Source organism: Polyodon spathula, chromosome 2 (assembly GCF_017654505.1).
Source record: "Polyodon spathula isolate WHYD16114869_AA chromosome 2, ASM1765450v1, whole genome shotgun sequence".
NCBI classification, from domain to species: Eukaryota; Metazoa; Chordata; class Actinopteri; order Acipenseriformes; family Polyodontidae; genus Polyodon; species Polyodon spathula.
This window is the reverse complement of record NC_054535.1, coordinates 69,310,218-69,447,541: the sequence shown is the minus strand read 5'-3', so window position 1 is coordinate 69,447,541 and position 137,324 is coordinate 69,310,218. Positions and strand designations below refer to the sequence as shown.

Genomic DNA, 137,324 nt, shown 5'->3' with positions numbered 1-137,324 from the left:
GTACACCAGAGAGTAACCATTAACCTGCCTATTGCATGTAAGAACATCAGTAAGAAATACCACGTAGAGCAAATGGGTATTTCATACGTCCACTAGGGGGTGGTGGTTGAACAGTTACGAAAAAAATGACTGTTAAGGTTTAACAAGAGCAATGCTTCCAATTCATGAAAACAGGATGCAAGTTAAAACACATCATTTTTTGTTGCATTTTGATTGCACACGCTTTTTATTTAACCCATTACAAACCTTCATTGGGATACTTTGTGTCTAAAACAGAGAGCTATATTGTGCGGCTTAAGGGTTGATTGGATGAACCTGTTTTCCTCTGAGAATCCACAGAGGGATTTTATTTAGAGCATTTTACAGCACTGGGTCATCTCCTTGGACAGCATCAAGCACATCCGTGGGTATTCAAGTGTTAACCCTAAAAATATGTCGGTGGTGCAATCTGGGTGGATTCTGTAATGCTGTAAAATGCTCTAAAAACCCAGGCTCTGACAGTCTTGTCATACCCAGGTGCCTCAGCTGCTGTTACAACAGGAGGACAAAGCAGGTTTGGCTGGTTTTGAAACAATCTTAAAAAGCAATCCGGTGAGCACTGTTATCCGAGCGGAGCATGAGGTTCAGAGATGTGTGTGTTCAGTAGAGTGTGGTTTGCTGTGCTTTGTAAAGCCTGGCATTGACTTTTTGTGCAGGCTGCTTGCAGAATTCAAAAAGGAAGCCAACAGAAGGAGACTCTAAAGTAGTGTCACTCTGAACTGAGGAAGCTCCTTCAGAAGATACAAGGTATACATTGCTATTATCTTACAGTCTACTTCGAATTGCATCTTACTGGTGTTTAATATTTGCGTCTCAATGAGTGGGTCTCGAGGGAGTTCTGGAAACACACTTTACATCTGAAGCTGTTGGATTTTATTAACGTGATAATTAGCTCTTCTCTGTAATAATGATTCCATTTCTTTGTGTAGGTTTTATGTTCAAATTGATATGTAACACTTCTACAGCTAATAATATGGTACAGTCATTTAACATTCATCAAGTTGTATTCTACCACCATTCTAACATTATTATGAGATTGTTAAGATTAGATCATAACAGATCTCAAGCAAGGAAATAGACGTTACTCTGTGTTCACGGCGCATGCTGCTTTATTTCAACAATTCATATTAATCATGTTATATTGTAGACCCATATATAAAATTGCAAAGACTTCTAAACATTAATGTACAGTTTATACCCCTTGACCTGAAAGGGTACTAGATAAAGGGAGCAGAGTACCCTGGACTAAAAGACATGACACTTTATTCTCGTGGCTAGGTCGAAGTCGGCCCGCTAGAAAAGGCACTGAGCTACGGTACCTGAACTCAATGACCTGAATGGAAGATGGCGTGGCATCCATGGATAATACAGAACGAAAGTAATATTTGCCACATCTGGATGAATTGGTGTTTGTAGGCAGTGAACTAATCTTCACTTTTGACTTATATTGGCTTTGCCTCAGCTTGCTGTGATGCTGCTGGGTGTAGATGCTGTGTGGGTGCTGTGATGCTGCTGGGTGTGGATGCTTGGGGTGGATGCTGTGATGCTTATGAGTGTGGTTGCCCTGTGGATGCTGTGAGGATGCTTTGTGGATGCTGTGATCCCGCTGAGTGTGGATACTCCGGATACTGTGATGCCACTGGGTGTGGATGCTGTGATGCTGTGATCCTGCTGGGTGTGGATGCTGTGATGCTGCTGGGTGAGGATGCTGTGATGCTGCTGGGTGTGGATGCTGTGATGCTGCTGGGTGAGGATGCTGTGATGCTGGATGGTGTGTGGATGTTGTGATGCTGCTGGGTGTGGATGCTGTGAGGATGCTGTGATGCTGCTGGGTGTGGATGCTGTGATGCTGCTGGGTGAGGATGCTGTGATGCTGCTGGTGTGTGGATGCTGTGATGCTGCTGGGTGTGGATGCTGTGTGAGGATGCTGTGATGCTGCTGGGTGTGGATGCTGTGATGCTGCTGGGCTGTGGATGCTGTGATGATGCTGCTGTGGATGCTGCTGGGTGTGGATGCTGTGTGGATGTTGTGATGCTGCTGGGTGTGGATGCTGTGTGGATGCTGTGATGCTGCTGGGTGTGGATGCTGTGATGCTGCTGGGATGCTGCTGGGTGTGGATGCTGTGTGGATGCTGTGATGCTGCTGGGTGTGGATGCTGTGTGGATGCTGTGATGCTGCTGGGTGTGGATGCTGTGTGGATGCTGTGATGCTGCTGGGTGTGGATGCTGTGATGCTGCTGGGATGTGGATGCTGTGTGGATGCTGTGATGCTGCTGAGTGTGGATGCTGGGGGTGGATGCTGTGATGCTTATGGGTGTGGATGCTGTGTGGATGCTGTGATCATGCTGGGTGTGGATGCTGTGATGCTGAGTGTGGATGCTGGATGCTGTGATGCCACTGGGTGTGGATGCTGTGATGCTGTGATGGGTGTGGATGGATGCTGGATGCTGTGATGCTGCTGGGTGTGGATGCTGTGATGCTGCTGGGTGTGGATGCTGTGATGCTGCTGGGTGTGGATGCTGTGATGCTGCTGGGTGGATGTGGTGTGTGGATGTTGTGATGCTGCTGGGTGTGGATGCTGTGAGGATGCTGTGATGCTGCTGGGTGTGGATGCTGTGATGCTGCTGGGTGTGGATGCTGTGAGGATGCTGTGATGCTGCTGGGTGAGGATGCTGTGATGCTGCTGGGTGTGGATGCTGTGATGCTGCTGGGTGTGGATGCTGTGATGATGCTGGGATGCTGCTGGGTGTGGATGCTGTGAGGATGCTGTGATGCTGCTGGGTGTGGATGCTGTGTGGATGCTGTGATGCTGCTGGGTGTGGATGCTGTGAGGATGCTGTGATGCTGCTGGGTGTGGATGCTGTGTGGTTGCTGGGATGCTGCTGGGTGTGGATGCTGTGTGGATGCTGTGATGCTGCTGGGTGTGGATGCTGTGTGGATGCTGGGATGCTGCTGGGTGTGGATGCTGTGATGCTGCTGGGTGTAGATGCTGTGTGGATGCTGGGATGCTGCTGGGTGTTGACGCTGTGAGGATGCTTTGAAGATGCAACCACCTGTAAATACAGTGGCGTGTATCACTTATAACTGTAATTCCAGGTTTGACCCGTAACCAAAAGTCCAGAGTTTATACACACCGACACTAAACAAGAAACACAAACACAAGACAGCGAGTGAAATTAAGTGCTACTGGTGATTACAGTACTCTGTGAAATGCTGGGGTGAAAAGTGATGTCTGGGTTAATGCTGGCTTGTACTCCAGCTCTAAAAAGACAAACAGTTACAGCTGACACTTTACAAATGCAAAACAAACAATCACGGTTTTCAGCAATACCTTTACTCCTTTTAGGTTAACTCCAACCATTTACAAAGGAGCAGATTACTTTTATACGCCCCTATTTTATACCCTTGCTCATGACCCCTTGGTTAACGAGCGCATCCACTCATCAAATCCACGGATGCCACGCCATCTCCCGTTCAGGTCATTGAGTTCAGGTACCGTAGCACAGTGCCTTTTCTAGCGGGCCGACTTCCACCTACCCATGAGAATAAAGTGTCTTGTCTTTTAGTCCAGGGTCCTCTGCTCCCTTTATCTAGTACCCTTTCAGGTCAAGGGGGAGATCTAACACCAAGTGTCATTAGATCTCTGTTACAATACCCCATGAATACACTGGCCCCCTTCCCTTCCCCCTCCTCTACCTCCTTAGATTGTGTTTATAAAAATCAATACAGCCTGGAAGCTGGCAGAGACCCAGTCTCAGTGGAGCTGGAGTTGCCTTTGTTAGCCTCAGTCAGTGCTGCTGAGTCTGTGGCTGCCTGAGTCTGTGTGCTGCTGAGTCTCTGTGCTTAGTCTGTGTGCTGCCTGAGTCTGTGTGCTGTTGAGTCTCAGTGTCCCTGTAGAGATTCCGGAGCCTCTGGGAAGATGTGGCATGCTCGTGGCACAGGTTAGCAGTGTGTGTTCTCTCTCTCTCTCTCTCTCTCTCTCTCTCTCTCTCTCTCTCTCTCTCTCTCTCTCTCTCTCTCTCTCTCTCTCTCTCTCTCACTTTCTCTCTTTCTTTTTCTCTCTCTTGGGAATCAGCTCCCTGAGAACAATCGGCAGCCTTCCTGCCTGCTCACTGTGTTTCAGGTTATAATACCCCCCTTTTCGTTCACATAGAGCCAGAAAAAAACAACATACCCTGGGGTGCCACTATCAGCTAAATGTGTGTCTTTTCGTTCACATATAGTCAGAAAAAAACAACATATGAATCCAAATTAACATGTGTTTATACTAAAGTAATACAAAAATGACTGCAAAAGATTTAGAAGTGAGTAGTTTTTCGAGATTTACGATTATACTGTATTATTCATATGTCACATAAAGTCAGAAAAAAACAACATATGAATAATACAGTATAATCGTAAATCTCGAAAAACTACTCACTTCTAAATCTTTTGTAGTCATTTTTGTATTACTTTAGTATAAATACATGTTAATTTGGATTCATATGTTGTTTTTTTCTGACTTTATGTGAATGAAAAGACACACATTTGCCCGTTTTCCCATTGGAAATAGTGATATTTTGAAATATCACTGTCCTGGTCACAAAAGCAAAGTTTGTGGGGAATAATAGCCATTTTCTATACTTTTGAGGCATAAGCAATTAGGAAATAACACTTACTACCCAGGAACAAAAAATGTGTTACATAGTGTAATTATTTTAAGTAAGTTTCCCAATAAATCTGAAGGGTTTATTGTGTTTTAAATGAATATTATAAATTAATAACTATTTTTAAATATTATGCTTTGATTGTATTATGATGTATTTTATATGCTTGTAATTGTAATTTTCTATAGAGAATGAAACTGAAATGTGTATGCTTCTCCAATGAATGTAACTAAAGTTATATTGAATAGGAGGTTTAAATGATAAATGTTAAAAATCCTTTGATAACGAAATAGGAGGATACATTCCATTTCTTACACACCCTTTTTGTGTGACACGCAACTGTCTATCAAATAATGTGAACAAATGGAAGGACCAACAAGGATTTGTTTATGGTACAAGGGAATGCCTATGCATCGTGTTATTTAAACTAAAAACAAGGATTTTCTTTTCTTCTCTCTGGGCTCTCTCTGGATTCTCGCTGGATTCACTCTTTCTTCAAAACATCTCATCGCTCTCAACTGATCAAACTCTGAAGTTATTTAACGAAGACGCAATGATGTAATCTTCAAAGCTGTCCTGGAGAAGATAGGCTCCCTCCGGAACGACGAAAGCTTTTGCCTACAGCCTTCACAGAGATACTGCACTGCGCTGCTGCACAGCTAAGTTCTACAGAGAGGACGACCATGTTAAGAAGACTTTGTTTTAAACATTCCACCAACAGAATAAGTATCAAACTCATATTGTGTGTTGACAAGTAACTGAACTGAAGCCATGCTTTTGATATCGTCACAATACGTAATGTGCGTCTGTCCAACTAGATGCTGGACATTGTACATGCGTACTTAGCCACGTGGAAGCTGGCACATGTATATGTATTGCAAGACTGAACCAAACAAGGCACGATGAACTATAAAGACTGCTTCACTAATGCAGAATGACCAGAGAGCACATCAAGAATTCATTATGAACATTTAACAATGCATTACTGATAGTTTGCGTTTCATTTTCATATTGAAGCTATTTAAAATATACCCGTCAAAATGACTACTGCTGGCGGTTCTAGATAGTAGCATAAACCTGGCGGTTCTAGTGTTAAGGAACTAATAACCAGAGTTGGGAAGTACTGATGTGTATCAATAATGTATATGCTGTGAAGCCTGAATGAACCGGTCATTGTTATTTGGCAAACTTTCAACAGCATTTAACTTATTTTCTTTGTTTTGTTTACCCCTCCTTTACTTTTTTTGGGACAACAGTTAGTGTTCTGTAGATGGCAATAGAAGAAAATGCTAATAACTTCAAACTAACTTCAATATTTAAGAGAGGGTAAACAGAAAACAGATAGAATGGCATTAGTAGGTACATGCCCTTTAAAAACCGACTTACCGAAGATCAATCATCAAAATAGGCTTTTGTTAACCTCTGACGCTGAGCAGCGGATTGTTACCAAGACACTGAGCCCAGGAGGGAATGAAAGGTCCAGCCTGAGAACTCTCCACCTGGGCTGGGCAGGCTCTTGACCAGTAGGGGTCGCTGAAGTGCAATAAGGTGAATTAAACCCAGCCAGTTTTCCTTCCACACTCCGTGATAGGCCACTGCAGTGTTCCCTGTCGGTCCCCAGCCAGTATTGACAAGATTGTCATGAACAAGATTCAAACCACACTGGCATGGGACTGTCCCAGCAAACCAAGAAGCAGTTCTTTTACCAGTATAGCCCCCGAGCACCTGTCGCGCACAAGTGTGTGTGTATGTGTGTGTGTGTGTGTGTGTGTGTGTGTGTGTGTGGTTCACGGGGGTACCTGCAGCGCACGTGTGACGTGTATGTGTGTACACACCAAGACGTGGAGGGACGTCGCGTGCATTGTGTGTGTGTGTGTGTGTGTGTATGTGTGTGTGTGCGGTTCTGCCCCGCCCTGCAGTGCACGTGTGTGTGTGTGTGTGTGTGTGTGTGTGTGTGTGTGGTTCTTCCCCTCCCTACAGTGCATGTATGTTTGTGTGTGTGGTTCTACCCCACCCTGCAATGCACTTGTATGTGTGTGTGGTTCTGCCCCTCCCTCAGTGCACACGTGTATGTGTGTGTGTGTGGTTCTGCCCCTCCCTGCAGTGCACGTGTGTGTGTGGTGCAGCCCCTCAGTCTGCAGGCGGTGACTGCTGGAGTGTTTCCTGTGTTGCAGGTGTGGAGTGGATGGATGCTGGGCAGTACCAGGAGGCGCTGGTGGGGTTTCAGCAGGCTGCAGCCCTGCCTTCTCCCAGGCTTCTCACCTTTACCGGACTGTTTCCTCAAGCTGGTAAGAAGAGTCTTCATTATACGACAAGTAGAATCACATCTAACCCTAACACTCAAGACAGCAAAAAGAAGAGAGGTCATGATTGTTGGGGACTCCATATTGAGAAACACAGCAAGTTCAATTCGCAGTTTGGACCCCCTTACTACAACAGTGTGCTGCCTTCCGGGAGCCTCGGTCAAGCACATCACTGAGAACGTGGACAGGCTCCTAGAATGAACAGGAGACGACCCGGTAGTAGTCGTCCACATCGGTACAAACAACATTGGAAGAGACAGACCAAAATCCCTGCAAAACAAATTCAGAGAGCTAGGAGGGAAATTAAAAGAGAAAACCAAAACTGTGGTATTTTCTGGTGTACTACTGGCACCTTGCAAAGGACCATATGGACGGCTGGAAATAATTAATATAAACGCATGGCTGAAAGCGTGGTGCACACGGGAAGGCTTCACTTATCTTGATCATTGGACCACATTCTACAACGAGGACTATCTGTATAGACAGGACGGACTGCACTTAAATAACAAGGGAACCAGTCTACTTGGAGAAAAGATCCTCGAGCAGGTTCAGAAGCATTTAAACTAGAAAGGAAGGGGGGAGAAATCAACAAAAAAACAGAAGGGAGACCGCATCAAAACAAGGACAACAACTCAGGTAAGACAACCATTAAATGTATTCATCTAAATGCTAGAAGTATCAGAAACAAATTTTTAGAACTTGAAGCTACTGCACTAACAAGTAAATATGATGTGATAGGTGTTACAGAAACTTGGTTGTCTGAGAGTGATGGGGACTAATATAATATTTGTGGGTATACACTGTATAGGAAAGACAGGCAGGACAGAAGAGGAGGAGGGGTAGCGCTATACATAAGAAACAGTCTTGAAGCCCAGGTGTTAAACCTGGACAAAGAAAATAAAGCCGAATCAATATGGGTCAGAATAATGGACAAAAATTCAAAGGGCATAATAATAGGAGCATGCTACAGACCACCAGATTCAGATGGTGAGCAAAATAATCTGTTATACAATGACATTAGAAATGTGTGTAGCAAAGGAGAAGCCATACTAATGGGGGATTTTAACTTCCCCCGTATAAAATGGGAAAACCCGGTGGGTAGCACGAAGGATGAAATTGAAATGGTGGAAATGACAAATGACTGCTTCCTAACACAATTTGTCAAGGCACCGACTAGAGGGGAGGCATGCCTTGATTTAGTCTTTTCAAATAACGAAGATAGAATAACTAAAACAGAGGTCAGAGAACCACTGGCAAACTCAGACCACAACGTGGTCTCATTTGAAGTGTTTTTTAAAACCCCAAAGTAATGACTAAAGCTAAGGTTTACAATTTTAGAAAAGCAAACTATGAAGGTATGAGGTAAACAGAGACTAACAGAAGTAGATTGGAGTAAAATAGAGAAAACATCCACAGAAAAAGGATGGCTGTTCTTCAAAAATGTAGTACTAGAGGCGCAAAACAATTACATCCCTAAAGTAGACAAATCTAAATGTAAAACTAAATTGCCAAAATGGTTTAATAGATCAATTAAAAAAAATATTCAGCGAAAAAAGACACTTTACAGAGCATTAAAAAGGGACCAAAAAGAAAGTACACAGAAAGAGTACACAGAACTGCAAACACAAGTCAAAAAGGAAGTTAGAAAGGCCAAGAGAGAAATAGAAATGAACATTGCTAAGGGGGCTAAAACCAATTCCAAAATGTTTTTCCAATATTACAACAGCAAGAGAACATTCAAAGAGGAGATTAAATGTTTAAGAGATACAAATGGCAAAATCGTAGATGAAGAAAAAAAATAGCAAATATATTAAATTATTACTTTTCACAAGTTTTTACAAAGGAAGATACTGACAACATGCCCCACATGTCATCCAGTTCCTATCCAGTTTTAAATAACTTTAGCATAACAGAGGCAGAAGTGTTAAAGGGACTAGGAGCTCTTAAAATAAACAAATCCCCTGGGCCGGATGAGATCCTCCCAGTAGTACTCAAAGAAATGAAAGAAGTAATTTACAAACCGCTAACCAAGATCATGCAGCAGTCTCTTGACACAGGGGTGGTACCGACAGACTGGAAAATTGCAAACGTAATACCGATCCACAAAAAGGGAAACAAAACTGAACCAGGTAACTACAGACCAGTAAGCCTGACTTCTATTATATGCAAACTTATGGAAACTATAATAAGATCCAAAATGGAAAATTACCTATATGGTAACAGGGTCCTGGGAGACAGTCAACATGGTTTTAGGAAAGGGAGATCGTGTCTAACTAACTTGCTTAATTTTTTTGAGGATGCAACATCGATAATGGATAATTGCAAAGCATATAACATGGTTTATTTAGATTTTCAGAAAGCTTTTGACAAAGTCCCGCACAAAAGATTAATTCTCAAACTGAACGCAGTAGGAATTCAAGGAAACACATGTACATGGATTAGGGAGTGGTTAACAGAAAGTACTGATTAGAGGAAAAACCTCAGAATGGAGTGTGGTAACCAGTGATGTACCACAGGGATCAGTATTAGGTCCTCTGCTATTCATAATCTACATTAATGATTTAGATTCTGGTATAGTAAGCAAACTTGTTAAATTTGCAGACGACACAAAAATAGGAGGAGTGGCAAACACTGTTGTAGCAGCAAAGGTCATTCAAAATGATCTAGACAAGATTCAGAACTGGGCAGACACATGGCAAATGACATTTAATAGAGAAAAGTGTAAGGTACTGCACGCAGGAAATAAAAATGTACATTATAAATATCATATGGGAGATACTGAAATTGGAGAAGGAATCTATGAAAAAGACCTAGGAGTTTTTGTTGACTCAGAAATGTCTTCATCTAGACAATGTGGGGAATCTATAAAAAAGGCTAACAAGATGCTCGGCTACATTGTGAAAAGTGTTCAAGGGAAGTAATGTTAAAACTGCACAATGCACTAGTAAGACCTCATCTTGAATATTGTGTGCAGTTCTGGTCACCTCACTACAAAAAAGATATTGCTGCTCTAGAAAGAGTGCAAAGAAGAGCAACCAGAATTATTCTGGGTTTAAAGGGCATGTCATATGCAAACAGGCTAAAAGAATTGAATCTGTTCAGTCTTGAACAAAGAAGACTACGCGGCGACCTAATTCAAGCATTCAAAATTCTAAAAGGTACTGACAGTGTCGACCCAAGGGACTTTTTCGACATGAAAAAAGAAACATGGACCAGGGGTCACAAATGGAGATTAGACAAAGGGGCATTCAGAACAGAAAATAGGCACTTTTTTACACAGAGAATCGTGAGGGTCTGGAATCAACTCCCCAGTAATGTTGTTGAAGCTGACACCCTGGAATCCTTCAAGAAGCTGCTTGATGAGATTCTGGGATCAATAAGCTACTAACAACCAAACAAGCAAGATGGGCCGAATGGCCTCCTCTCGTTTGTAAACTTTCTTATGTTCTTATGTTCTAAGCTGGTAAGAGGAGTCTGCATTCATCTTGCTCCTGCAGTGTGTGGTGGTTCTCTTTCTGGCTGGTTCCCAGGGGAAGCCTCAGAGTGGGCTGCAGTGCTATAGATAGGCCCTGGAGGTGGATTTCGGGTGCCTGTGAGTCCTCTATCAGAGTTGTGTGGTGTGCAGACAGCGGGGAGAGGCAGAGGCTGAGATTCAGGCTCTCGGGCTGCTCTACACTGCGAGTACCTCTCGCTAGCATGAGTATATAGAAATTAAAGTGCCAGTAAGCCTATCAACTGCTCTAAATTTGTTGCCAAACACATTTGTATTTTATTTCTTGCTTTTATTTGTAAATGCTCTATTTTATTTTGTTTTTTTTTATATCACTGACTTGGCTGGTTGAGGTGGCGGTTGGGTTGCGGGTGGAACTAATCACATTTCAACCAAGATTTGTAGTGTTGTCACCCGCACACTGTGACCAAGCCTGTGACACTGATGCCCTGATTGGCCCAGAGTCTCTGCTCCAAAGCTCCACCCTGATCTGTCTGCTCAGGAAGCCACACCCCTCCTGCATGAAGCATTGTCTGGCACAGAGGAGCCTTCAGAGTGGCAGGTACAGTGTTATTATAGTATATACAGAACCCTTAGATTAACACTTGCAGCCCAATGTCTAATAGTGTCCACACACCGCCCAGTAGTCATTATAGCGATCACTAATAATAGCATGCCGTGACATGCAGTGTGCTGTATTACAGGACAGTGGAGGCAGTGGAACACTACCTGGACTTGTTCCAGGAGGGGGCACCTCAGCAGGTGAGTTTAGATCTCTTGGAACAACTGAGAACGATGGCACTCTGTAAAGCAGGGCTGTATGACGGAAGGCTCTTGAGCCACAAAGTGTAAGGCTCATTGAGCTGCACAGTGTAGCTCTCTTGACTCAGAGGTGATGGCTGGACATTCAGGAGTTTTAGTTAAAAGCAACTCAAAGTGAACGTGGAACCCATTTAATCAAAACAAAAATACTGCAGCAGTGTGAGCACACTTCAACTGTGTTTTTAGTTTTATTTCTTATGGCTCTTTGAGAACTCTCTGGTCAGGGGTATGGCTCTTTCAGACAGAAAGATTTGACAGCTGTGCTATGCTGTGGAGAATACACCCCTACCCTGCAGGAGTGCCACTAGATCTCTGTGACACTGCACTGCACACAGACAGCAGAAAGACACATCTCTATAGAGACACTGCACACAGACACAGCAGATACACATCTCTATAGAGACACTGCACTACACACAGACAGCAGATACACATCTCTGTAGAGACACTGCACACAGACACAGCAGATACACACATCTCTATAGAGCCCTTCATGTCAATGCTAAACCGGATTTCATTTTGGAATCTATCTCTGCATTCAATTGCTCAAATCCTGCAACAGAATGACTAGGGGTGAATCACCCTGTTCCAAGTTACACCGCAGTGTTGCTTAAACCAGTGCAGATCTTGAGCTAAGGAAAGTGATTCCCTGAATGCAGCTGTTTATCTAGCTCTAAATGTACTCTCCTTTCATTACACTGTTCTTGTTGTTTACACTGAATAGTCCAAGAACGTTCATGGAGTGCTGTGTTTACTTCACTCATGACAATGTCTGCAAACAGTCCACTCAGCCCATTGTGGGGGCTGTGGAAGAACCCCAGCTGCACAGAATTAACGCTCACGGGGTATCCTCTGCACCAGTGATTCTCAAAGAGGGAGGTCTCAGTAAGTGACCACATGATAAGCCAACTTACTATATATGGCTTACTACTGAACAATGCAGCAGGTTGTTTATAGAAAGTAGAATTTCAGACTTTTCAGATTACAAATACTATATTGTGTGTCTTTTTGCTTTAGAATGTGTGTTTGTTGGTGATCCACTATAGTGGGCTTACTGGACGCTTTGACCTTGAGTGAGTGAAAATCATCTATATTTTTTTTATAATACATATTGAACAGCTAATTTAAATGTGGCGTAATTTCCATCTGATACAATCTGACACAAACTTTCACATGGCTGTATCACATCTATATCAGGTCCTATTTTTTACTTACCTAGTTTACCTAGAGATGGCAGGGGTGGGGCTGGAGGCGGGGCTGGGGTGTGATCTTCTGGATCTGTTCAATGACCTGACTTTGCATGATGTATTCCAACGCAGGTGATCGTAGACAGCAGCGCCTGGCCTTCCCCAGGATCCCAGAGCTGTACCTGGAAACAGCAGTGGCCCTACTGAAGGCCAGGAGGTACCAGGATGCAATTACATTGTGTGAAGAAGTTGTCAGCAAGACAGGAGCCTTGGTCCCTGAGAGACTGACCCTTGAGTGCCCTCCCAACACGGAGTGTGAGGGCCTCTTGCATGGAGAATCAGAGAAGACAGAGAGTCTGAACTGTGTGCTGTGGACCGCGGAGGCCTGCCTCCTTCAGGGACAGGCCTTCACCCAGCTGTAGGAGGGCAAGGAATCACTGACTCATTACAGCGGGTGGGCACGTTCGATACATCTGCTGACCTTGTGTCCAGTTACATGTTTCTGTAGTTTTAGCTTCAATTGTTTAATTTTAACTTTGCAGTTTACTCCCCGTGCAACAGGTATTAGATCCTATCCCCTCTTATTAGATCATTTTAAAAACACTTTATTTGAGAAAACACAATAAACTGTCCTGAGTTTGTAAACATCTTAGAAAGGTAAGGGGATAGTAAAAAATAATAATAATAAGACTGCAGATCTGATCGGTGCTTCATTCTGCATTCTCTTTATTTCAGGTGTACAGATTTGTTGGTTAAGGTCCACTTTACTTATTCAGGTGAGTGACAGTACAGGAGGCAGTACAATGTGGGTGGAAATGGCATTGCTCAATCGTTATTGTCGAGAACAGGACTGGAGAGTGACGAGTGACTGGAGAGTGACAAGTTTCAACACAATGGGATAAGCAGTTCTTTGGATATATACTGAGTGATTAGTAAGAAAGAAAAAACAAAAACATTATCACCCAATGGCAAGGATCTGTCCTTTTATTCATTTCAATCCCGACTGCATAACTAGACACCCCCTCTAACAGCCGTAGGCATGGGTCACACACTTTCAGAAAGAAGTAGAAGCATGTTGACAGTATACAAACTACAGAGAGCAGTGGAGGCTTACTCATTGTTGTGGATGGGTGCAGGTGACAGTAGCCCTGTTGTGCCTGTCTTTCAGAGCAGCTGGGAGGGGACTCTGAGCAGAGTGAAGTGTGGTCCTTGCAGAGGCTGAAGAGTCTGGCGTTCACTGGGAGAGGACTGTGCTTCCTGGAGCGGGCTCAGGACAGTGAGGCGCTGCACAGCTTCCAGCTCAGTGTGCAGACTGACCCACTGGGAATATAAAAGACATGTGCTTACCTTCATTTTCTACTAAAATTGAACTTCCATTCGTCTATCGTTTTTCAGAAACGCCTCAGTAACTGAACTGTAGAAATACGGTAGGCAGCGCAGATTCCTAAGCAGCTCCTTTTCAATCGTCAATGAGGCTAAGTCTTTATTTAATTGTTTATTGCATTTATGTAGGACTTTTTATACAAAAGTTTCGCAAAGCACTGTACAGTACATAGCGGAAAAAAAAGAACAAACCACAATACATTTGTATAGCATGTCACACATACAACTGCCACAGTCACACCATTTAAATAACAGTATACACATAACAATGCAAAAGCAGCAATTTTAAAGTTACATTAAAACCCACTAAGATAAGAAAGCCATTTTTTAAAAGTACGTTTTTAGTCTTGACTTGAAAGCTGTAACGATCCCCAAACGAAGGCAGATCATTCCATAATTTTGGAGGTCTACAAGAAAAAGCCCTACCTCCCATGTTGCTTTTGTTGGCCCTGGAAATAACCAGCAGCCCCGCATCTTGTGATCTCAGAGTGTGGTTTGGAAGATACGGGGTCAGTAACTCCTGCAAATAGCTAGGTGCTAATCCATTCAGGGCCTTGCAAGTTAACAGCAAAATCTTAAAATAATTTCTATACTGCACAGGGAGCCAGTGTAAAGACGTCAAAACAGGGGTAATATGTTCACTTTTCCTGGTTTTAGTCAGAATTCTAGTGGTGGTATTCTGAACAATCTGCAAGGGTACCACATGTTTTGGGACATCAGAAAAAAAGTGCATTGCAATAATCAATAGCAGATGATATTTCTCAGATGGTAAAAGGTACTTTATTAACTTCCCTAATATGAGTCTCAGATGATAAATCAGAATCAAAAGGGACCCCCAAACTCTTAATTTGTAGTTTGAGTTTTAAGTTTTTGATGAGGGTCAGTGGCCAGCTTATCAGCAGATCATTCACAACACTGACAAGGGCTGTCTCAGTGCTATGTGCAGCACGAAAAACAGACTGAAACTTCTCGAACATACCATTTAAAGTTAGACATTTTTGTAATTGAATTGCAACATCTCTCTAGAACCTTATCTAAGAATGGTAGGTTGGAGATTGGCCTATAGTTATTGAGGACTTTAAGGTCCAAATTGTATTTCTTAAGCACAGGCTTTGCCACAGCGACCATAACTGCTGAGGGGACTGTACCAGAGGAAAGTGAACCATTTATATTATTAATAACAGCCTGTAACAGGGAGAGATCTATGCTGACTCTGCTGGCGTGTTCACGGGCTGTAGGAAGAGGGTGGCAGTCGCCCAACAACCGCCTGTGAGTCATGGCAGTGACACGGGGAGGTGGGAAAGTGTGTGTGTGGACTTTCCCCCTCTCTGAATGGCCGAGAGGCGGGTCTTGGGTGATTGTCGGTCCTATAAAATAACGCTCTGTTGTTTCCTCAGGTCTGCCCACTTAGACGCGCTAAGTGTGCGGACGCTTTGAGAGAGCAGGCTAGATAGCCGATAGAGTAGGACGGTGATCCGGGTCGTGCGGGTAGCGGCGACCGGGATAACGCTGCCGAGTGCAGCACCTTTTATTTGTAGTTTTATTACTGTTTTATTTTCCCTTGTTCTTTTCGCCTTCTATTTTCATTATTATTTCTTTGAGCACCTGCGAGTGCCCTTCCTGTTCACGTACCGACTGTGGTATTTCCGTGGTGCTGTCTATCATCGTTGATAGGCAGCCCACGGTCAACAGTGCCCTCTGCCGGAAAAAGTAAGAACTGTCTAAAAATAAAACTGGGCACCTGTGTGGTGTTTCAAGTACACCTGTCTGTCTCCTAATCAGTGAATTACCCACACCCTTTCCACACAGCCGTTCACCGACCTGGGAGTACCGTGTGAATGTCTTTCTTGCTTTAAAGTTCAGAGAGATCTTTCCACTGTAGCTGTAGAGTAATGAATAGTTAGAATTAATTCTGCCAACCTGTTGACCTCTGAAAAGCAAGTTTATAAGTCCAGCATATGCATCGTTTTGTACAGATCAAACGCACCTCTCCCTTGCAACTGATGCACAGCACACTGATCTGAGTTATACACAGCACAGAGTTCAGCACGAAACGAACTACTGTCACAAACATTCGGATAGGATGCTTCCAGAGATTTCTTAGCATCAACCAGAAAATGAGTCTGGAACTACAACTGAACAAAATCAAGTTTCTCTACACTTTCAAATCTTACTGACAGCTGTTCACTGATGTCAATTAGCTAAAAAAAAAAAAAAAAAAGACGTGTATATCTTGTTTGGTCATCTGAACTTTCTTGTCTCACTCTTTTTTGCTTTGGTTCATGTACACTCCGCTCCGACACCTCTTTCCAAATCTGAAATGTTTTTTGCTTTCGGTGAATTCTGTCAGATGTCTCGCGAATCTTCTGAATACAAAACCCGATATTGTATATCTTGGTTTGAAGCACGTCGAACAACATTTCTGTCATTTCGAATATGTCACTGTAGAGGCAGAGGAGAAACAAAAACTCAACATCATCATGCATGGTCAGAAAGCCCTTGGCTGAGGAATAGGATGGAGCATCCCAGTCTGCTGGATTTGCACCACACTTTCAAAGAGTTCAATCAGAGCTTCTTTGCTCTGTTTAACAATTTGTACGAGCGTCGAGTGAAAATTCCACCCAGTGGTACAAACAGAAGAAATGTCTTTGTTTAACTGTGTTGTAAAGAAGCACAGAACGCTTTGTAGGTCGAGAGAAAAACATAGCTATTCCTTCCAATTTTTTATTAAAAATCCTGCATTGCCTAATACTCTTTGCTGCAAAACTGAGGACAAGATTTAAGACGTGCATAGCAGTGAACAAAAAGTGTACAAAAGAACTTTTCATGCACATGTTTCTATAGTCCACTTGCTTCTGCCATTACTGCTGCACCATGTGAACAACCAACATCATTTTTCAACTTTTGGCACACTGCATCAACATGCTGGAAAAGTGCAGCTGCAAACCGAGTGCCACTAACATCAATAAAACCAATAACAACACTGTCCTTGGTCACATAGCGCAGTACAGTCCAAAGCTGAGACTTACTGGCTATAGCTGAGGTGCCATCAAGTAGAATAACAATTGAAGTTTCTACGTGCTACTTCAGTAAAGGATTGAACTCCCTGACTAGCTGTAATTTCCACCATTCAGGGAGTCATCCGATTCATCATGCCCACAAAATGCCAGCTCTTGTTCTCCGTGGTGACATACAACACGAATTAGTCTTTGCAAAATCTCACGATTCTGATGGATTTTTTCATTGTGTTGTCTGACAGCAAGTCTCCATTGTTTGGTTAACTGCAGATCAATGAACGCTTGTCCAAATATTTCAAACTGTGTACATGCTGTTAGGTGTTGCTGGCTACTTTCATGACGTTTGCAGGCATTGTGCAGGACAATCTAGATTCCATGTCTGTTTTCCATCTTTGTCTGCATGGCTGCTTCTTAAGCATGCTGTTTAGTGCATGTATTGTATGCTAGATCAGCAACTCCGAAGGTATACATACGTCAGGTTGTTAAAAACAAAAACAAAAAAAATAAAATAAAATAATAATATTAAAGAAATTCCATTGAATCTTTAGAAAGCTGATTAAAACCGTAACACTTAACAGATTTCTTAGTGCAGTTTTTACTGATCAGTTCTAAAGGGAACATAGTGGAAGCCATAAATAACAAGTTCATAACCATTTAGAAGAGCAAAAGCTGTTTGCTTTATTTCATTCTTGAGACTACCCCCTGTACATGCTGTCTCCCCTGCAGGGGGCTGTTCCTCAGGACTGGGAGGGTCTGAGCAGGAGGATGCTGGAGGAGGCAGCCCGCTGTAGAGCTACTGTACCAGGGTGCTACAATATTAACGTTAACATTTCCAATTGTAATATTTCATGCTCCTGGAGCACTGCAGAAAAAGGTAGTTAACAGCGTGGGTATCACATTGGCTTAGGGGTCCATTATAAACAGTTTTATATGATCTATAAACATGTCATTATTAACTTTATAAATTATTATTAGAAATTAAATACCCTGCATTACAATGGTCTTTTGCAGTAATTTTTTTTTTTTTTTTTTTACTGTAATATGTATTTTTACAATATGTATGTAACCACTTATAAACTGAAGCCTGTAAACTAAAGTGTTACCAAATAACATGCATGGATGTATTGTATGTATTGTGGCAATTCTACGTATAATAGTCCAGTGACATGCAATAAACTGTAATAGGCACTCACTAGGTTCTTGTATACAGAACAGAACCCAGACAGAAAATGTATTTACCAGTCACTTGATCACATAACGCTGATTATGAAACAACCACTGTGGGGTTCCAGTGCTACAGGAGCCCAGATAACTGTACTCTGCACACTGGCTCCCTGACTGCTCCAGCACCATCGACAAGGCATGCAAGTTCAGGAGCCTTAGTAACTACTCTGCACATGGCTCCCTGACTGCTCCAGCAGTGGTTTATGAACAATGCAAAAACAAAATGTATGTGCAGTAGCATGTGTCAAAAACAAGTGTAAAGCAAAAAGAATATTGAACACTAACAATGGTGCCAGGTCTAAACCCTGTCTGAAAGGAACTGTTATCTGAACTTTTGTGAAACTTTTGCAAACTTCAAATAAAATCCTTATTCGAGTACTTTGATGAATATACATTACTCTGAAAAAACCTTGAATACATTACTTAGCAGCAATGTGTGGTCTAAATCACTTCGTTACTGTAAAGCAATGAGCAGAATTACACCGTGGATGTAATGTTCTGTATGATACAAATAATTGTTAGGATACATCAAATAAACCACGGTACAAATACAAACAAAATATTCATTTAAACTTATGTTTTAGGGTTGTGCAAGCATGTTGTTAAAACTGACCAACTGTATATCATATTCTTTAAGATGCTCAGAAACAGAACCAACCATGTTATTGGGGATCAATTTTCCTTACAAAACTAATAAACAGCTTACATGTCTGTATTGTGCTGTCATTTAGTGGAATGTGCTAATATACAGTGCCTCGATAAAGAGACTGCTGTCTAGCTTGTTTGGGGGGGGGGGGAGGGGGCGGGCTGCCCAGGGTTGTAAATATAGAAATTCACTGCCTTCAAAGCTGAGGGAACACAAAGCCACTTTGTAGCTTGCGACTTGGTTTCAGGAGACTACATATCTGGCCACTGCATGGCACACCAGATAAGACATGATGTTTGACACAGCAAAGTTGCCTCAAACTTGTCTCCTGTAACCAGATTTCAAGCCACTTCCTGAGAAATTTAAATTCCTCAGATTTAAAGAGACGGGTGAAAATGTACCTGAATGCATTCAGCTAAAACCGAACAAATGGCTCAGGGAATCCAGAGCCATAATGTCACCCTATCTAGCCACATGTGGAATCCCTATGTACTGACCACAATTGATTGGATGAGAGTGGATTTGTTATGGTGGGCTGGAATTTGGGGAGCTTGTAGAACCACTCATTTGTTCCAAGAATTTGACTGGGATGTCGTGTGCATAATACTGCAGAAAGATCAAGGCAGAGGTAACTACTGAACCTGCACAGAAAAAAAAAATACAAAACATGTTTAAAGTGACAGCTTGCGCAACCAATCAAAAAAAAACATGTCGCTTTTGGGGCGTCCTCCTGAACGCTTTCTGGTAGAATAGCTAGGTCGGTCTGGAAATAATCTAACCAATAATGTTACTGTTACTAGGTAAACAAATAATCTGCAATCTTGGTTTTTTTCAGGATTGGCTGCTCTTGTTAAATTTTCAATTTGTATCCAACGAGAGCCTGGTTACTATGGTGAAATAGACGACAATGTTTTTTTTTCTGATTGGCAGATACTTTTTTTATTTATTTTTTTATTTTTGGTTATTTAACCAACGAGCCAATCGTCTGTCGGTTGCTAGGCAGAAAATAACTTTTTTTTTCTGATTGCTCGGTGTAGCCTCTGCGCATCTTCGATATGTGAGCGAGCAGAACGGCTTTTGATTCAGTTTGAGAAGAAGAGAGGACAGTGGCGGGTGGAAGCAGAATAAACATTTATAAAGAAATATCAAGATATACGTTGTATTTATATTATTATTCAGAGGAGTAGTAATGGCGTCAGGGGGAGAGTAAGTACAAGTAAATGACACTGAGTCGTGTGTATTTAAAGGGCTGATTATCCTTAGTTTCCTAAAATGAATTTTTTTATGAATCATCGTCGATGAGGACATTTTACCTCAGTATACGGGAGGAGGAGGGGTAGAGAAAACAAAATCCGTTTTATAGTGTCATTATTGTTTGAAGTCCAACATATTATTTTAAAGTTGTTGTTTTTTGTAATAGACCTGTATCATTTTACACAGTGTGTGTTTACTTTTATTTATGGATTCCTGAGTTATTAACACCGTGACAACGGTATTGAATATAAGCATAAATGTTTCGGTTCCTTGCTTTTGAATGACCAATGCGGATTGTGTGTGTGTGACTGTCGTTACAAGCGATGGGTCACTTTACTAGTCAGAACCAGTGCTGAACTCGGCTTGGGCCCACCGGCACCATGAACTGGCAAAGCATGATTGGAGAGCAATATTAACCAAGACCCGATAATAGTTATACTGGTAGGCAAAACTTAATAAATTGTGCATACATTTCCTGCCTTGATCGTTGTAAAGGAACATACCCCTGTCTTGGCAATAAAGCAATGTTATAGCTTTTATTATCCGGGAATTTTTTAATTTGTCATTTGTTTGGCGAATTGTTTTGGTTGGCTTTAATTGGTTATTATTTGGAACATATTCTTTGTCATCGATGGTCGTTTTTATTAATCGGCAGTGGACTTTTGATAAACGACGTATTGTGTTGATTGTTATGAATGTTTTTCCTGTGCTGGAAATTGTTTTTCGTGCATTGTTGCACTTTCGTTTCTTTCTGGCTTTTTTGCTCTGCAGTGTCATCAGGGCCTGGTTCCTCAGTCCAGGCGTCCTCTTTTAAATTTAAGCAGTTTGTAACAATTGTAATTATTCTCCCGGGTATTCCTCATTGTGTAGATTTCCAAAGTAGGCCTATGAGTGTAGACGAGAATTAAAATGTTTTAATTCAACCAGCAGGCAAGTTTTTTTTTTTTTTTTTTTTTTTTTTTTTTTTTTTTTATGGAAGACAGGAACACCAATTACACACGTTTATTTGACATTAAGTTTCAATCAACATATTACAGATGGAGAGAAGGGTCGAAGTGTGTGTTTTGATGTGGTAAAGCTGACATTTATTAGCTCATTGTATAAAGAACAAAAGATAGCCGTGAACCATAATATTCACACATCTCAATTCCACGCTTTCAGATGTGGCTTTTATTTTTGTTTTGTTTTTTTATATTAAATATAGCCTGATAAGAAGCGAGCGTTTATTATTTTAAAACGGGAATGGTGATGAAAAGGGCTAGGAGAAAAACTTCGCTTTTATCATAGGCCTTGCGCCATGACTTTGCAAACACACAACAGTCTCGAACTCCACCTCCTTTAACCATAACGAGGTTGGGTGATTCCGGAGAACAGTTGTAAACTAAAACGATTCTTTTTCTGGCTTAGTGGCGATTCAGTTATTTTGTATTATATTATGTGCAATGCGTGTGGTAGGATGCTTTGAATTTTATTTAATAGGTACTTTATTTCCTTCTTGTGGACTGCGCAGGTGACGACCAAGCTGCCCGTCATCTGCAGTAGTGTGTGACGGTTACAGCAGTTCAGATGCTCCATCCCATGAAGATTCATTATTTAAATAGGATCACAAACTGTCCCATAATTTGATATAAACCCCTATGCACATATGTATTTAATACAGTTCAAAGAAGTGTGTTCTAAATACAGATGACTGGGAGGTAGAGTGAGTGTGAATATATAAAATGTTCTAATAAAATAAAAATTAACATTCTAACTTTTAGTAACATACTTGTGGCATTAGAACAAAGCCTAACGAAATAGTTGTATTATGCTTACATAAAAAAAAAAACATGTTTTCACATGAGTAGAATAATTGAAACGAATTTGAACTTATACTACACCCCATACGATGAGTTTACCTTTACACTAGGTATGTCTTCTACTGTAACAGTAGTCACTAGGAAGGGATTTTCCGTAAAGTTTTTGGTTTGGGTTGTGTTAAACGCTTTCTTGCTGATGTTGTAAATTGCATTGCGTCTGATCAGTGACTTGTTGAGCCAGTGGCAGAATGACCTAATCACTTTAACATTGGGGTATTTCATATTTAAACATTGCTGACATGCAATTGGATTTATTTTTATAGACCTCTCAAACTTCCCAATATTGAATATGTTTCTGCATCTTGGACTTGAATGGCTGTATTGGCTCAACATTTGCCATTTGAATAGAGTAATGTGCTGAGTTATTTGATGATCAAGAGAACAGCTGTTCAGTAGGTGAGAATAGGCAGCTCTGATTCAAGCATTCAAAGTTCTAAAAGTTATTGACAGTATACCCAGCTGACTTTTTTAACCTGAAACAATGACCAGGGGTCAGAACTGGAGATTAGCTAAAGGGGCATTCAGGAGTGTTTTTTTTCCTTCTGAATTCTATATATAATGTTTTAATATGATCATATATACTTGGAACCTTAGAACAGTCAAAACAGTTGACATTCACTCACCTATATGTGCATTTGATATTGTGAAATAAACATGCATTTTGTCTTTTCTTCCCAGTTCCAAAAGTGACGATCTTTCCACTGCGATTTTAAAACAGAAGAGCAGACCGAACAGGCTGATTGTGGATGAGTCTATCAATGAGGATAACAGCGTGGTTTCGCTTTCTCAGGTATTTGGATATTAGCATTGCTTTGGTTAAATAATGATAAACATTAACAGATAGAGTATTTGTAAAAGCTTCCCATGAAGAAAACCTGAACTCTGGGTGTTTACTGTAAAATGTGATCTTTATTACAATTTAGGGATGAGGTGATGCACACTCTTTTATTTAACTTCCTAGGATATAATATAGCAGGAATGTCTTATTTCTAGCAAACTTGTTTGGGACACATTTACCATACCTAGAGGTTAAACTATTAACAGGAAGTTGTTAAACACCATATTTTATCAGATGTTGGTGTGTACACATTTAGCCCGCCTGTTTAACTGAAGTCTAGTCTACAACAGGCTGAGTGATGTGCATTTTAGTATAATTTGGTGAGTTGAGGGTTTCTTCCTGTCCAGCTTGAGTAAGACAAAGGGAAATCAAAGTTAATTTGCTGAAGGTATAGTTCAAATAGATGTTAAATATTTAATATTTTAGGCGAAGATGGATGAGCTGCAGCTGTTCAGGGGAGACACTGTGTTGCTGAAGGGGAAGAAGAGGCGTGAGAGTGTGTGCATCGTCCTCTCCGATGATACCTGCTCAGATGAGAAAGTGCGCATGAACAGGGTCGTTCGCAATAACCTGAGGGTCCGGCTGGGGGATGTCATCAGGTAGGACAGGTCCAGCATGGCAGATGTTGGATACATACCTGGAATAAATCCATGCAGACACAGCTAACTTATAGATATTTTGTATTCAGTTGTGGCTGTAGACCTATTCAGACTGGCTACAAATTGTGCTTGTGCCACAGAAAAGGCAGTGGTCCCTTAAATTTGATTACTGCCTCAGCGATATGAATTCCACATCCCTGGGAATAAAGAATGAATTCAATTTTTGTTGAAAAACAAATACTCATGTTTTCTGACTATTTAGGTAATGAGCTGAATTTTTTGTATGAGTTTGTATTAGTTTAGTCAGATTGTTTGTTGTTTTTCTTCTGATGTGTAAGCCTTTTTGTTCCTCATTTCCAGCATCCAGCCATGCCCGGATGTGAAGTATGGTAAACGTATCCATGTCCTCCCCATTGACGACACTGTGGAGGGGATCACTGGTAACATCTTTGAGGTTTATCTCAAGCCATACTTCCTGGAGGCGTACAGGCCCATCAGGAAAGGTAAATACCTGCCTGTTGTAACCAGAGTGGCTGCTGTTAGTGCACAAAGAGCGCCTGTGGGTCACGATGCTCCCTTTTGCTTTAATCTTAGATTTACTGTTGGACTGTTTTATGAATAATACTAATATTTATAATAACATGCAAAAATAATCTTCTCAAACATACAGTGCTGCAAATTGAACAATGTGCATTTCATAGTTGTTTTATTGTTGTATTTGGATGTTGGGTACAAATGTAATCGCTAATGGAATTGTATGCACAACGCAAAGAAGGAATTCTAGTGTACTGGGATGGTGGTATAAAAGTTTTAAACTGAAATCCAAATGAACTACATCTGGAGTGCAGTTTAAACCATACACATTTACATTGCAGGAACTCAAATGTTAAACTGTATGATGATCAATAGAGTGAAGCCAGTGTCCTTATGATTGCTGCAAGGCACAGAGCTACCTGTTTTTTTTTTTTTTTTTTTTTTTTTTTAAAGCTGTAATCCAAGTTAAAGAGGGTAGATGATCCTGCAGTGTAATTGAGAAATGACTTTATTTAATTATTTACTAATGGATATGTTGCTATACAAGAGAAGCTTGGTGTAAACTGTATTATTCCAGTACTATTATGGTAGGCACCGGATAAGTATTATGCTGGTTAATCAGCTGAATTTGTTGCTGTTGTCTTTGTAGGAGATATTTTCCTGGTACGAGGAGGAATGCGAGCTGTGGAATTCAAGGTGGTGGAGACAGACCCCAGCCCATACTGCATAGTGGCTCCTGACACTGTGATTCACTGTGAGGGAGAGCCCATTAAGAGAGAGGTAAGGCACAGGCACTGGTATGAAATACATTCATATTATAAAGAATATTTTTTGTGGGAATCATTGAGTATTTTTTTGGATCATATGGCTAATTTAAAATTCTGCAGTCTCCAGACAGCAATTGTATTAACCCCAATGCTTGGCCCCACACTGCCCAGCTTATCAGTGCATGGCTGCTTTGGCGTGAGCCACAGCTTATCGGCACACTCTGTCTTTAATATAGCACAGTGCTCACTGGTGTGCTTTTTCTCTGCAGGATGAGGAGGAGTCTCTCAATGAAGTTGGGTACGATGACATCGGAGGAGTGAGGAAACAGCTGGCCCAGATTAAGGAGATGGTGGAGCTCCCTCTCAGACATCCTGCACTTTTCAAGGCTATTGGAGTCAAGGTAGGTTCTCCCCAGGAGGAGGTTGGGAGATCTCTCAAATTATTTGCCAGTCTGCCATTTTGTGTGAAACTGATCTGTGTATATTATGGTTAAACCCTTCAATTTGAAACGCACAACCCAGTTGGCTAATACAATGTTGCGTGTCACCAAAAATAAAATTATGCTATTGCCCATAAACCATTGATGCCAAAATCAATGATGTCTTACTCGGCAGTAAATTGTCAAAACACTAATGCCCTGTGACCTCACAACTTCCATCACTATGTATGTAAAATCTAAAATGCACACAGCAGTTTTGATCTTGTAGTGGAAAACAATTGCTTTAAAAAGGCAGCCTTGAGAGCAATGGAATTTTTTTTTTTTTTTCTGTGTCAATATTTGTATGTTGCTGAAATTTGAGCGTGTGAGTAAGTGGTCTACATGTCCCATTGACCCAATGGCAGTGTTTCCTTGCTATGCCCCTGAGGTTTCGGGACATTTTATTAAAGGTCTGTCTTCTCCTTTGTGCGCAGCCTCCACGTGGTATTCTGTTGTATGGACCCCCTGGTACTGGCAAGACCCTGATTGCTCGAGCTGTGGCTAATGAGACTGGAGCTTTCTTCTTCCTCATTAATGGTAGGTTTCTGATCATGGCAATGCAATGGTAATGTTATATAATGCTATGATGAGATGGATGGTACACAGTAGTACTGCACAGCAATTTTTCATTGTGTTTAAAAAGTGTAATCTGCAGGCTTTACAATTTAGTATGCAAGATTTGGGGGAGGGAAGTTTTTGTGTGGTCTTTGGATTTGGGAAGGGGTTCAGAGATTGAAGTTGATGGCCCTGATTAGCTTGCTCTATGAGGGCCTGATGGATGTACATAAAGATCTTCCCCAGGGAGCTAATGCTTGTGTTTTGTGCAGGTCCTGAAATTATGAGCAAACTAGCTGGAGAGTCTGAGAGCAACCTGAGAAAAGCATTTGAAGAAGCTGAGAAGAACGCCCCGGCCATCATCTTCATTGATGAGCTGGATGCCATAGCACCAAAGAGAGAGAAGGTGGGTGCTTTGCAGCATCCAGTTGTGCTTTTGCTGGTTAGAGCTTAAGTCCAAGAGACCACACACTTAGAGATGGTGCTTTCCCTTTTGTATCCAGTTATATCCAAATAAAAATGTGTTTTTTTGCCTTGTTGTAACCTCCAGCCACATCTCCTTCCATATACTTTGGACAAATAAGGGGTTCTTGACCCTCTGACATGTATTACACATACCATATTTTCAGTTGGTTGACTTTTCCCCCAGATAAACAGTATTCTACAATTATATATTTTCATGTTTCATTAAGGGAATCGTCCAGTAAAAATACAGTTGGTGGTGTATATTGGGATTGGAGCAGTGGTTCTTGTATGCTGTGGTAGTTTTGTGGTAGGCTGTGGATTTTGGTGTGTTTTGCTGACTGCTTCCTGTTGCTCTGTCCTATAGACTCACGGTGAGGTGGAGCGGCGCATTGTTTCTCAGCTGTTGACTCTGATGGACGGTTTGAAGCAGAGGGCACATGTCATTGTCATGGCAGCTACCAACAGGCCAAACAGCATTGACCCAGCCCTCAGGCGATTTGGTAAGACTTTCCCTTTCAGTCATTAACTGCTCCAGCATTTCCTTACTGAACTAATAGAAAAGGGACTTCTGTCTCAATAAGGGCTCAATGTCCCAGTACAGGGTATAGAGGTACAATTTATCCAAATTGATCAAACCATTTTCCACCCTCCTCTCCCCCTAAAGGTCGCTTTGACAGAGAGGTGGATATTGGTATTCCTGATGCCACGGGACGACTGGAAATCCTGCAGATTCACACAAAGAATATGAAACTGGCTGACGATGTTGACCTCGAACAGGTAGGGGCGATGTTTTATATTTAAGCTGATGTGGCATTGTAGTTCATTTACTTGTCTGGTAAGGTTAAGTTCAAATGGCACTAGAAATATGTTAAGTCTCCTATTGTCATTCAGTATGTTTACGTAACTTTACAGTCGCTTGCATCCTATGAAAAGGTAACCTTAACTTAAATGTGGATGATAATTTCTTGAGTTGAGCTGAGTGGCTGTGCTAGGAACCCATGTTTTTTGTTGTTTTTTTATTGCATTTAAAATTACAATGTCATCTTTTTCAGGTGTAGTGATTACAGAACTAATGACAAAAGTGAACTTGCCTCGCTGAAAACTGTTTTCTTTGCTCTTACGGTGATAGTGGTTGGCCTGTGTTAATGTGCCTTGGGGTATGTCTGCAGGTTGCTAATGAGACCCATGGTCACGTGGGTGCTGATCTGGCTGCTCTCTGCTCGGAGGCTGCTCTGCAGGCTATCAGGAAGAAGATGGACCTCATCGACCTGGAAGATGAGACCATTGATGCAGAGGTCATGAACTCGCTTGCAGTCACCATGGATGACTTCAGGGTAAGGGTGCAAGGGGTTTCAGCCTGTCTCTTGTACAAAAAAGCTGATATTCAAGCCACTCTGACCTTTTATAATATATGAATAAGAATAATGAAATGCAGTGTACCCTTCTTGATATCTTTATCTTTCTCTCTTCAGTGGGCCCTGAGCCAGAGCAATCCATCAGCCTTGCGTGAGACTGTGGTGGAGGTGCCAAATATCTCCTGGGAAGATATTGGTGGTTTGGAGGATGTCAAGAGAGAACTGCAGGAGCTTGTACAGGTAAGAGATGGGCATTAACATTAATGGATGCTAATGAATAGCAAAGAGAGCCAAGGGGAAATGGATAGTAGTAATAAAAACATGTATTGAGTGTTGGTTCTGTGCATACTAAAGATGAATTGAAAGGAATGTAATTTGTTTTCTGTAGTACCCAGTGGAGCATCCAGAGAAGTTCCTAAAGTTTGGTATGACCCCCTCCAAAGGCGTGCTGTTCTATGGGCCTCCTGGTTGTGGTAAGACTCTGCTGGCCAAAGCCATTGCCAACGAGTGCCAGGCCAACTTCATCTCCATCAAGGGGCCTGAGCTGCTTACCATGTGGTTCGGAGAGTCTGAGGCCAATGTGCGCGAGATCTTCGACAAGGTAAAGAACATGTTGGTCTCCCAAAGGAAAAGTGTGAGGGAGGGGTATTGACAAGGAGTAGGTGAAATCACTGCACTCCATCTGTAAATAACACAATACCACTTTATTTGTTTATACTGTGCTGTTTAGACGGTGGTCCATGTTAAGCAGTTAATATAAAAGCAGATCCAGAAATGTAGTCCTATTATGTGGCCCATTGTTTGGTGTCCTCCACACTGAAATTGTGGTGCACATTTTTATTCAGATGCATGTATCATAAAGTTTACTTAAAGTAATTATTTTACATTTTATTTAGCTTGGTGAGTTACATTTGTATTGTAAGTATTTAAAAATAAATACCCCTCCAGCTAAAAGCTGCTGGATTTTATAATTGTTTTAAATGAGTGTTTTGCTCTTTTGTTAAAACAATCCTTCTCCTCCTCTGCAGGCCCGTCAAGCTGCCCCCTGTGTCTTGTTCTTCGACGAGCTGGATTCCATTGCTAAGGCTCGCGGTGGGAATGTTGGGGATGGCGGCGGAGCGGCAGACAGAGTCATCAACCAGATCCTGACGGAGATGGACGGCATGTCCAGCAAGAAGAACGTCTTCATCATTGGGGCCACCAACAGACCTGACATTATTGACCCAGCCATCCTGCGACCCGGCCGACTGGACCAGCTCATCTACATCCCCCTGCCCGACGAGAAGTCCCGTATTTCCATCCTCAAGGCCAACCTCAGGAAGTCTCCCATTTCCAAGGCAAGACACGCTCTTGATTTCCCCACACAGCATCGACTGTTACCTGTTAGGTAATAGATTTTGCAAAGTTGCCTTGTTTAATCACCACATCAAACTTCATCTGCTGAAGGGACCTGAATTTGTTGATGTTTGTTTGAGTATCTTGCACTCTCTGCTTTAGGATGTAGATGTGGATTTCCTGGCCAAGATGACCAATGGCTTCTCTGGAGCTGACTTGACAGAGATCTGCCAGCGCGCCTGCAAGCTAGCCATCAGAGAGTCCATTGAGAATGAGATCCGACGGGAACGTGAGAGGCAGACCAACCCTTCTGCCATGGTGAGTGTTCAGCAAGTTTCACTGGCTGGAATAGCATGACCTCTGGCACCACAAGTCTACAAACTGGCAAGCCTTTTGGTTTGCTTGGAGTAATTTGGACTTTTTACAGTGTACCAGGATTATTCCCCCTAACACTTCATTGACTAGCAATAACTATTTCACAGTTTATTTTGCATTTATATTTCTATGGAAGATTTATTTTACAATACTTTAGACTTCTGAATACCTAAAATAATTGTACTAAAATATATGGTTGTTACTACTGAAATTTTTTAATTGAGTTAAATTATTTGCCGTACTAGTCCAGAGACAACTAAGTGTTTTTTGTTTTCTCTTTGAACTGTTGCTCCTCCTTGACAAATTTGAGGAAGCCAGTGCTTGTTTTTGCCATGCCTTGCTGTGTTATACAGTGTTGTCTCTGCTTGCTTACAGGAGGTAGAGGAGGATGACCCCGTTCCTGAGATTCGCAAGGATCATTTCGAGGAGGCCATGCGCTTTGCTCGCCGCTCTGTCAGCGACAATGACATCCGCAAGTACGAGATGTTCGCACAGACCTTGCAGCAGAGCCGTGGATTTGGCAGTTTCAGGTGAGCAAAGACTGGACTAAAACAAACATCCCCTCCAGTTGCTGTGTGCACGATTGACCGCTATCGACTTTCCAACCTATCTATGCCTTGTTTTTTTTTTTTTAAATTAAGTTTTGGCAGGGCAACTTGAACTCCATAGTTCACACTAAAAATGAAAATAAAAAATTGTGATTTGAATGAGTGACTAGCCACAACTTTTAGTTAAGGATTAGTATCTGGTGTTAAAGTAATCCTCATAGTCTTCCTAAATCGTGTAAAACTTTAGGCAATATCCATTTATGTTGTATTAAATGTCCCTTGATATTTGTAATTGGTAGTTTTTAAAAATCATGTGTGTTCCATTCACGTACAACTGTGTGGACTTTTTTTTTTTTTTTAATATCTGTTTTACAATAAACTTTCCAGGTGTCCAATAATTTCCTACTGGTTGGGTGTGATAGGATTCAGTTTTTAAATGTTTGATCATAGGCCAGTAATCAGATTCTACAGTAGGTGGATGCCACTGAAAGTTCCAGGTGAAATAGGGCCCTTCGGTTCTCACCCAGAGAGCACTATTTATAAATCCCATCCCTCATTTGGCTGTGTTTCTCCTCTCCAGATTCCCCACCAGTAACCAGGGAGGTGCTGGACCAAGCCAGGGCTCTGCTGGAGGCACCGGTGGCACAGTCTTCAACGAGGACAATGATGATGACCTGTACGGTTAACCTCAACCTCGTGGTGGACCAGAACAATCCATACAGACCAGGCCACGCTGTACAAAACTACAAGCAGAAAACAAATCCACATTTCTACGACTCTATGCTTATTGTGTTTATATATTTTTTTTTCTTAAATACCCCCTATTTTGTTCTCTCTTCCCTCTTTGTCTCCCCACACCTGTCAGAGGAAGCATGTTGCTGCTTGTATTTATACTCTGGTTTTATTTCCAAGAGGGTAATAATTCCAGAGCCAAAGGATCTTTAAGTATGGGGGAGTATTTAAGTAGATGAATACACAGTAAAGGCTTAATTTTTGGAACTGTCTTTTTAAATTCATGTTACATTGTGATCCGCTTTAGTGATGGGTACAACGCTAGCCTGTAAGGAGGAAAAAATAAAATGGCTAATATGACTTCATTTTTTATGGCGGTAGCATATAATGTATTCCAAGTTTGAAAGAAAAAAAAATCTTAAGAACTGAAAATAAATTAGTGTCTGTAAGAAGAATGTGTGTTTCTGTGGGATTTAAGTAGCAGATTTCTGGGTTCCTTTTTTAGATGGAGTTTTTTGTGGTGTGTTTTTTTTTTTTTTTTTTTTTTTCTATTCTGCTTTTTTGAGATTTCCATGACTAGGTAGAAAACTGACAAACAAATTATTTCATGAATGCCACGGATTACTCCCCCACAACAGTTGTGAAAAAAAGATAAATACAAATCCAATTAGACATTTTAAAATCCAGTTAAGTTCATGTTGTGGTAATGTGCAGTGTACATCTAAATACCTCTGGCACAATCCAGATCTTATTGCCATTTATCCTTATTACTAGGGCTTTTTCATGGTAACATGGCCTATTTCATGGTGTAAAACCTAGTATCTCAAGATTTCACAATTTAAGAAATATTTAATAAAGCAGAAGAAAATAGTTATCACATTCAAAATTGATGTTTCTCAGGTTCTGCAAATATTCCTAAATCTTTAAATGCTTTCCTAAAAAACTGTAAATGTTAAATTGTAGAGTGTTTTATTTATGCTCACCTTTCTAAAGAAATTCTGTTTTCACCAACAGTGAATTATCAACAAAATAAAAACATAGATGTAAAAACAGACATGTGAAGTTTGCCCTTGTACTGGACAGGGTGCTCTTTAGTAGAAACATTTCTGATCTTTGATGTTGCTGATTTATCCAGAAGTAAACTGAACTGGCTGTTTGGTTGCTCAATGCAGTGTGACAGGTAGGGTTTCAAGAAGGCGAACATTTGCTGTATTTAATTTTAAGTGCTAAATATGTATGCTTATATTATTCTTTCAAAACTGCGAATCTGCACAGGGAACTAAGTATTACATGGCAAAAACAGCCTTACCTTTGCTATTACAAAAATAGCCTTACCTCTACTATTACAAAATACAGTCTTTCTTACCATTGCTATTACAAAATATAGCCTTCAAAATAAGAAGTGCCAGTTACATACCCTGTACATATAAAACTAGAGCTATTGGGTACATTGAAAAGTACATCAGTAGATCGCAGTGATCTAGATCTACTATACATATACAAAAATGCAATGCCTCCATATATCCAAACTTATTGCCTCTCAAGAACTTGTGATAAACTGGACCCTGGGGTGACTCCCAGTCAGTGTGCAGAGTGAGTCATATAGATTGGAGCGCAGCTTTGCATCCTGGCTGTGCCAAGTTGTCTATCTTGGCAAGGTATTCCATAGAGGGAGTCACATTGGCCCCACGCTTCCATGATGTGGGAAAACAAAATCAACATCTTCATCGCACTACAGTGACCTCACTGGCTAAGTAACCAGCTCAGCTATACCTGGGACAGGTAGTGGAACACCCTCCAGCTCAGATATACCTGGGAGAGGCAGTGGAAACACCCTCCAGCTACTCATCACCAAGGCCGTCCAACTCAGCTAGACCTGGGACAGGCAGTGGAACACCCTCTAGCTCAGCTATACCTGGGACAGGCAGTGGAAACACCCTCCAGCTGCACCTTGCCCAGGCCGTCCAGCTGAGCTATACCTGGGACAGGCAGTGGAAACACCCACCAGCTCAGCTCTGCCTGGGAGAGGCAGTGGAAACACCCTCCAGCTCAGCTACACCTGGGAGAGGCAGTGGAAACACCCTCCAGCTACTCATCACCCAGGCCGTCCAACTCAGCTAGACCTGGGACAGGCAGTGGAACACCCTCCAGCTCAGCTATACCTGGGACAGGCAGTGGAACACCCTCCAGCTCAGCTATACCTGGGACAGGCAGTGGAAACACCCTCCAGCTCAGCAATACCTGGGAGAGGCAGTGGAAACACCCTCCAGCTACACATCACCCAGACCATCCAGCTCAGCAACACCTGGAACAGGCAATGGAAAAACCCTTCATCTCAGCTATACATGGGACGGGCAGTGGAAACACTCCAGCTCAGCTATACTTGGGACAGGTAGTGTAACACCGTCCAGCTCAGCTATACCTGGGACAGGCAGTGGAAACACCCTCCAGCTGCACCTCACCCAGGCCACCCAACTCAGCTAGACCTGGGACAGGCAGTGGAACACCCTCTAGCTCAGCTATACCTGGGACAGGCGGTGGAAACACCCTCCAGCTCAGCTATACTTGGCACAGGTAATGGAACACCCTCTATCTACACCTCACCCAGACCGTCCAGCTCAGTTACAACTGGGACAGGCAGTGGATCACCCTCCGGCTGCACCTCACCCAAGCCGTCCAGCTCAGCTATACTTGGGACAGGCAGTGGAAACAAGGCATTAAGTTAAAAAGGGCATTTAACAAAGGACAAAACTGAAGTAAACTCCCAAGGAGAACAAAAGGAGGGGAATGGGACTTTATTCACTACAGAAGAACCTCAAAGTTATAACTCCCTCAAAAGTTGAAAAAATGAACTGACCAGTCAGCCAAACACACCACCTGACGCCAGGAGCAGGGCCCTGGGTACTGTAAATATAAGAGCCTCCAATCCATCTATTAATCAGTCTGGACTGCATTTGAACTAAAATTGGGACTTAAATGCAGAACAACATAGATGATTTGCAGTCTGTTTAATCCCACTCAGATGTTTGCTTTCTAAAAAAAAATAGTTAAACTCACGCACTTATATATAACAATGTAGGGATAATGATTGGTGTTCAGAATTCAAGACACAAACTAATGAGTATCCTCCTTAGTCAGCAGAACAGTCAAAAATTGCATTTAGAAATCTACAGAATGTTTGAGTTAATAATCATTTCCAAACTGCTGACCTATAAAACAGGTCTAATAAAAAATGAGCTCCACTCAAAACAGCAAACCAGCAAGTCAGCCCCTAGTCTTGGGCATACACCTACAGTAAATAAGCCAAAAATGTTTTTTTTGAGTATTTTACAATACAGTACCAGAAAAAAAAAATTTCCAGGATAACCATGGATTTGTGGTTGTTGGAAACCAGAGGGATATAAAATGCTCTTTAAAAAAATATTGAGCTCTGGCCAATGCCAGTAGGGTACAGGCTGATCAGATCAACCACTACATGCTGAAAAAGTGTGTGCAGATCCATACAAAACAAGACACATTGCAGCATTTATTTATATTAAACCTTAAATCTTTTTTATTCTGATTATACATTGTTACATATACCGGTAATTAAAATACACTCTTTAAAATACTTATTTACATTGGATTACATGCTGCGTTGGTTTTTTGTACATTTTTTCTTTTTTTTTTTTTTTTGTATTATGAGTGCCAAAACAGCACAAGTAGTGCAGAGTAGTGTAAACAAGTGCATTTATTAATAAGAAAACTAAACACCTTAGACAAAAGAACTTCCTTAAATCAGAATGGGGGGGGGGGGGGGGGGGGGGGGGTCACACCAAATGAAACCCCTCTGAAGCGAAGTGAAGCATGCACTACAAAATACATCCATTAATTTTTTTTTTTAAAAACTGTGAATTTGTCCTGTCCTTTTCCAGAGGTGAAATCATTTTCAATTATAAATTACAAACACATTTTGTATGGCCATTAGTGTGCATTACAAACAGATTTTCTTTATACTTTTTAAGTGAACTATTCTTTTTTTTATGTATTTTCTGTGTGTGTATTGCTTAAAAAAAAAAAAAAAAAAAAAAAAAAAAAAAAACCCTAACAAACAAAAAAAAGTGAACAAACCACAAATAGTGTGTGGACAATTAGTGTACATTACAAATATTTTTTTCCCATTAATTTTGGTGATAGTTTATCTTTTTTTCTGGGGTGTACTCCTGGAAAAAAAAAAAAAAAAATTCTAAATTAAACAACCAAACTTAAAAAAACTGATTTTTTTTTTTTTTTTTTTTTGTATACATAGCTTCTGAATAAGTGATTAACATCTCTACAGAAAGAAGACGCAGGTAACACTTTGATCAATAGGTCAATCCGACTGTGTGCCAAGTCTCCATTCCAGCTGTAGGGAACCCTAGCGGTCCAGTGTGTGTGTGTGTGTGTGTGTGTGTGTGTGTGTGTGTGTGTGAGAGAGAGAGAGCAGGATTGCAGGATTGCTGCTCTCCACTGTGCATTCACCCAGTGTTCAGTGCAGTGCAGGATGGGAGTGTTCTATTAACGCAGCGGTTAAACCCAGTACTGTCTGGAGCAGAGCACAGGCAGCTGTTCCATGCGTTTGCGCATCTGCTTCCGTCTATTGTATCCGGGGTCATAGTAATCCCATTCCAGCCCGGAGGCCCACAGAACATTGGAGCAGCTCTCACTGTCTGAGGACAAGATGCGCAGGGAGATGCCTGGAGGAGAGAGAGATGGGAGATATGATCAGTGCCCAGTCAGTTACTTTACCCTTCACCACGGCTCAGGAGCACTGAAGGTCAGTGGACATCCTCTGATGCCATGTGCAGGTGCTCTACAGAGGATGCTGATGAGCTACTGGCCCCTGGAAGAGAGAGGCCAGCCCTGCAGTTCTGCTTGAGCTTACCGGCCATCTGGCCAGTAGGGTCTGCTTTAGCGTGGTGAGGTGACAGTCTCTGCTGATTTCGTGTAGCTGAGATCGTCAGCCTTGCACAGCCAGGACCTGCACTGCCCTGGCTCCTCTATGCCTTTGTGAATACGTATTTTGCAGTTGTTAAGATTGGTCATTGTTTAGATTATTAAAATCTCTCTGTCCTCAAGGGCTAGTAATTCCCTGTGTGGATGTTGAATAAAAACACAATCTTGGTAAATGCGAGTCTGACCTGCGCTGGCCCCGAAGTCACTGTCCAGGCCTGGCCCCTGGGTGGAGGAGTTGCCCGAGTGGATGAAGCCGATCTCCTCGCGAGGTATGTGGCTGGCACACTCAAATCGGACCGAGTCCACTGGGGGGCTCATGATGCGGATGTGCCGTTCACTGTGCAGCCGCATGGTGCTGCTGCGATGCATCTGCCTGGTACCTGGCAAATCCTGCTTACGGAAATATACAATCAGAAATAGCAAGGTAATGTGAGGGACGATAGCCATTATTCGACATCATGCCATAATCTTAATTGCCTTTATTTCCCATGAAGTTTGAGACTGAAATATCCGCTCTTCCCTAATGCAGTAAAAACTGGACTTTTTTTGTCTGACTTTCTTTGGAAATTCCCTTAGAGGAAGTTTAAACCTGGAGAGGAGCTATCATTATCAACATTATTGACCTATTGATTGCCTACCCACTATTAAATCTGTTATGTACTCTGTCCTGTAGATGCTGCTGTGTTAATAAATACAAGTGTCCTTGAAAGGTTAGAATCCCACCATAAAAAAAACAACCAATCAAAACATAACTATCACTGACAGGTAGATCCTTACATTGGTACTGTAGTCTGCTGGTTTTCTGTGTGGAAATACCAACTGAAGACAACGGTAAGGCTTTAGTAACCACACTTACCCTCTGCACATTGACCTCCGGCGAATTTGGAGGAACGGGGTGAGGTCGTTCTGTTTCTGAATCGCTCGAGATGGGTACTATCTGATGAACACCCGCTCGCCAGTCCGATGAGCTGTTGGTATGAACCTGAGCCCTGCGAGGCAAGTCGGCTCTTGTTGTAGACGCTGTAGTTGACAGGACGGCTATGGTGCTGGGTGGCCTCAATGAGCTAGACCCTTCTCCCGCGGTCCCGTCTGGTTTGTAAGCTCTACCCCTCGGCCCAGGTTCGCCCCGCTTCTCTCCCAAGCTGTGAGCGGAAGAAACCGGCCGTATGCGACCCGGCCCCGCATTGTTAGCAAACGATGGTTCGTCTGAAAGTTTGGGGGTTCTGCTCAGTTTACTGAATTCGGTTGAAGGCGAGAAAAAACTCCGTTGTTCCCTCAGCCGCCGCCTTCTCCTCCGTTTCTTCTTCCAAGACAGAAGTTTGTATCCCAGTATCACGCAGTTAAAGAGTAGCAGCAGAACAACACAAGGTATCAGTAAAAGTATAAGCAGAGATAAACTAGAGAAAGGCAGCCCCTCGTCCAAGATTGGGGGATTAGCGGACGCTCCTAACCCTCCAGATAGTAAGGCGGGATCCAACTGCGACATTGCATTACAAACAATTATTTATTTATGTATTTATTTATTTGTTTGTTTATTTATTTTTTTTACAACATTAACGATTCAGTAACCTGGTTTAATCAAAACAATTTAAAATAAAAGCAGAATGCGGTTATCACAGGTGAACTGTGTTTTTCCTAACCGGCTCGCTTCTCTCACTAGTACTCTTTTTCAGCTGATTTCTTCAGAGAGTGTTCGGTCAAATGCGGCCTGTGTTGTCTTTCTGCTTTGGTGCTGTAACAAAAAATAAGGTACTTTTTCTGTTAAACTGTCATTTGTGTGTCTGTTAAGATAATATATACGACGATTCATTCGGATAATCTATCAAAAATATATACTCTTCAAAGTGATGTTCACGTTTGTAATTGTTTTTGTGTCAGGTCAGGTATTTATTTCATGTGTCTAATAAACTACTCGAGAACACTTGAAAGTAAGGTAAATGCGGAGAGGATGAAAGTAAAGTCATTTTTGGTTTTGCTTGGATTTTGTGTGGAAACAGTTTCGTGCACCTCATTGCAAAAATAAGAAAGTTGGCATCATTTTAATTGTGGGACACATATGTTCCTTGTACCTTGGAACTGGACTAACACTGAAAAAATGACAACCAGGCCTATACATTTTAATAGCTATATGTTACAATGTATGAAATTATATAACTTCACTGTATGGTACAACAATATATTAAATACCATATTTTTAAATTGGAAGTATTTGAATTTTGACCATGCCTTGTAGGCAACTCATCTAATATATATATGAGTCAAAATCTCTGGAATAAATAAACAACATAGTGCCACTGATCTGTCATTTTATTTTAATAAATCAACCTGGCAGTGCAATTCCAGAATTTGAAGAAAAGGGTTGCTCTATACAACACAATAATACTACCTGTTGTGCAAGGCCATATATAAGTAAGGTAGTTAACAATTAAAATGACATGTTCATATCCTATATTAATTAGTAAATTAACAAAAATGCTTGGCAAGACATCCTGTTGTAGGAAGGGACCAGACTCCTTTGAGCTATTGGAGGCTGGGTTAGCATTACAGCCTCAGTTAGTAGAGGTCATGAAAAGGGAAGTGTGGGTGCCCTCCATCTCTCCAGATTGTCTGGCCGTCTTTCTGCAAGGAACATGAAAGCAAAGGTCAGTCTTTGGTGAATGGGGGGTTCCTTAATCTGCTGTATTCAACAGCCCCTGCTGCTTCGTGGTGCTTGGGTGTGGGACACTTGCTCACTTTTACCCGACTCACAACCTCTGAATAGAAAAACGTACCCTGAAGAACAGTGGTACAGTACCCCAAAATCTGTTACTTCATAATTTCATTAAATGAAGTGCAACTCTCTGAATGTTAAAGGTTATGATTCCTTCTGTCTGTGTGGTTTTAGAAAGGCCAGATGTTGGTCTGTGTTGTGATCAAAATGTGGTGGTTAAAATGAAAAACAGTTGTTTTGCATTGGTAGTATATAACATTTGGCCTATGTTCATATTATTATGCTCTACTGACTGCTTCACAAGGTCAGCCCCATACAGCAGCTATACAGCTGTTTGTATATGAACTCCTTGTTTCTGCAGTATCCTGTGTTAAGGGAATTTAATCTCATGTTGTGCTGTTTGGAGAGAGCCTTGGGGTGATAACTGATAAGCACTATAGCCTACTGAGCTGGATTGATCAGCCGAGTAACCTTGTGAACTTCACATTGCTGCTGGCTCAAGGCCCGTGCTGCACCGTTCTTGGGTACACCTTTCAGGTGGGGTTACAGCTTTTCCTGCAATTTTGTACATATTTGCATCAAGCTCAAAATAAGTCCAGTAAATCGTACCTAGTATGGATTACTATGATCATATATGTAGCACATTTCCCTGCAGTTGCACACATTATGATAAGGTCTATTTGATTGTTGTAATGCTGTTGATTTTTTAAAGTTCCTGTTTATGAACTACATTTACAATTCACTCCTCCCAGTTATGCTGCAGTTTCACTCTATCTACTTATAATATAGGAGTCTTACTTCTATGGTTGGGACAATAAGTCTCTTGTTGCGGTTAAAGGATTCTATCAGCTTCACGTCCTCGTCCGACAAAGTAAAATCAAATACCTGTGTGCACACAGAACGAGAGAAACTAGAGTCTGTACTGTTGAAGTTTTCAAAGTTCTTGGGGAGAAAAAATGTGCTCCCTTCCTTAGCATTCAGACATTTGTTATGGAATTGATGTTTTATCCTAAATACCTGCAAAAAACTACTGTACTTAATAACCACAAATTCTAATTGTATTAAACTACAAATGATGACTAAAACATGCTATCAAATATGAAAAAGATAATTTAATATAAAAAAACAAATGAACACTCGAGACAGTAATATTAAAACAATTTGAAAAGTGAAATTGCTGTACTCTTGTTTTGGTTTTACCGTCATGCCATGCACAGTGGGTCCTAACCTAATCTAGGTAAATCTTAACCTTGATTAGACTAGGTACAGTACAAGGCTTGTTCTTCAGCAGGATTGTCCTTGGAATGACTTGCTAAGTTGAAGCTCTGAATTTGGAGGGTGGCAGCCTGTGAGCCCCGAGAGTTCCAGAACTGTAAAGCTCACCTGGATGTTTTCCTTGATTCTGGAGGGGGTTGTACTCTTGGGGATACACACCACCCCTCTCTGTACCTGCCACCTGCAAACGGACAGATACACATGCCTGATTCACTGAGACACAGTCAGAAGCACAATCACTAAGAGTACATGACTGCCACCTGCTGTTGATTCACAGGTAAAACTGCAGTATGAGAAACTGTTTAGTATGGGGAAGGCATTGATTAACTAAATATGTTTGTTGCTGCCATCTTGATTTAGGGTTTGACTAGATTAACGTATTCCCCACCACAATAAGCCACAAGCTGAATTTTACTGCTTTCATTGGTCTGCTGTTACAGACTCAGTAGCATGCAGTATGTGACAACAGAGCACGGAAATTGCTTTTGACTAATGGCTAGCATGCTGTATTTTAGAAGGCATTTTAAAGGTTTTTTGGGGGTTTTTTGGGTTGTTTTTTTTGGTTGAGGATATCAACCCTGTTTTTAAGATTGTTTTGATTTGTATGATTAGGACTGGAGCCTTAAAGTGGTTGTAGCTAACACGATAATTCCATGCATTTAACGTGTTATGTGCTTCTATTTGTTACAAAGGTCTTGTATATGCTGCTAACAAACCCATATTATAGTAAACATGTATTTTTATTTTAAAACATGATACTGGTACTACATTGGCTTGAAAACCTTTGTTTGCAAGCCGTGCTTTCGGCTAATGTTGCACTTCCTTGGTCATTTCCACTGGCATTACCAATCAGCTGTTGTTTCCCCTATTAACTAACATGCTTTGAGCCAGAAGATACTGCGGTGAAATTGTCTTGGAAGTGTAAGGCATGGAAACTGAGAATTGTCTTCAACCTAATGTGGAAGCAGGTATTATTTTAATGTCATGGTCTTTAACCTAATGTAGAAGCAGATAGTATTTCAATTTCATTCTTTAACCTAATGTAGAAACAGATAGTATTTTAATATCATTGTCTTAAACTTGATGTAGACGCAGATAGTATTTTAATGTCATTGACACCTATGACTTTAACTGATGAAATCCCAAGCCATGCAAAGGATTTAGTGCAGGCAGTCGTGGTGGGTGATGCACGATACTGACATGCTTGTTTTGTTAAACGCGAAATTTTGTTACTTTACCTTATGATGACCTGCGCAGGCGTCTTCCCGTATCGGCGAGCAAGAGCCACTATCTGGGGGTCGTCCAGGAGACGGGGCTCATCAGGGGATGCCCACGGCCGGTCGGGAGACCCCAGGGGGCTGTAGGCTGTCAGCATGATGCCCCGAGCTCTGCAGTGAGTGAGGAGCTCCTTCTGGGTCAGGTGGGGGTGGCACTCAACCTGCAGGAAAATGAAAGGTGCAGCCGACATTATGACGCTGGAAGAAAAAATTGAGGATTTACTTGGGAGAAGAACAGTAAAGTAGACAGCCTATGAAATTATCCCATTAGTTTTAATTGCCTTTGTATGAGTAAGCATATGGAGATATATGTATACAAACATGGTACCTGGTTCACTACAGGCTTATGTTTAGAGATGCCCAGGATGTCGTTGGTTTGCCTGGCATTGAAGTTGGACAGGCCAATGGCCCTCACTAGACCCTGGTCCACCAGTTTCTCCATGGCCCTCCAAGTGTCCCTGAAGTCGGTGTCTGCATAGCGAAGTGTTCCATCTGCATTCCTGGGCATTTCCACCTCTCCCCGTCTAGGAGGACAAAAATGATGCTTCAGCAGCTACGCAAGCGCTACAGAGTATGGAATTGTGAGTGTGGAACTTCCACATCCTGGTGAGCGATGTATATATAGTGACGTCAGCACTGTGATAGGTGCTGTAAGTGCTGATGCACCAATTCATCTATGTGGAGAAATAAACTTGTCTATTGCCACATTCTTATTTTTCCCCCATGTGTATCAAATATTATGTAGGCCCGCTTGCAATTTGCAGATTTAAGGTTCTTTTTTGTACTTTGCATTTATTTTTTAAAGCTGTATTACATATTGGAAAAAATGATGCAAAACAGGAAAAAATACTTAAATTAGCTATATTGCAAAAAGCCACCTCATAGCCTCAGCCCCCCTTCTAAATCAAGCCGATTGTCTCTTTTCACTGAAGCCTAGCAAGAGCTTTTACCCCGCTAACAGTAGGGGTCGCTAAACACTGAAGTTTAGTTTCTGTCGCTGGCTTGGATTATAGGTCAGTTTGGTTGAGCAGTGTTTAGATTGGCTGAAGAAGAATGCTTTCTCTATTGAACCCTTACTCGAAGGCGATGGGCCAGTGCATGAGGTACAGGTCCAGGAATAGGAGGCCGAGATCAGCCAGGGACTTCCTGCAGGCTGGCTCCACATCGTCTGGGTGGTGCTTGGTGTTCCACAGCTTCGATGTAACAAACACATGCTCTCGTTTGATAGGCTGGAGAGAGATCACAGTCCAGTGAGGTAACCAATTAAGTAGTAGAACCCTGTTTATAGGCATTACTGTCTGGTAGTTGACCGCATCAGGAAGGTAATCATGCAGAAGCTATTCCCAGATTAATCAGGACTTTTTGCATTTAGAAACGGGTAAACAGAGCATTTATTATTCTGTTATTATTTGAAGGTTTATTTCCCTTTCAAATGTTTTCCTTTACTTTTTTAAATCTTTAGTCTGAAATTTGCCTGGGCCACCTCCCCACATCGAGGAAAAAAAAAGCAGTCGAAGGTCATCTTGGTTTATAGAATGGATGATCTTATACTCTGTGCACCGTACACAAAGCCAAACAGTTTTTCATGTGTGGAACTCGTCTGTCCGGTCCACAAGGTGAGTACCCGTCCATCTTTTTCTAGGCCCCCACCAGGCCGGTTAGTTTGAAGGACCCCATGACCTACCTTGCCAGGTCCCACTCTCTCCCTCAAGGCTTCCCCTACTTCCTGTTCGTTGCCATAGGCAGCAGCACAGTCAATGTGTCTGTATCCAGAGTCCAGGGCGCTCAGCACAGCCTGTTTGACCTGGGTAAGGAGAGAGCATGTTATACAAGTCAAGTGGTGGTCTGAGAAGAAAAAATGCTGACAGTTTAAATACTGCACCACCAAACACAAACAAAGTTCCCTGTGCTGGCTGAATGTGCTGCTGAACTTTGAGGGCTTGTTGGATTCTTATTGGGTTGATCAGTTACCAGATCAGTTATTTGCTCTTTCACTGATTTACTAGAAGGAATGACAAGGGTACAGCAGCTTCAAATTAACTTTCAATGAGCCTTCTGTAAAATAAATATTTAGTGATGGAACCAGATTCATTAAAGAAAAGAACAATTGCTTTATAATGGTAATAATAAGTCCATCTTGTCATCTAGCACTGATTCATGATTCTCTCACCTGCCCAGGTGCGCTTTTCCAGGTGCCCAGGCCCACCAGTGGCATCTTCTGCCCTGTGGAGAGAGTCCCGTAGGTATAGCTCATGGTGTGTCCTGGGATTGGGTTTTGGAGCTGGGTACCTGCAGAAAGAACACAAGGACATTGAATGAAAGCTTTGCCAGCATTCCCTAATGTAAGCTACAGGTACAAGCTGCATGTTGGTATGCATCCTGATCCCCGGATAACAGCATTACTTACCTACCATCAAATTAGTCTTTTATGTTTTGGAAACGTTCCATTTCAACAAATTTCTAGGTTAACTTGGACAAAGGTGTTTTAATCAGTGAGAGTCCTCTGTATGTTGCTACCTGAAGAACAATACGTTCACTAAGTGATATGGTGTTGACCCCTTGCTGATGACCAGAAGCACTGCTTAGCTACTCCAAATATTCTTGAATGATAAATACATGTGATTTATAGGACTCATTAATACATGCTAGCCATCTGATTTTAGTTTTTTACTTTTAACAAAGTAGTCAATCATTACGGATATTATGTTTTATTTCACATCAGGACCATATGTAGTGTCACATATCATTACACCCAAGGCCATTACCTACAACGTAAGGTGGTTACGTTGGTAAAATCATCACTGTCGGACTACTGGCAAGCCCAACATATTTTGATGTTACAGCTACTGTGCATTAGGCCAGACCTCTGACTTCTCACTTCTGATATTAAAAATAGACTGTCTCTGTACTTTTGGCTCATGGGGCTTGCAGATAATATTAGACCTAGTGGATCACCTGGTAAAAGCACAGTGGTGTGGTGTGCAGGGCGAGTCATGCAGCACAGGTTCACGCCCTGGCTGAGCAAACTAGGCTCTGGCACTCTAGTAGGTTAAGGGGGCAAAACCGACAGGGACTGTTTCTCCACATTGCACTACATCAAACCCTGCTGGCCAGGTGCCTAGTAAGCTCAGAGCAGACACCTGCAGGGCTGGCCTTTATCCTCCAGAGGTCAATAGCTCGCTGACATTGAAGCTCGCTCGGTTGTGGGATTGGAGGACACCCACTGGACCTTCAGGTCTCCTGAGCCGTATGGTGAATTGCAGTGGTGAGGAGAAAAAGCAATTGGGTTTTCCAAATTGGGAGAAAATCGAGAGTAAAATAATAATTAGACACAAAAAATAAAGAAAGAAATGATAATGGGGCCACTCCCCAATTTTTTGGCCGATGCCTGCTAGTAGCACAGGCGTAAAAACTTTTGTAGATCCCAGCTAGGCATCTCCTATATGCTTGCATCTTAATGATAGAAAAATATACCTGCACGAACATACACATTTACAGAATAGCACTGCGTCATTGCAGTAACATACACATTTACAGAATAGCACTGCGTCATTGCAGTAACATACACATTTACAGAATAGCACTTAAGTCATGAATTGCTAAATCATGGGCCAGATTCTCAAAACTTGCATGGCTTATTTCTGATTTTCCAGAGCACTGTTGCTTTCTTAAAATAAATAAATACATAAATAATAGCAATTTTAAAGAGCCCATGGCTTAAAGGGTACATAAGGACCTTTTTATTTTATTGTGTTGCATATTCCTATGTGTTGCTACAACTGTTTACGTAAGGTGTTTGTATTTATTTATTTATTTATTTAACATTTTGACCACATTTTTTTAACTTTTAAATTGCATTCCCTGCCTCAAGATGGCTTCACATGTACCCAAATGGAACTCTTGGAACTACATTTCCCATCGTCCTCTTGCTCACTGGTAAATCTGTCTGTTGCATATGTGAGCAGGAGGATGATGGGAAATGTAGTTCCAAGAGGTCCATGCGTTTACATGTGAAGCCATCATGAGGCAGGGAATGCAATTTCAAAGTTTAAAGAAGTGATCAAAATGTTATATATAAAACAATACACACACCTTATGTAAACAGTTGTAGCAACACATGAGAACATTTAACACAATAAAATAAAAAGGTCCCTTAATGTCCCTTTTATGTACCCTTTAAGTCTTTAATTTCAGCAGTGCCTACTTCTCTTTAAGTCCTGGTTTGGTAAAGCACAGCTTGATGGAGAAATGATACATGATAAATCTCAATGTCCTTACCTCGCTGTGATTCTGCAGCCACTGCTGGTCTTCTTTCTCCCTTTCTTTCCTTCCTTCTGCTGGAGTACTTTCACTGTCAGAGCTGTGCTAACTCCTGACTGCAGGTTAAAGCCTCAGGTTATTGTCAAAAAAGGGATAAAGTCCAAATTCAACAACTACAGACCGGTTAACCAGTAGCTCAGGCCAAGCAATATCCCAGATGACAGCACTAGATTGTGTCAGTCCTCCTTCCTTCCCTACTGTCAACATGTATTTCAGGACCCATGAAGTGAATGGTATTTGGAGTGATCATTTATCAATTTTCTACCCAATTTGAATTGTCCTGTTTGAATGTTGCATCCGTGCTGCAGGCTAATTTAGATATTGCCAAGCGGCTGAACCTGGAGGCAGAGGGCTTAGCCCGTGTCGTCTCCACCTACTTGTATTAGTCACCTCACCAACAGGTCACTGAAGCATGACGAGGTGTACTGTGACCCACACAAGCACAAAGGTCAGTTTGGAACCCCCAGCCAAGTTTGGCAACTTGCTATGGCCAGATTTGAACCAGCAATCCCCTCTCATCGGGGTTTGAACCAGCAATCTCCTCTCATCAGGGTTTGAACCAGCAATCCCCTCTCATCACCACCAAGGTTTAAAACAGCAATCCCCTCTCATCAGGGTTTGAACCACCAATTCCCTCTCATCAGGATTTGAACCAGCAACCCTCTCTTGTCATCACCAGGGTTTGAACCAGCAATCCCCTCTCATCACCACCAGGGTTTGAACCAGCAATCCCCTCTCACCAGGGTTTGAACCAGCAATCCCCTCTCACCAGGGTTTGAACCAGCAATCCCCTCTCACCAGGGTTTGAACCAGCAATCCCCTCTCATCAGGATTTGAACCAGCAATCCTCTCTCGTCATCACCAGGGTTTGAACCAGCAATCCCCTCTCATCACCACCAGGGTTTGAACCAGCAATCCCCTCTCACCAGGGTTTGAACCAGCAATCCCCTCTCACCAGGGTTTGAACCAGCAATCCCCTCTCATCAGGGTTTGAACCAGCAATCCCCTCTCATCAGGGTTTGAACCAGCAATCCCCTCTCACCAGGGTTTGAACCAGCAATCCCCTCTCACCAGGGTTTGAACCAGCAATCCTCTCTCATCACCACCAAGGTTTAAACCAGCAATCCCCTCTCATCAGGGTTTGAACCAGCAGTCCTCTCTCATCACCACTAGGGTTTGAATCAGCAATCCCCTTCTCATCACCACCAGGGTTTGAACCAGCAATTCCCTCTCTTGAGGATTTGAACCAAGAATTCCCTCTCATCACCACCAGGGTTTGAACCAGCAATTCCCTCTCACCAGGGTTTGAACCAACAATCCCCTCTCATCACCACCAGTGTTTGAACCAGCAATCCCCTCTCACCAGGGTTTGAACCACCAATCCCCTCTCACCAGGGTTTGAACCAGCAATCCCCTCTCACCAGGGTTTGAACCAGCAATCCCCTCTCACCAGGGTTTGAACCAGCAATCCCCTCTCACCAGGGTTTGAACCAGCAATCCCCTCTCGTCAGGGTCACCAGCAATCCCCTCTCATCAGGTTTGAACCAGCAATCCCCTCTCATCAGGGTTTGAACCACCAATCCCCTCTCACCAGGGTTTGAACCAGCATTCCCCTCTCACCAGGGTTTGAACCAGCAATCCCCTCTCACCAGGGTTTGAACCAGCAATCCCCTCTCATCAGGGTTTGAACCAGCAATCCCCTCTCACCAGGGTTTGAACCAGCAATCCCCTCTCACCAGGGTTTGAACCAGCAATCCCCTCTCACCAGGGTTTGAACCAGCAATCCCCTCTCATCACCAGGGTTTGAACCAGCAATCCCCTCTCATCAGGGTTTGAACCAGCAATCCCCTCTCACCAGGGTTTGAACCAGCAATCCCCTCTCATCACCACCAGGGTTTGAACCAGCAATCCCCTCTCATCAGGGTTTGAACCAGCAATCCCCTCTCACCAGGGTTTGAACCAGCAATCCCCTCTCATCAGGGTTTGAACCAGCAATCTCCTCTCATCAGGGTTTGAACCACCAATCCCCTCTCACCAGGGTTTGAACCAGCAATCCCCTCATCACCAGGGTTTGAACCAGCAATCCCCTCTCATCATCAGGGTTTGAACCAGCAATCCCCTCTCACCAGGGTTTGAACCAGCAATCCCCTCTCATCAGGGTTTGAACCAGCAATCCCCTCTCACCAGGGTTTGAACCAGCAATCCCCTCTCAGGGTTTGAACCAGCAATCCCCCTCTCACACAGGGTTTGAACCACCAATCCCCTCTCACCAGGGTTTGAACCAGCAATCCCCTCTCACCAGGGTTTGAACCAGCAATCCCCTCTCATCACCACCAGGGTTTGAACCAGCAATCCCCTCTCATCAGGGTTTGAACCAGCAATCCCCTCTCACCAGGGTTTGAACCAGCAATCCCCTCTCACCAGGGTTTGAACCAGCAATCCCCTCTCACCAGGGTTTGAACCAGCAATCCCCTCTCATCAGGGTTTGAACCACCAATCCCCTCTCACCAGGGTTTGAACCACCAATCCCCTCTCACCAGGGTTTGAACCAGTAATCCCCTCTCACCAGGGTTTGAACCAGCAATCCCCTCTCGTCACCACCAGGGTTTGAACCAGCAATCCCCTCTCACCAGGGTTTGAACCAGCAATCCCCTCTCGTCAGGGTTTGAACCAGCATTCCCCTCTCACCAGGGTTTGAACCAGCAATCCCCTCTTATCAGGGTTTGATCCAGCAATCTCCTCTCATCAGGGTTTGAACCAGCAATCCTCTCTCATCATCACCAGGGTTTGAACCAACAATCCCCTCTCATCACCACCAAGGTTTGAACCAGCAATCCCCTCTCATCAGGGTTTGAACCAGCAATCCTCTCTCATCATCACCAGGGTTTGAACCAACAATCCCCTCTCATCACCACCAAGGTTTGAACCAGCAATCCCCTCTCATCAGGGTTTGAACCAGCAATCCTCTCTCATCATCACCAGAGTTTGAACCAACAATCCCCTCTCATCACCACCAGGGTTTGAACCAGCAATCCCCTGACCACGTGTCTCGCCCTGCGCACCATTGCCTGCATGCCAATTCTGGATGAACCATGGGAAACCACTTTAAACAGTGTACAAAACACAGTATTTAAAACAGAACAGTGGAGTTGTATTCAGTGTGGCCTCTGTAAGGCTGTTCCAGTGCTCTCCAGCAGAGGGGTGTCTGCCCTTCTGGAATAGACCTTCAGCAAAGGTTTTGTATTTTCGTTATTTATTTATTTTTTTTAATTTAGAGTGACCATGTGACAAAGTGCCTGCCCCTGTGTATATTATCTGTTATGTGTTGCATGTTGTGTGTTAAATGTTGGTGTATAGACATTGGTACACAGGATATAAACGGCTCTGTGTAACACGAGTGTTTAAAATGTATATGTGTATTTAGGCACGAGGATTGCACAGCACTTCATGTGCAAGTAAAATGTAATATTATGTGAGCACGGGGAGTTGCACTTTATTAATTCACCTGCTGGGATTCAAGTGAATAATTAATTATTAATTGAATCCCAGCACAACAGTATATATAGGTGCACGTTTTCACATACTCGCGGTTGGGTGTTCGGTGAGTGGAGAACGGGAGAGAGAGAAGGAGAAACTTGGATATATCAATTGCTATTACGTGCTGGTGGGACCAGCATGATACTTGTTTATTTAAACTCACCGTGTTTGTCAGTGTCTGTCCGTGCACCGTTTTGTTAAGTTTAGTCCGTTTTTGTTTCTGTTTATTTTGGCTACCAGTGCCGTGTCCTGGTTTTGTATTGTTCCAACCGTTTATTTTCTGTCTGTCTGTTAATTCATTAAATGCTGAGCGAGACTCCACCAAACTCCTCCTCTGTCTTTGTTTATTTTCCTGCTTCTGGTCTGACGCCACCCACTCCGGCCGTCTTTGTGACAGACCAATTATAATTTGTATTTATTTTTCCCCCAATTATGTTTTTTTCTCCTCATTGCAGCGAGTCCTCAAACAGCATAGACGTTCTGAGGGTGTGTGAGCGTCCTCCGATCTCACAAGCCTAAAGCCAGAATCACTTTTATGCCGAGCAGTCCAGAGCTTTGCTTTTTATTGGTGTCTGGCTAGTAGGGTTACACGGTTTCCCGTCCCCCACCCCTGGAGCGTCAGAGCCAATGTGATTCACCCTTTGGAGTCCCCATCAACCTCAGGGGTAGTTTCAAGCCGGAGAAACGTGTTGTCGGACCTACGTTTGACGCTGTCCAGACAGGTTCGAACACACGAGGGAGTTCCTGGGTCCAAAAAACAAAACAAATTATATATTATTATTATTATTAATAATAATACTACTACTACTACTACTACTACTACTACTACTACTACTAATAATAATAATAATAATAATAATAATAACATAAAATCTCTGACCTCCCACTTGATTGAAAGTAGCTGTTAAGACCGTCAGGGAATGTTATCACTGCTCGTTTGTTTACACCTCATCCGAAGGACAGAGCACAAGGAGGTAAGCATTTTAAAGTGATTTATAATTACTAACTGAATTGATCTGAAACTTACTACAGTATATTATTCTTTAAGTCTGCTTAATATGCTAATATACATGTACATTTCCTCTGCAGTTATTAGTCACTTTTTTAAGGGTGACGGGAGTGACTTAACTACTGAAGCATTGGCATGAGTTTACTTTACAGCACTTTGTACTGTACTGACACACACACACACACACACACACACACACACACACACACATTTTCCATTTGCCTCATCGTCTTGTACAAACACTTCAGGATTATGCAGGGACATTTTGTTTTTCCACTGTATGATTGATATTGTTATATTTTAACTGTTTGCAGCCAAACACTCCTGATTTTTTGTATCCTGTGCAAACTGCAACCGTTACTGACTTTGGTAAAATACACCTTGTATGATAGTCCTGCTTTAACTTCAGATCAGTAGACTTCACCATGGAGTGCAATTACAATCCATCCACTTTTGTCACAACAAACGTATATGTTTAAGAAAGATACTTGGGCAATTACTGGTCTTTTTTATCTGAAACCTAACGGCACATACTTTGTGCACAACCCGAAAGAAATTAATTGATGGCAAGAAATTAGAGTTAGAGAAAGGAGGCAGCTGAGGAAGCAATGAAGAGCAGAAAAAAGTCAGAAGGACTCAAACTCTTACAAAGTGTCATAAAAGATAAGCTTGAACATTGCGCAGAGCTGAGCGCCTACAGAAACGCTACAAAAGGAGCATGCAAGAACTAACTTTTATAAAGGTCCATACAAATGTGTAAAGAAGTTATTCATCATTGAGAAAAATGGCACACTGAAATCATCAAAGTTTGAGCTAGAGAGATATTTGGAGGAAACACATACAGATTCAAAAAGGCAGGAGCCTGTGCCAGTTCCTTCAGACATCCCACCTATCAATGCACCAGAATGCCAAATGGAAAGAAGTAGATCAAGCAGTGAACAAGGCAAAGACGTTATCATCTCTGGGGCCTAATGGAGTTCCATACAGAGTGCTTCTGAAGTTCTATGAATCCTGTGGAAATTGATAAAAGTGGCATGGGAAAAACAGGTTGTACCAAAAGCATGGTGCTGAGCAGATGGAATCTTTATACCAAAAGAAAAAGATTATACAAGTATCACTCAGTTTCACCCTATTTCCCTATTTCCAGGTATCCCATGTTGCTTAGATCACACCAGCGTAATCTGGTAACACATTCAATCGGCTAAAAAGTAGAGGAAGGAGCTCCATGTGACGTTCCTTGTTTTGGCTAATGCATATGGTTCAGAGCCACATTAACTTCTTTGGGCAGCATTTGATTTTTTTCAGCGTACTGATGACAATAACAAATTTAGTGAAAGCCTACTTTGGAGATTTGCAATTTAGTTATTCAGCTTCAAAATTCAGCACTACATGGCAATGCCTAGAAGTTGGAATAATGGCAGGATGCACCTTTTCTCCACTGGCTTTTACCATGGCAATGGAAGTAATTATTAGGGCATCAAAATGGGTAGTGGGAGGAGAGCGCTTGGCTTCTGGAATGTGACTAACCAATTCGAGCATACATGGATGACATGACAACAATGACTACAACAGTAGCCTGCACTAATTGGTTATTGGGCAAATTAACCAATAACGTTGAATGTGCATGAATGCAATTTAAGCACACTAAATCGAGGAGCATCTATATAATTAAATGTTCCACATTAATAGTGAGGCAATTCCAACAGTGCCCGAGAAGTCAGTGAAAAATCTTGGGTGATGGTACGATGGGGATCTAAAGGACACAGTTTGTGTGGGAGAAGTTAGACAACAAGCAGTAGAAGGATTAAAGAGCATACTGGAAGAAAGTGGATGGCAAAGAAAGCTGTGGAAACTGCTAAGGCTGCCCTTTGAATCGTTGATATTATGGGGCAAGTTCAATGTGGAAGAGGTGGGCTTGGTCTCGGTTCAACTCCTCCTACATGGCACAAGACAATCACAGCTCAATGGGGGAAGCTGGTAGTCAACGAGGTGCAAAACCTATGCACAATGGAACAGAGCAGTATCAGTTTTCTCACAGTTCAACTTATATCTCCCATCACCACAGAACCTAAACCTCTGGGCGGGTAAGGATCCCTCTTTCCTTTATGTTCATCACCTGCAACATAAAACATAACATTTTGACAGGATATAAGGTGGGTCTTAGCCAGGGATACTGTTCCACGACACTACACTTCTGCTCGAATTGGACTGGTTATTAAACGGTGCTCAAGGTAGTTTCGTAAACATTGTCCGCTCGTTGGGACAAGTCATAAATAAAATCTTACCCAAAGGGGGGAGGCGGGACATACATACACACAAACATGTATTACACTATGTAACACAATTTTTGTTCTTGGGTAGTAAGTGTTATTTCCTAATTGCTTATGCCTCAAAAGTATAGAAAATGGCTATTATTCCCCACAAACTTTGCTTTTGTGACCAGGACAGTGATATTTCAAAATATCACTATTTCCAATGGGAAAATGGGAAAATGTGTGTCTTTTCGTTCACATAAAGTCAGAAAAAACAACATATGAACCCAAATTAACATGTATTTATACTAAAGTAATACAAAGATGACTACAAAAGATTTAGAAGTGAGTAGTTTTTCGAGATTTACAATTATACTGTATTATTCATATGTTGTTTTTTTCTGACTTTATGTGAACGAAAAGACACACATTTGCCCATTTTCCCATTGGAAATAGTGATATTTTGGAAAACACTTTGTTACACAGTGTTATTTATTGTATATTTGTATATGACAGCAAAGTGCTGTGTGTTTTATTTGTTAAAACTTGTCGCAAAGCGCCGTCATATACAAGTATACAATAAATAATAAATAAATACAAAACACAGTACAGGGGCGGAGGGGGGAAACCCTGTTCTAAAATAAATACGGAACAGGGCTGCTCGCCCTGTTACAGCATTACACACAAAAGACAATATTCCTCCGTCCAGGAGAGCAACCACCAAGAAAAGGTGTTAAAACCAAGCCTCGCCCAGGACAACTGGAAGCAGCTAGAGACTGGAAAATGTTGGCATATATTGGTCAATAGCTTATTTTTCCACCTGAGATTGCCACCACTAACCTTCAACCAGACCTTGTCCTCTGTTCTGGATCAGCATGCCTTGCTCATCTGGTAGAGTTAACACTGCCATGGGAGGATGCTGTGGATGAGGCGTATATGAGAGGAAGAAATTTCAGCAGCTAGTTGAGCATACCGAAGTGGAATAGCCAGAATGGAGAGTCCAGGTTTACCCAGTGGAGGTGGGTTTGTCGAGGATTTGTGGCACACTCTACAACCCGGTTTCTCAGAGATGTTGTGTTCAGTGACCAAAAGTTGCGTCACACAGTGAAGAACTTATCTGAAGCAGCAGAGATGGAAAGACTGGCTGGGGATTTCAAGCACAATAGAAAGAAACCAATGCTGATGTACAGGTAAGTAAGTTGGGTTGAGTGGGGGATGGAGGAGGGCAATGATGGGATGCCAGAATCCCTGTTGAGCCGTCTTGAGGTGTCGTGGGCTAGTCGACGAAACACAGAGGACGGAAGGTGCCCACTTGAAGACCCCATAAATGTACCTTACTTAGCTCAGTCTAGACGGTTGTCATGCTGAAGCGCTGGGGAGACCACACTGTGGTTGATTCCCAGAGCCAGCATTGCAGCCATTGTGTGTGCTGATTCACTGGGGAGGCAAAATAAGCTGATCCCTGGAGCCAGCATTACACTTCAGCCATAAACACCAGGCAGAAGGATATTAACATCATCAGATGGAAAGAAATGCAAATGGATGGAGATGCAGATGGATCACATTAGTTTACTGTAAAGCTACATCTTAGTGGGTGCTTATCTTGGCGAGAGCCGAGTTCAAATCAGCATAAAGTTTTAACATCTACTCTCATGTAATGGAAATCAAAATAGTAATCATTGTAACGGTGATATGTAGAATGTAGCCTGGTCCAGTGCGCAGTGGCTAAGATCAGGTGGTGAAGAGTGCAAGGTACCAGTTTCATGTCCAGCCTCCACCTGTCCGTATCAGTCCCTGCTGCTACAGTAACTTTGGGGGCGGGCCAGTAACAGGAGGAATAGGTGGAGTGTGTCTCATTTAGAATATCGAGAAAGACCTGAATGTTTGTCAACAGATTAAGTTTGTTTTAGTTTTACTACAGGTTCTACTGTTGTGTGCTTTATAGTTATCTATGCAATATACAGAATGTCACACATTTGTAGCTCATCTTCATCATAGTCCAATAATTTCTGTTAAGATATACACGTGATGGAAGTGTTTTCAGTTTGCGATCAATGCCGCCAGGTGTGTCTTGGGTTTGTATTTATTGTATTTATTACCATTAGTTGTGTGCATGTTTTTATTTACATTACAATTATTGTTTCCACAGCAGCAGAGCAAAGATACCAAGTGATACCTAGGGTTAGGGTATTCCCCAGTGGTCTCCCATTGAGGGACTGAGCAGTCCCGACCTTGTTTAGCTTCTGAGATCGGGACTGCAGGGTAGTGTGGGTTAGGGTTAGGGTATTCCCCAGCAGTCTCCCATTGAGGGACTGAGCAGTCCTGACCTTGTTTAGCTCCCTAGATCGGGACTGCAGGGTAGTGTTAAAGGATGCTCATGCAGTGCATGCAGTCAGGGTGATCAACTTCTTCATGTTACTAAAGCAGAGGGAACACAAACTTGGTTTCAGGAGACTTGGTTTCAGGCCACTGCATGGCACACCAGGGGAGATTTGGGGTTTGATACAGCAAAGTTGCCTCACTAGGTCTAGTAGTTTCAAGCCACTTTTCCTTTGTGTTCTGTCAGATTAATAGCTGTATTTTTAGATTTACAGCTGTGGTGGGGGATGAATGTCACATCGACATGCTTGTTGATTTATTTACATGAACTTCCTTCTGTATTTTTCGGTTGTTGAGAGAGCATGACCATTGCTGTTGAACTGCAATGAGATTGCACGTGGCTGCAGTTCCAGGCCCACAAATAGCCACATTTCTGATATTGTGGATACTGAATGAAAGTGATTGGTGAACATGAATCAGGAATGTACTCCAGCGGTTTAGGACTCTCGAAGGTAAATAACATGCACTCCACTGTTTTTCTAAATTTAGGTTATAGCAAAATAGCTTCCTTATAAGAGTGTATATGAGGTAGAGGCAACTTGGTGCTTTAAAGTTCATACATATTTATTTATAGATATAACTGAACTAGTGTGCAATACTGTACGGTATGTACTGTATCCCTTTAGCACTTCACCTACTTAACTGTTTAACACAAGATTCATTTGCATGTTATTGTGCAGTATATCATTTAATGTGTGTTGCAGTATATCACAGCTCTGTAATATAAAAACGTGTGAATAAGTACTAGACTGTAAAAACTAGATTTGTATTGTCGGATTGCATTCATTTACTGTGAGTGTGTGCATGTGTCTGGCTCTGGAGAACGTGTGCTGAATTAGGAAGACTGTATTTGGGAATTGGGGCTGGTTACCTATTGTACAGGACAGGAATGGTGTTTTAATTCTAGTCTCCATTTTACTAAAAGGACTGTGGCCTTGGAGAGAGTCCAACAAAGAGCCACCCGACTAAAAGGAAGGAGCTATGAAGATAGGTTGAAGGAACCTGCTTATTTAGCCTAGAACACAGAAGAATTAGGGTAGATATGATTTATTTATTTAAAATCTTAGTCCTAACCAATATTTTAAGCTCAACAGAGATAGTAGAACCAGAGGACACAGTTGGAAGTAGAGGACGACTTAGGACAAAATGTAGGAGGCGCTTCTTTTCACAGAGCGTGGTGAGGGTATGGAACAGGTTACCATTCCACATTGTTGAAGCTGATTCATGGCACTTCTTTACACAGAGTGGTGAGAGTATTATGGAATGCATCTTTTTGGTTTCTGCGCCGAAACTCATTTCACAAAGCTACCCAGACCCCCTGCAATACAAGCATGTTCTATCCCCCTTCCCCAGACAAACAAGCATACTAACTCTGTCCTGTTATCTAAACAATCAGACTATTATATCAGTCGATATTTCCGTGCGTGCTGATCTTGCATCTCAAGAGAGGTCGTCATCACCTTCCGAGAAGAGGAGCTGCACCCAGCCCCATGCAGCACTTTGGGGAAGCAGTCAGCAGAGATGGTGGATGAGGTAGAAAAATATCAGACATATTGTTCATGTTATTGTGGCAAGAAACTGAAGGGGGGAGGGGGGTATTTATAGAGAGCTTTGTCACTTGTGCAATATTAAGATTTTCACATTTTCAGTGTATTGAAACTACTGGGTTAACATTTTTAAAATGTAATTGAGGAGAATATTATTTTAGTGTTGCTTCATTGCCCACAGTGAGTATTGTTACGATCATTTAAAAAAATGTTGCGCAAGTCCTGCTTCCCTATCGCTTTTACATTTCTAAACTAACTCTTCCTTGCTTATAATTTGTTACAAAAGCTTTTGCTGTTGGCCCCTCTCTCTAACTTCCCGTGAGACAGACTTGTTGTCTAAGTTTAGGTACAAATAGAACTGCAAGTTACACTATGTGAAGACTATATGTATTGTGGTGAGACTCTTCCCAAGTAGGTACTGCATATTCTTTAGAATGACCTTTTTTTATTTCAACAGTTTATGTGCTACAGTAAATAATTTTGTCTACCAGATTGTGAAGTTAAGAATGGTTATTTTTTATACATACAATGGGTACAGTGTAGTTCAGGGGTAGCCAACCATGGTCTTGGAGAGCCACAGGGTCTTCTAGTTTCTGTTCCACCTGCGACCTCAATTACTTCATTAAACCAATTATTTTCTTAACTGTTCTTTAGCCATTCATGATTTAAATATACCCAGAAAAACTGGAGGATTGTGGCACTCCAGGACCAGGGTTGGCCACCCCAGCTGTAGGTCATGGTGATTTTTCTTCTGCATGCTTTACTTTGTAATGTGTACACGTTTTTTTCAAAATGTTTTCAAGGCAACTTCTCGTACCTCGCATACTAACAGTCTGTACAAAAAAAAAAAAAGTAGTTTTACTGGATCAAAGCTCATGATTTCACATGTGGGGGGTGGCGGGCTGCAGTCTGGCTGGCATTTCAGAATGGAGCATTGAGAGGATTGAGAGTGTGGGCGTGAAGGTTTCTCCTACCCTTAATTATCTTCACTGCCATTTCCACTGCTCTCGTTGCTGTGCTCGTTCATATGTTCCATCTGTTTCAAAAGCTGTACAGCAGCTACTCCACCACTGCAATATGCTTTCTCTGCAGTTCCCATTTCACTCTATCTAAAACATGGTGTGCTGTGGGGCACTGTGACACAGTATATGTTTGTAGTAATACTGTAGACCAGTTCTGTGGTGCTGTACCTTCAGAGATGTAGTAAAGAAAGTAAAAAGGAGTAGGGTTGGGTTGCATGTATACTGAGCATCAAAAGAAACATATCTGTATTAAAACATTTATTTTTTGAAAAAAAAAAAAAAAAAAAGGTATATATATGATGGACATTGATTAAATGTTTTTGGTTTCTTTTTAATCACTCGATCATTCATCCTTGACCATGACACGCTTGCATGACTATGATTGAGGCATATGCACTGAATCACCTAATTAGTGAGACAGTTGATGGGACACTGGATATGGAGTGATTTCAGCTGTTTAATTGCAAGCTTAAATAAAAGCAAATCACAGAAAAAATCAATGTGCCATGTCTGTCAAGAGAGCAGTGCCTGAGTACAATCGGCATGTTGGAGGCTGGACTAGGGCAGCGTACTGTGGCTCTGGGTGCTCATCATCCCCCCCCCCCGTACAAATAACCCTTTTTTGTCATTGTAGTTTTTTTCTGCTGGTTACTAATTATTTATTTATTTTATATATGCTGTAGGAAAAGCATTGCTACCCCTGGCAACATTATAAATAAACCAGATTAAAATTGTGCAACTGTTCTCCCAGTTTGAAGCAACATCGTGACCCAATATGCAGCTGTTCTTTTATGGAGTAAGCAGTGCTGTAGTGTGCAAGCACATCGCATCAAGATAGAATACATATCATAAATGCACTTTCATTTTGGATGGTTTAAATATTGACAGATTACAGGATAAGAAACCCTATTAAAATTCTAACAGCATGGCTAAAACCTTGCTGTTAGAATTGAACGACAACAACAACAAAATAAAGCTACAGAAATGTCAATCATTTTAATGTTGCTAGTTATGAATTGGTTCTAAATTGGTATACAAAAAAGTTGAAATGTGTCTGACAAAAACTACTGCACAGTTTGGCATCTAATATCGTTCAGAAAACATCGTAATGACATTCTTATCAAAGCATCTCTGTCCCTGTCGTTCATAGGATTGAGGGCATTAAAGCCATGCAACCAAGCGAAGGAACAGAGGCTTACACACCCACACTCAGGAAGGGTTCTTATGCAGTACAAGTTACACTTTTACAATGTATTGTCAACTTGGTGTAATGTGAATTATCGAGGGAGTACTGGAATGGGAGTACTGTAAATTAAAAATAAATAAAAACACACCTTCGCCTAAAGCCTATGAAACAAGTAAACTTAGTCTTGAAACATTTCCATCTAGACGTTTGCGACGACTTCTTCCAACTAATTCCCCTGTTGAGTAAAAGCAGCAGCATCAAAACAGCCTTAACTTGAGCAACCTGGTAAAAAAATACTTTAAAATGTCACAATCAATAAGCTGCTTTATCAGTTGGCTGAAAATGTTGCCTTGTGTTTCGTGAACTTGTCAATGTAATTCGGTACAACAGGGTTAGGTGTACTCGCATCTTCTGATGGGAGCAGACGCTCCCAACAGTGTAACATTCTGTGTGATCAAGAGCAGGGGACAACCCTTCCTCTACATCAGTCAATCAGAAGACACATTTTCTGACACAGAGTCAAAAAGCAAGGCGTTGCGTTATCTGCGAAAGCAGCCGTGAGTTTCTTTTAGTACCGCTGCATAACCCTTCTTATGAAACATTTTTAATATAGATACATTTTTGGTTGCAATTTTTATACAAACTCCATTTGATAGAAAATGAAAATTGGTTTTGTCATTAGATATAATTTTCAACAAAGCTTCTTTACATATTTTACAGTCAATAAAAACACTCCACTTCAAGTCAGCTTATTATATTAACTTATAAATTAAGTTTTTTTTTTTTTTTTTAAGTAGCACAATAGAATAAATAAGTTAGTTTTGTTTGAAGTCCCTTGGATTATATATTGAGTTCAGGGATTCCTACATATTCACTGAGGTACTGTTTCTTCTAGACAACGTCTCTAAACCTTCCTTCCCAAAAGAAAAAGAACACCTCACATTTCATAGACATCATGTTCACTAAACAGTAGCATGGTTTTCCTAACACCCACATTTCCCCCCAACATCCACTCATTTGGAAAGCCAGCCGAAACATCCTCCATCTCTGTTATAAAGGGGGACTGAGCAGAGCAGCTCAGCTCTTAGCAAAGGCCCTTGAAACTGCTCTGTGAATGGAGTAGAGAAGGACCCTGGCAGAGCCATTTCCTCAGCACCATGTTCACCTGGAAAAGGACACAAGATTCCACTTTATTTGGAAACCCTTTCCTGTAAAGTGACCCGACTCCCACAGGTATATATACCCAAGACACAGCTTCATATTGTGTGCTTTCTAACCCCCCTTTTTTTTTTCTTGCCCGAAACAGAAAAAGGCCACTAAGGAAGTTTAAGAACAGTCCCACAGTTTCCAATCTGGTGCAGAATTCCTTCAGGGGCATTCAGGGGAACAGGTATAGTTGTTATTAAATTAAGATCCCATTATCTTCAACCGTCTGCAAATCCCTTAAAAAATCATCTAGAAAAAGTTCCACATGTACAAATGTGTGGGTTTGAAAATCCACATCTCCTGGCACTGACTGGAGACTAATCCCAGAAGCGATTGTTTTCAAACAACAAAAGAAAAAGAAAAAAACACAAAATTAAAAGGAAAAATAAAACTAAAGACATTTTACATTTACAAAAAGAATACAATTTACATAATATGATGATGATAATAATAACAATAATATGAATACTCCATTTCAGTTGTTGTCTTTCTTCCTTTGAAATGTTAGTGTCTATATGAAAAAAAAAAAGTCCCATTCAAATAAAGCCCCTGCCCTACCCAGATACCCCCCCCCCCCCCCCCCCCCCACAGTTGTTGATCCTGTGTCACAGGTAGGTGCTGTTTAAGGAATTCTCTGCTTTGCGGAGGTATTCTGTCAGGGAAGCGCACTTTGAACTCCACTATCAAGTCCCCACGCTGCGTGGGGCTCTTTGGGAAGGGCAGCCCCTCCCCTCGCAGTCTCTTCACTGTCCCTGGTTTGATGATGTCGGTACAAGGCAGAGGAATTACTCGGTTGTCGATCGTGGGAATGTTGACCGTGCAACCACACAGAGCCTGAGAAAGAAAGCAAAGAAAGGACTTAATAAGATCCGGCCACAGCATTACATATATATTAGGTGCTGTGCAACTCAATCAGCATTTGATACGGTATGGCTAGTGCTACATTAGTATTTCCAGCACTGCTTCATCTCAAAACCTGGTCATGTTCAATATGGGATCTGTGTGTATGACGCATTCATCCTACCAGTGACAGAGCTGTGAGTGACCTGTTGTCCTACACACCCACCCCACCCTTATATGTGCAGTTTGAACTATACCTGCAAACAAGACCTTCAAAATGTATTGTGACCTTTACTAAGCCTGTAAATAAGTTATGCAGTGTTAGAAACCAGCTTTTTTATGTGGCTGACTTTAGCGGTTGCTTTTACAGATCTGTCTTAGGGGTAGGGAGATGGAGGGGAGGTGGGAATGAGTGAAAATAGCATTTTTACTAGCAAAGGATAACAGCTGACAGCTTCCTGTGTGCGTGTGCTTGCGTGGGAGTGCAGGCGTGCACAGGGGCCCTAAATTTAGCAGAGCTCTCATCTTCCAGAGCTGATGAGGTAACTGAAGAATCAGCTGAGCTAATAAAATGGTTTCTGGAGGTGGTCTGTGCAGGGGCTGGGGAGGAGAGAACGTGGGCTGAAAACTGAGTGGGAGAGAGAAAGAGAGAGAGAGGTCATTGTTTTATATGAATTCAATGCAATGAGTATGAATCAACTGATATCTTGAGTTACTAAAGGTTGGTAAGCAATGGACTTGCTGTGTGGGTAAGGGTATGAAACAGTCATCTTTCTGTATTCTTGTGATTTAGATTTGCTTTGTAACATTCAGATTTCTATTCCTCACACCCTTATATCTAAACACAAAGAGGAATTCTGTACATCGGTTAAGATAACACTGATAAAACAGCCCCCTCAAGCAGTGTATGCTACAGCAGCTATTAAAAGCCAGCCGACCTCAATAGCCCATGTGCAGCATATTGCAAGCCTGACTCTCACTGAAATACCCTTCGGATATAAATAGGCCATTATTCTAATAAATCTTTTAACTGCAATTTACAACCTAACCACAAGACTGCTTCACCTGAATGCACTTCTAGGTAGGCTTTCCATCCATGTGGCAGAGCAATTTGTTTTGTCTAACCCGTGACCCTATTGAGATATGTAACTTTTGCAGGTAAGGCGCCTGGTGACTAAATGTGTGCTGTACTCTTCTGCAGTGTTCTTGCACCCCTGTATATTTAAAAACTCTGTAAATCATCAAGATACCCTTTCGCTGCTGAAGTCTTTTGTAGTGTATTCTTGCTTGGGAAGGCAAGCTTTCAAACTGTGGCGTGTCAACTGCAGGCCAAATAGGAAATTGCTGAATACAGTTTGGTAGTCAAGCGGGTTTAAATATATATCCATAACCTACAGCCAAGCAGTGCATGGACGGAAAGCAGTCAGAGCCTCTGGCAGAGCTTATTTTAATCACAGAAAAACGAACCACTGCAGGTTCATTCCAGGTCAACTCAGCCAATGGCTTGCGCTAATTTAGATTTAGTAGATCAGGACAAATCGCTACAACACAGAACTCTGATTGGTTTGAGTGTCTAGACGAGGCAGCAGATCCTCCATAACAGAGAAGTACCAAGTGGGGGGCTACAAGACTGGAGCTGGGGGAGATAGATGTGAATGACTCAAACGCAATGGAAGGGTACAACCAGTCTAGTTCTCAGAGAGGACAGAGTTGGATGATATAATGTCTGTAGGGGCAGTACTTCCCAAGTTTTAAACTAAATATATTATAAACAATCTGAGACAACATTATTTTAACTCACATTTTTGAAGCATTTTGGAATCTTTGACAATCATATGCTCTGAATTTTACTGACATTCTGATACTTATAAAGAAGAAGAAAACAAAACTTTCTCTAGGACTGCATAGTGTAACTCAATGAGCTTGGTATGTTTGATTCCACTTAATTTCCAAACCAAATAAAACAAAGCCAGCATGAAAAGCCCATCCCCTAAGGACTGCAATACATGTTTATTTGTATAAACTACAGAGCTGGACTTGAAATACATCAATAACCCACTCTGCACATGCTTCATGACATCAGTGTTTGTTTTTAGATGCTTTTAACATCTGCCTAGAAACATGAACTCTAAAAAAAACTACACTTTGTGTCATTGTACCCTCTTTTAATAAAAGGGATAACCAGTTTTGGCTTCAGTTAATAAGAATTCAAGCTTAGAGACACATATCTATTCAAGCTTTAGAGACACAGATCTAACCTTGCCCTTGAGAGCAAAACAGAATTGGAAAAAAATGCAGTAATAGCAAATAGGCTCATTTAGCAAATAGGCATGTTCACTGGTTTTTCCCAATTACACCCAGAATCACAGCTGATACACATGCAATGTGAGCAGCTCCTACTAAAAATACAAGAGACATTATCGCCCTTTTCATCAGTTATGTTACTGTACTGCAGCTGTGGATTATGGTTCCTTGCTGTTCATCACAAAAGCATTACCCACTGAAACCCCTCTGAACATACATTCACGCTACCGAGGTGCTAGATCTCTCGCAATGCATCTCTACCACAATGAATACACTACTCAGGTAAAGGCAGTTACAAGCAGAAACATGAATGGAAACAAAACAGACTCGCAGTCAAGCTTGGCACTATAGGGATGTGCAGGGAAGGACTGCATATTGGTACACTTGGACCTGCAAAGCTGGAACTAGCCTTGGCAAAAGAAAATCAATTCCTGCCAGAGGTTCCCAGAAACTTATCCCAGCTTCACCAAAGGAAATCCTAAACCCTGACATTTGTTTAAGGGACCATTTTATTTCTGGATATGCTTTCTAATATAATCAAGCCCATACCTTGAAATCCTACTTCCTCTGCTGTTCTCACTCCAGTACAATAATTCTCTTCTAGTGCTGGCAAAGCCTTTTGCAGAGATCTCTGTGGGACTAACCCATCGCAGAGGGGCACCACATTCCTGGAAGCTCCACACCCAGGGTGGGTTTAAATCAGGCCAATGCACTGCAAAGTCCTCATCAGCCAGCCTGCGGCATCACTGCGTGGACTCAAGTGGACGAGCTACAGAAAAGGTGGCCCAGTACCATGACACAGAAGCTCGGAAAAATATATAAAAATAAAATGCATAGAAAAAGAGCCCATCTTTACATTTTTGCAGGACACTATCGTGAGTTTCTACTGTTGGTGAATTACCCACGTCACATGCCTTATAAAAGTTTACTGTGGCATGGTTGGTAATGTATATAGTATGGTTACTCGTCGGTTACCCATAAATAGGTTATTTATACCCATACCCATAAATAGCAAATTCATCATGCAAATGAGCTGTTATAAAACATACACACACACACACACACACACACACACACACAGCTATTTCATTATGTATTAGAAGAACAGTTAAATAAGTACACAGGTTTGTGAAAGAGAAGAGGCCATTCTTCCATCCCTTCCTACCACACCAGGTGGTAAGTTAATAAATGCACTCAGAACCCACGAAGCACATTTTTGCTAGAACAACCCTACTGTAAGAGGCAGAAGTAATCCGCCACAGCGCTCCACGTACAGTTTCAATAGGTCTGTATTGCTCGATAACATCGGTGTACTCTGCAGTGCCACAACTCTGGGATTGAGAGGTTAACCCAGGATTCAGCCAGCTGCCTCACTGCTTTATAATCAAGCAGGGGCAAATTACAGAATCTGCAGTCTCTCTTCCCATCTGCAGGAGATTGTGAAGGCTGAGGTTTAAAGGGCAAAGGGCTTGCGGCTGTTAATCCTATCAATCAGTGTTGTACCTCGTAATACAGTACAAGTAAATCACACGCGTTATTCTTCCTAAATCTGAATTTAATAAAGAAGCATGTGCAGGAGTGCCTATAAGCTGCATCTCTGTCTAGTAGGACTACAAGCCATTCTTTCAAAATGGCACAAATTTCTACTCCTAAATCACTTGAAGGAGCTAGTGATCATTGAGGAGTGGTCACGTGTCTCTCCAGAACAATTCAAACCCCTTGCAGACTCTTCACCTCAAATCAGTGCAGCACTGGTCACACCCAGTGACAGTGCTATGGCGGGTGTTTCTAACATTCTGTCCAGCCCCTGTATACTCAAGAGGGCTGCCACCTTCTGCCTCACTTGAGCCAAGGGGGGGAATGTAACAGCCTTATAATGCCTGCTGCCCCACACTTAATGTGAGCTGGACAACAACTATGGTGTGACTCCAACCGCCACATACTGACAGACTCTACAACTCCCCTGCAAACAGGTTCCTCTTACAGACTGCTGGGATTCTGCTGCTGACGAGGAGCTGCAGGCGTGGAGCATCTCGTAGGCTCCACAAGTACTTTTAAAGCAGAACTTTCTGTGTAGAGAGAGGTAGTGGTGGTGGAGGTGGGGTGTTCCAAACACTAAATCAGTGATTTATCATTTAACAGAGTCAACATTGCATCACGCAGTCTCACATCTCTCATCACAGATCTCCTGATTGGGTGAAGATGACACTCATTTTGAGGAATCTCCCATTTCATCTGTATTTGTGTCAGTGTTCAAAGGCTCCTAGGCTTAATCTGGCATGCAGAAGCAGCTGTGGATGGAAGACAACTTAGTAGATGGAGCAAAGATGCTGAATTCTTTGTACAACTGATACATTCTTGTGCAGTGTTTAAGGCGGCTGTGCTGGGGGTGGGGTGGGGAGTGGGCACAGTCCATGTAACTCATGTACAGCACCAGATGCTGTATTGGGAGCTGAAGCCATGCCGAACTCAGTGGAAACTACAGTCCTGCGCTCCATACACCTTGCCAACTAATGCTGGTCTCACTACTCACAACAACACATCACATTACCCATGGCACAGTCCCTTTTCAGAGCAAAAGATAACAAGCTATTCCAAGACAAATGTTTGAACAAGACATCTTTATAACTAAGAAACCTCATTGAAACATTTGGAAATAACACATCCTTTCCTCCCATTAACATAACATTGTCACAAATCCTGTCGTGCCTTTTTAAAATTTGTTTTCCATTGCACTTGTATAAGTGAAGAAGCCCACCCCCTTATACAGAACTTATACAGCAGTGTTGTGGCAAAAATGGCTTCCTATAATACCTCAAATATTTTACTATCCGTCATACACATGAACAAATAGTGAATGACTGAAAACGGTGAATTAGTCAAGGTCCCTTAAACAGTGTAGTACAATTTATTGCCAACATGATCAGTGGATTTGCTGAATCAGAGAATTGTTCAATCATAAAACAACAAGGGAACGCTGTGCTAGGGAAATGCTGCTGACACAAAGCATCCCTTTGAACACTTGCATTGCATACCTCTTTCAGACAGACGGTGGCACTGTAGATGACGTTGGAGCCGTCCCTCTTGAAGTGCGGGTGAGGCTTGTCCTTGAGCACGAAGGCGATGTCTGCGGGGATGTTCTCGGGGGTCTCGTCCCCCTCCTTGGGGAAGGTGATCTTGGTGCCCTCCTTCCAGCCCCTTTTGATAACAATGTGAAGGATCTTATCCTCGGAGCGCGCGGTCCTGCCGTCGGGGTTGAGCCGGCGCCGCGTGATCTTCATGCGCTTGGTGCAGCCGTGGAAGATCTCCTCCAGGGACACGCGTAGCTCGTGCACTACGGGGGCGTCCTGCAACTTGCCTCGCCTGTACAGGGGCTCCGCGGGATGCCTGCGCCCGCCGCCGCCATGGTGAAACCCGTTCACGCCGTTGCTGAAGCGTCCGAAGGCACTGAAGGGGTCCTCATCCCCGTCCATGTCCAGGTCCATGTCCTGCTCCCCCCCCACATGGTCGAAGCCGTTGGTGGTGCCCCGCGAGCGGCCAGGCCCGAAGAACATGTCGAAGGGGTTGGAGCCCCCGAAGAAGGAGGCAAAGGTGGCGTGGGGGTCCCCGTGGAAGGTGTAGTGGTAGGTGCTCCCAGGACCCCCTGACGAGCCCACTCCTCCAGCCTTCAGACCTGCAGAAACAAGGAGGAGCAGCATGAGAGGGATGAGATCTACAAGCAAGGTAAGTATATATTTTTTGATATTTGTCAAGGAAAGATAACTCCACTCAATGACTGACTAATAGTAAGCTCTCAGAAAGATAACTCCAGTTAATAGATCAGTTTACTGCTCCCAGTTTTGGATATGCCCATGTCATTTTTCAATATATTTTTCAAATACCGTTCAAATGCCATAGAATAAATTCCATACTTTCAAAGCATATCTTTGCATAAAATCTGTACATCTGCATAAAGAGTAGCAGGAGAGCTAATCATAAGAAAATGAATCAGCGCTAATGTTTCTAAAGCCCTGCGTATCAATCCACTTACCCAGACTGACAAGCGCAAGATATGAATGGAACAGTAGTCTCTTTGTTAAACATACAGCCAGTGGAATCAAAGACTGAGTGAAAAGCACAGAAATGTCTTTAATTCGGTAGCTTTAACTCAGAGAGCTGATCCGCTACTCTCCGAGTTGCTCACAGTGTCTGCCAGCTCTAATTTTAGACATGGTATCTGGTAACATGGTAACAGCAGCTACACCACACAGCGTTTCACTGCACATCCGACTTAAATGCTCTGCTTAGAGAAGAATGCATTTCGGGGGGGGGGTAATAGTACCACAAAACAAAAACAGAAATGAAAATACTGTGCTGTACAAGGTAGCTGAGGTCATGATTCAAGCTAAAGACAAACATCTCAGGGTAATTGAAACCAACATAAAACAAAATGACACATAGCCGTTGCTATGAGATGTGTCTGAACAGCAGCCACCATTAATTGTTGCTGCCCTCAAACTCTGCTCTGTGGGAGACCACTCATTACTGTATTACTGCTGTATGCACTGATACTTGTAAATTTAATAATCTTTTGTTTTATAGCCCCCTGTATATATTTGTGTCCTAACAGGGCTGAATGCAGTGTTGTCGAGGAGTTGAGGACTGCAGCACATGCCTCTATAACGGACAGAGCCTAGAATGCAGGGGTCACTTCTAGAATCTTAGGTCTCCCGTTTACTTCACATACAAATATTTTCAGTGGAATTCACTCTTTGGATTTGTCCGTTTCCACGCAGCTGTTAGTCGAACAAGAATGGTAATGAAATTATTTGTTTTTGTTTATTATGTTTCATTTCCATTTCCAGAAAAGACTCAACTAAATATGGGTCCAAAAAGTCCACACAGGACCTAAACTGGGGTTAGGTTTTCCCATAGCACTAATATTCAAATATTAAAAAGGGTCAGATTAATAATCTGGGTATTTATATCTGATGTCAGTGCTGTCTTTGGTTAAGAAAAGGAGTTCAGTACTTCTATACTGCAGCAAGACAGCAAGAGGTAAGGCCCCTCATTGCAGACCCAAGACAAGAACCTTCCTCATCAGCACCACACAGAAGAATCGTGTATTTGGTCCGAATTTGCTTGTGAGAGTGTGTACAGTAGTGAACAATGCATGTCCCACAGGCAGTTAAATCTGACATTTTAGGCTGTCCTACAGTAAGGCTGTCTTGGTATTTGAGACCAGCTTGAAGAAGGGAGATAAAAGGCTATATGACTGTATGTATGTCTGTAAAGAGGTTACCAGTCTAGCACTATTAGAGGACCCCTCTCCAAGAAATAACTCACTGTCTAGCGCCTCATTTAAAAGAAATGATTTCCATCTGAACTCTGTAAAAACACTCTGAAGAATCAAGCAGTAATGACAAAAACCTTCTGGCAGCTGGTGCTCAACCACTCATTATTCTACAGTAACAAGGTTGTTGGTTTACATTTTAATTGCAAGAAAATGTACTGAAACAGCAAAGGATAAATTACATAATAGATATTTAATAAGCCCTATAAACACATTAACAAATCACATTGCATTCTCAATCTTCATAACCTCTCCAGAACCCATTCCTAGACATATGCCAAACTTAGCCTTGGGTCTCAGGATGGACAAGGGACATTTTAAAAGTTTAGTGTCTTCAGGTTTGGTGAAGTATCACTACTAATGCTACTAAAATCAAAATTACAAGGTACCTTGTTAACTCCTCCACTATGGCCAGTAGCTTTGTTGGAGCATTTCTAACTGGCATCTACCTGTTATTTTAATTATCTATATTGTTATAATTACTTTAATTTTGATGAACCACAAAAGATAAGTCTAAATTTAATGTATCAGATTAAATGAATACAGTCTGTGTTCTTGCTTTTTCCAGAAATTTTATTTGGCGCTTAATGGGTTAATATGTATTGCCAGTGACTAGCTCAGCCCATTCTGTATTGCCAGTGACTAGCTCTGCCCCTTCTGTGTTGGCAGTGACTAGCTCAGCCCCCTGTTTTGTCCGTGCCTCACCCCCCCTTCCTCTATAAGGCTCTCACTCACCCTCCTCGCCATACTGATCGTAGATGCTCCTCTTCTTGGGGTCGCTCAGCACCTCGTAGGCCTCAGCGATCTCCTTGAACTTGTCTTCTGCGTTGGGGTCCTTGTTTTTGTCCGGGTGGAATTTCAGTGCCATTTTTCTGTAGGCCTTCTTGATCTCCTCCTCGTTGGAGCCGGATGGGACCCCCAGAATCCTGTAGTAATCTTTCCCCATGGCGATAAGCTCACGGTTAGTGCTCTTCTGGGACAAACAACCTCGCTTGCTGCCGAAACCAGTGGGAGAAAAGGCACTGGGTTAGCAAGACACGGCCAGCGGACAACAGTGTGACACACATCCATAACTAAACAAAAGACATGGAAAACAAGTCAAGCAGACAAACATGCGCTGGTGAAGAACTGTGTGTGGTGGTGTGGATGGGGTCGCCCCGCACTGCGAGAGCAGTGTGCGGTACAGTGTGTGAACAGCACCCATCACTGTGATTACAGGCCATATCTAATTGATGAAATCCTTTGCCACTCTCTTATTTCTGTCCATGTAAGTTAAAACAATATGCCTCTACCCCTAGGAGTTAAAAATATATGTTTCGTATTGTTAAATCTACAGATTTTGTTATACCAAGTCAACTTGCAAAGGACTCGAACAGAAGTTTTAGTCATTTGAGGATGTTACACTTGAAAAAAAATAGACAGCATGAAGTTTTATGGATTCCACTCATGGAAGCGTGGGAGGAAGTATAATTACAGCTGTACTTTGGAAAAGGAATTGCCCGTGACACAAACGGGGACACGCTGAGATCTCCAATCAGGTAGCTTAAAATTAGAGCAAAAAGAACAGCCTCCTTCAACAGCCAGCATTTTGAAACTAGAACAAATCGACGGGAATACTTGAGGACTGACGTCAGAGTGTGTCCCAGAGGGGGTTTACAGATTTGAAGAACCACGATTACAACGAAATAACATAAATGAACACATCCCTGAACGAAAGACGAATCCGCAGTCTAACAAGAGAATGTGATATATTCCCAATTAACACAACATAAACTTATAAGGTCTTGCATTTACTCCAATACAAATGTACAGATTTATACATGTTTTTTTATTATTATTATTTTTGTTTTTTTAAGATTCTATGACGCGTATTTTCTGAATGGATATTTCATTTCAGTTTTGAGTTTTAAAAAGACATCAAGACATCACAGCAACGCAAGAAAGCGAGCCGAGGTGCACATACTCGTTTATTTTTCAGGTCTGTTATAATTATACGCGACCTATTGCTGAAACACGTAGCACTACCTCATGGACATACAGCAAGTGCTATACCGCGTACAGCTGCCAGGTGTTGGTTAAAATCACAAGTATGCAAGTTCTATTTAACTGTAATGCATTCACTACACACAGGAGTACACTGCTGCTAGATTTAAATGTAGCTTTCCCCGAACCGAGCTCATCTCTCTAATGCAATTCAAGGTAGCCAAAAACAGGTTAACATTTGAAGCATATCATTAAATAACAAAATTTATTTCCAAAAACGCAACCCCATATTTGCCTAGCTCATTGCTGTCGTTAATTTCTCCAATGAAAAATAAAAGTTGACTCGTGCATATAGCGGTGTGTAATACTATTACTATCTAAATGAACTATAACATTCTTTCCATAGCTAAAAATAAAAATGTCACCGCCACTGTGCGATGTATAAGCAATGTAAACGCTGACTGCAAACACATGGTGGAATGATTTACACACACAGCCGACAGTGAAATGTACGGATTCAGTTTCCACATTCTCAAACTCCATAAACTACATTTACAAGCGGATGGCACATATAATGAACTAACAACACATTCATATCATATTAAGTTTGTTTCTCACCGCGGTTTTACCCAGCACTTGATTTGCGTGTTTAACAAGCACGTAATGGAAGGCTTTACTCCTTTTTCAACCACGTTGATGTATAGTCCAAGTAAAACCATGCTGCCGTTTATACAGAAACAGTGTTTTGTAAAGCAAAGCTCATTTTATATAGAAATCCTAGCACCTTACCGTGTCCGAGTATCGGCTTTGCTGTCTGACACTCCGCTTCGCTTGTCAACCTATTCCACAAACTCCGCCTACACTGAGCAACGCAGCTCCCTCGGCACCGCCCACTTACTGGAACACCCTGTCAATCAATAATCTGAGAAGACTGGTTGGTCGTCCAGGTCTTCACGCTTCAACGAGGACGCCTCCTGCTTCCGTGCCACGCGATTCTATGGCACATTGCTCGTTCAGATAGGCTCATTCAACTTGTTCTTAAATTCTAATGGTTTACATTTCCGCCACTCATTCTATAAGCCCTACTTTTGTTAGACATGGGCAGCTAGTTGATTGGAGGGATTTACAACCATTGATTCCCCCCCCCCTCCTCCCAATGCCGCTGTTTGGTGATTGGCTGACACTTTGCCAGCTTGCGTTGTCCCCTCTCATGTTTGGTTCTGATGAAGTTGCCGGCATTCCTTTATCTGTGAGTCAGAGCTTGGAGTCACGGGGAAGCTTCCAGAAGCTATAGTGACGATCTCAGCAACTCCAACTCATTCACAGCTGCCTACACTAGGGCTGTCACGAGCAGTTACGCGAACACGGAGCTACCAGAACGCTGAAGATCCATTCACAGTGGCCAAAAGAACATCCTGAGCCATGCAATATCGATCTCCATCGATAGCTCTTAGAAAAAAATAATATCCTTTGCAGTTAATAATAATGCGCTCATCGTTTTACTGTATATTGCTGGCAAAATAAATAAATAAAAAACATTATCTGGTACACAGTACATTTTTGTTTTAAAATAAACGCTGCACTTTGCAGTGTTTGTGTGCAATATGTAAGGAAGGAATACATGCATAATCTCGTCTGTTCATAATATTTTGTAGGGTTGCGACCTTTCCCCAAATCCAGTATTTGTGTCATATTAACCCGTTATAAAACGTTCCTACAATATTATTGTAGCCTGGTTAAACGTTATGCTTTTTTACTATTTGGTCAGCTTTTCAGTTTTAGTGAACAAGCCTTTTAGCTTACAGTCTTCTATACTTGTTATATTTGTATGCTGCCTGTTTCTCCCTGGTCATGGCTGTGACTTGTACTGTACCCAAGAGCAGTGGGACAGCTCTGCAGTGCGGGTCAGAGTCTGGGCTATGGGAGAACATTCCTTGAATTAAAACCCATTGTTAACTGAATATAATGCAGTAGGGCAGATGTACGTGGTTTGGGGTGGCGTTATTAAGATCTGCCATGGTTAAGATCATTAAAATACTGCCCTAACCTGCCAGACCCTGTGTGTATATCTCTCACTGGACCAATTTGTTTGTTGTACAAATGCCACCCCTAACATGTATATTGTAACTAAATCAAATGTGCATCTTGCTCCCTTCTGCAGGCCAGTTCATCACAATGGGCAGGACAGCAGACATACAAGATGATAATATAGAAGGCTTATAGCATGCACTTGCTTGGCTGGTGCTGTCCACAGCTGTGCAGTTAGGGATGTGATGTTTCGAGAGGAGCTGTACTGTCTCTGTGACGAGCCATTCTGTTACACAGACTTCACCCAGGGATGATCTCCTGTCCCTCCAGAACACTGAATACAGCCTGCAAACTTGTCACCTCCAGTAAATGCAGTGCTGGATGACCAGTGCAGGCTTGGTTAACTAGGGGAGCAACACTAAAAGAAATAAGGTACAATTCTTTGCCAAGATGTTCAACGTCTCGGTTGACCTTCGCTCTATTAACACAATTCATTATTCGTTACCTAATCCAAGCCACCTGCTTTATATGTGTGGGTTATTTCAGCTTCTCATGATTATTAATGAGGTGAGTCTTACTATGTCTACAGAGGCAGCAGACTTCAGGACTTACATGGTCAGGGCTTCCTGTTGTAAACCGGGGCCAATGAAAAGCTAGCTGGAATCGAGGAGCCTCCTGACAGACAGGAAGCATGGACAAATTAGGCATGGTTGGAAAGCCAGGTTGTCATAGAAACTGATGCAGAGCTACAACTACATGAAGTACAAACCAAAGAACAAAGATGAAATGAGTCATTGCACACTGAACGAATAAGTACAAATGTTCCCTGGTGCTGTGTCAGTCCCTCCTCTGTGCGCACTACAGTGCCATAATTAAAGCAGGAGATGTGACTCTATAGTATGGAGTAATTAAAGGTTGACACATTGAGGACAATGACCTTTTGTCTATCACAAGGCACCATTTTAATAACAAGTGAGGGAATGTGACGCACAGGGGCTGCTGTCCCCTTATGACTCTAACTGAGCTCTTGCAAAGATATATCCACATCCTTCACCATGTTTTAAACACGCGAACAATGCACTTACAATGCTTAAGAGTGACTTCATGGCATAGTTCAATATGGGGAGGGAGGTAACATGGAGCAGATTGTCATCCATGTGATGGGGTGGCTACCACAGGAGATGAAGTTATCACAACTGTGTGAATAGTCAAATTTTAATTTTAGTCATCATCATTAAGGTGGAGACAGCCAGTATGGGTTTTTATTGAGGAGCAGTAGATTTGAAAGCAGAAGGATCTCAATGATGTCACAAGGGGCGTGGTCAGGGATGCCCTCCAACACTTTGGATGCTTTTCTATTGCTCTTACTGTTGATATAGTTTTTCTTTTTAACCCATGAATAACACGGTTCCCACTTTTCCTGTACTTTCCTTTTATAAGAGATAATAAGTCACATATAAGACAGGGAACGAGGAACTATGCCTGACCCAGGAGGAGTTTAACTGCCCCCAGGCCACAGACAACACTCAGGGGTAGCTCAGATTGTTTGTGATACCAAGAAGCCCCAGGAGTGGAACCCTGCTGCACTGTCATCTGTTGGTAAACAGGAGGTACTGCATGAGGGTTCTGCAGTGTAAGCATTCTATTTACCTCCATTTATACATGGGACCCAGATGCAAAAATAAATAGAACACCTGCCATAACATTGCCAGTAGGGAGCTGCAAGTAAACATTTGCAGCCTGGAAGCACAGATTCCACAAGGTGTTTAATTACTTTAGTTCAGGACGAGTGACTCAGCATCAGCAAAGTTGTGACTTAACTCATTCAATACCCTCACCACTCTTTGTATAAAGCAGTACCTCTTACCCTCTGTCCTAAGTCCTATCTCCACTTCATTTCCAACGGTGTCCTCTGGTTCTGGGGCCTGTGCTGTGCTTAAAGTATTGGCTAGGTATTTGTTTTGGCCTTTCACAAGAAATATATACAAGACCAACAATTGGATATTAAAGATGTAATAAGCAAGTACAAATTGCATGGTGTTCTAAAGGATTCTGAAGGTGCTGTTATACTTTCAGTTTGGTTGAGATTGTAGTGCTGTGGTTGTCTGGAAGGTATTCCTCGTGGCACTGCTGTTTAGTCACTAGTTTTTTGTACAGTAAGTAACTGTTTCTTAAGTTATATGAGCAACTACCCAAGGGCCCGCAGCACCAGCTGACACCCAGCTCTGCACAACATACAGTATATAGAAGAAGTGCTCTGAATGCCATGTCACTCCAGAGAGGGGCAATGGGCAGCCTGCATCGTCATGGCAGCACCAGAAAACAAGGACAAGGTCAGAAATGTGGGGAACGAGAGAGCTGGCTTGTGGATAGTGCACTGTTTCCCCTTGCTTAGTATGTCATCACTCCTTGAGTAACTGCTGTGCTTAGACAGCCTCCCAGGCACTTCAAAACCTTCTTACAGCTGTAGTGTCCCACAATCACATGTGTGCTACAATACTGAACACTGCATTCTTCCTCAGTTTACCCCTCTGTGCACTCAGCTCTTTGCACCCTTCCACTCCAGGCACACAGGTCTTCAGTGAGGGCAAGGACAGATTAAAGGACATGGGGGCCCTACACTAACCCATATTTTGGTGGCCCTGTGCATATTATGGTGAATAGTGTTATTGGCATATTGGTTAATATGGCCCTGCATTGGGGACAGAGAGTGTGAGCAGAGCGGGGAGCGGAGTGGGGAGTGGAGCTCGCCAATTGTATATGGAGTGGGACATTGCCGAGCTGTGCTGGGAAATGTTTTTTTTTGTTTATTTGTAGTGATTTTATTTTTTAACGGGAAAGGGGTGAAGTCAGCGTGGATTTATTAACCAGTGTTTTTCCGATGGTTTCCGGTGTTTATTGCCTATCCACTGTTTAAAGTTTTTTTTGTATGGGGGGTGTTTTATCGTTTTTTATCGGTTAAAACCGAAAATCAGAAGCCCTTCGTAATCTGTCTTTGAGTGAGGGGTATGCATGCAGCATCAGCACGTTCTGAATATCGCTTGCTCTCGTCTCACATTTTGATTTGAATCCTTCTGACGCGTGTCGGAACGTTTGTCTTCGTGACATTCAGTATCTCCCTCACCACTAAATAATAACTGGAGTCTGGAGACACACATCCACTGCACACACATGGAAACATGCAAGCTGCTCAGACTGGCAGCCTCAATGCACCCACACATTTTGATGTACTGCATGTCCTTAGCTGTCCTCACCCCAGTATAGAGAAGTTGTTCCGCTGATGTACTGCATGTCCTTAGCTGTCCTCGCCCAAGTTTGGAGAAGATGTTCTCTAGACTCACTGTATGTTAAACACTCAAGCGTGCCCCCTCCACTATCTCCACTGTTGCCAAGGATATGCATCTCCAACGTGGGATAACAGGGACCACCACAGTTAAATACTTCCTTTGAAAAAAGTACATTCTGTACTGAGAACATAAACTGAGCCTAAAAAAGGGAGCTGGTGAAAAGAGTTGCTATGGGTTGGGGACTGGATTTTATACAATAGCTTTCAGTGGATATAACTGGATTTGAATAGAACCCTTACATAACTCTCGCTGCTGCTGCATGATGTAGTGCACAGCTACAGCATATCAGTGTTTGCTTTTTACAGGTTAATGCATTTCAATCCAGCACACAGTTCCCATGGATACAGCCACCCCCTCCCTTCCTCCCCCAGCTTCCTCTCATCTCCTGGTAGAAGAGCCCTTGCTTCCACACACTCTCTCCTGCACTCCTCTCACCTCTCCCTTCTCAAGTCCGTGTGGGTTCAGTACTCACGATAAAGGCACATCTTAATAACCAGGGAAATTCATTGTTAAATGGGAATGGCTTTTTTAAGGCATGCATGAATAGAGTGGGTCTTATTTTTGAAGCAAATGAAAAGACAGAGGCACATTTTAAACAGTAATAGAAACCTTTGAATTGTATACAATTGGCAAGAAAATAAACCTACTGCTCTTGCCTGCAATATTGCATTGCACCATTACAGTGCTAAAATATTCCTGTATGTATACAGTATACCAGTATAGACCCTGCCTAGTCAGTTGATCAATACTGTGATATATCTAAATACTGCCACTGTTTAAATAATTAGAAAAGAGCTCAAGGTTATGAAAATCTGACATTAACAACAGTGAATGGTAATCATTTTATGTTATTTCCCTCAGTTATAAAATTAAAACATATTTAAAATATCAAAATAATGGTGGTATCTAGATCTACTGTTTCTTAGTTCAGTTGAATAGCATTATGGATCTCCTCCTAGCCTTCTAGTGGCTGATGAGGTAATAATACTGACATCAGCATAAGGCACAAAGTTATGTCTCCAATACAGAGTTGGCTCTTCAGTTTACCCTGGTTTGCCGTATTGTTTTTTATATGCTTTACCATACCTCTCTGGGATTTGCAGTGCTTTTCAACTTTTCTATGCTTTTACTATGATAACTTTTTTTTTTTTAATGTGAGAACCTGGCCAACTGCCATATGAGGTCGGAGGTCAAGGTTTTCTTATAATCTTGATTCAGACATAAAATAGTCATAATCTCAAAATATGAAATAAAGCTTCACTTTTTCAGCACAAATACTGCCTGTGGCAAGTATTTTCTTCATATATAAAATATTCCGGAATCACATTCCCTCATCACAAGCACACAATATGAGTTCCATGAACGGTGCTGATGGGATCTGTGAAGTGGAGGAGGCAGCAGTGCAGCATCAGCATCATCACCAATGGGTTCAAAGCCTGTTTATACCAAAGTTTTCCTAATGTGCAAGTCATAACAAAGCTGCTTTGGGCAGTGTATGATAATTATACCCCCTATGAGCACAGCTGGATGGAAAGGGGGCTTATTTAATCTACCTCAAACTGGCAGCTGCATGACAGCTGTGTAAGGAAAGTACATTATTTCTGTGTTTCTCTGTGTGAAGGAGCTCATACAACAAGGATTTAAGCAGAATTGAACAAGTTTCCTTTATTGATCCTAATAATCAAAATATACTTTTACAGCTTAATCGTTATCATTTGACACAATAATTAGGCCCTAGCTATTAACAGAAAGGAAGCAGCAATGTCAGTTACTGGTTCTGGAAGAAGCCTCGGACACGGCGCTGGTGTGTGTTCATTGAGGATCTTGATGCTTCTCAAATGCACCTCCAAGTGTCTGCTGTTTTATACAGTCTTGTGGCAAAGTGGTTAACAGTGTGCAGGTGCAAATGTGTAAATGCTGGCCTACGGCGACACCTCCAGATCGTGTTAGCTGTCTAATAACAACAAACAAGCAATTCTTTAGACAAGGCAAACAAACAAAACACTCGATAACAATACAGGTTTTCCTTCCGGTTCAGCATTAACCATTCAAAGCAATAGATCACTTCGCTACTTACCATTTTGTACCATCAATCATGCCCCCTTGGTTAACGAGTGCAAGCGCTCCTACAATCCATGGCTGCCACATTGTTTCCCTTCCCGGTCGATGATTTAGTGTACTGTAGCTCCACCCCCTTTCTAGATGGCCAACTTCTGTCTAACCTGGGAATGTCAGGCCATCCAGTCCAGCACACTGTTCCCTTTACACAGTGCCCTCACAGTTCGGGAGGGAGATTTATCACCAAGAACATTCTGTTTCTGTCACAAGTCTCTACACCCCTTTGCGTGAAAAGCTTATCTGTTGGCTTATCTCTGTGTGTCAGCAACATTTTGACCAGACAACTCCTGCTTGCACCAGGTCAGGTCAGTTTTATCGATACTTTCTCAGGCAATAAAACATTCTTTCCCTGATAACAGCCACATAACAGCATACTTTACAGCGCTGCCCTCAGAATCATAGTTTTGTACTCATTATCTTTTCATTAACTCTTTACAGTTGCACAAAAGGGTGGAATAACATTGCATAAACATTTTTTTCCAAAGAGTTATTGTTTGCATGATCCAGACAAACACTGGCCTTGTGTAATCCTTTTGTGTTTTAGATTTAGATATTTTAGATTTGTTTTAAAGAGGGTAAGTTTCACATAATGATAGCACCTCTCTCAGGCAGGATTTGAGCCTGTCATTGTTTAACTGGGGAGCCACTGTGCTGCCCCACTCATAAACCCCAGATCCTTGGGACGATCAAGTGGAATTTCCACTGCTTTAAACAGCTGACTAGATACCACACAGGCAGCCCGGAAGCTGCCTGTAATATTCCACACTACCCTTTTGCCTACTCACATGTCTGCTATTGGTGACGGTAATGATTCAGTGAGTGTGTCTGAGTACGTGTGTCTGTGTGGGTGTGTGGGTGGGTGCGTTGGTGCAGCAAGGAACACTGTCAGCCTAAGCTTGCCTTTCAGGAGAAAGCATTTCAAGCCATACCACTGTTACGTATGCACGCTGCATGACTAAAAAGAATTGAAAAAAATGTTAACCCGTGGGCTGTCAGAGGAACAGTGCTCATGGAATCACAGGTCTCAATATATATATCTTACTTTACTGAAAGACTGCAATGGACTTTGTGTTAACTTCTGTTATGTAAAATACATACAGCACCCTTCATTGCCAAAATGATATTGTATTTGAGGTCAAGAGCCATTATGCAAATGAGGATGCAATATGTGGCTAACTAACATGATTAACATGCTTTTGAAGGATCCCATTCTAGGTGGGGAGTGGGGAGTTTCTTGAGGTCAGAATATGAGAATCCAAGACCAGAGGACACAGCTGGAAATGAATTGGAGATAGACGTTGGACAGATGGAAGGAGACACTTCTTCACAGAGTGGTGAGGGGATGAAATGGATTACTGACTCATGATATTGAAGCAGAATTACTCAAATCAAGCTTGAGATAAGTTATTAGCTCAATCAGCTACTAGGAACCGGACCCGTTTGAGTCCTCTCACTGGTATATTCTCTGTTCTCTCTGTATGTTCTAAATGGGGCGAAGCTCTGGGTTTGTTTCTCCTGTATGCAAGAGTTTAGTTCAGGTTTTTGCTGCTGGCTGTCACGTCAATAAAGACAGCTTCTGGACAATTAGAACAATGAAACCAAACTCTGCCTGTAGTTTCTGTTTATTTGTCTATTCTGCATGTGTCTGTTTAAGGGGCTCTGATTCCTGAATGTGAAACAAGGTTAAAATCTCTATACCTGCTCAATGCAAACAGGCCTCTTCTGTGCTTTTTTGGATTGCCCTTGTCCGGTTCCCGGTAGCTGATTGAGTTGGGTTGGGCCTTAAAGGATTTTAAAGACTTCCGCCAAGTCCCCCTAATTCTTTGTTGTTCCAGGCTAAACACATTCACTTCTTTCTACCTTTTTTCTTGGCTCATTCCTTTAAGCCCTGCTGGAATTAGTGTGGTTGCTATTCACTGGATTCTCTCCAGGGCCACAGTGTCCTTTTGGTAATGTGGTTACCAGATACTGAACACAGTATTCTAAGTGTGGTCTCACCACTGTATTGAACAAACCCATTATAACCTCCTTTAAAATCCAGATTCAAAAGCCAGTGGTTTCATATGAATTGTAATGGCCATGCCAGGTCTCCCCCATTCTGTTCTGGTGTTCTGCCCACTGGGAAGGTCCTGTCCTCCCTTGATTTTATATACAGTAAGTAACTCCCAACTGTGGGGGCTCCCTCTCTATGGTTCCTGGTAAATAATTCTGTACATACTCTCTTAGTTACTGTCAGTTCCATGTGCATTGTAAACTGTGCTGTACATGCTCTCTTAGTTACTGTCAGTTCCACGGTCTTTATTCTGTCTGCCTGCTAATAAAGGTTTGTTTTGGGTTCAGCAAGCTGATTGTGTGGCCTGTCCTTAATATTAAGTACTGAGTAGTATTGTGAAGCTGCCTACTGTGGTCTAGTTAGTAACATAAATACATAGCTGTCTCCATGCAAGAGAGGCCACTACACACGACGTATTAACTGATTATAAATCAAACTGTGGTGCTCGGTATTTTATGTTTTTATTATTATTTAGTCATACAGAGACTTGGGGGTGAACTACGCATCACAACTGCTGCTGCAGTGTCATTTACAATATACCTCAGTTTAACGTCTCAGCCGAAGAACAGGACAGGGTTTATACATACAGGGTCATGATCTTTGACAGAGACTATTAGAATGTGTTTCACACCGGGTAACCCTGGGATGCTTTGTGACACAGGAGAGTACTCTGACTACACCACACTCTTGCATCAGAGCAGCCATCCAAGTTCATCAAAATTTTTGGCAGATATTTATACTGGGTAACCTTTCAAACACGCATGCCTGTCTCCAGAGTTATCCTTCCCATGTTGGGGTGGGGACGTGAAGATATTTACACAGGCCCTACTCTGTATGCCACGGATCCATCTGCACCTTAAAAACTTATCTGGAAAACTCAAAATCTCTTCTCTGTCCAATATCAAACTGGGGCAGATTAGGACACCATTAAAACTTGAATTGTTCATATCTGTATAGCAATACTAGCAAACAATCAAGGTTTTGTCTGCCCCTAGGTCCTACTTTACCTCATGGCGGAGTCAGCTGAAGAGCACATATCTATAGCCCACTCATTTCATTTCATTAGTGATGTTGTGCAAAGACAAACTGCCACATAAGTGCACAATGATGACCCAATCTCAGTCATTAATAAATCAATTCATTGCAACTAGAATTAAAAAAATCTATTTGACATGATTTCATCAGAAACACATTTACAATGAGCATCAATAGTACAGTGTCACTGAATTCAGAAACTGATAAAAAAATCATTAAAAATACCTATTTTTTGTGAGGGATGTCCTGGCTCGAGTTTGAGTTCTTGGAATTACCAGCAGACCTTCGTTGGCGATGGCTTAGAAGCAGGGGGTTAGTATAGTAGTTTGCTCATATCATTTCATAAATCTTGTCGGTGAAGTGAAATTTTTTAAAATCAGTACGGTAAATGCCAGACACTGATGAGGTGTGCCACTCCGAGCAGTCAATGAGCAGCTGGGTCACTCTGTTGAGATTCCCTACCTTCACAGACGGGAGGACATACTGCAAGCTTCCATATGTCGCCACATTTAGACACTCTCAATTTAGTAATAGTAACAGATGCACAACGACCCTAATTCATCAAGTACAAATAAGAGACTGCTGTGCAAGCACACCCCATCTGCTGCTGAGATGCCATAGATCTTTTTTACATTTTCAAATAAGATTAACTTTTAAGAGCGTCATCAATTTTTATTTATTTATTTAAAAGCATTTTTTTTTATAACATCAGCAGTTGTTACGCTATACCCAAAATTAACCCGAAATGACTGTGGGAGGCTAGTACTATAGTTTGGAGAATTTGTGAAAAAAACTATTATTAAAACTAAACCAAATGCAGGGCTAAGAGTTTGTTTTAAAAGCAGGAAGACTTCCTTCCATTAATCCTCCGGACAGCCTGCTGGGCCCGGCCCCCTCCTGATCTAGGACATCCAACTCGAAATCAAAATCTTTGATCAAGCTGGGGAAATCTTGCCATTTCACCACTGGCTTCCTCTGTCCAGTACATGAGTTCACAAAGGTAAACCCAGACACCTTCAGCACCGGGAGGTTATCCAGGATGCCCCAGTGCTGTCTGGATGGCATCATACATGACCTTCTGCAGCATGTTGATCTGCTCCTTCTCTGCCTTCTCTCGGCTGCTGGTGATCAGGATGCAGCGACTGTCCTTCGCCTTGCTTCAGCCTGCAACACAAACAGTATCCTGACCTGACTGCAGCCATGGGAGCTACAGGATTAACACACAAGCTAGTGCACTGTCTGATAAAGCTGTCTGCAGGAAACGTACAAGTTAGGTTAACTCTGTCTCTTATGGTACCAAATAAGACAGCCTTCTTGAAAGGACTTTCTGTCACTCATAGTGCTGACAAGCAAGCAGTCTTATGGGTTCTTCCGTGACAAATCAGCCCCTGGGAATTAGAATGTAAACCCCTGCGACCTCTGGTTTACAGATAGCTGGGGTACATAGGGATGTCCCATTGGGTCAACAGGCTAAAAAAATTACAGAAAGTCAATTTGGGTCACTGGGCTACTTTGTTTATTAAACTTGACCTCTCTAACATTTGACCCATTGACCACTTGAGATTTGAGATGTCATAAATATTAACCCTCTATTGAAACTCTGTGCATTGGAATTTGAGATTTCATCAATATAAAACCTCTATTGAAACCCTGTGCATTGGAATTTGAGATTCCGTCTGACTAGGAAAGAGCTTGAATCCACTACATGCCCTATAGCATCACACTGATGCTTACGCACAGACGGACAAGCAGGGTTTGCTCTTAAAATAACAGCCCAATTTACAGGATGTTCCTTGTTTGATGGATGCCTTGAGAACCATCTTTGTCATACAGTAGCACCAGGTTACACTTGAGACCCACTCGGGTCTGCACCATCTTTATCACATTGTCCACGTAGTCATACAGCAACACCGGGTTACACTGAGCGATATTGATGCCTTCATCAGCCACAGAGATAGCTATTAGAAGCTTGCTGCCTCTCTCACTTTCAAAGGCACTCAGGGCATCTTTCTGTGTAGACAATCATTCCTGGTGAAGAAACAAAGAGGATTAGTTAAAACTCAAACTGAATGGGGTATGAAATCCTTCGAAGCAGTTACAGAAAGATCCCTTCTTGTCTCAGAATGTCTGCATCCCAAGTTACACGAATGTTTATTTTACTCTAACCACCCTACTCCTGATGTTTTTTTGTTTTTTTTCCGGCTCCACTCGCATGGTATTAAAAAACAAAAATAAAGTAGCTGTTTTTTTTCCTCACTGTGTTGCCAATTGCACATGAAAAGAAAGGAATACTATTATATTATTAATTATATTTTATAATCGCATAGCTTGACAAAAATTAATAATAATAATTAAAAATCCCCAGCTATGACCAGAAAAGAAAAAAGCCAGCATAAAGTGCTTGGAGAAGTGATCTAATTCAATTCAAAGATGCGTTCTCATTATTGATTGGTACTGAAAAAATGTGTACATTGAAAATAAAGTAAAATTGGCTTCAGTTTTCTCACCATCTGTTTGTAAAGCCTGGACTTGTCAAGCTCTGTGAAATCCTCCATATCGATCGATTTAGAGAGGGTAGGGTACCCTGCATGAGAGGGAGGCCACAGGAGCCCAATCAATGTGAAATCATCCACATGGGGTCTTACTAGACACCCAGCAGGTATGGAAAACCATTACAGGTTTACAGCAGCCGTGAAGGGGATTAGCATAACAAGCTTGTTAACCAGTCTTATAAACCAGTTGAAAACCAGTAGATTGCAAAATCTGACCAGCGCCTGCTGCTGCTGGACATGGGAGTTTTTAAAAACTGGGTTTGATTGGGAGGTGAACAGTTTGATACCAATCAGTAATACATAAAGTCAATCTAAATACTGGACAGGGGAAACAACAAACAAATCCTACTTAATTTAAAACCCAGCAGCATAACTTAAACCAAGCCCCCAATTATAGCAGCTTATAAACAGCGTCTATAATTAAGCTCAGGTTTCTCCAGTTGACTTTACAGTAAAAGCTGAAATTGCTTAAACTCAGATGCAGTCCATTTATCCTGCTGCGTCGCTAGTGTAAGTTCATCTTGGTCCTATGGCAACACTACCTCACCTTAGCCTTAGCACTGATGAGAAGCTCTGTCAGGAGAGGTGGGACCCTATGACCTGTAACACAGGATGTGCAAGTAAAGTGCTGAGGGTATGGGGGATATTTCTATCAGACTGGTAGCACCATGAGCAACGGGCAGCACCTTCATGAAAATGAAAAGATCAACAGCACAACAGGATGCACAGACATCACTACGGTTTTAAGCACTATTGTACACCTGGTAGATTTAGGAATGATTTGTGTAAAAGTCACAAGAGATAATGCACCTACCTGCATTACTCAGCCCATCCAAGAACATCTGAAACCAGCCAAGGGACTCCACGTTCTGGATCTGACCCAAGAGGGGAGTCGACGCCTGTGTCGGGCCCTCCTTCTCCTCCTTCGCTTTGATCAGCTCCACCTCCTCTGGGGTAACACAGAGGATTACTCACACGCAGTCCTACAGTCGAATGAGCCATGCCGACTTGTTATTGCAACATCCCTAACTGGGTTGTGTATAGCTGAATGCCTCTCAGTTGAGAGGGGGTCAAAGAGCTGTGTATAGTCTTGGGTACTTCAGAGTAACCAAGGGTTAATTGCAATGCTACTGAAGTACTATGTGTTCAGGACGAGTTGCTGAGATCTGTGTCTGGAGTTTCTTTTTAGGACTGCATTAAGGACTTCTTACTCTTTCATTTCATTTAAAAACACAGCTTTTAGCTAAAACTGCAAGCAGTGTGCCCCTGGCACTAGATGATGTAGTACAAGGAATGTTGGGTTTTCATTTGCCCTCTGTGGTAGGCTTAGGTGCCTAACTCAGAGGGAAGGTGGGGCATGCTATATATTTTCCTAGCGCATTTACAAGTGCAGGGCCCTAGCCCTGCAACACCCTTAGCTATTGTTAGACATGTTATTGGCACACCAGGGCTGAGGTCAATTCACATTCCTTTTTTCAAATCAATTCCCAATTCACATTCCCTTTTAATCAATGCCCATTCCTTTATCAAATCAATTCCCAATGCACACTCCCTTTTAATCAATCCCCATTCCAAGTGCTTCAAATTAATTCCTTTGAAGGAATTGAATTGGGAATTGAGTTTATAAAGGAGTTGAAACTGTACAACCATTATGTTGTAAACCCATAAGCTGTTAAAAATAAATAAATAAAAGTACAATTGCATTTACTTACTGAGTTCAAATAAATCCAGGAAATGTAACACGCGAGATGGTTGAATAATTTCAGTGATGTATTTACAACAGCGCTGGAGTAATTCATTTTCACTCATTTTCTAGCAAGCCTGAAACATTTCCTCTTGCTGCAATTCACATCTGGGTGTAAACAATGTAGTTTTGTTTTCCTGAGCCTAGAGCTGTACACTCCCACCTCTAGTTTCACTTCACATCGGTGAAGGACTCAAATCGGTGAAGGACTGTGAAAGGTGAGTGTGGGAATCCACTGCGAGAGAACGAGAGACTCTGAAGTTGACGATGTTGACATGCCACTCACAGGCGAATGTGATTTACAAACAAAACAAGCACGACTTGACACTACCAAAAGCGATTCTAGAGCACGGGAAGACATACTGTAACTATCAGTACTGTTACACCAGTTTTCTGACTTAAATTTTTGTCCCGGTAAGAAACAGTTAAATCGTCCTGGATTTTGCTATTTTGTATTCACATTTTGTTATATATTGTAACGAGAACAGGTGTAATGGACAGCTCTTACAATGACTCCCAGGAAACGAGCACTTTGATGTGATTGGCAACAGAGACAGGAAGGACAACTGACATGCTGAATGAATGCTCAAGGAGTTATTTTTACACAGCCCGAAGAGTGTCCGCTTGAACGCAGTAAAAGCAGAGAAGGTTACTACAGGGAAGCCCAACCCCTGTAGACAACACACCTGGGCATATCTGGAGCAGTCACTTCCGTTATACAGCACAACAATAAATGCAGTCAAATTCAAATTTTCAAATTCAAAGTGCTTTATTAGCATGACCAGTATTGAGTATTGCAAAGCATTGATGACAATTGTCATTTTACATACACTACTGGTCAAAAGTTTTAGAACACCCCCATTTTTCCAGTTTTTATTGAAATTTAAGCAGTTCAAGTCCAGTGAATAACCTGAAATGGTACAAACGTAAGCGGTAAACTGCCAGAGGTTAAAAAAAAAAAGTTTAGGTTACCAAAAACTGAAAAATAATGTACATTTCAGAGGCCTTTTTCAGGGAACAAGTAATGGGTTAACAACTTACAGCTGTTCTGTAGCAACGGAAGTAAATTAAGCCTTGAAAGTTGATGCTAACAATTCCTACAGGTGTCCCAACTTTTATTGATTACTTACAAACCCTCTGTCTGTATAAAAGCAGTGTTGGAACAGACTGTGTTACTACACCCTCTTAAGAATTATTTGGACAGTATTGTACTGCAGGAAGTAGTATATTGCTATCATAATGGCGAGAAAAGGGCAATTAACAAAGGAAGACAGACAGACCATTATAACCCTTAAAAGTGTAGGTCTTTCCCTTAGAGAAATTGCAAAGAAAGCCAAGGTGTCAGTGAGTACAGTTTCCTAGACCATCAAAAGGCACTTGGAAACTGGAGGAAACTGACAGGAAGAGGTCTGACAGACCCAAAGCAACAACAGAATCAGAAGACAAGTTTCTGAGAGTCAACAACTTGCGTTATAGGCCGCTCACAGGACAACAGCTTCAAGCACAGCCTAACACTGGTCGAAGTAAGCAAGTCTCAGTTTCAGCTGTGAAGAGAAGACTTTGAGCTGCAAGTATGACAGGTCGAGTGGCAGTAAGAAAGCCATTGCTAAGATGGCAAAATAAGAAAAAGAGGCTTGCCTGGGTCATGAAGCACCGCCAATGGACTACTGAAGACAGGAAGAAGGTCTTATGGACCAATCAATCAAAATTTGAAATCTTCGGTTCATCACGCATGGTTTTTGTACACCATCGAGTAGGCGAAAGGATGGTTCCTTGATGTGTGACACCAACTGTCAAACATGGAGGAGGAAGTGTGATGGTCTGGGGCTCTTTTGCTGGATCCAGAGTCGGCGACTTGCACAGAGTGGCACCCTGAACCAAAACGGCTACCACAGCATTTTGCAGCGCCATGCAATACCCTCTAGTATACGCCTAGTTGGTCAGGGGTTCATCCTACAGCAAGATAATGACCCAAAACATACCTCCAGGGTATGTCAGAACTACCTTAGAAAAGAACAAGACGGTAGGCTTCAAATCATGGAATGGCCAGCACAGTCTCCAGACTTAAACCCATCGAGCTGGTTTGGGATGAACTGGACAGAAGGGTGAAAGCAAAGCAACCTACAAGTGCAACACATATGTGGGAACTTCTGCAACAGTGTTGGGAAGAACTTTCCGAACAATATTTGATTTACTTTGTAGAAAGAATGCCACGAGTGTGTTCGGCTGTTATATCTGCAAAAGGTGGCTACTTTGATGAGTCAAAAATTTAGATTAAATTTTGTTAAACAAAACGATTCCATGATTTCCTTTTTATCTCCAGTTGTTTATTTGTTCTATGTTTTAATTTCAGAGTACATTGAGACATTAAACTGCGTAAATTTCAATAAAAACTGGAAAAATGTAGGTGTTCTAAAACTTTTGACCGGTAGTGTACATTAATTCACATACAATCAATCAATCAATCAGTCAACAGTTTACAACATATTTACAAGTGAATATTCAACATAAAAAAACAACAATAAAACATTTGAAGTAACATTTGAAGTTGATTAATAATGGTGATAGTAATAATGTATAATATTCTCCCCTCCCTCCGTCACTCCCTCCCTGTGTGAGAAGCCTCAGTGTTCACTCTCTGTCCCTCAGGCGGTGACAGGCTGTGCTTGTCTGCTCTCCGAGGAGGATGGAGAGTTTTTCTGGCAGGTCTGGGAATTCTGTGCAGAGATGTTGTATTTTTGGGAAGAGAGCATCCCTTGTTATATGTTGTGCACTGCAGTAAAAAATTTATTTCTGTCTCAACTTGATCGAGCTGGCAGTGGTCACACAGCCTGTCCTCTTTGGGTAGCCATTTCTTCCTGTGTCGGCCAGTCTTGATGGCCAGGCTGTTCTCACTGAGCCTTAACTTTGTTAGTGTCTATCTCTGTTTACTGTCTTTCACTTTGGTCACGTATTCAGCCAAGGTGTAGTGTCTTTTGAGGGCCCAATAGCATTCCAATTTGCTTTGTGTTTTTGTTTATTTTTTGCTACAATTTGGTTGAGTCTGATTGTGTGTGTGTTGGAGTAGTGCTGTCCTGAAGCTGGTTGGTATCAGTGAGGCTCGGTGTGGTGAGCTTCAAAACCAGCTGGCTGAGGGGACTCTTCTCTGGGCTCAGCTCCTGGCATTGCAGGGCTTTATGGTGGTAAGTGTTTGGGTTTCTGTCTTAGATGAAGCCAAAATGTATCAATCACGAACAAGCCAAGTGCAGGTGCGCCCTGATGCTTTTCCACCCGACGACACCTCGGTGGGGACAGATGTCATCACAGTGGGGTTGGGAACACGGGGCAGCATTCACCCCCCTACGCTGACCCTGTGTCATTTCCCACCAATCACGCAGGGTTAGGGGTCCATCCACACAACTTCTCCGTCACTCCCATTTGGGCATTGAATGCCTCCCAGCTTGAAGTGACGTTAGACATGTGATCCTCAGTTGTGCTCACGACTCATTACACACACGTGAGCCTCAGTTGCACTCACAACCCCAGTTAGACACATATGAGCCTCAGTTGCAGTCACAACCCCAGTTAGACACAGTGATTCTCAGTTGCGTTCATGACCTGGGTTAGACAGTGATCCTCAGTTGCACTCAGGACCCCGTACTTGGTTCATTCACATTGGACATACACACAGCCGATCCATTCACGTTGACCTCCAGTTCCTTTTCATAACAGCTGGCTAGGGTTAATTGACATTCAATAATTAACACCTTGCCACACCTGTCATCTGGGAGGGGATTTTTAACCCCAGCCCTGCCATATTTAACACAAACATACATTTCCATAAACTTTATTTATAAACCAAACACCTGCCTTGCCACAAGGACACAGAGGTGTAACCATAAATAACGGATGTCATTCAGTTTACAGATTGAAGCACTTTATGTAGGCTAAAAGAACTGAATCTTAAAAAGGAGTAAAAAAGTTAACTCTACCAATACTTCAAGCACAGCAAAGAAACAGGGACTAGAGGACACAGTTGGAAATTAAATGGAAAGAGACTTCGGACCGAGGAAAGGAGACAGCTCTTACAGAGAGTGGTGAGGCTATAAATTGGTTACCAGCTCATGTTGTTGATTCCTGATTGACTGGGATCCTTTAAGATCCAATTTGACAAAGTTTTAAAATCAATCAGGTAATGTGAAATGGCCTCTTCTCATCTGTACATTTTCATATTTGTTCTTGTATTTTTACCAGGCTTTCTTTTTAAAAAAAATCTTGGGGTTTAAATAACTTTCTTTATTATCAACACAGTTAAACTACTTTTCATTTCTTTTGATATTTCTCAATGCTTAAATTAAATTTAAGTTTGCAGCAGACAAAATGTTGAGCATAAAATTAAAAGTATGTTTTTCTGATGTTAATGATATTGTTTAGGTTTTTTGTGGTTAAAAGTTTGAAATACAATTCATTCCCATGGTTTTGCCCTATTCAATGTCTTTCTCAGATCCCTGATGTTTTATAAAACTAAATAAAGTAAAAAAAGGAAAGAAGTGTAAATGCAATGTTTAAACCCCAAGAAAAGTCAAAGCAAATCAGTCACAGCGCTTGTCTTTTTTTTTTAATTTGATGACATGTACAGCTTTTACAATCAGAAATGTCACGGAATCCACTTAATAAACGACAGCAATACCCCCCCCCCCCCCCCCCCCCAGGCTGAATGCGTGTCTGCATGTAAATTACAATTGCAATGTGTTGGCACCGCACACTTAAATCTATTTATGGCACAGACAAAAGAAACTGCAGCAGAGGGGTGACACACAGTTAAGGCCGATAAGAGTAACAACAGCAATGGTTTAGCCTGGGAACCAGGAGTCCTGGCATGGAAAGCAACATACCCCCTTTTTGCCTACAAGCTGTATACCGGTAGTAGGAGTAATTTTTCTGTAGAATAATTGCATTATTTTGAACAACAGTTGGAATGACTCAAAATAGTCTGTATCAAAATGCACGCAGACATGTAGCAGTTTCAAAAAGCACAAGTGTGTTGTTTGTAAACTAAACACATTTTGCTTCCTGTCCAGTTGGATATGCTTAAAGAATCCTGCATGGAGATCCACATTGCACAAAGTGAGCTGGTTTTCTCATATTACACACAAACAGAAGGCTGTGGATGTAGAAGCACTTGTGTCGCTTTGAGAAGAGCAGGGGTGTGGCCTTTCAATGAAAATACTGCATCTGGGTCCAGTTTCACAAAGCACTTTCAGCACTGAGCAACAGTACCTTCAAGACGGAACTGTATAGCTTTACAGAATCCAGCTCACAATAAACACATTAATATGTATTCATTTGTTGTGCATTGCCTTGTCCACCCTTCTTTAAGCACAGACGGTGTCTCATAATAGTTTACCACAATAAATGAGGAGGTTCCACCAAGGTTATCCTTTACATTTACCATAGTTCATCAATGTTTTTTTTAATATGCTTTACCATACCTCTCTGAGCTTTACAACGGTCACGCATGCTTACTTCTGCCATGACTTCACAATGCTTTGTTGCACTTTTCTCTGCTCTTATATTATTTGGTATTTATCTCACCCCCATCTTCAAACACTCAGTCACACATACGTGAGGTAAAATAAGTAAACAACTCAAGGTGTAGGTAGAGTAGAAGCCCCATTTGATTTTGTTTTTTATACTTTTACCCTCCATGCCACTTTGATCCATTCTAAGCAACGGCGATGCTTGTTCACTAAAGGTGCTATTGTATACAACTCCAGTAAATACTGTATTGTGATTTACAAAAGTGCAAATTGTGATGATGGTTTTTATGATACATGTCTGCAAAACAACTTAACAAAAACCCATCAGCGAGCAAACACAACCCTTGGGTGAGAAAGACATGTGGTCATCATTGCTAACCAGGGTCAAGATTGAGCCAAAAAAGAACAAAAGGCTATACTGCCTCGCCCTGCTCCAGAAGCAGTTAATTCATGACACAAAGATCATTACAAATACAGTACTGTTTAAATAGAATGTTCATAGCATGGGACTAAACTGTTAAGAAGCGCAGCTGTTTCCTAATGATGTACACTCACAGTAAAACTAAGAGGAGCCAATGTTGCAGATTATTTTTGTAAAAATGTGTTTATTTTTTTTTTTGTACCAAAACGAAAACTCCTTTTTTGGCATTCAATCTTCAGAAGACGACTCCTGTTACCCTTAGGTCAAACCTATGATGGTTTAAAGATTTGAGGGACACACTCTCACCGTTCATGTACTGCAATGTATCTACTGTAGTTCAATAACATGCTACAATACCAGGAATCCTGCTGTTGCCTCCCAGCTTGTTAGGAACTAAGTATCCCCAGTTCGAGGAATCGTTCAGGTTTTCAGACTCCCAGTGATAGCTGCACCTACACAATGTGGCAGGAGACCCTATCGTATGATGTCCAGATAGTGCACCTCTGGGTAAAGGGCGTTTATAAGGAGTGCGAGCAGGCGGTTCCCATCCTGCAGGCAGTGACCAGGGTAGCTGATGAACTGTCTGGCTTGGGCGAGTGGCTCTTGGAACTCGGAGTACTGCTTACTGGAAGGCATCGAGTCTAGGACACTTAGTGCCTGAGGATAAGAAATCAAGCCTTTATTACACTGGAAGAGGGCATCTTGTTTTTACATGCCCCAATAAGCTTCCCAACCCAAACGTTTCCCATTTACTGATTATACAAAGTACAATTTAAACTGTTTGAATGAAAACAACAAGGAGTGGCTAATATTGTTTCCCACACCCATATAACAAGGTTTAACTCAAAATTAAAATGTGCCTTTCTCTTGTAATCTCTTGCAAATAGCACCACAGTCTAAGTAAGATGTATTTAGGAAATTCTTTATCTGTATGGTCTTTAAACTCAGGCAGCTAATGCAGGAAGGGTATTGTTTGGGAAAGGCATTTAAAGGTGAGTTTCAAAAATAGTATTTGTCAAACATATATGGTTTACCATTAATCAAAATGAGATGAAACAGGTGGTTCATATTGAACACCTACCAACACACTATTTTAAAATGGGAGAATCTCCTTATTCATCTTACTTGCATGTTGCATTACTATAGCAGAGTACTGAATTCATATGTTTTCATATTTCAAATTCTCAATGGTCATGGGGCACACAGTACGTACTTGCTGTGCTTTGGGTGAGAGCTGCAGGTCTGTGCCTGGCTGGAGTCGAAGCCGATTCTCTGCAGGGACCTCTACTAACAGGAAGGCAGACATGCTGCGGGCCACCACTCGGAACCTGCAGAGCACAAACACAGGGTGACTGTATAACAGAACAAAACCCAGCTGCTGTGCAAGCAATACATAACTACACAGAGCTACAGATCACTCTGCTGTGTAAAAAAAAAATTCTATTTATACACTTTAAAAAACTAAAACATTCCTATTGATAAATAGGTAAAGAGCCTTTGGTGTGGGTGTGAAATATCCTAACTAATGCAATCATCACAACCACTGCACCACCATGGCCTCAATATAGCTTTCAGTATCTTGTCTAACCTACAATTACATCTGGTGCATCAGTGTAACCATTAACCTACCCCCTGTAGGAAAATATGAACGGGACCATGTACACCAACTGGACTGTATAAGAGTGTCTTTGTACTGCAAACTATAACTTATGCTCAGTAACCTGTGACTGGAAAATAAGTACTAAATAAGGTCAATGCTGGTGCACAAGCTCATCTCATAACACCTTTAAGGTCAATGCTGGGACATGGCAGAGCATGGAATAACAGGGGTAAGAGTGTTGTGAAATTAATGTTCTGTGGAAATAACTATGTTAAAAAAAGGGCAGTAGAATGTAGACATAAGAGGTCATTTTAGCACAGCATGCAAGCTTGTTTTATCTGCCTGTATAAATTAGGCGACACACAAGCATTTAGGAGAGACAGCTTCCATTCTCCTCCCCGAACATCGTGCTGAGGTCTGCCCCACGTGACTCCCAGTGGGAAAGCAATATGGCCAGCTGCCTAACTATTGTTTAAACCCAGTGACTAGTTATGGCAGGTATGGCTTGAGTGGTGACATCAGACCCGGAAGAAACACAGTACTGCGCCGGTTTATTGCAAATAAAAGGTTTAAACAGAAAACAAAACACAGAAAATAAAGGGCAGAATGGCTAAATGAACAGACAAACAAACAACCCTGTGAGACAGACAAACAAGTACTGTGCTGGTGCTTCCAGCATGAAATAGCAATTGTTATTATTTTATTTTATTAAATTTATTCTCCTTCTCTGTCCCGGTCTCTACTCACTGAACACCCAACCCAGAGTGAGTGCTTTGTGCCTCTATACAGTTGCGCTGGGATTCAATTACTAATTAATTATTCACTTGCATCCCAGCATGTGAACTAATTTGTGCAATCCCCTGTGCTCATATATATTACATACTTTATCTGCATGTGAAGTGATTGTGCAATCCCCATGCCTACATACAACTATATATTTTAAAATCACTTGTGCTACACAGACCCATTTATATCCTGTGCACCAATACCTATACACCAACATTAATACACCACACGCAACACATAACACACACAGGGATGGGGGACACTGCCAAACAATTTTAAGTTTAATGCTAATCTCTTCTTATGCATGTGTGCTTTGAGACTTGGAATCAATACATGTAATACTGCTTAATTGGAATTGAAACCTTAAATTTATGAAAATACTATATATATATATATATATATATATATATATATATATATATATATATATATATATATATATATATACACACATACACACACATACACACACACACATACATACAGTACTGTGCAAAAGTTTTAGGCAGGTGTGAAAAAATGCTGTAAAGTAAGAATGCTTTCAAAAATAGACATGTTAATAGTTTATATTTATCAATTAACAAAATGCAAAGTGAGTGAACAGAAGAAAAATCTACATCAAATCAATATTTGGTGTGACCACCCTTTGCCTTCAAAACAGCATCAATTCTTCTAGGTACACTTGCACACAGTTTTTGAAGGAACTCAGCAGGTAGGTTGGCCCAAACATCTTGGAGAACTAACCACAGTTCTTCTGTGGATTTAGGCAGCCTCAGTTGCTTCTCTCTCTTCATGTAATCCCAGACAGACTCGATGATGTTGAGATCAGGGCTCTGTGGGGGCCATACCATCACTTCCAGGACTCCTTGTTCTTCTTTACGCTGAAGATAGTTCTTAATGACTTTCGCTGTATGTTTGGGGTCGTTGTCATGCTGCAGAATAAATTTGGGGCCAATCAGATGCCTCCCTGATGGTATTGCATGATGGATAAGTATCTGCCTGTACTTCTCAGCATTGAGGAGACCATTAATTCTGACCAAATCCCCAACTCCATTTGCAGAAATGCAGCCCCAAACTTGCAAGGAACCTCCACCATGCTTCACTGTTGCCTGCAGACACTCATTTGTGTACCGCTCTCCAGCCGTTCGGAGAACAAACTGCCTTCTGCTACAGCCAAATATTTCAAATTTTGACTCATCAGTCCAGAGCACCTGCTGCCATTTTTCTGCACCCGTTCTTGTGTTTTCGTGCATAGTTGAGTCGCTTGGCCTTGTTTCCACGTCGGAGGTATGGCTTTTTGGCCTCAAGTCTTCCATGAAGGCTACTTCTGACCAGACTTCTCTGGACAGTAGCTGGGTGTACCAGGGTCCCACTGTTTTCTGCCAATTCTGAGCTGAAGGCATTGCTGGACATCTTCCGATTGCGAAGGGAAGTAAGCATGATGCGTCTTTCATCTGCTGCTGTAAGTTTCCTTGGCTGACCACTGTGTCTACGGTCCTCAACGTTGCCCGTTTCTTTGAGCTTCTTCAAAAGAGATTGGACAGCACATCTGGAAACCCCTGTCTGCCTTGAAATTTCTGCCTGGGAGAGACCTTGCTGATGCAGTATAACTACCTTGTGTCTTGTTACTGTGCTCAGTCTTGCCATGGTGTATGACTTTTGACAGTAAACTGTCTTCAGCAACCTCACCTTGTTAGCTGAGTTTGGCTGTTCCTCACCCAGTTTTATTCCTCCTACACAGCTGTTTCTGTTCCAGTTAATGATTGTGTTTCAACCTACATACTGAATTGACGATCATTAGCACCTGTTTGGTATAATTGTTTAATCATACACCTGACTATATGCCTACAGAATCCCTGACTTTGTGCAAGTGTACCTAGAAGAATTGATGCTGTTCTGAAGGCAAAGGGTGGATTTAGATTTTTCTTCTGTTCACTCACTTTGCATTTAGTTAATTGATAAATATAATCTATTAACATGTCTATTTTTGAAAGCATTCTTACTTTACAGCATTTTTTCACACCTGCCTAAAACTTTTGCACAGTACTGTATATATATATATATATATATATATATATATATATATATATATATATATATATATATAAAAACAATTTAAATTTCCCTTGAATCGTCACGTATTCGGGGAAAACACAAAATACCCACAAACAAGTCCATTTGCCGAATCGGCAGGCACACACTCAGTCCCTCAGCCGATCGGTGGTGGCATCTCGAGGTTTTGACAAACGGAATCAAATAAAGACAAAAACAAAATACAAATATTTTTTTCAACGCGCAGTCGCGATTTCGTTAAAGGTAAGACACCCAGGACCCAGATCTATGGCAACGAACTCCGTGAGTGCGAGGATCGTTTACAATATATATAGTATTCAGCAATTGTTTATTATCATTTTCTCCCAAATTAAAGTAGGCAATTATTTTTAGGCTCAGCTCACCACTACCAACTCTGCGCTGACTCGGGAACAGCAAAGACGGACACACGCTGTCCTCCGTAGAGTGTGATGTCAGCCGACCACTTCTTTTCACACTGCAGACTCACCACGCAGCCACCTCAGAGCTACAGCGTCGAAGGACAACGCAGCTCTGGGCGACAAGCCCGCAGGTACCCGGCCAGACTACAGGGGCCGCTGGTGCGCGTTGAGCAGAGTAAACCCTGACTGATCTAAGCGCAGCGTAGTCAATTATCAAAACAATCTCTCTAAGCAAATATCAAAATCGAACAACAAAAATGTACATGAAAAAGTTTTACCACTACTATTGGTTCTCTCTTTGGAGATGCTGTTTCATTCATTCTATCAACTGCAGATCTTCAAGGTCTCAGTATGAGTAGTAAATATCGGTACAATACCCACTGCCTACCTGCTGGAAAGGGGAGACTTCTTGCCCAGGCCTATAGCCCCCAGGATCCCGGAGGCCAGCCTCTCCTCTCCCAGCTGTCCCAGCCGAGTCTGCATGGCCAGCAGGGTCTGTACCAGGGGCTCCAGGTGCTCCTGCTCCACCTGCACCATCACCAGCTCCAGGGCCTTGTGCCACCACAGGAACAGCTTGCTTTCATCAGACGCACTGCTGCAGAAACAGGGGGCGGGGGTCAGTTTAACAAATAGTACAAATAGTTTAATCTAGCTTTAAAAAAAATTGTAAAATCAGAACAAAACACATTCCACAGCTTCAAAATGTTCAATCAGAATTTTAGAAGACTAGCAGATAAACATTTCGGCTAGTGCCTTCCTCTGTGTACTCCTGTGGGAATGTGGGAATTATCACGTGTTGCTTGAGGATGTTGTCTGAAAATGTTTCTTGAATTTTTTTCAGAAACATGTGTCTGGAATCAAGTTTCCTTCTGCATGCTGAGCCTAACCCTGGTGAGCGTGTGTTTGTGCCTCTGACCTGGGGAAGACCTGCTCTGTCCAGGCACTGAGCAGGACCAGACTCCTCCTCTCGCAGGCCAGAGTCTGCTCCAGGTTGAGGCGCTGCAGGATGTACACGTAGAGCGTCAGGAAGCTGCCCAGGGACAGGCTCTCCTGTAGGAACTCCTCCGCAGTCAACTCCGGCACCTGTAGAGATACCAGGATAGGGCCCCAGCCGGAGGACTGGTCAAGGGAAACGCCTGGGAATGAGGAGATTGACAGAAACAGGCAATGAATGTAGAACTTAAGTGTTTATGCAGAAAGAAAATGACAGGTAAAGAGAAACTTCATAAGCACTTTTTAAAACAAAAATAATGATGAAGGCATGGCATTAAAGATAACAATACACTGCTTGCGTCTAACACAGATGAGCCACGACGGGCCAGACAGCCCCTTCAGGTTCCCAGCTTCTCTCAAGTTCTTACCATCGGTGAAGTAGGCCAGGATGCATGCCTCCGTGGTGTGTGCCATGTGTCGGACGGAGGCCAGGCAGTGGCAGGCTGCGGTGAGGAGGGGCAGGACCAGGGGGGCGCGGGCTCTCCTCTCTACCCAACTCAGCAGGTTCCCTTGCAGGGACAGTGCCGTGGACACACCTGTGCTGTTCAGCACTGTCAGCACCTCTGCAAACAGGCTGCATGTCGCCATGTGCCTCTGCTGCACATCAGTCTCTGCAGGACAACAAAGGGAGGAAAGAAGTATAAGTCCAGTAGACAAATGTTTCAGCTAGTGTTTTCATCAGTGTACTGATTAAGAACTGTATGTCGTTTATAAATAAATAAATAAATAAATAAATAAAAGAATCCGTTAGGGTAGGACAGTCCCACCGTGTGACAGCTATGTGTAAACAGCATCAACCACCATTATGTTAAGGTTATAATTTTACCTTACAATTCAGATTGCGCATTTTGAAGTTATGGGAAAGGATTGTTTTTTAAAATGTCCTTCCAACACATGCCATAACCAACCGATGTTTGCAGTGAAATGTGTATTAGATGATCTGCAGTGAGGGGTTAGAGATGCTTTCTCAAGGACTCAAGTCGTAACAGTGCAGGTGAGATTACTGCCTCATACTGACAGCCAGACCTAGTAAGACTCCTGACCTGGTGGATTGAAGATCACAATGTCCTCCAGCAGTCTCTCCATCTCCCTCTGCAGGTCTGCCAGGGCGATACTCCCGTTCTGGTCCAAGGACACTAGGAACTGAACCACCAGGTGGATGAATGCCCGGCACTTAGGAGTCATGTCCTGCTGATGCAAACAACAAGCAAGGGATGTTAATAGTTTAAACATTTTCCATGTCTTAAATCTTTAGAATTGCTCCTAAACTTTTAGTCACTGTCAAAGATATACATGTCAACTGCAGTTTTTATAGAGCAGAATTCCCATTATGTTAAAGTTCTAAATCTTAATGTTTAAACATTTTGGAAATTAAACTGAATTTAACAGCCCTATAACAAACACAGCATGGCTCTTGGTCTAAGACCCCTCAAAGCCTTGTGTCTTGGAGGTGCCAGCTAAACGGTTAGGATCTCATGCTGAAACATGAAAACATACTGCATTCTGCAGACTGCACCATGTAACATGCACAATCAATTTACTGTATGCATTACATTTCTAAACTAAAAAAATGACTTCACTCTATTTTCAATACCAAAGGTTATCAACATGGTAGCAACAGAAATGCATTAAAGATGACAGTACAGTGCAGGACACAATTAGCATGGTCTTGTAACTATGTAGCTATAGCATTATAAAGGGGGAACACTGGTGCAGTGCACAGGTAATATTTTAAGAAACTACACTAAACAGAAATATAAATGCAACATGAAAGTGTTGGTCCCATGTTTCATGAGCTGAAATAAGAGATCCCAGAAATTTTCCATACACACAATAAGCTTATTTCTCTCAAATTTTGTGCACAAAGTTGTTTACATCCCTGTTAGTGAGCATTTCTCCTTTGCCAAGATAATCCATCCACCTGACAGGTGTGGCATATCAAAAAGCTGACTAAACAGCATGATCATTACACAGGTGCACCTTGTGTTGGGGACAATAAAAGGCCACTCAAAAATGTGCAGTTTTGTCACACAACACAATGCCACAGATGTCTCAAGTTTTGAGGGAGCATGCAATTGGCATGCTGACTGCAGGAATGTCCACCAGAGCTGTTGCCAGAGAATTGAATGTTCATTTCTCTACCATAAGCCGCCTCCAATGCCATTTTAGAGAATTTGGCAGTACGTCCAACCGGCCTCACAACCTCAGACCACGTGTAACCACTCCAGGCCAGGACCTACACATCCGACTTCTTCACCTGCGGGATCGCCTGAGACCAGACACTCGGACAGATGAAACTATGGGTCTGCACAACCGAAGAATTTCTGCAAAAACTGTTAGAAACCATCTCAGGAAAGCTCATCTGCGTGCTCGTCGTCCTCACCAGGGTCTTGACCTGACTGCAATTCGGAGTTGTAACCGACTTCAGTGGGCAAATGCTCACCTTCGATGGGCACTGGCACGCTGGAGAAGTTTGCTCTTCACGGATGAATCCTGGTTTCAACTGTACCAGGCAGATGTCAATGTGTATGATGTCGTGTGGGCAAGCGGTTTGCTGATGTCAATGTTGTGAACAGAGTGCCCAGTGCTGGCGATGGGGTTATGGTATGAGCAGGCATAAGCTACGGACAATGAACACAATTGCATTTTATCGATGGCAATTTGAATGCACAGAGATACCGTGACGAGATCCTGAGGCCCATTGTCGTGCCATTCATCCGCGGCCATCACCTCATGTTTCAGCATGATAATGCACGGCCCCATGTCGCAAGGATCTGTACACAATTCCTGGAAGCTGAAAATGTCCCAGTTCTTCCATGGCCTACATACTCACCAGACATGTCACCCATTGAGCATGTTTGGGATGCTCTGGATCAACATGTACAACAGCGTGTTCGAGTTCCCACCAACATCCAGCAACTTCGCACAGCCATTGAAGAGGAGTGGGACAACATTCCACAAGCCACAATCAACAGCCTGATCAACTCTATGCGAAGGAGATGTGTCGCGCTGCATGAGGCAAATGGTGGTCACACCAGATACTGACTGGTTTTGTGATCCACGCCCCTACCTTTTATTTTTTTTAAGGTATCTATGACCAACAGATGCATATCTGTATTCCAAGTCATGTGAAATCCATAGATTAGGGCCTAATGAATTTATTTCAATTGACTGATTTCCTTATATGAACTCTGACTCAGTAAAATCTTTGAAATTGTTGCATGTTGCGTTTATATTTTTGTTTAGTGTTGTAGACAAAAGTACTATACTGAGGATGGCTGAAGCTGAAGTGTTTGCCTACTCGACTCTGGTTTTCTTCCAGTTTTACTAGTTATTGTGATTGAGCGTTTTGAAGTTGTGAACGGTGAAGTGCAGTGCTGTGCATACCTGGTGCATCCTCCCCTCAGAGTCAGCCCCAATTCCTGCAGCCATTTTCAGCAGCTTGACAGTGAGCTCAGAGGATAAGTCCCTCTTCAGGATGAGGGCTGGAGGGTAGTGGCTGTTAACGTATCCAAGAACGTTCTGGTAGGACGAGAAGTCCACAAAGTGCCACGGCAGGGAGCTGGCCTGACCCAACAAGTTCAGAAGAGGAGATTCCTGCAAAGAGCAAGCAAGGAAAAAAAAAAAAAAAACACATTTAAAAATAAGTGCATTACAGACTATGTACCATGTGTTGCTGATAACCGAAGGTGAGACACCTTGCTATCAAAAGTTGGAACAATAATCGTGTACAGAAAAAGTAAGATCTGACTATTTTTAAAAGCAAAAAGAGTGTGAGAGAGAGACGAAGAACTACTAACTAGAGATACATCTGCAATTATGCATCCTGCTTTCGAACCCCAAATGTAAAGACAGAGCAGGTGTCTGACTCACAGGCTTTGTGATGAGTTCATCCTCCTTGGCCAGGAAGACCATCATGTAGAGCAGGTAGACCACCATGGTCTGCGAGTGGGGCTGGGGTTGTGGGCTCTGCGCATCGCTCAGCACACTCACCCAGTTCACCTGACACAGCAGCGCGCCCACGAACAGGAAGCAGCTCTTCGGGCTGCCTCGCTCCACCTGCAGACAAGCGCACACTTCATTAGTTCATTGACACGTCATTTAGGACTCTGCTCCCACACTTAGGCAGACTCCCACCGGAGGGAGTAAGAGCTTGGGAGATCTCATGTTTTGTCACAATTGTATTTTTTGCTAGAAAAATGAAACACGCTTGCTCCTTGCGTTTAACTACTGTTATTAAGACCAGTAATTCATTACAATTATATATACTGTTATTAAGACCAGTAATTCATTACAATGATATATATAATTTTAGTGCCTTTGCAATACTAGGCAAAATTCTCATTAGTCCTGAATAAAGTAATTATCTTAGCCTTGATATACACTACCCTCTCTACAACTGTCCCAATACATCCTTTTATGTTCCCACCATATTCTTTTCCTTGCGAGTGCACATACAGTCCTTGCTTCCAAGGTGTCTTTTACCACCTCTTACAGAGGGCCAAAACAACAACCCATATATAAAAACAACAACAACACTATATGACAGTAAGCAGTGGGAAGGGAGCACAAGCGTGAAAGTACCTTGAAGAACTGATCCATTAGGGCCTGGTCTGGGTGCAGGTCCCTCCAGGGCAGCCGGCTGTAGGCTCTGTGGTAGATGTACAGGATGTACTCTGGCATTTTGGGAGCGGTGCAGGTCTCACAGTAGTGCATGAGGTGCAGCCATAGTGCCCCCCTCTGTCCAGGCAGCAACTTCTCTGTAAAGCAGAGAGAGGCTGAACCATACCGTATGTGTATTTTTTTTTTTAAGCTACAATGCCTATAAAAAATCTACACCCTCTTTCAAAATGTTCACCTTTTGTTGCCTATAGCCTGGAATTAAAATGCATTAAAATAGTTTTTCTTTTTCATTTATCTACACATCCTAACCCACAACCTCCAAGTGAAAAAAATATTCTAGAAAGTTGCAGAAATTTTATTGAAAATAAAAAAACTGAAATAGCTTGGTTGGATAAGTGTCTACCCCCCTTGTAATAGCAATCTTAAATTAGCTCAGGTGTAACCCATCGCCTTCAAAATCACACACCAAGTTAAGTGGCCTCCACCTGTGTTAAACTGTAGTGATTCACATGATTTCAGGATCAATTCAGCATTTCCTGTAGGTTCCCTCTGCTGGGTAGTGTATTTCAAAGCAAAGAGTCAACCACGAGCACCAAGGCGCTATCAAAAGAACTCTGGGTCAAAGCTGTTGAAAGGCACAGCTCAGGGGATGGGTATAAAAAAATATCAAAGGCCTTGAATATCCCTTGGCGCATTGTCAAGACGATTATTAAGAAGTGGAAGGTGTATGGCACCACCAAGACCCTGTTTAGATCAGGCTGTCTGTCTGGATGACCGAGCAAGAAGGAGACTGATCAGAGAGGCTACCAAGAAGCCAGTGGCAACTTTGCAAGAGCTATAGACATTTATGGCCAAGACTGGTCAAGTGCATGTGACAACAAGATCCCAAGCACTCCACAAATCTGGCCTGTATGGTAGGATGGCAAGAAGGAAGCTATTACTCAAGAAAGCCCACCTTGAATCCCATTTTAAGTATGCAATAAAACACTCAGGAGATTCTGTAGCCATGTGGCAAAAAGTTTAGTGGTCTGATGAAACTAAAATGGAACTTTTTGGCCTAAATGCAAAGCATTATGTTTGGCGCAAACCCAACACAGCGCATCACCCAAAGAACACCATCCCTACTGTGAATCATGGGTGGCAGCATCATGTTATGGGGACGTTTCTCATCGGCAGAGACTGGGGTACTTGTCAGGATAGAAGGGAAAATAAATGGAGCAAAGTACAGAGAAGTCCTTGAGGAAAACCTGCTGCCCTTTGCAAGAAGATGTTCACCTTTCAACATGACAATGACCTGAAGAACAGATGAAGTCAAAGCTACACTGAAGTAGCTAAGGAACAAAAAGGTAAATGTCCTTGAGTGGCCCAGTCAGAGCGCCGACCTAAATGCAATCAAAAATTTGTGGCATGACTTGAAGATTGCTGTCCATTAACGCTCCCCTAGGAACTTGAACAGTTTTGTAAAGAAGAATGGTCAAATATTGCCAAATTTGGTAGAGACCTATCCCAACAGACTAACAGCTATAATTGCTGCCAAAGGTACATCCACCAACTATTAACTCAGGGGGGTGGAAACTTATCCAACCATGATCTTTAAGTTTGGTATTTTTAATATGTAACTTTTTCCCCTTATCAGTGTGGAGTATGGTGTGTAGAGAAGTGAAAAAAAAACAAAACCTCATTTAAATGCATGAAACTGAGGCACTGACACAACAAAATGTGAAAAAAGTTCAAGGGAGTGTAGACTTTCTATAGGCACTGTAAATGAAAACCCCATTGATATGTATATTTCAGTCAAGACAACTTTTCTGATTTAAAAACACAAACAAAAACATTTTATAATATTTTTGATTGGCTCTGTGGTACCCCTACCACAGAGCCAACAGCCATGTACAGTACTTGTTTGAGCAGGTAAATTCGAACCGACAGTACCGACAACATAGGAAGGTGGGTTTAAATTAACCTGGCATGGTTATTACTGGCTACCACTGATTTATAATTGAAAGGAACGTGGGGGTAACCTTCTAGCCCAATCTCAGCTTGATTTTTGACCCTCACCTTCCAGAAGTTTTGCATTGTTTTACAATAATTACGTTTTTTGTCATTGAAGACAGTAGCTAAGACTAAAGCACAGAGCATCCTTTCAGCTGTACTTAAGAAGTACAGTGGTAGTATAACATACACCGTTATAATTTAGAATAAAACATTTAGAAAGAGAATCAAATGGAAGACCCAGCTGTTCCCGATGGGAGCAAAGCACTGCACCTCAGTAAACAGCAGGAAAACAAACTTACCCTTGAACTTCTCATGCAGCAAGTCAATAAACTCAGAGTACAAATTCACCATGCTGGCTGCAGCAGACGAGTCAGTCTCCAGCCACGGGTAACAGCGAGGGCTGCTGGGGATGGCAAAGGCAATTGTATAACAAATGACTACATTTCATCTCGTAATAATTGAAAACAACTAACTGCATAAGCACAGTTACCTTGCCTCTCCTGTGTCCAGCACCAGGATCCATGGTCTAAAAAAGCCCACGATTTTAGAATGCAGAGCCTGCAGAACTAAAAGAGAAACATTTTCTTCAGTATCCATACCAGCTAAAGTAGGCTGGCTTACCTTCATCAGATATTCCAACTGATCCCAGTTAAAAGTACTATGTGCAGCAGGGAAAGGGACTGTGAGGCTCAAGTGGGGTTATAATACAGTACTTGCTGTTGCCTGAAAATGTCGTCACTGACATACTGTACATGCCCCACCACAATTGCAAATATAAAACTACAGCGATATGATATGGATCTCGATATGCAAGTCATGATACGATACAGCTCACAATATGCAAATCACGATACAATATGTATCACAATATGCAAGTAATGATACGATACAGATCACAATGTGCAAGTCACAATATGATAAGTATCAAACAAATGTTTTGATCCTGATGAGCTTGTTTAAAATGATGTGTAACAACATCAAATTATCATTAACGATGCACTATTTTGTTAAAAGACCAAACTCAATTAATAGGGAGATAATGCATTCATTCCAAAAACAAAGCAGATGTATTTATTATTCAAGAGGCACTTGGTCGACTCAAGTAGCTCTGTAGTGCTACAGGTCATGCCTCACAATACAGCCCTCTATTATGATAAACTGCATCATGTTAAGAAAAGTATCACGATTCACTGAGACACAATTAATCATTACACCCCTACCCAGGGGAATAATGTAAGGGAAATGTCATATCACAAAACTGTTGTTTAACTATTGTTAAACAAGTGATCAGCAGTCTAGCAGTTTGATGAATATCAAACCGAATTTGTGCTGTTAGATCAATGGAATTCAACCAACTCAAAACAAAATAAATCATGGAAAAAAAATGGGAAAGCGTTAAGATGGATTTTTTTTTTTTTTTTTTTTTTTACCAATATGACCCTTTACAATAATTCTTATAATTGGGAAAGGTGACACAGTACAAGCACCTTTTCATAGATCCTGTCCACAGAACCCATACCTTGTATAATCTGGACACTGCCCACTGGCTCCTTAGCCAATCCAGCAAACTCCAAGTCGATGATATTTTTCAATAGATAACGCCAAAACATCTTTACTTCATCCATGTAAGGACCCCATTTGAAAAAAAGACCAAAACTTCGGAAATCAGCTTTAGAAAGATGGAGTTTAAGGAAGAAATCTGACAGCCATCCTATTGTCTCTTGGATCTGGAAGACAGAGTGGTAGTGTTTTGCAGTGTTTTATTTCTAATTGCATTAGTGTATGACTGTTACAGCTGTAAATCCACCTGGAATGACTAGACAAATTAATAGGTTGCATCTTGCCTTTTCTGTACAGATTAACAAGCAAACAGACAAACTTGAATTGTTTAATTAACTTGTACTGGTAATTGTGCAAGTCTTTCACTTGCATACTCATTCTCTGCTGTCAGGTAAACTCTTGCTTCTGGGAATTTTATATGTAAAGTCGATTCTTTGATTATTCTGAATGACATAGATTAAAATAAAAACTATACATAACAGAATGCTAAAACCTAGCATAGCAAATAAAATCCCATGCATTTTATCAACAATTATATTGCAAGAAAGTGAATTCCTAGTCAATCTTGCCTCTCTCATTATTTGCAATTATCACTGGTTGAACTAGCTGCAATCTACTATACCTAATTTAACTGACAGATGCCATTACCAATCAAAGCTGTAAACAATGAGAGCTACACAGCCAAAGGGTGAATAACTGTCAATTCCGTTACTTTTTTATGCTAAGTGGTGCCATTCTGAAATGATTTTTATACATAGCTGCTAGAGTCTCTTTTGCTGACTGTCCCCGCCCCAAACAGAAGCAAGGGATAAACGTCCAGGATCAAATTCATGAAATTGTGTAAAGTCACTTCAGAAGACTTTGTCAAGTCGGGGCTAAAAGGATCCCAATGGCTTAGCATCAACTACATTACGAACCCATTCCATACCCTCATCATTCTCTGTGCATGTGAGTGTACTTGTAAAGCAGTGCATCTGCCATACCTGTTGAGAAGAGAGGATCACTGTAGTAGTTTCTCGGGCAGAGCCGGGGATCTTGGTGGATTTCTTTTTGGGTGGAGAAGTGCACCCCAGTGCTCTGAGGGATACCCTCCAGCAGTCAGGACTGATGAGCTGCTCTGCAGAACCTGCAAACCAAGAGACACATTAAAATGAATGCTATATTAATGCCTCTGCCTGCGCATATTTATTATTTATTTATTAATTAATTAGTCCAACTTTGAACTTCCATCTTCCAGTTCAGTTTTTGCTGGTAAGCCTACAAAATTCTGAAGATAAAGCACTTTTTATACAAAAGTTAAGACTAATGAGACATCTGATTTTATGAATTAAAATACACTACACCAGGATTTAAAAAAAAAAAAAAAACGTTTCATAGAGAAAAATATAAATTCTGATATGATTGCTTACTCTGCATGAGAAGCCTGAGGAAGTCACTGTAGTGATCAGGGAACTGGTAGCACAGCAGCTGAGTCCAGTGTTTACAGAAGAGGTTAAAGGGCATCAGGAGCTCCTCGTCTGGCTGGAGGCCACAGGAGGTCAGGGCGAGGTGCACCAGCTCCATCAGCCGGCTCCGCTCTGAGAAGCGGGGCTGGCTGGAGCTTAGCCAGAAAACCAAGTCAAACTGGAAAAAAAAAAATATGCGTGTTTAGAAGTGTTCAGAGGGTGTTTCTCACTCAGGTGTGTCGGTCATATAAAGACTGCAAGAGAAATACATTACCACACACTTATAAACATACAAGTTATTAAATCTAAATAAAAACGGATACAATAATGTGTTGTGGTTTACGTGTTTAGAATGTTCTGTCAATGCGGGAGCTACACTCGCTGCAAAGTTATAAGCGTAGTTGCTACTAGTACGTTCTAAAGGGGACTTCTAATTAAGTTTACAGATCAATGTTCCCCAAACTCACTTCCTAAATGTCATTACTATCATGATCAGTTACTTGATTTTCAAGCACACTGCATATTAAAGCGACACCACGCTGGAGGATGAAAATGCACAATCTGCCTAGATAAACAATAACGAATGTAAACTAAAGCTTTCCTTCACGCAGTACACATGGATCTGAAGTGTACACACGTATTTCAGAAGTATAGCGATCACCATTGAAAAAGCTCAGATTATGAGCTTCACGGCCCTGACCATTCTTTGTCAAACCCATACTGCTACCCATGCCCCACATACAAAGGTAGTGTGAATGAGTCTCTAGCAATGTGTAGGAAACTGAAGACCTTGGTGAGCAGCATGAAGATGACGTCTCCACTATCCCCATGCAGGGCGAGCACCACCTCCTCATACAGGGGGACCAGCTCTCGGGGTGAAGCGTTGGGGGTGAAGTAGGGGGACAGAAGGTTACAGAGGCGCCGGTTGTGCAGGATGGTCATCAGCATCTGCTTGCACTCCTGCTGGGTGTCTCGGATAAACACCTGCAAAGGACACACAACTAGAGAATAACTAAAGTCTTAATGCGCACTCATGAAAACAAAAGCAGGTGTTCTGTGACATTGTTATTTCAATGCTTTTACATAAAATACATTTTGCTACAGTAGTGTGCAAATTTAGGAGAACACCTCAAGATTTGTCATTTATATCCTTTATATGCCTACATGCATGAAAAACATAGAGTACAGAATTTTAATTTTCGGTCGTGTACTCGTGAAAATGTTAGACCACTGTGTGCTTTAATTAGGCATCTTAAACAACTTTTCAAAAGTCTCATGCATTTTACCATCTGTGTGGCTATGTGTTCCCTTTATCTTACTATTTTTAATTAATTGCCAGTTAAAGTCATAAATTAAATTAAACAATCACTAATTTGGCTATTTTTACAATTTCCCAAGATTTTCAGTTCTAGTGGTTTAATTTCATATGCACAACAAATCAACACAACAGAAGCAATGGGGTGTTCTAAAACATTTGCACACTACACAGCATTTGCCTTTCATGCTATTCTCTGGATGACTAGGGGAGACATGGCTCCATATACAAACAGCTTCTTAAGCACCTTGGGAAAAGTCACTCTGTACCTTCGTCCTGCCCGCTATTATTTGAAAAGCAATACTAACAAATGCACCCTACCTGTCCCAGGATCTCAATGCAGGAGGAGAAAAACTGCCTTGTGGGAGGGTGGCGCTGAGTGTCGTCGCATACGAAGGAAACCACCTGGTAGAATGCATCGATCCCGATCTTTTGGGAAGGAGCAGTCATCTGGAGTTTGTAGGCATTAACAAGGGCCCTGTATCAACAAACAGTCATTTAAGAATCATCAGCCAGGTTCTCAGCTAAAGAAAGCCCTCAGAACAATGGCTTGTTGCCTGTATCCTTTTTTGAAACTCTTGTGTATCTAAGCTCCCCTGTCATTAGCACTGAAGGAATGTGCACTGGGTACCTGTAGTTGATCTGAAATGACTCACGTTATGAAGTTCTCCACGTGCACAGCGGCCTCAGCCACACTCTGAGGAGGGGGCTTCATGGAGTCCGTCTGCAGCTGTTTAATGTCTTGTTTCAATGACTGAATCTGGTTTAGTACAGCCTCATGCTTGTGCATCCCTTCAAACTGAGAACAGAGTAAACCACACCATTAAAGCACAGAATAATAATTCCACTGATTAAGGTGTTATCCAAAAAGAGGTTGCCTGCTTGACTGAGTTTCTTGTGGTTTCATTGATCCTCACTACAGAAGTATGTTAATAAAATACACGATGGAAAAAAAAAAAAAGGAGTATGAGAAAGACTTACTGATCTCGCTTGGTCAGCACAATCAGTGTATCTCAATCCAACTGACATTCTGTGGGAAGAACTTGAACTTTGAATTTGTGGTTTGCAACACTCTGCCAAACGCACTGACTTGAGCACCCATTGCAGAGAATACTGATGAGCGAATGGTGCACAACCCCACAGGACACCTGAAGGCATTTTGAGGAGGAGTCTTTGCCACCCCAACTCCAGGTAAAATAGTAGGGCAACCCAATATTAAATGGCCACTGAGTGCAAGGATGGATTTTTCCACCTCTTAACTAGAAATACATGAACAAATATAGCCTAAGTATCAACTAAGGTATAAAGATAATATACCTAATTCACAAAACTTTAAGGACCGTTTAAGGAATGTTTAGCTTATGGCTTTTTAAAGTCTGTTTCCATTAACTAAAGCTAGTTTTGAACAGTTTTAAAGATGGCTTATTATTCTATCTTCAACTTTCAAAACACTGTATAATTTAAGATAACATTCTAAAAAATGTTCCTTAAAGTTCTGTGAATAAAGTCCAGTGTGTGAGCCGAAGCAGCCTTGACCTTGACATTGATAAGAGCAGACCCCTGGCATGGTCTACCCCCACTTCCCCGGCACTCCAGCTGCATGGACAGCTGCTCCTCCCGATTACTGTATAGCTTAGGCAGAGTGTCCAACAGCTCGCTGTCTAGCGCCACCTGTTGGGACTCCCGTAGCACTGCAAGCCTGGGGACAGCAATAAAATAAAGGTAATGTCTAGATTATCTTTTTCTCTGTATTACTGACATTTGCCATTACAAAAAAGCACATTTACCCATTGAATTATGAAGAAACAGATTAATTACAGTGGTTTCAAGTTAGACATGGTTGAATAAATAAATAGCCCTTGGCTAGTGGCTGCGACTGGACTACTCAAGGACAAACTGAAAGCCATACAAACCATCTTTGATGTTAAGCTGTTTGGAAATGGCAGTGGTGAAAGAGCTCGGGCATTCGTTCACTTACTTGGCATGGTGCTGCAGTACACTTAGATCATTATGGATGAGTTCGGTGGCAGATATTTCGTTGGACAAGGCGGAAGAGGATATATTCGGGACTGGGGCTCTCATAGACACCAGGGGTACTGGGGCTTGTGGCACATCATGCTTCTGCAGGTTAGTCAGGATGCGATCTCGTGCTTAAAAAAGAAAAAAAAAATGAAGAAAAAATTAAGTTAAAACTACTTGCCTGGTTAATTATTTGTAATATACATTTTTAAGATTACTGTAAGCAAGCAGCCCCCTGCTTGTGACTATCATAAGAATCCTACTATCTTTGTCTGGAGATTTTCTTCTATGAGAATAAGCTTGTTATTACAGGCATTTTACCCTGTATCACTGTATGAAAAAATATTTATCCCCATTTAGGGTGATTTTTCAAGAGGTACTGAAGTTTTACTTTAAGGAATGCAAACCTTGAAAAGATGCCCCCACTGGCCCTGATTAAAACAACTCACCTGCCTGAGGGTTGGTAAAATCAGTGAAGCTAGTCGCACTGCTGTTGTGTAGGCAGGACGGCTCGGTTCTGATCTTAGTCCAAAGACTCAGAACCTCTCTCAGCTCATGCTGTACCTGTTCAATATCCATATACTCCATCCACAGCTCCTAAAATCAGAAACCACCAGCATTTACTTGTATCAACATGTGTAATTAGAATAACGTTGCTATGACATCTTGCACAATAATCTCTCCCTAACAGTAAACTAACATATTATCCAAAGCCATTTTGATGTCATTCCTCACTTTCAATAGTACTATGACTCTGCCTAAAGCCAGATTGCATATTATCTAAAATATTATTTGCCTTCAAGAAACATTTCAATTGACTAACCAATAATTCCACAATTTCTGCCAAAGTTGACAGATTGGAAATTGGGCCATAGTTGTCCATATCAGATGGATTCCCTGCTTTTAATAATGGAATAACATACGCCAGTTTCCAGACATTAGGTTTCTCATTAGACTCAATTGAGAGGTTGAAAATATAAGTAAGAGGTTCAGCAATAACTGTTGCAGCAATTTTTAATAAAAATGGGTCTAAACCATCAAGCCCTGCAGACTTCTTGCAATCTAATGTTTGCAGCGATCTTAAAATGTCATCTACCTTAAAAGGATGGAACTGAAAACTATCAAAACCAGGAGAGGACAGACTGTTACTCTCTAAGTTATATGTGGACTTGACATAAGAAGCTTCTTTATTTTGTTCAAAAATATGACCTGCTTTGAAAAAATGCTCATTAAAAGCATTTAATATGCTAGTTTTATCAGAAACAATAGTATTACCTACAACTAATTGCTGAGGGAGACCAGATGAATTTTTAAACTGTAAACATTTTATAATTTTCCAGAAATTAGTATAATTACTATATTCATCAGCTGTAATTTTCTGATAATAATCAGATTTAGATGTCTTAGTTAATAAAGTACACTTATTTCTCAATTTTCTAAATGCGCACCAGTCCTGTGTATTTTTGGTCTTTCTAGCTACAGCCCAACATCTGTTCCTTTGATTAATAAGTTCTGCAAGATCCTGAGTAAACCATACCGGTAGATTGCGATCAAAAGATCCATTCAAAATGCTCAATCCGTTTTCTAAGGTAAAACTGTAAGACTCTAAGTCAAGTAGACAAACGTTATGACTAGGGCCTTCTTCAGTATATTAATACTTATTTTACAGTTTTATCTTAGAACAAAGTGGAACATCTTTGCTGAATGCTAATGCCAAAAAACATACTTAGAAGTTAAAATCTAACTTATAGGTCTCACAAATCCCTGAAACCACTCAGCACAGAAAACGTTGAGGAAGCTACCTGCTGATTCTGCATGACTTTGGCCAATCGGTGCGAGTCATATTGTTTTGGTAAAGATGGCAGATAGACCTCCTGCATCTGCAGATTTTCATCAACCAGCCAAACAGCAAACACATTGATCAGCCTGTGGGGCAGTGAAGGAGGAAAAACATGAGTACATTCTCCTCATCCTCTTCAACTGACAGCAAAACTAAATTAATGTATTTGCTATTGAAATGCTAGAATATACATTATTTTGCACATGTGTGGTATTAGACATCAAGTACTGTAATTGCACAAATGCAATTGGCTAGCTGAAAGCAACTGTATTGTAAGTAAAGCCCATACACAAGGCAACTTTTGGGAAACATTGTTTCTGGCAGCTACTGAAGCAAATATTTCTGACATTTTCAAGCATGAAAATTACTGGAAAATGTCATCCCCTTGCAGGCAGAATGCTTTTTTTTTTTTTCTTTAAAAGATATCAGCATTTGGCATTTTATTATGAAAAATAAAAATCAGCCATTACATTTTCTTACATTTTTATAAAAAAAAAAAAACAACTTTGCAGTTACAAGTTATTTGCACTTCCAGCGACGACTAAGAAAAATATGGGGGGGGGGCAATATTGTTTTGAAACTATTTTTGCAATTAAAAACAGATAAAAATAACTACAGAAGACTGAAAAGATTACTTTGTTTTAACTTTCAGTATTTAAAGTCCATGCGATGCATGTATCTTCATTGCATATTTATGATGTAATATGCACACGTGAATGCTGCAGTATGCTGCACAGTATCTGTAGTAATCTCACGCAGTTACCTGACCAGCTCCTTGTGCACTTCTGGGGAGGTCATGTGCTCTGGAGTAGGGCTCATGGAGCTCCCCTCCCCCTCACCGGGCTCACAGTCTCTGGGGACCTTTAGGGCTTTGCTGGCTGCATGATGGAAATCAGCCACCTCCACCAGGCGTTGCCTCATCTCTTTCAGCAGGTTAGAATGAGCCGGGCTGTGGAAGTAGCGCCTCCCAATGCAACCCCTGGCCTCCAATCTGCAACAGAAAAAAATCAAACAAAAACAGAAGGAATTTGTAAACTTCCTACATTTGTAAAATAAAATAAAATGTTATACCTGTTTATCAAACTTTTCAAAATGTCATCAATGTAGACTGTTCAGGGAGTCTTGCTGTTATTACACCGTGTAACAATTTTTTTTTTTTTGGTTCCTGGGTAGTAAGTGTTATTTCCTAATTGCTTATGCCTCAAAAGTATAGAAAATGGCTATTATTCCCCACAAACTTTGCTTTTGTGACCTGGACAGTGAAATTTCAAAATATCACTATTTCCAATGGGAAAACTGGCAAATGTGTGTCTTTTCGTTCACATAAAGTCAGAATAGTAAATACAGTAAATACAGTATAATCGTAAATCCTGAAAAAATACTCACTTCTAAATCTTTTGTAGTCATTTTTGTATTACTTTAGTATAAATACATGCTAACTTGGATTCATATGTTGTTTTTTCTGACTTTATGTGAACGAAAAGACACACATTTGCCAGTTTTCCCATTGGAAATAGTGATATTTTGAAATATCACTGTCCAGGTCACAAAAGCAAAGTTTGTGGGGAATAATAGCCATTTTCTATACTTTTGAGGCATAAGCAATTAGGAAATAACACTTACTACCCAGGAACAAAAATTGTGTTACATAGTGTTATTTTTCCTTATACATAAAAAGTTATACTCAAGGACTGTGGCAAAGGATGTTAAGAAGTAGATTGCAAAGTTAGTTATAATAATTATAATACATCTGGTAAAATCCAAAGCAAAATACTTTCATTTATCTATTACTCTCAATCATAAGATATATAGTAGCACTTCGCAAACTCCCTCATCAGTGTAATGGAATTAGCAGAAAAGTTCCTTGTGTTACAGTATGTCCTCTGAATATTTGAATTTTATTTCAGACAGATTCTATCGATGTGCATTTAAGGCAAAGGGAGTTACCCGAATTCTGGCCCAGGCTGACGCAGGTAAAGCAGGAAAAATTTCTGCCAGACGAGGGGAAGGAGGGGGTGGTCTGCGGGGGTCACCAGGGCCTGGTGCGCCCAGCGATAGACCATAAGCCTCTGCAAGGATGGGACCACGGGCAGCTTCAGCCGAGCCTGTGCTTTCTGTCAACAGAGGATGAGGTATAGAAAATAATTACTAATCTCAATCAGTTTTGTTCCAGTCAAAGATAGAAAGGTGAGTCAGGGGTCTGCCTTGCCATAAAGCCTGATGTACATGTCACCGAATTTATGTCACTAGAAGATATCTCAACTAAAGCCATTCATACTAATCTTTGAACTTGACTCAAAGCAAAGATCGAGATGCTGGGACCAGTGACACTTTTAGGAACAATATCAGCGATTCCCTTGTTTTAATATAATATAATATAATATAATATAATATAATATAATATAATTCGGGCTCTAATCAGGATACTGATAATGGGGATTGCTGCTTAAATGAAATACAATGTTGGGAGAAGGTTCTTCCCAATGCTATTTATTTTGTTTAATTGGGACGTCACTTCGTTTAACTGGGATGCAGTATTTTCAAGTGATGAACGGAGATCACTTTTCAGAGCAAGACAGGTCTGCGTAGCGCCGGGCAGTGAGTATGTGATTACACTGCGACTTGCATAAATTGCGTAAACCGCGCTGAACTCTTGAAGGAGCTGCTGGAGTCTCCTGTGCTCTCAGGCTGAAAGAAAGTTGGCATGTCAACATCGCAGGTGCCTCACCTTGTGATAAGATGTGAAATCATTCTTTTTCATTTCATGTAGAAATAAAAAAAAACAGCAATTCATTTTGTTAGGAATAAAATAAAATAAAACAAAACAATTGACTCGTATTTTTAATTATGTACTTAACATTTAACATAATGTAGTTTTATTATTTTTCTTTTGGGACAGCAGCTGACATAGTCTGTCGTGAGGCACGGCATTGTTAGGTTTGCGCCACACATATTGCTTTGAGTTTTGGCCAAAAAGCTCTATGTCGGTCTCATCTGACCACAAAACCTTTTCCCACATCGCAGCTGGGTCACTCTCATGCTTTCTGGCAAACTCCAGACGTGCTTTCAGACGGTACTTTTTGAGTAACGGCTTCTTTCTTGTCACCCTCCCATACAGGCCAGTGTTATGCAGAGCTCTTGATATGGTTGACTGGTGCACCATTACTCCACTCCCAGACACTGAACAATGTAGCTCCTTCAGTGATTGTTGGCCTCTCTGTGGCTTCTCTCACAAGTCTCCTTCTTGTTTGAGCGTTGAGTTTTGAGGGCCGGCCTTTTCTTGGCAGTGCCTGGGTGGTGTGATGCAGCGTCCACTTCCAGATTATTGATCCAACTGTGCTCACTAGGATATCCAAATACTTGGATATTATGTTGTACCCTTTCCCTAATCTATGCATTTGTATTACTTTATCTCTAACTTCTGTAGAATGCTCTTTGGTCTTAATTTTCCTTCAGATTCACAGCCTTAACAATGATCCTTCAACAGTGGGGTTTTTATCCAGAAAATGTGACAGCGACTTTAATGGTTCACAGGTGGAGGCCAATGGTAAGGTAGCTGTGTCCTCGTTAGGGAAATTTCTTTCATCGGTGCAAACTGGGAGCTTCAACAGCACAGGAGTTGAATACTTATGCAAGCAAGATATTTCAGTTTTATTTTTCTTAAAAATATTTCCCAACATAAAACCAATGTCACCTTACAATAATTGATTCTGAGTTTCAGTGTTTAAAAATAAAATATCAAACAGAACAAAAATTTCAACGTACCATTTGTAATTCGGTAATATAAGAGAATTGGTCAGGGGTCTGAATACTTTTGCAAGGCACTGTGTGTGTGTGTCTGTGTGTATATATATATATATACACACACACACACACAGTACCGTGAAAAAGTATTTGTCCCCTGTCTGATTTTCTGCATTTATTTGACACAATGTTATCAGATCTTCAACCAAAATCTAATATTAGATAAAAGGGACCCTGAGTGAACAAATAACACTAAATGTTGATACTTATTTAATTTATTTATTAAAAAAAGTTATGCAACACCAAATGCCCCAATGTTCTTCAACCATTCTGATGTAGACTTGCTTGTATGTTTCAGATCATTGTCTTGCTGCATGACCCAGCTGCACATCAGCTTCAGCTCGCGGATGGATGCCCTGCAATTCTCCTGTAGAATTCTCTGATACAGAGCAGAATTCATGGTTCCTTCAATGATGGCAAGTTGTTTGGATACTGATGCAGAAAAGCATCCCCAAATCATGACACTACCACCAACATGCTTGACCGTTGGTATGAGGTTCTTGCTGTGGAATGCAGTATTTTGTTTTCGCCAGAAATAACGGGGCCCAAGGTAAGAAAGGCCTACAGATCCCTGGATGTTGTTCTAGTTGACGATTTTACGCCTTGCTCTTTCTTGGAGAGATTTTTGCAGGACGGTCACTCCTGGGAAGATTCACTACAGTCCCAAACTTTCTCCATTTGGACAATATTGGTCTGACTGTGGTTTGATGGAGCCCCAGCCTTAGAAATGGATTTGTAACCCTTTCCAGACTGATAGGCATCAACAACTTTTTTTTCCAGAGGTCTTCAGGAATTTCTTTTGACCATGGAATGATGCGCCTCTAAAAGGTGTGTGCTGACAACTTCACCCTGATGGTAAGGGTCAAAGTTAGCAGATTTATATTGGGCAGGGTTGGCCCAAAATAGGCCTGATTGTTAACCAAAGTATTCAAACAGCTGACCTTAATTATCCCTTTAATTGGGTTGAGTTAACTAGGGTGGGCAATAACTTTTTCACACCTGAAGATTGCATGTTTGATTACCCTGACCACCAAACAAATGAAAGCACCACCAAACTTTGGTGTCATTTTTTCTCTCATTCTCCCTCTATATACTACTACAACCCACAAAAAGATCTGACCAAATTCAATGTGAAAAATATGCAAAAATGCAGAAAATCAGACATGGGGCAAATACTTTTTCACGGTACTGTATGTATGTATGTATGTGTGTGTGTGTGTGTGTGTGTGTGTGTGTGTATATATATATATATATATATATATATATATATATATATATATATATATATATATATATAAGAGAGTATGTGTGAATTCTGGCAAACTTCTTACCTTTGCTGTCATCCACAACTAAATCCTTATGGTCACAGGCATAGTCTTCTGTGTTTTTTGTGTGTTTAGACATTTTGTTTTACATTTCACCACAATTTGCAATTCTGTTTTAAATTCCACAAGCATGTAAATCAACCTTGTCAAACTGCAATATAGCTTTAAATCTTGTGTTTCTTGCAATCTCGTTTTAAATACTGCAAGCATGTTACAATCCTCCAACAGAAATGTAGGAATTTGCTGCCACCGAGTAGTTGGGGTGAGTTTAAATTATTCAGAACGAATCAACGCGAGACACAAGTCAGAAAGGAGCCAATAACACTGGAAAAGTTTTTTTTTTTCTTTTTAGGCTCTTTAATTCTTTTTTTCAAGTGGAAAGGGGTGAAGTAAATGTGAATTGAGTAACCATCTCCAGTATGTTCTGGTGTTAATTGAATATACACCGATTTCATTTTTTTGTAATGGGGGGGTTTACTGTTTTTTATCAGTTTAAACTGAAAGTCAGTCCTAAATATAACATAACGTAGATTTGCTTACTGTTGCCTGGAGGGCTTCAATTTCAGACATAAAATATAAAAGTGCTACTGGTGATGTCAGAGAATACTGAAAGAAAACAGAGAAACTCAAAATGTCTTCCATAAGGAAGGTAGAAAAAAAAAAACAAGAACAAAGTCTGTGAGACAACAAATGACAGTAAGAAGAAAGACAGAAAGAACAAAAGGAAAGTAAGATGTGAAACAGAATGCAGATAGACAGTGCCCCCTTACCTTGAGCGCCTGGTCTGGAGGGAGAGAGGGGTTGGTAAGCAGCTCGTGCTCCACACAGCGCCGCAGCTGGGAGTCCTCCTCGAAGATGGACTCCATGTTCAGCACCACCCAGGAGAACCAGACCTTTCAGGAAGGGAGGAAGACAAGGTTCTCTCAGCAGGGGGCTGGAGCCAGGACACTACAGCACACTCCTACACTGCTCTAATAATACAATACAGCTCACAATACAGTCAAGAGGTCTCAAGTGGTACTGCAACTGAAAGAGTATGAACATAATGAACAGTAAGTGGTTTCTGTTATATTTTTCCTATTTTTTTTCTATTTTACTCTTTCCTTATCTTTATGATGTTTGCAACTAGTGGTATCTACAGCAAATGTTGGTGTTTTATTGACAAATAAGTGTTCAGGTGCTTCTTCCGTTGCCTATCATATGTAATGTCCAGGTCAGCTCTTGTATCTTGTATCAGTAAGCGCCAGGACCACCTAGTGCACTGCTAGCAAAACAGCAGGAAACTCAACACAAAGCATTAGATCCATAATGGCACAGAGCTCTACTTCTACAAACACTAATCTATCCTGTGTTTCATAATTCTACAGCAGGCAACAAGAATGGAAGAGCAGCTCCTCAACTCACGTGGAAGCACCTTGAGACAAAACAGCCGAAAATTTAAATACAACACACTATTTGAGTAATTTCAATAAGTGACATGGTCAGAAACCTGTAGTCTTTCTGAAGATAGCCAATGTTTCTGCTGGAATAGGGTGTAAAAGATACATATACTATATAGGGCAGCCCAGTCACTGTGCAGCAGTGAACAGGTGAAAATATCTGAGCAGTCTGTATTGCTGGAAGGCTGGAATCCACCGGGTTGTGTTTTACCTCCCCAGGTAATGAATTCCCCTCAATGAAGGAAGGCGTCACATTTCCTGCAACGATCCAGCCTACAAGGGAAGACAGCAGGCCTTTGTCGCCATGGTAACCCAATGCACTCTAAAAAAAAAAAAAAAAAAAAAAGTTTGAGTACACTTGCTGGAAACTAAGTTTTTTCAGAATTGACAATGTTTTACGTCGTACACTTGTGATTTGTCTTAAAGACTGACCTTCTTTTCTTAAAGTAATTATAGACTTTAATTACAGTAATTCTTTTTTCTTTGCATAACTGAGCATATTTTGCCATTTCTGCTCCCTTATGTTCAGGAATGACAAACCTATGCTACCTATATTTATAGTAATTTATGTCATATCATGTGCATAGGTTTAAACATTTAAGAACATCTGGAAAAAAAAAAGGTTCCTGCAAGTCTTGAGGGGAATGACAAACTTACACAAAATATTGTGGTTCTGTGCAATCTTATTATTATTATCTTCTATGTTTGATGAGAACATAAGAAAACAAGAAAATGTACAAATGACAGCAGCCCATCCTCTGCACCTGGTAGCTCGCATGGTTTTAGCCCAGTTGGGCTTTTGCGAGACAAGCCATGTCCTTTATTGTGTCTGCATGCTGGTTCATGAAGAGTGCACCAGTGGAGGAAAATACTTAGAGACTATCCTTTCTATCTAGGCTAACCCCTACCCGAGCTCCCGCAAGTATCAATACTAATGACCCGAGCAGCAGTGGATCTTAATACCACCCATTTAAACTTGTAAACATGCTCAGTCATGGATAGAGATCCCAAGTTACCTTGTGCTGCTGGTAGAGCAGTTTCTGCAGGCTCTCCTCCTGCTGGTGTAGAAAGGCAGCCCTGCACAAGTGGTCCAGCAGGTACAGGATAGTCCTGTCCCTGTGCCAGAGGTTCTGTCCAGTCAGAACCTGGACCCAGAACTCCAGGACTGCGGCCGGACCCACCCGGTCAGGCTGGCTGCTCTCCGACACATGGGCCTAAAGGGGAACAGCAATCAGTTTCAAAACAGCAAAGTACAGAAGCAACAGTTCTTTCATACACTGGATTACAGAGCCTTTGTTACAAACCTCAACATGTACTTTCCTCCGAATTAGATAATTTTCAAAATGCCTTTGTTACTCTTGAAAGAGAATGCACCCAATACATTCATTTAAATAAAATAAATTCATTGCAGTTTAAGCAGTGTTCAGAGGAGAAATATAAAAGGGTTTAAAATTACCATCTGCCTGTCTTCAAATCTGTATCAATGTACAATTGCATAAAGTTCTTGTCCCTCCCTGTTTTAGATGTGTTAGGCAAGTGACTCTTTCCCATGTTTTATATGCACACAATGACTTTACATGAGTGAATAAATACATGAACAGGCATGTTAGTAGCAGAGGGGTTCCATGTCAAATCAAATGATTGACCTCTGATTTCAAACAAACCCATTTTAACAACCGTGGCATGTGTATTAGGCACACTGCCCACATTAGGTTCTTATACACACCTTTTTTTCTAATCAAATTTTTTCACTTTATTATTATTTTGGTAGTTGAAAGAGCCAATACAAAATACAACACACTTTTAGAAGCACAGTAAAACAAACAGTATCCCAAGAAATGCCCTCATCAACAGGAGGTAAGTCCCTATTCCAAACGTCATTAATCATTAGTGGTTTATATGAGGCTATCAGTAGAAGAGAATAAGAGTGTGGAAACCAGTCTGGTGGCTCTACCCCTTGCGTTCAGTATATTGTGTAAAGGGTGAGATGGTAGTTCTGTGCCCCAGGGAACACCATGCATAGCAGAGCGAAGGCTTAAATTTAAAAAAAGGATGTGCCAGGCAAATTATACCGTGATTGGAGGTCCTGGAATGTGCAAAGGTAGTTGTCTTTCATAACATCTGCTAGTGTGTGAATTCTCATATTAGACCACCGAGGAAAAGCAAAAGGGCGACTGCCAGATAGAAGTGCAGCATTGTGAAAAATGGACGAGTGCGAATACCACTTTGTTCCATCTTTAATATACCTTTCCACCATTTGCCATACTGTGATCAAATAGGAGATAATAGGACCAAATCATAATTGACACTGCTTAAGGGAAATACCATATAGGGCATCAGATTTATAAAATTTAGAATAAAAGGAATGAAATTCAGAATTAATTGGAGCCGGATCAAAAATTGTATTAAATAATAATTCTGTCTGGTCCTGTGAATAAAGAACTCTCCATGCCGTCTAAGCAAAATATTTATGGTTACAGATGGTATATATATGGTTTCAGAAAAACAGCTTTTAAGCTCATGATCTAGGAGGGCAATCTTGAATTCAAGCTCCTTAATTTTGTACAGACTGGATTTATTAAGACTAGAGGCAAATAATGTAGAATATCTTCTAATAAAATCCTTTACTGAATCCCATAATATGCGAGGGGTGCTGACTGAAACGCGATTAATAGCGAGAAATTCGTCAAGTTCAACTTGGAATGAGGTACAAAGTATCAGAAAATACTAGATAAGAGCACACTGCACTACAATCTGACAAAACCATTGGTAAAATATCAACAGCATGTAGTTGAGAAATGAGAGATTTCGAGACAAAAATGAAGTCGATCCTGGAGAAGGATTTATGTCTAGTGGAAAAAAAGTGAAGTCTTTAACAGATGGATTGAATACTCGCCAAGCATCTACTAATCCAAGGTCAGATGTAAAGCAGCGGATGCAGATCGTTGAGAACTGCCCTGCTGTATAGATGATTTGTCTATCGCAGGAGCTAACACCGAATTCATATCAGCAGCTATAATTAAAATATAATCAGAAAGCTCTGATAACAGTTTGGTCAGTTAATTGAAGAAATCTAGGTCAAATATCGTATATCTACCCGAAATGCTAGTTTTTAAAAATGCTATCCATCCATCTCCATCACCTCCTGTACCCAAAACAGTAAACTGAGAGTTACGGCGCAATAGAATCAAAGAGCCATGCGTTTTATTGTTTGCAGAGGAGGAAGCGGCCACATAATATTTGTTAGCAAATCTAGGGACATCTTGCTATTTGAGATGGGATTCCTGTATCACTGCAACATCAATGTTCTTTCTTTGCAAAAGGTCAAGACAACTGATGCGCTTGTTGGGTATATTTAAACCTTGCACATTCCAGGACAACAGTTTAATCTTCCTAACATTATTAATCATAAGCATCAGAGGGAAGCTCAAGCATCAGAGAAATATGAGCAAGATAATGGATGCTTAATGTATACAGACATGCACAGGAAATACATTTAAAAATAAAAAAGCACACAAACATGACATTCCATTCCTATGAAAAGACCAACGACAAACACCATCGCGTGAGAATAGCTAGAAAAGAAAAAAAAAAAACACAGCTAGGGTCCTCAACAATACGCCCTCCCCCCCCATAGGCTGCCACCAAAAAAGAGCAATGTCCCCCCATGAACCCCAGAAGAGGATGATAAAGAACACAACTCCCCTTAATCCCTCCCATCCCAACAATATAGCTCCGTGGCGACACACAGTGATGTTGAACATTGACCCTCCTACACCCCCCATAATACAAAAAATTATATAAAAATATCCCATTAACTACCCCCTCCCCAACGCATATCTAACATTAGAAACTGAAAAGCAAAACAAGTGTCAACTTATCAAAGACAGTGTCCCGTTCTATCTTAACCGAGTAACAGCTTTCTATGTGTCCTGGGCATGGCTGTCATCCATCTGGACTTGGTCATACTGCAGTGATCTCAGCTCCTCCGGGGCGTGGGGAAGCTAGGCGAGCCAGGAAGGACTCCACTTCAGAGGGGGACTCGAAGGAAAACTTTTCAGCACCACGCAAGACCTTGAGCACCGCAGTACAATTGAGAAAATTATCACTGCCTTCTCGACAGAGCCTGGTTCTGAAAAAGCCTTGCCTTTCGAAGCTGTTTGTTGACAATAATCCACGAATAAACTAAGGCGATGACCATCAACTTCTATCGGTTGGGCTTTACGAGCTCCCTGTTGTATGTACTGCCGGTCAGTGTAGCGGAGAAGTTTGAAATTCAGGACGTGAGGCCTAGCCGATCCAGATGGGGTGCCACTGTAAATGCGATGGGCCCTGTCCAACTCAATACTACCCGAAAGAGATGTAGAGAGACTGGGGATCCATCGAGGAAGCATTTTCTGAAGGTACCGCAAGGGATCGTCGCCTTCCCGACCCTCAAGTAGGTTAACCAGTCGTATATTGAAATATACACGCTTTTTTAAATATTTTATGGCCATAACAAGGGGTTGCACTCTGATGTATTTAAGCAAACACAATTGCATGCTTTCCTGTGCATGATGAACCATGGTACAGTACCTGGATGACACTGTTCAACAGCTTGACATTCTCTCCATAGCTGGCCCCTGTGAGATGCTGGGTGACCTTCTGAGTGACCTGCTGGGCCATTCCTTGTGGAGTCCCACTGTCCAACTGCAGGAACAGCTGAATGGAGTTCATGAACCTATACAACACATGGTTCATTAATACATGAGGATAACCTTTTTGTCTAATGTTATCTTTCACAGGATCAGTGTTTAAGATTTTAAGTTGCATGATTACTGTAAGCAATTCAAATGTCAAGTCAACGTAATTTTACCAAATAATGCATCAACTACTTACATTGGAGAAAAAAAAATATTCTAGTACATATTTGTTACATACTACACTATATATTTAATCTGAAATGGCAATATTGCTCCCAGTAAATTAATCCAACTGTTTTATTTTCCCAGATGGGGGATATATTTACTCCTTTAAACAATGCTTAAAGCAATTGAGCAAGTTTATGAGTTTCCGGTTTTGAGTCCGTAACATTCAGATTTGTATCTAGCTATACTAGATCACTACCAAGGCCATTAAAACCAGTTATTTTGGTGTTCATTAGAGAGCACCATATTAAGTAAACTGCTTGCAGGGTTAGAAACACAAACAAGTCCTGCACCCGGTCCTGGGTTTCAGAACTCTTGTTGTTTAGGTATATTATTAAAAATGACCAGGTGCCAGAAATGTTAGCAATCCGGCCCCAGCTAAATGTGCACTTACTGTATCTTCACAGCATAACTCTCAATCTCAGTTTTACACTGGAGTTTCTCAAAGGCTGATATTGGAAAGGAACATTTTATTTAACAGAGGGCTTGACTGTTCAAACCCCTGGAATCATTTGAATAATATACTTAATGTAGGTTTGTTCTGAAACATCCCACTATAGTGTGACTTTCAAACCCTATGAGTGTATGTGTATTCTTCTCCAACATTGTCCAGAAGGTAAACCAAAGGTAAGGAGAGGTGTCCCTTAACTGTTCGTTCTTGAGCAGGTAGTACTGGCAAGGGTACACAAGGGGTAGGACCACTTGCAAGACATGTACCACAGCCCGCAGGTACCGAGACTGAACCAGCATGTTCAACAGGGCCACACCATCACAGCAGAGCTTCTCCAGACTGCAGAGGAACACAGAGACAGCTCAAGAAAGAGAGCAGACAAGCAAACATCTGCAGTGCAGCACGTTATTTAGCATACAGAAGGTACAAAGCAAACAATACAAAAATACAAACAAAGATATACCTCTGTTGATATTATTGTAATATACCTAACTGTACAGCCAGCTTTATTAAACACAATGAACAAATACAAACTCTTGCTGTTGGTAGAAACACATATCCCAATGCAGATATTGTACACTCAGAGAGCCACCTTTAAGAGATATTTTCACTTTTCAGCTTATCGGTGGACACTGCAAAGAACCTGAACTTGGGCCCTCTTACCTGTGCCCAGTGGTCGTCATGGCTATGGCAAGATAGCAACCGATGGGTATGCCAGCCTTCACTGCCTTCAGCACAGGGTGCAGTGTGGGCGTCTCTGAGATCTCAGGCACCGGTGTGATGGTGGAGGGGGCGGGTGACCAGGCGTCCTGGGGGCAGCGGTCATTAGAGTGCAGCTTCAGTCGCAGCACCAGATCCCAGGCCCACTGGTTAAAGGAGCTCTCCAGGGTCTGACCCAGGCGCACCACACTAGCCAGGTAGGAGACCTGCACGGAGACAGAGATAACAGTAAGTCTGTTTGGAAAGTAATCCTGCTTGTGACTGTTGGCTAATTTGCACTTCCACATCCTGTAAACTTGTTTCTTCTGGGTGACCAATGCTAGCTGACTCTTACCTGGGTAGTATATACTGTATCATTATGAATTCACATATTGCTTAGATGTAAGAGTGACAGATAGCTGGATAAACAGACATATAAGTGATCCAATATATAGATTCTCTCACTTATAATAAAAAAGATGGTCTTAACAGAAACAGACTTTTAATGGTGTGCTGGTCTTCATTTGAGTCTGGTAACAGGGAGGGTTTTTATTGTACTTCACTAAAGAAAGAATCAACAATATAATTAATTTTAAAAGGATACCTGTTTGATGCTCTCAGAGATGATCCCTCCATAGGGTTTGTCAGTGAGGTATTTCTGATAGGCTTCCACCACCAACAGGGCCACTTCAGTGTGCAGTGAGGGGTCCAGGAACAGGGCTCCGCTCTAGAGGACACACAGTATAACACTCAAAGAATATATATGTATGTATGTGTGTGTGTGTGTGTGTGTGTGCGTGTGTAGTGTATGCAGCGCTCATTCCCTGAACAGGTCACTAGCTCACTCCATCTCCATCAGACTTGGAAGAGAATGGGTGACTAGGACTACTGCACAGTGTGGCCTGAAACCTCAAGCAGAACATGAATTGCTCTGGGCAAAGTGGAGAAGCAGGTACATTCACTAGCCTCTTGTATGCCTTTCACCTCCAGAGGCCCTGGTTGAAATCATTGTCATTCTAATCTGACAATGGTCTACATTATCAAAACAACATACAGTCATGCACAACCCAGCATAATGGCATACATGTAGGTATGAATTTGCAAAACAATCTGCTTAAAGTGCATATTTCAGCTGCAGTATTTTAGGGAATACAAGTCTTTAGCAGAAACACAGTTTGAAGGAAAACAAATATTTAGTATATAAAAAAAAGGTAATGCAGTCAGCAAAAAGTCTGAAACCAGAAGCATTGATTCTTTCGAACTCTGTCCATTTGTTTTCTGATTTTAAAAACATAATGAATAACAAAACAATGTACAGTGCTGAGAAAAAGTTTGTGAACCCCTTAGGATTTTCACATATTTCAAACCTAAAATGTTACTAGATCTTAATCTAAGTTCTATTACTATAACCTGATTAAACAAATGTCACAAAAACATGATACTTTTTCAACATTTATTCATCCACAAATGACTGAAAATTGTTTGAAAAAGTATGTAAACCTTTAGATTCAGTAACTGGTGGCACCCCCTTGAGCAGCAATGACTTCAACTAAGCATTTCCTGTAACTGTTGGTCAGTCTCTCACATTGGTTTTGAGGAATTCTGGCCCATTTCTCCTTACAGAACTGCTTCAACTTGGTGACATTTGAGGGCTTCCTTGCATGGGCAGCTCGCTTCAGGTCCTCCCACAACATTTCGATGGGGTTTAGGTCCGGACTTTGACTTGGCTATTCTAAAACGTGGAATTTCTTCTTCAGCAGCCATTCTTTTGTAGATCTGCTTGTATGTTTAGGATCATTGTCTTGCTGCATGACCCACTTTTGGTTCAGCTTCAGCTCACGGATGGGTGGCCTGACATTCTCCTCTAGAATCTTCTGATACAATGCAGAATTCATTGTGGTGTCAATGATGGCAAGCCGTCCAGGTCCTGACGCAGCAAAGCAGCCCCAAACCAACATACTCCCACCACCATGCTTGACGGTTGGGATGAGGGTCTTCTGTTTGAACACAGGGTTTGGTTTTCGCAAAATATAATGTTTCTCATTGAGGCCAAAAAGTTCTCTGGGGTTCTTTGTGACTTCCTTGATGATTTTCCGGTTTGTTCTTGGAGAGATTTTGGTAGGACGACTGCTCCTAGGTAGAGTGACTGTGTTCTTAAACTTTCTTCATTTCTGTCTGACAGTGGATTGATGGAGCCCCAAATCCTTAGAAATGGTTCTGTACCCCTTTTTAGACTGATGAGCATCAATAACAGTTTTTCTGAGGTCCTCAGAGATTCCTTTTGATGTGGCATGACGTGTTTCCACACACCTGCATGGTGAAGACCAAACTCACAAAGTTTCTGATCTTTAAATAGGGTGGGGCCTCCCAAACTCGCTCCTGAAGATCTACCTAATTATTTAAACACCCGATTCTAATTATCCCCTTAATTGAGCCGATAAAACCAGGGGTTCACTTACTTTTTCACATACTCTGAATCTTAATTACTCACTGTTTGTCTAATTCATACATCATTTTGTTTCAAAAGACATGGAATTGTTTAATATAAACGATGTTGGATATTTAAGAAAAGACTGGTTTTGATTCAAGAAGGCTATCATGGTAAAATTTCCATAATTATCATTGGGGTTCACAAACTTTTTCTCGGTACTGTATTCCCTGTGCATTTAACCATAATAACTGGGCAGCAAGTTTGCTCAATGTTAAAAATCCTACCTGCCCACAAAAGCCCCAGTTCAGCCCCTCCAAGATGATGCAGGCCAGCTTGTTTTCCACGGCAGGCAGGCTGTAGCTCAGCAGCCAGTCCCGGATCACTGCAATCTCAGCAGCTGCAGGTCTCCAGAGGTGTAGAGGCAGCTCCTTGAACAGGTAAAGGGACACCTGGCAGAAGAGAGAGGCGCTGCAGCACTATCCATTTACAAACAACAACAGGGAGCACTTCCTTACGAAGGTAGCCTTGAGCATGTTTCTTACAGGTGTATTAACACTATGGGTGTTAATAATTTAGAATGTATTCCTTTATTTGTTAGCCAAGCGGTAAATGTACTGAATTTTGCATTACATTTTCAACTGTTGTAAAACGAACATGCAGGCTAAATACATCCTATTCCATCTACAATTAAATGCTAAACACACAGTCAATTACACAGAAAGTGATGGTTGACTTTCTGTAAATTTGCCATTTTACAATACAATTTACTGCTATTGTACACAATTTATAAAGGGTACAGATATGCAGTATTCTACATATTTATAACCATACTGTGTGTGTGGAATAATTTGTTTTTAAATTAAAAGCTAGATTTGATTGGAGATATACACAATAAAAACAACTATGGTTATATACAAGGTGATTAGCAAGTAAGTTTACCACATCAATGATATGGTGTGTTGATGTGGTAACTTACTTTCTAATCATCCTGTGCGAGTATATAATAATATGCCACACTCACCAATAACCCTAATAACATGTAACAGGTATGAAATATGAATCTTTTTTTCTGACACAGAAGAGCAGTGCTTCTAGCATCACTTTGGACAATTTCTGGTTTGCTCCAATTCTTCACTACACCTAATGGAGCTCCATCCTGTTTCTGAAACTCCACGATACTCACCATTCCCACCCTGTCAATGGTCTCCTGGAGCCGCCACAGCAGCACAGAGATGATATGAGGGTGAGACGTCGCTATGGCAGCAAGCAGCTCCCGGCCCACCTTGGAGAAGGTCTCTCTTGTGGAGAAGCTTACATAAGACACCTGGGCAACGAGAGACGACAAATAGCTTTGAAAATGGGGCTGATTTTTAAAGAGTAAATTATTTGTTTTCATAAGGAGAAAAATTAGAGATAAACACAGAAGGTATTTCATTGAAGGCAGATTATGTCGAGTATGAAGGGAACATACTGTGAGCCCAAATACTTTTAATGAAAACATATTATGTGTTCCCTTCATTGTAAATAAAAATGGGATTTGGTATAATTTAATTAAAACAATATTAAAAAATTAATCACGGTTGTAGCAGCAGTTTTTAATTTTTCGTCTTCAGTTAAAAAGTGCAATGCTCATGGGCTGTCAGGGTTTGTTTTCAAAAGATATCAGCACAGACATTATCTTTGTCTGTTTTTCACACTTCAGTTTGAAATACACAGATATCTGAAAGACAACCCTATAAATGAAAAATTGCAGGGACCATGACCAACAGCAAAGTTAACAGAATGCAGCATTTCACCTATAGCGCTGCATTTAAAATACTTGGATTGCCTCAGTTAACGTGAAGACTTACAGCACTAGCCAAGCACGACCAGTAATAACCTGCATTATTATGTAATACATCAAATTAAAAGGTAAGAAAAGTGACTGCAATCCCTGTGTGAACGTGTCTATGTCTTTGTACAGGTAAAAGTAAACAGATCTCTTTAGGTCCCTGGTACCTCGTATATCTCCAGCACTACAGTTCTGACAAACTCCGGGTCTCCGTCGGCCCGTTTCGGCTGGGCCATGTGAGCGAAGGTGGTGAGCAGGCAGATCCCATCTGAGCTGTTAATTTCCACCAGCCAGCGCTCAAACTTCCCCTGGTGCTCCGGGTCTGAAATGACAAACAAATCTCTGGAGACCTCTGCAACACCTGGTTCAACCTCTGGTACAGCACATGCAAGCACAACACCTCATTCCTCACTGAAAGCACTGGAAATACAATATATAAGCATGGAAGATTGCATACTTCTGCTCTACACTGATACAAACAGTTTTGTAATTGGTTAAGGATCTTCTTTGCATACTCTCCCAGAGCTCACCTTTCAGTTTGCTGACGCAGTCATCAGGGTTCAGGTTTGCACTATGCCTGTCCAGGCCTTCGCTCTCGGTGCACTGCATGATGTAGAAGATCTTCCAGAGCATGGCACTGGAAAGGGTTCCGTAGGGCATTTCTGACATGAAGAGCCAAATCCCCAGCCTGCTAGGAACAAGTTGAAAATAAAGCAAACCACAGAAACACAATGTATGGAATGTCACATACAGTGGCGAGAAAAAGTTTGTGAACCCCAATGATAATTATGGAAATTCCATAGTTTTACCATGATAGCCTTCTTGAATCAAAACCTTTTCTTAAATATCAAATATGGTTTATATTAAATAATCTGTGTCTTTTTAAACAAAATGATGGATGAATTAGACAAACAATGAGTAATTAAGATTCAGGGTATATGAAAAAGGAAGTGAACCCCTGGTTTTATCAGCTCAATTAAGGGGATAATTAGAGTCAGGTGTTTAAATAATTAGGTAGATCTTCAGGGGTGAGTTTGGGAGGCCCCACCCTATATAAAGATCAGAAAGTTTGTGAGTTTGGTTTTCACCATACAGGTATGTGGAAACACGTCATGCCACAATCAAAAGAAATCTCTGAGGACCTCAGAAAAACAGTTATTGATGCACATCAGTCTAGAAATGGTTACAAAACCTTTTCTAAGAATTTGGGGCTCCACCAATCCACTGTCAAACATACAGTCTACAAATGGAGAAATTTCAAGACCACAGTCACTCTACCCAGGAGCGATCATCCTACCAAAATCTCTCCAAGAACAAACTGGAAAGTTACCAAGGAAGTCACACAGAACCCCAGAAAAACATCCAAGGATTTGCAGGCCACTCTCGCCTTGGCTAATGTGAGTGTTCATGACTCAACTATCAGAAAAAGACTGAACAAGAATGGTGTTCATGCAAGGATAGCCAGGAGAAAACCTCTGCTCTCTAAAAAGAACATTGATCCACAAGACTTCTGGAACAATGTTCTCTGGAGAGACGAGGTAGAACTTGGCCTCAATGAGAATCATTATGTTTGGCGAAAACTAAACACTGCGTTCGAACAGAAGAGTCTCATCCCAACTGCAAGCATAGTGGTGGGAGTGTGATGGTTTGGGGCTGCTTTGCTGCCTAAGGACCCGGATGGCTTGCCATCATTGACACAACCATGAATTCTGCATTGTATCAGAAGATTCTAGAGGAGAATGTCAGGCCACCAGTCCGTGAGCTGAAGCTGAACTGAAAGTGGGTCATGCAGAAAGACAATGATCCTAAACAACATCTCTACAAAAGAATGGCTGCAAAGAAATTCCGCGTTTTAGAAAGGCCTAGTCAAAGTCCAGACCTAAACCCCATTGAAATGTTGTGCAGGACCTGAAGCGCGCTGTCCATGCAAGGAAGCCCTCAAATGTCACAGAGTTGAAGCAGTTCTGTAAGGAGGAATGGGCCATAATTCCTGAAAACCGATGTGAGAGCCTGCCAATAGTTACAGGAAACGCTTAGTTGAAGTCATTGTTGCTCAAGGGGGTGCCACCAGTTATTGCATCTAAAGGTTCACACACATACCTTTTCACACATGGATATTGAATGTTGAATTATTTGTGGATAAATAAATGTTGAAAAAGTATCATGTTTTTGTGCCATTTGTTTAATCAGGTTAGCTTTATCTATTATTAGGACTTAGATTAAGATCTACTAACATTTTAGGTTTGAAATATGTGAAAATCCTAAGGGGTTCACAAACTTTCTCGACACTGTACATTGCCACTGTAAACTACACAGGCAGTCCTGCAAGTCAGGCATCAGAGGCATAACAGTTAAGACTGGTTGTTTCTCTATTTTTTTCAGGTGTGAAATGTCCTGAAGCAAAGATGAACACATTCAGATGATTCTGAAATATGGAGCAGATAGTCAATGGGGTGTTTCCTCCAGAGTTAACACAGAACATTAAAATCATGCTATGGGGATGCTTTTCATTGACAGGGACTGGGAAGCTTGTCAGGGTAGAGGGCAAAATGGATGGAGTTAAATACAGGCAAATCCTTGAGGTAAACCTGCTTCAGTCTGCAAAAGACCTAAAACTGGGATGGAGATTCACCTTTCAGCAGGACAATAACCCCAAGTACACCAACAATCCCCATTCAACTTGACAGAGCTTGAACAATTTTGCCAAGAAGAATGGGCGAATATTGCACGATCCAGATGTGCAAACCTGGTAGAGACTTACCCCAAAAAACTCACAGCTGTAATTGCTGCCAAAGATGTTTCTACCAAGTACTGACTCAGGGGGTGAATACTTATCTAACTAAGACATTTCAATTTTTTTTTTGTTTTGTTTTTTTTTCATTAACTGTTGTTTCACAATAAAAATTCTCTTGCCTCTTCAAAGTGTTGTGTTAATCAAAAGGAAAAAAAATCCCATTAAAGGCACCAAGATTTCAGGTTGTAACACAACCAACTGTGAAAACGCCCAAAGGGAGAGGGGGGGGGGGGGGGGTAGGGTGAATACTTACTATAAGCACTGTATACACTTCATGCAGCCTCTTCCTCAGTATGACAAGCTCTCTTACAGTATTTGGTTTACTTTTGCTGCCATGAACATGAAACTGGGCTTCACCTACCTTTTTGCCTTCAGTACATGCAGCACGGCTCTCATGAACAGCTCATCAAATTCCACCTGCAGCTTCTCCCTGGAGAAAGACTCCTGCTCCTGCACTGGGGTCCTGCTCAACCCAGTGATGCTGATGTATTGAGCCCAGTGGTCACTCACATAGCACAGTGTCATCCTGTTTGAGTGGGGCCCAGAAAAACTGGTTACTGCAAACCACTAAATACTGGATCTGTGGCACTTGAATGAGATGGTATTATGTGAGGCACTGGGAAGAAAATACTATAAAAACTGGACATGCACCACCTTGTGCAAAACAACAGAATCATTAATCCTTACAATAACTCTACCTTGATGCCGGTGTTGCAGGAAATAAGTTAGCCGTGAAATAAGTTAGCGTTTGCAAAACGTTTGTAAAATGTCATATCACAGGTTATACTTTTTATTTATAGATTATTATGTGAAACTGTGTGAGAACTTGCTCTTAACATTATCTGATTTGTTTTAATTATGTTTTACACCAGAGCGTATTAATCAAATATAAAGATCTCATGAATATAATGTAGTTATCATACAGCATTCATTGCATACCAAAAAAAAAAAAAAAAAGCCACCTAAGCCCCCTCTGTCTGAACCAACGGACAGAGCAGTTTGGTAGATGCAGGTCCAGCCAGAGGCGATTTTTTCTTTGGTAACTTCCATGAAGTTCCTGTGTGTGTATATATGCACACACACATGTTTTTGGCCAAACACATTTAAGCAGCAAAAATGTCTGTTCTCAATAATTTAAACATGGAATCGTCCTGACTGTATTACAATATGCTATTAATGAGTTTTATTTCATACTTATTATATATCACATTTTTCATTCTTAAAACTATCTATACAAATTAAGCGTCTGATTGTGAGATAAGTGTCTGATACTTGACCGGCATTTCAAAACTGGCTCAAAGCTTGCAACACTGTCTTATGAACGCTGTATACACTGAATGTACAAAACATTAGGAACACCTTCGACGAACAGGCTCAATTCGTCGGGGCATGGACTCTACAAGGTGTCGAAAGCGTTCCACAGGGATGCTGGCCCATGTTGACTCCAAAGCTTCCCACAGTTGTGTCAAGTTGGCTGTTAGTGGCTCCACTCCGAATAGCTCGTTCCATTTCATCCCACAGATACTCAATTGGATTGAGATCTGGTGACTGGGCAGGTCACTGCAGTAAGCTGAATTCACTGTCATGTTCGCGGAACCATTCCTGGACAATCCTAGCCTTGTGGCAGGGGGCATTATCCTGCTGAAAAAATCCATTAGCAGATGGATATACTGCTTCCATGATGCACCTGATTGGCAATGATGTTCAGATATCCTGTGGCATTCAAACGTTGCTCCACTTTTATCAATGGGCCCAATGTGTGCCCATGAAAACACACCCCACACCATCACACCACCACCACCAGCCTGCAATGTTGACACGCAGCATGATGGATGCATGTACTCATGTGGTTTTCTCCATACCCTAGTCCTCCCATCAGCGTGAAACAGCAGGAACCGGAAATTCATCAGACTAGGCAATGTTTTTCCTATCCTCCAGTGTCCAGTGTTCTCGTTCCTTGGCCCACTGCAACCGCAGTTTCTTGTTTTTTGCTGAAAGAAGTGGAACTCTGAAAGGTCGTCGGCTGCCATACCCCATTCGTGTCAAGGTACGACGAGTAGTGCATTCTTTTATGGGTCTTTCGGCACCAGTGTTGTACAGGACTGTCAGTTGACTAACTGTAGCCCGTCTGTTGCTCTGCATAATTTGTGTCAGCCTCCTTTGGCCTCTTTCATCAATGAGCCTTTTTCGACCACTGGCCTGCCGTTGGCTGGATGTCCTTTGGGTGGTGGACCATCCTTGATACACACGGGAAACTGTTGAGCATGAAAAACCCAGCAGCATTGCAGTTCTTGACACACTCAAACCTGGCGCGCCTGGCACCTACTACTATACCCCGTTCAAAAGGCACTTAAATCTTTTGTCTTGCCCATTTACCCTTTGAATGGCACACATACACAATCCATGTCTCAGTTGTGTCAAGGCTTAAAAATCCTTCTGTAACCTGTCTCCCCTTCATCTACACTGATTGAAGTGGAGTTAACAGGTTACATCAATAAGGGATCATAGCTTTCACCTGGATTCACCTTGTCAGTCTATTTCGTGGAAACAGCAGGTGTTCCTAATGTTTTGTACACTCAGTGTATAATTGCACGACAAAATAAATAGCAAGACAAATGCATAATGGTTTCTGATAAGGTATGTCAACACTTAGAAATTATACATGTATTTACTTCTCTCTATAAATATCCGTGGCGATTACAAATTTAAAACGACAACTCTGGTGAGAGTTTGTCACGTCTATGTAAACTGGGAATTAAACTTAACACCTATTATTAAATAATAGATAATATGTCATATTAGAAACAGTTATTTCACTTTAAACACAAATATAATTGCATATAAAAATATATCATACGACAAATGATAAATTATTTCAGTTTGTCATAACCCATATATAAAATAATGCATGCATTATATTTATTTCTCTTACGCTAATACTTGCAAATATATTGCAAGTACACACGTAGAAAACCTATAATATAAAAGTAGCCAGCGATTAAATGTAAACTTTATAAACTACGTTGCCTAAAATTAACCTATTCTTAAATAATAATATGAAAAACATGTTATTAATATTACAACGACGTGCTTCCGATGTTTACCACATATACTGTAGCTTTTAATACAGATCCTGACAACATTAAGAGTAAAACAATTTACTAGACACATTGGAAACATCGTAATAGCAATCTGCTCTGAATAAAAGTACACAGACAGAAATTCGACGGCTTAACCTTGCCTTTAAGCTCTAAGATTCGCAAATGCGTAGAAAGGCTCAAAAAGACAAAAACGCTAACTTATTTCATGGCTAACTTATTTCCCTTGACACCGGTAACCACAACAAGGGCTATCCTACTCACCTGATCATGTGTCCAATGCGCTTCACAAACTGCCTGTATCGGGACCTGTTGTAGGTTTCCAAGCCGATGGCTAACAGTTCAACCAATGAAGTAGCGAAAGCAAAAACCTTCATCATCTTCTGGCTGGTTGTCGCCTGAGGCTGGTAAGGACCTGGTCAGTATACAGTATAAGGAAGAGGCGGCATTTAACCCTGTAATGCCCAATCATTTTTTAAATGAGGAAAGCTCTTTTATTTATGTAACTACATTCAGTTTCTTGTACATAACACAATTATTGTTTTCTTGTCTGGCAACACATGTACTGCATATGAAAAATTATATCTTGTGAGGCTGGATTTAAAAAAATAATAATGAAGCTGGTTGCTAAGCATTGCATCAGATGTGATACAGAAATGGACATTACAGGGGAAAGTTTGAGAGATGAGGGGCTTTTATTACAGTGAAGGACAGAATAGCTGCCTTCTGTTTGGAAAATGAAACTGAAACCCTTACATTCTTTAGTAACTTCAGTCAGTATTCAGTGCTGACGCAGTAGCAAAACACTGCTGGCAATGAGATGATTAAATAGCAGACATTGACAAACTACGGCAAGGTGGGGCTTGCAGCTACCGTAGTCTTATATCCATCATCAGGATTCTCTGATCTTTAATGCTGACTGATGGACTGATGGAATGAGGGAAACATACTCTGCTTTAAAAGAACCAAAGGCAACTTACCTTTCAAGTTTATCCCTAATAAATGTTTGAAAAGCTCATCAAATGGAAACTGAGAGAAAAGGGCAATCAGGTCCTCTTCTGAAAGCAGCAGCCAGCTAGTCTCAGGGTCTTCATCCTAATAAGGAACAGTTCATTGTGATGGGGAGGTTCTGTGATACAAAGGTTCTCTATTTTGCTACTGGTATATAGAAATATAATAAAGCAAAATTTATGGTCACATAGACTTTGCTTGATCTGATTACTAAAGAGTACACCGCAGCATTACAGTTGTAGGTTAGCTATTGTTGCTAAATATTTTCCTATGATTGCTCTAATACTGCTGTAAACACTGTAATATTAGCTTTTAATCCCAAAACTTTTGTACTCTTTTGGTTTTTACCACCACAGCTGCTTTGGCTGCAGACAGATTTCAAAGTCAGTGTTGAATGTCCATCTTTGCTTGTTAGGCAAGCCTAGCAGATTAACAGGAGAGCATGCTAATCATCATTATCACCTCCTCTCCTCCTTCATCCACAAGAGTCCAGTTCCCAGATTCTTTTCCAGAGCTGCTGCTCTTCTTCTCACTGGGCTTCATGTGGCACAGATAACCAGCACGAGTCCTAAAGGGGACACGCTGAAAACTTGGGGATATATCCTTGAGTGGACCTTTGAATATTCTACTGTTTTATTCGTATCTGGTAAATTCCCTGGAAACAACTGGTATGTATCATTAGGCTGTTTTTAAGTACATATTATAACACAGTCTAAATAGTCCATTAGTGAACACCAACTGCAAGCTAAAATGGCAACTACACTATGTTTAACTAATTAAAAAAATGTGAAAATCAATAAATTAGACAAATGCAAAAAACAGATGGAATAAAACATTTGTTCAGAGAGCACCTTATTCTTCAGAGGCCACCATGTAAGAAGTATACATATTGGAACAGGAAACTTTTTTGAATAATTTGCTTTTTTGGGAAATCCTATTCAGGGTTGGTTATTATTAAAGGACTCTATGAAACAGACAGAAAGACAAGCAATGAGCACTTCCCTTACCTGACTGGTGACACGAGTATGGCCAACGCCTGCATGAAATGGTAAACTCCGGAGGGACTATCCAGGACTTTAATCTGGAAAGACATCGTCATTATCTGCCATTGATAGTAAAGACCTTCATTACTGCATAAAAGAGGAACAGAGCTAAAGTTTCAAGGAAGTGTCAGACCCTTCTTGAAACTATTATAGTACCTAATCAGAAGAAGACCTGTTATCTATTACAGTGGCTCTCAAAAGTATTCACCCCCCTTGGACTTTTCCACATTTTATTGTGTTACAACATGGAATCAAAATGGATTTAATTAGTTTTTGCCACTGATCAACACAACAAAGTCCATTATGTCAAAGTGAAAAATAAAATCTACAAATTGTTCTAAGTTAATTACAAATATAAAACAGAAAATAATTGGATTGCATAAGTATTCACTCTCTTTGCTATGACACACCTAAATAATCTCTGGTGCAACCAATTGTCTTTAGAAGTCACATAATTAGTTGAGTGGAGTCCACCTGTGTGCAATCAAGGTGTTTCACATGATTTCAGGTTAAAAACACATGTCTCTGGGAGGTCCCACAGTTGGTTAGTACATTTCCTAACAAAAATGACATCATGAAGACAAAGGGTCATTCAAAGCAAATCCGGAATAAGGTTCTTCAAAAGTACGAATCAGGGGTAGGCTATAAGGACATTCCCAAAGCACTGAATATCCTCCGGAGCACAGTAAAGTCCATTATTAAGAAATGGAGAGAATATGGCACAACTGTGAATCTGTCTAGAACAGGCCGTCCTCAAAAACTGAGTATACGGGGCGAGAAGGAACTATTCAGGGAGGCCTACGGAAACTCCAAAGGAGTTACAGTCTTCCAGGGCTGAGCTGGGAGACACTGTGCATACGGCAACAATAGCCCATGTGCTTCACAAAACTGGCCTTTATGGGACAGTGGCAAAAAGAAAGCCATTGATGAAAGAAACTCACATCAACTCGGCTAGAGTTTGCCTGAAGGCATGCGGGAGACTCTGACCAAGCAGAAGAAGATTCTATGGTCTGATGAGACCAAAATAGAACTTTTTGGCCTTAATGACAAACGCTATGTTTGGTGCAAGCCTAACACTGCACATCATCCTGAGGACACCATCCCTACCATGAAGCATGGTGGTGGCAGCATCATGCTATGGGGATGCTTCTCTGCATCAGGGCCTGGAAAGCTAGTGAAGATAGAGGGCAAAATGGATGCAGCAAAGTACAGAGAAATCCTGGAGGAAAACATGCAGAAGTCTGCAAGAGACCTGGGCCTATGGAGAAGATTCATCTTCCAGCAGGACAATGACCCCAAATATACAGCCAAAGCCACACTGGAGTGGTTTAAAAACAGAAAGGTCAATGTCTTGGAGTGGCCCAGTCAAAGCCCTGACCTCAATCCAATTGAGAATATGTGG

The 137,324-nt window shown here is 41.5% G+C and overlaps 5 protein-coding genes across 15 annotated transcripts in view; 1 reads left to right on the top strand and 4 right to left on the bottom strand.

The window, feature by feature from the left end:
• The first annotated feature begins 19,830 nt into the window (after positions 1–19,830).
• On the top strand, positions 19,831–30,906 carry LOC121299686 (transitional endoplasmic reticulum ATPase). Of its 2 annotated transcripts, none has more exons than XM_041227612.1 (17): positions 19,831–19,962; positions 22,548–22,659; positions 23,134–23,306; positions 23,667–23,809; positions 24,490–24,620; positions 24,877–25,008; positions 25,521–25,623; positions 25,914–26,047; positions 26,471–26,606; positions 26,771–26,883; positions 27,276–27,440; positions 27,579–27,701; positions 27,850–28,062; positions 28,490–28,798; positions 28,959–29,114; positions 29,550–29,701; positions 30,300–30,906. In XM_041227612.1, the coding sequence occupies exons 1-17, from the start codon at positions 19,946–19,948 to the stop codon at positions 30,403–30,405; spliced, it is 2,418 nt and encodes an 805-aa protein (XP_041083546.1). In that variant the 5' UTR covers positions 19,831–19,945; the 3' UTR covers positions 30,406–30,906. The 2 variants fall into 2 exon arrangements, with proteins under 2 accessions (XP_041083546.1, XP_041083537.1); XM_041227603.1 differs by having other exon boundaries at positions 29,547–29,701.
• A 4,006-nt stretch (positions 30,907–34,912) lies between these two features.
• LOC121326892 (protein huluwa-like) lies at positions 34,913–36,911 on the bottom strand. The gene is made up of 3 exons (XM_041270521.1): positions 36,282–36,911; positions 35,611–35,815; positions 34,913–35,166 (listed from the first exon to the last, which is right to left on the bottom strand). Exons 1-3 carry the CDS (start codon positions 36,909–36,911, stop codon positions 35,000–35,002), a joined length of 1,002 nt encoding a protein of 333 aa, XP_041126455.1. The 3' UTR covers positions 34,913–34,999.
• An 809-nt stretch (positions 36,912–37,720) lies between these two features.
• On the bottom strand, positions 37,721–45,087 carry akr1a1a (aldo-keto reductase family 1, member A1a (aldehyde reductase)). Of its 3 annotated transcripts, none has more exons than XM_041272816.1 (9): positions 44,966–45,087; positions 42,858–42,976; positions 42,372–42,491; positions 41,765–41,916; positions 41,016–41,211; positions 40,649–40,848; positions 39,519–39,591; positions 38,934–39,020; positions 37,721–38,044 (listed from the first exon to the last, which is right to left on the bottom strand). In XM_041272816.1, exons 2-9 carry the CDS (start codon positions 42,939–42,941, stop codon positions 37,979–37,981), a joined length of 978 nt encoding a protein of 325 aa, XP_041128750.1. In that variant the 5' UTR covers positions 42,942–42,976; positions 44,966–45,087; the 3' UTR covers positions 37,721–37,978. The 3 variants fall into 3 exon arrangements, with proteins under 3 accessions (XP_041128750.1, XP_041128759.1, XP_041128740.1); XM_041272825.1 differs by lacking the exon at positions 44,966–45,087 and adding an exon at positions 43,828–43,922; XM_041272806.1 differs by lacking the exon at positions 44,966–45,087 and adding an exon at positions 43,643–43,785.
• A 14,013-nt stretch (positions 45,088–59,100) lies between these two features.
• On the bottom strand, positions 59,101–70,387 carry dnajb5 (DnaJ heat shock protein family (Hsp40) member B5). The gene is made up of 5 exons (XM_041270509.1): positions 70,223–70,387; positions 68,357–68,616; positions 65,325–65,962; positions 59,735–59,979; positions 59,101–59,104 (listed from the first exon to the last, which is right to left on the bottom strand). The coding sequence occupies exons 1-5, from the start codon at positions 70,321–70,323 to the stop codon at positions 59,101–59,103; spliced, it is 1,248 nt and encodes a 415-aa protein (XP_041126443.1). The 5' UTR covers positions 70,324–70,387.
• An 18,676-nt stretch (positions 70,388–89,063) lies between these two features.
• Positions 89,064–137,324, bottom strand: part of epg5 (ectopic P-granules autophagy protein 5 homolog (C. elegans)) — a 55,002-nt gene continuing 6,741 nt past the window's right edge. For 3 of the 8 annotated variants that reach the window (XM_041227534.1, XM_041227543.1, XM_041227553.1), the window contains exons 7-45: positions 135,887–135,960; positions 135,342–135,447; positions 134,849–134,963; positions 134,133–134,283; positions 131,132–131,296; positions 128,507–128,667; positions 128,144–128,298; positions 127,329–127,469; positions 126,430–126,594; positions 124,319–124,441; positions 123,679–123,941; positions 123,214–123,354; positions 122,233–122,377; positions 118,674–118,871; positions 117,869–117,979; positions 116,989–117,111; positions 113,037–113,203; positions 111,853–112,080; positions 111,052–111,175; positions 109,699–109,846; positions 109,209–109,380; positions 108,767–108,929; positions 107,887–108,029; positions 107,552–107,708; positions 106,705–106,899; positions 105,880–106,093; positions 105,454–105,596; positions 104,430–104,637; positions 103,401–103,476; positions 103,210–103,313; positions 100,877–101,052; positions 100,166–100,351; positions 99,680–99,889; positions 97,336–97,483; positions 96,661–96,903; positions 96,216–96,435; positions 95,688–95,894; positions 91,635–91,749; positions 89,064–91,078 (exon numbers count right to left, since the gene is read on the bottom strand). In XM_041227534.1, coding sequence (XP_041083468.1) covers positions 90,896–91,078; positions 91,635–91,749; positions 95,688–95,894; positions 96,216–96,435; positions 96,661–96,903; positions 97,336–97,483; positions 99,680–99,889; positions 100,166–100,351; positions 100,877–101,052; positions 103,210–103,313; positions 103,401–103,476; positions 104,430–104,637; positions 105,454–105,596; positions 105,880–106,093; positions 106,705–106,899; positions 107,552–107,708; positions 107,887–108,029; positions 108,767–108,929; positions 109,209–109,380; positions 109,699–109,846; positions 111,052–111,175; positions 111,853–112,080; positions 113,037–113,203; positions 116,989–117,111; positions 117,869–117,979; positions 118,674–118,871; positions 122,233–122,377; positions 123,214–123,354; positions 123,679–123,941; positions 124,319–124,441; positions 126,430–126,594; positions 127,329–127,469; positions 128,144–128,298; positions 128,507–128,667; positions 131,132–131,296; positions 134,133–134,283; positions 134,849–134,963; positions 135,342–135,447; positions 135,887–135,960 — 6,267 coding nt within the window. In that variant the 3' untranslated portion in view covers positions 89,064–90,895. The remainder of the gene's footprint in view (positions 91,079–91,634; positions 91,750–95,687; positions 95,895–96,215; positions 96,436–96,660; positions 96,904–97,335; positions 97,484–99,679; positions 99,890–100,165; positions 100,352–100,876; positions 101,053–103,209; positions 103,314–103,400; positions 103,477–104,429; positions 104,638–105,453; positions 105,597–105,879; positions 106,094–106,704; positions 106,900–107,551; positions 107,709–107,886; positions 108,030–108,766; positions 108,930–109,208; positions 109,381–109,698; positions 109,847–111,051; positions 111,176–111,852; positions 112,081–113,036; positions 113,204–116,988; positions 117,112–117,868; positions 117,980–118,673; positions 118,872–122,232; positions 122,378–123,213; positions 123,355–123,678; positions 123,942–124,318; positions 124,442–126,429; positions 126,595–127,328; positions 127,470–128,143; positions 128,299–128,506; positions 128,668–131,131; positions 131,297–134,132; positions 134,284–134,848; positions 134,964–135,341; positions 135,448–135,886; positions 135,961–137,324) is intronic. The other 5 variants (XM_041227584.1, XM_041227556.1, XM_041227575.1 and 2 more) reach the window with 5 other exon arrangements.

Bases quoted from the DNA above. Each gene is read 5' to 3' on its own strand.
- LOC121326892 (XM_041270521.1), bottom strand. From the start codon at position 36,911: ATGTCGCAGTTGGATCCCGCCTTACTATCTGGAGGGTTAGGAGCGTCC. The intron at 35,816-36,281 runs GTAAGTGTGGTT...TTCCGTAAGCAG, and splicing joins CGGAGGTCAATGTGCAGAGG to GATTTGCCAGGTACCAGGCA. The intron at 35,167-35,610 runs GTCAGACTCGCA...TCTCTCCTCCAG, and splicing joins TGACTTCGGGGCCAGCGCAG to GCATCTCCCTGCGCATCTTG.
- akr1a1a (XM_041272806.1), bottom strand. From the start codon at position 43,682: ATGACTCGCCCTGCACACCACACCACTGTGCTTTTACCAG. The intron at 42,492-42,857 runs GTGAGAGAATCA...CTCCTTACCCAG, and splicing joins GGAAAAGCGCACCTGGGCAG to GTCAAACAGGCTGTGCTGAG. The intron at 38,045-38,933 runs GTAAGACTCCTA...TGTTCCTTGCAG, and splicing joins TTATTGTCCCAACCATAGAA to AAAGACGGCCAGACAATCTG.
- LOC121299686 (XM_041227603.1), top strand. The intron at 25,009-25,520 runs GTAGGTTCTCCC...CTTTGTGCGCAG, and splicing joins TCAAGGCTATTGGAGTCAAG to CCTCCACGTGGTATTCTGTT. The intron at 26,607-26,770 runs GTAAGACTTTCC...CTCCCCCTAAAG, and splicing joins CCCAGCCCTCAGGCGATTTG to GTCGCTTTGACAGAGAGGTG.
- dnajb5 (XM_041270509.1), bottom strand. From the start codon at position 70,323: ATGGTTTTACTTGGACTATACATCAACGTGGTTGAAAAAGGAGTAAAG. The intron at 68,617-70,222 runs GTGAGAAACAAA...TGGTTTCGGCAG, and splicing joins AAGTGCTGGGTAAAACCGCG to CAAGCGAGGTTGTTTGTCCC. The intron at 65,963-68,356 runs GTGAGTGAGAGC...TTGTTTCTGCAG, and splicing joins CGATCAGTATGGCGAGGAGG to GTCTGAAGGCTGGAGGAGTG.